At 35.7% G+C, this 144,179-nt stretch overlaps 7 protein-coding genes, 1 long non-coding RNA gene, 1 other non-coding gene and 1 pseudogene across 11 annotated transcripts; 5 read left to right on the forward strand and 5 right to left on the reverse strand.

Annotated features, from left to right (window-relative positions):
- Positions 1–361: 361 nt before the first annotated feature.
- Positions 362–469, reverse strand: LOC148550024 (small nucleolar RNA R71). The gene has a single exon (XR_015898188.1). It is a non-coding gene; the product is annotated as a small nucleolar RNA R71 (small nucleolar RNA).
- An 8,096-nt stretch (positions 470–8,565) lies between these two features.
- LOC148550025 (uncharacterized) lies at positions 8,566–9,207 on the reverse strand. The gene has a single exon (XM_088495907.1). The coding sequence runs from the start codon at positions 9,205–9,207 to the stop codon at positions 8,566–8,568; it is 642 nt and encodes a 213-aa protein (XP_088352033.1).
- Positions 9,208–17,236: 8,029 nt separating this feature from the next.
- LOC148550026 (uncharacterized) lies at positions 17,237–17,896 on the forward strand (annotated as a pseudogene).
- A 4,281-nt stretch (positions 17,897–22,177) lies between these two features.
- LOC107611724 (amino acid permease 3-like) lies at positions 22,178–27,633 on the reverse strand. The gene is made up of 6 exons (XM_088496878.1): positions 27,519–27,633; positions 27,038–27,268; positions 26,382–26,475; positions 25,417–25,631; positions 23,392–23,525; positions 22,178–22,813 (listed from the first exon to the last, which is right to left on the reverse strand). Exons 1-6 carry the CDS (start codon positions 27,631–27,633, stop codon positions 22,178–22,180), a joined length of 1,425 nt encoding a protein of 474 aa, XP_088353004.1.
- A 4,996-nt stretch (positions 27,634–32,629) lies between these two features.
- LOC110265390 (uncharacterized) lies at positions 32,630–34,060 on the forward strand. The gene is made up of 3 exons (XM_088495908.1): positions 32,630–33,396; positions 33,481–33,538; positions 33,620–34,060. The coding sequence occupies exons 1-3, from the start codon at positions 32,630–32,632 to the stop codon at positions 34,058–34,060; spliced, it is 1,266 nt and encodes a 421-aa protein (XP_088352034.1).
- A 3,012-nt stretch (positions 34,061–37,072) lies between these two features.
- Positions 37,073–38,587, forward strand: LOC107614068 (uncharacterized). The gene is made up of 3 exons (XR_001614259.3): positions 37,073–37,270; positions 37,598–37,756; positions 38,224–38,587. It is a non-coding gene; the product is annotated as an uncharacterized LOC107614068 (long non-coding RNA).
- Positions 38,588–39,310: 723 nt separating this feature from the next.
- LOC107614067 (4-hydroxy-tetrahydrodipicolinate synthase, chloroplastic-like) lies at positions 39,311–44,833 on the reverse strand. Its single transcript, XM_016316293.3, has 3 exons — positions 44,724–44,833; positions 40,735–40,815; positions 39,311–40,460 (listed from the first exon to the last, which is right to left on the reverse strand). Exons 1-3 carry the CDS (start codon positions 44,822–44,824, stop codon positions 39,533–39,535), a joined length of 1,110 nt encoding a protein of 369 aa, XP_016171779.1. The 5' UTR covers positions 44,825–44,833; the 3' UTR covers positions 39,311–39,532.
- A 976-nt stretch (positions 44,834–45,809) lies between these two features.
- On the forward strand, positions 45,810–50,665 carry LOC107611727 (amino acid permease 5-like). 2 transcript variants are annotated; one of them, XM_088497096.1, is made up of 7 exons: positions 45,810–45,859; positions 45,944–46,008; positions 46,261–46,491; positions 47,091–47,184; positions 47,910–48,124; positions 49,301–49,434; positions 50,030–50,665. In XM_088497096.1, exons 1-7 carry the CDS (start codon positions 45,810–45,812, stop codon positions 50,663–50,665), a joined length of 1,425 nt encoding a protein of 474 aa, XP_088353222.1. The 2 variants fall into 2 exon arrangements, with proteins under 2 accessions (XP_088353222.1, XP_088353221.1); XM_088497095.1 differs by having other exon boundaries at positions 45,810–46,008.
- A 3,827-nt stretch (positions 50,666–54,492) lies between these two features.
- Positions 54,493–61,640, forward strand: LOC148550027 (uncharacterized). 2 transcript variants are annotated; one of them, XM_088497343.1, is made up of 2 exons: positions 54,493–55,600; positions 61,251–61,640. In XM_088497343.1, the coding sequence occupies exons 1-2, from the start codon at positions 54,493–54,495 to the stop codon at positions 61,274–61,276; spliced, it is 1,134 nt and encodes a 377-aa protein (XP_088353469.1). In that variant the 3' UTR covers positions 61,277–61,640. The 2 variants fall into 2 exon arrangements, 1 of the variants encoding a protein (XP_088353469.1); XR_015896750.1 differs by lacking the exon at positions 54,493–55,600 and adding an exon at positions 59,649–59,781.
- A 40,574-nt stretch (positions 61,641–102,214) lies between these two features.
- Positions 102,215–102,983, reverse strand: LOC148550028 (uncharacterized). Its single transcript, XM_088495909.1, has 3 exons — positions 102,937–102,983; positions 102,635–102,857; positions 102,215–102,547 (listed from the first exon to the last, which is right to left on the reverse strand). The coding sequence occupies exons 1-3, from the start codon at positions 102,981–102,983 to the stop codon at positions 102,215–102,217; spliced, it is 603 nt and encodes a 200-aa protein (XP_088352035.1).
- Positions 102,984–144,179: the final 41,196 nt, after the last annotated feature.

Here is a 144,179-nt window from a genome sequence, read left to right on the forward strand (position 1 = left end):
GCTTGGTGACTTTACTGCACCTAATTCCAATTTACATGGAAGAAGCATCTCCATCCCTACCATTGGAGCAAACAATTTTGAGCTGAAACCTCAGCTAGTTTCTCTGATGCAACAAAACTGCAAGTTTCATGGACTTCCATCTGAAGATCCTTTTCAGTTCTTAACTGAATTCTTGCAGATATGTGATACTGTAAAGACTAATGGAGTAGATCCTGAAGTCTATAGGCTCATGCTTTTCCCTTTTGCTGTAAGAGACAGAGCTAGAATATGGTTGGACTCTCAACCAAAAGATAGCCTGAACTCATGGGATAAGCTGGTCACGGCTTTCTTAGCCAAGTTCTTTCCTCCTCAAAAGCTTAGTAAGCTTAGAGTGGACGTTCAAACCTTCAGACAAAAAGAAGGTGAATCCCTCTATGAAGCTTGGGAGAGATACAAGCAACTGACCAAAAAGTGTCCTACTGACATGCTTTCAGAATGGACCATCCTGGATATCTTCTATAATGGTCTGTCTGAATTAGCTAAAATGTCATTGGATACTTCTGCAGGTGGATCCATACACCTAAAGAAAACGCCTGCAGAAGCTCAGGAACTCATTGACATGGTTGCTAACAACCAGTTCATGTACACTTCTGAGAGGAATCCTGTTAATAATGGGACGCCTCAGAAGAAGGGAGTTCTTGAAATTGATACTCTGAATGCCATATTGGCTCAGAACAAAATATTGACTCATTAAGTCAATATGATTTTTCAGAGTCTGAATGGAATGCAAGCTGCATCCAACAGTACTCAAGAGGCGCCTTCTGAAGAAGAAGCCTATGATCTTGAGAACCCTGCAATAGCAGAGGTAAATTATTTAGGTGAACCCTATGGAAACACCTATAACTCATCATGGAGAAATCATCCAAATTTCTCATGGAAGGATCAACAAAAGCCTCAACAAGGCTTTAATAATGGTGGAAGAAATAGGTTTAACAATAATAAACCTTTTCCATCATCTGCTCAGCAACAGACAGAGAACACTGAACAAACTACCTCTAATTTAGCAAATTTAGTCTCTGATCTATCTAAGGCCACTCTGAATTTCATGAATGAAACAAGGTCCTCCATTAGAAATTTGGAGGCACAAGTGGGCCAGCTGAGTAAGAAGATCACTGAAATCCCTCCTAGTACTCTCCCAAGCAATACAGAAGAGAATCCAAAGAGAGAGTGCAAGGCCATTGATATGACCATCATGGCCGAATCCAAAGAGGAAGGGAAGGACGTGAATCCCAAGGAGGAAGACCTCCTGGGACGTCCTGTGATCAATAAGGAGTTTCCCTCTGAGGAACCAAAGGACTCTGAGGCTCATCTAGAGACCATAGAGATTCCATTGAACCTCCTTACACCCTTCATGAGCTCTGATGAGTATTCTTCTTCTGAAGAGAATGAGGATGTCACTGAAGAGCAAGTTGCCAAGTTCCTTGGTGCAATCATGAAGCTGAATGCTAACTTATTTGGTAAAAAGACTTGGGAAGATGAACCTCCCTTGCTCATCAATGAACTGAGTGATCTGGATCAACTGACATTGCCTCAGAAGAAAAAGGATCCTGGAAAGTTCTTAATACCCTGTACCATAGGCACCATAACCTTTGAGAAGGCTCTATGTGACCTTGGGTCAGGAATAAACCTCATGCCACTCTCTGTAATGGAGAAGCTGGGAATCTTTGAGGTACAAGCTGCTAGAATCTCATTAGAGATGGCAGACAATTCAAGAAAAGAGGCTTATGGACAAGTAGAGCACATGTTAGTAAAGGTTGAAGGCTTGTACATCCCTGCTGATTTCATAATCCTAGATACTGGGAAGGATGAAGATGAATCCATCATCCTTGGAAGACCCTTCCTAGCCACAGCAAGAGCTGTGATTGATGTGGACAGAGGAGAATTGATCCTTCAACTAAATGAGGACAACCTTGTGTTTAAAACTCAAGGATCTCTCTCTGCAACCATGGAGAGGAAGCATAAAAAGCTTCTCTCACTACAAAGTCAACCAGAGCCCCCACAGTCAAACTCTAAGTTTGGTGTTTGGAAGTCTCAACAAAGATCTGAACATCTGTGAGGCTCCATGAGAGCCCACTGTCAAGCTATTGACATTAAAAAAGTGCTTGTTGGGAGGCAACCCAATTTTTATTTATCTAATCTTATTTTTATTGTTTTTCATATTTTATTAGGTTCATGATCATGTGGAGTCACAAAATAAATAGAAAACATAAAAACAGAATCAAAAACAGCAGAAGAAAAATTACACCCTGGAGGAAGACCTTACTGGCGTTTAAACGCCAGTAAGAAGCATCTGGCTGGCGTTCAACGCCAAAACAGAGCATGGTTCTGGTGCTGAACGCCCAAAATGGGCAGCATCTGGGCGTTTGAACGCCAGAATTGCACCCTGGAGAAGAGCTAGCGCTGAACGCCCAGAACAAGCATGGTTCTGGCGTTCAACGCCAGAAATGGGCAACAAATAGGCGTTCAACGCCCAGAACAAGCACCAATCTGGCGCTGAATGCCCAGAGTTGTGTGCAAGGGCATTTTGCATGCCTAATTTGGTGCAAGATTGTAAATCCTTGAACACCTCAGGATCTGTGGACCCCACAGGATCCCCACCTACTTCCACTCACTCTCTTCTCTTTTCTCAATCATCCTCTCTTCCCAATAAACACTCTTCCCCAAAATCCTTCACCTATCACCTCAATCCCTCTTCCCTATTACCCCTTCACCACTCACATCCATCCACTCTTCCCCATAAACCTACCTCATAAACTCCACCTACCTTCAAAATTCAAAATCAATTTCCCACCCAACCCCACCCTAAATGGCTGAACCTAACACCCTCTCCCCCCACTATATAAACCCCTCCATTCTTCTTCAAATTCACACAACACACCCCTCTATACCCCTCTTGGCCGAATACAACCCCTTCTCCCTCTCTTCCATTTCTTCTTCTTCTTCATCTATTCTTTCTTTTCTTGCTCGAGGGCGAGCAATATTCTAAGTTTGGTGTGGTAAAAGCATAAGCTTTTTGTTTTTCCATTACCATTGATGGCACCTAAGACCGGAGAATCCTCTAGAAAAGGGAAAGGGAAGATAAAAGCTTCCACCTCCGAGTCATGGAAGATGGAAAGATTCATCTCTAAAGCCCATCAAGACCACTTCTATGATGTTGTCGCCAAGAAGAAGGTGATCCCCGAGGTCCCTTTCAAACTCAAGAGAAATGAGTATCCGGAGATCCGACATGAAATCCAAAGAAGAGGTTGGGAAGTTCTAACAAACCCCATCCAACAAGTCGGCATCCTAATGGTTCAAGAGTTCTATGCCAATGCATGGATCACTAAGAACCATGATCAAAGTAAGAACCCGAATCCAAAGAATTACATTACAATGGTTCAGGGGAAATACTTAGATTTTAGTCCGGAGAATGTGAGGTTAGCGTTTAACTTGGCTATGATGCAAGGAGATGAACGCCCTACACTAGAAGGGTCAACTTTAATCAAAGGTTGGACCAAGTCCTTATGGACATATGTGTGGAAGGAGCTCAATGGAAGATTGACTCCAAAGGCAAGCCGGTTCAATTAAGAAGACTAGACCTCAAGCCTGTAGCTAGAGGATGGTTGGAATTCATCCAATGCTCCATCATCCCCACTAGCAACCGATCTGAAGTTACTGTGGATCAGGCCATCATGATCCATAGCATCATGATTGGAGAAGAAGTAGAAGTTCATGAAGTCATCTCCCTTGAACTTTACAAAATAGCCGAAAAGCCCTCTCCTTGGGCAAGGCTAGCTTTTCCTCATCTTATTTGCCATCTATGTTACTCAGCTGGAGCTTTCATAGAAGGAGACATTTCCATTGAGGAAGAGAAGCCCATCACCAAAAGAAGGATGGAGCAAACAAGAGAGCCCACTCATGAAGCCCAAGGGACGCATGAGGAAGCTCACCATCAAGAGATCCCTGAGATACCTCAAGGGATGCACTTTCCTCCACAGAATTTTTGGGAGCAAATCAACACCTCCCTAGGAGAATTAAGTTCCAATATGGGACAACTAAGGGTGGAACATCAAGAGCACTCCATCATCCTTCATGAAATTAGAGAAGATCAAAAAGCAATGAGGGAGGAGCAACAAAGACAAGGAAGAGACATAGAAGAGCTTAAGGACATCATTGGTTCCTCAAGAAGGAAACGCCACCATCACTAAGGTGGACTCATTCCTTGTTCTTACTTTCTCTGTTTTTCGTTTTCTTATTGTTAAGTGCTTATCTATGTTTGTGTCTTCATTACATAATCATTAGTATTTAGTAACTATGTCTTAAAAGTTATGAATGTCCTATGAATCCATCACCTCTCTTAAATGAAAAATATTTTAATTCAAAAGAACAAGAAGTACATGAGTTTCAAATTTATCCTTGAACTTAGTTTAATTATATTGATGTGGTGACAATACTTTTTGTTTTCTAAATGAATGCTTGAACAGTGCATATGTCTTTTGAAGTTGTTGTTTAAGAATGTTAAATATGTTGGCTCTTGAAAGAATGATGACAAGGAGACATGTTATTTGATAATCTGAAAAATCATAAAAAAATGATTCTTGAAGCAAGAAAAAGCAGCAAAGAACAAAGCTTGCAGAAAAAAATAGCAAAAAAAAAAATAGAAAGAAAAAGAAAAAGCAAGCAGAAAAAGCCAAAGCTCTTAAAACCAAAAGGCAAGAGCAAAAAGCCAATAACCCTTAAAACCAAAAGGCAAGGGTAATAAAAAGGATCCCAAGGCTTTGAGCATCAGTGGATAGGAGGGCCTAAAGGAATAAAATCCTGGCCTAAGCGGCTAAACCAAGCTGTCCCTAACCATGTGCTTATGGCGTGAAGGTGTCAAGTGAAAACTTGAGACTGAGCGGTTAAAGTCAAGGTCCAAAGCAAAAAAAGAGTGTGCTTAAGAACCCTGGACACCTCTAATTGGGGACTTTAGCAAAGCTGAGTCACAATCTGAAAAGGTTCACCCGATTATGTGTCTGTGGCATTTATGTATCCGGTGGTAATACTGGAAAACAAAGTGCTTAGGACCACGGCCAAGACTCATAAAGAAGCTGTGTTCAAGAATCATCATACTGAACTAGGAGAATCAATAACACTATCTGAACTCTGAGTTCCTATAGAAGCCAATCATTCTAAACCTCAACGGATAAAGTGAGATGCCAAAACTATTCAAGAGGCAAAAAGCTACAAGTCCCGCTCATCTGATTGGAGCTATGTTTTATTGATAGTTTAGAATTTATAGTATATTCTCTTCTTTTTATCCTATTTGATTTTCAGTTGCTTGGGGACAAGCAACAATTTAAGTTTGGTGTTGTGATGAGCGGATAATTTATACGCTTTTTGGCATTATTTTTAGTATATTTTTAGTAGAATCTAGTTACTTTTAGGGATGTTTTCATTAGTTTTTATGTTAAATTCACATTTCTGGACTTTACTATGAGTTTGTGTGTTTTTCTATGATTTCAGGTATTTTCTGGCTGAAATTGAGGGACTTGAGCAGAAATCAGATTCAGAGGTTGAAGAAGGACTGCTGATGCTGTTGGATTCTGACCTCCTTGCACTCAAAGTAGATTTTCTGGAGCTACAGAACACAAAATGGTGCGCTTCCAATTGCGTTGGAAAGTAGACATCCAGGGCTTTCCAGAAATATATAATAGTCCATACTTTGGCCAAGTTTAGATGACGTAAAAGGGCGTTGAACGCCAGTTCTACGCTGCAGTCTGGAGTTAAACGCCAGAAACACGTCACAAGCCAGAGTTGAACGCCAGAAATACGTTACAAACTGGCGTTCAACTCCAAGAAGGACCTTTGCACGTGGAAAGATAAAGCTCAGCCCAAGCACACACCAAGTGGGCCCCGGAAGTGGATTTATGCATCAATTACTTATTTCTGTAAAGCCTAGTAACTAGTCTAGTATAAATAGGACCTTTTACTATTGTATTAGACATCTCGTGACGTTTAGTTCTTAGATCATGGGGGCTGGCCATTCGGCCATGCCTGGACCTTCTTCACTTATGTATTTTCAACGGTAGAGTTTCTACACTCCATAGATTAAGGTGTGGAGCTCTGCTGTTCCTCAAAGATTAATGCAAAGTACTACTATTTTTCTATTCAATTCAACTTATTCCGCTTCTAAGATATTCATTCGCACTTCAACTTGAATGTGATGAACGTGACAATCATCATCATTCCCCCACGAACGCGTGCCTGACAACCACTTCCGTTCCACCTTAGAATGGATGAGTATCTCTTAGATCTCTTAATCAGAATCTTCGTGGTATAAGCTAGATTGATGGCAGCATTCATGAGAGTCCGGAAAGTCTAAACCTTGTCTGTGGTATTCCGAGTAGGACTCAAGGATTGAATGACTGTGACGAGCTTCAAACTCGCGAGTGCTGGGCGTAGTGACAGACGCAAAAGGATAGTAAATCCTATTCCAGTATGATCGAGAACCTCCAGATGATTAGCCATGCAGTGACAGCGCATCGGACCATTTTCACAGAGAGGATGGGATGCAGCCATTGACAACGGTGATGCCTCCAGACAATTAGCCATGCAGTGACAGCGCATCGGACCATTTTCCAGAGAGGATGAAAAGTAGCCAATGACAACGGTGAAGCCTTACATAAAGCCAGCCATGGAAAGAAGTAGGACTGATTGGATGAAGACAGCAGGAAAGCAGAGGTTCAGAGGAACGAATGCATCTCTATACGCTTATCTAAAATTCTCACCAATGAATTACATAGGTATCTCTATCTTTACTTTTTATTTATTTATTAATTAATATTCGAAAACTCCATATCCATCTAATATCTGCCTGACTGAGATTTACAAGATGACCATAGCTTGCTTCATACCAACAATCTCCGTGGGATCGACCCTTACTCACGTAAGGTTTATTACTTGGACGACCCAGTGCACTTGCTGGTTCGAAGTTGTGACAAACTATGAATTGAGATCAAAGCACCAAGTTTTTGGAGCCATTACCAAGGATTATTCGAGCCTGGAGATCAAAATTCCGTGCACCAAGAATGTGAAGGTGGAACATAGGAGGGGGGTTGAGGTCGTGTGGTCGCCCCTTCTTATGAGTGGGATCTCTTCTCACGAGTAGAACCTCTTGAGGTTTGCCATGTTCCATGTTCTCGGTACCTCGTTCCCATCCAGCTTTTCTAGCTTGTAGCCCCCTTTGCCAAGGACTTCTTTTACTCTGTAAGGTCCTTCCCAGTTTGCGGCTAGCTTGCCCTCTCCTGGTGTTGGCGGTCCTATGTCGTTACGTCGTAAGACCAGGTCACCTTCTCCCAAACTCCTTTTAATACCTTGCCATTGTATCTGAGGGCTACTCTCTGCTTTATTGCTGCTTCCGCTAGGTGTGCCATTTGCCTCGTCTCATCAGCTAGGTCTTTTTCGATTGCGTCGCTTCCCCTTCCGAGGAGTAGCCTCGGGCTTGGTTCCCCGACTTTAACTGGGATGACTCCGTCGACCCCGTATGTGAGTCAGAAGGGGGTTTCGCCGGTGGATGATTGGGGGGTGGTCCTGTATAACCACAGGACTGAGGCTAGTTCGTCTGCCTATGAGCCTTTCTTCCCTTCGAGTCGCTTTTTTAGCTCCTTTAGGATGACTTTGTTGGCTGCTTCAACCTAGCCGTTGGTTTGGGGGTGTTCGACTGAGGAGAACTTCTGTTTGATCCTTAGTCCCTCTAGGAACCCTTTGAACTTTTTATCGGTGAATTGTGTCCCGTTGTTCGATATTACGGCTTCCGGGATTCCGAACCTTGTGATCACCTGCTTCCATATGAACTTTTGGCAATTTATTGCGGATATGCTGGCCAGTGGTTCTGCTTCTACCCACTTGGTGTAATAATCTATGGCTACTATCAAGTACTTCACTTGCCCAGGTCCTGGTGGGAATGGCCCCAAGAGGTTGACCCCCATTGGGCGAAAGGTCGGGGAGCCATCATTAGACTGAGCTCCTTGGGAGGTGCTTTGTGGAAGTTGGCGTTCTCTTGGCACTTTTTACATTTTCTCACAAACTCCTGGGCGTCTGACATCATTGTGGGCCAGTAGTATCCTGCTCGGATGATCTTTCTTGCTAGAGATCTTCTCCCGATGTGGTGACCCCAACATCCTTCGTGTACCTCCCTTAGGACGTAGTTCGTCTGGTCGGGACGCAGGCACTTAAGTAGGGGCTGGTAGAGCCCTCGCTTGTATAGCTGCCCTTGTATGATTGTGTATTTAGGAGCTTCCCTTTTAATAGATTCCGCTTCCTTTTCATCGGGGGGTGTTTCTGCATGCTCCAGATATCGGGAGATGGGATCTATCCATGAGGGCGGGTTTGGTGCTTGAGCTATGCACATGACGATTGCAGGTTTCGTTGCTAGTCCTTGGATCAAGGATCTGTTCCCCGTGCCAGGTTTAGTGCTTGCGAGCTTGGAGAGAAGGTCGGCTCGGGCATTCCTTTCTCTGAGAATGTGCTGGATTGTGACTTCTTCTAAGCTTTTGCATAGCTCTCTTACTTTTCCAAGTATTTTTGTAGCAGTGCGTCCTTAGCTTGGTAGCTGCCATTTACTTGGGAGGTGACGATTTGGGAGTCGCTGCTAACTTCTACCCTTGATGCTCCGACTTCTTTGGCCAGCATTTGTCCCCCTATCAAAGCTTCATACTCGGCCTGGTTGTTTGAGACTGGAAATTCGAACTTGATAGATTGTTCGAAGGCTACTCCTGTCGAGTTCTCGAGGATAATTCCGGCCCCTCCGAACATTTGGTTGGATGCTTCGTCAACGTGGAGCCTCCACCGTGTGATCGGTATGTCGGGAGCTTCTCCTGTGACCTCAACGAGGAAGTCTGCCATTGCTTGGGCTTTGATTGCTTGCCTTGGTTCGTATTGTAAATCATATTGGGATAGCTCCACCGCCCATGCCATCATTCTTCCCGCCAGGTCAGGTTTTTGGAGGACTTGTCGGATGGCTTGGTCGGTTCTCAAGATGATTGTGTGCCCTTGGAAGTATTGTTTTAGCCTTCTTGATGAAACTAGTAGGGTGTAGGCTAGCTTTTCCAGCTTGGTGTACCTTGTCTCTGCCCCTTGAAGTACTTTGCTGATGAAGTATATTGGGCGCTGGGTCTTGTCCTCCTTCCTGACTAGGACTGCCGCCATTGCTTGTATGGTCACGGCCAAGTACAAGTATAGGGGCTCGCCCTCTCTAGGCTTGCTGAGTACAAGTGGTTCCGAGAGTATCCTCTTAAAATGGTTGAATGCCTCTTTGCACTCCTGGGTCCATTCAAAGGTGATTCATTTCTTCATTAAGTTGAAGAATGGGATGACCCTTTCAGCTGAGGCTCCGAGGAACTGAGATAGGGCTGTGAGCTTCCCGGTGAGCCGTTGTACATCTTTGATGCACCCAGGGCTTGTCATTTTGAGAACGGCTTCGCATTTGTCTGGGTTGGCTTCTACCCCTATCTAAGTTATCATGAACCCTAGGAACTTTCCTGCTTCCATGGCGAATGCGCATTTGAGTGGGTTGAGTCGCATTTTGAATTTCCTTAATGCCCCCAAAGACGGCCTGGAGGTCATTTATCAAATTGCTCGACTCTGCTATTTTTACCAGGATATCGTCTACATATACCTCTACGGTTTTGCCGATAAGGTTGTGGAAGACTCTGCTCATCAGCCTTTGGTAGGTGGCCCCTGCGTTCTTCAGTCCGAAGGGCATTACCTTGTAGCAATAGGTGCCTCCTGGTGTTATGAAGGCTGTCTTGTCTTCGTCAGGTCGGTGCATCGGGATTTGATTGTATCCGGAATAGGCATCCATGAAACTGAGGAAATGATATCCCGTTGTCGAGTCCACTAGGGTGTCAATGTTGGGGAGGGGAAAAGAGTCTTTTGGACATGCTTTGTTCAGGTCGGAGTAATCTACGCACATCCTCCATTTTTCGCTGGCTTTCTTGACTAGGACAACATTGGATAGCCATGTTGAGTACTCGAGTTCCTTGATGAACCCTGCTTCTAGTAGTCCTGCTATCTGCTTAGCGACCTCCTCGGCTTTTTCTTATGACATCTTTCTTCACCGCTGGGCTACTGGTTTGGCTTTGGGCTTTATGGCTAGCCGGTGAGACATGACCTCGGGATCTAACCCTGGCATGTCTGATGGGATCCACGCGAAGAGGTCGCTGTTTGCCTTCACGACTTCTATGAGGGGGCCCTTGAGTTCATGGGGTAGGTTTCTATTAATGAAGGTAAATTGTTCTACCGACTTCCCTATCTGGAACTTTTCCATGTCCCCTTCTGGTTCAGGTCTTAGTTTGTCCTCCATCCTGACGTCCAGATCTGCTAGGAACATGCCAGCTGCCTTTTTAGACTCTTTCCTTAAGGAGAGACTGGCGCTGTCGCAGGCAACTGCCGTTTCTAGGTCTCCCCTTATGGAACCAACCGTTCCCTTGTCCGTTATGAACTTCATTGTTAGGAACTTGGTGCATATTACAGCTGAGAATTCATTGATAGTTTTCCTCTCTAGGATGATGTTATAGGCAGTGGAGTCTCTAAGGACTAAGAAATCTGCCATAACTGATTTCCTGGCGTCGCCAGTTCCCAGGCTGATTAGGAGAGAGATCGTTCTGTCGGGTTTGATGTAGTTATCACCAAGTCCCATGACTCCGTGTTGGTGATTTTTGAGGTCGGATTCCTTGAGTCCCATGGCGTCGAACATGTTTCTAAATAGGATATTCGAGTCGGCACCCGTGTCGATGAGGATGCGCCTAACTAGTCCTGTCCCGACCATCGCTGTGACTACCATGGGAGGTCTTTGAACCATCTGTCCTCCGGGCCAAATGATATCGTGGGGAGCCTTTTACTGGTGGTGGGGCTGTCCATCGAGATGGAGAGCACCCGGGTGTCCTTTCTTGTTGCCGACTTAGATTTGGGGGGACTATCTCGTCTGACTACAATGTTAACCACAAAAGTTGGGGGGTTACTGGCATCTCTTGGGGGTTCTTGTCTTGGATTGACAGTTCGGTTTCGATCTTCCTCGGAGCGCTCTTTTTCTCGCCTCCACGGCTCCCTGATGAGTCGGGAGAATTCGCTCAGTTTCCCCTCTCTGATGGCCTGTTCCAGGGCATCTTTGAGATCAAAGCAGTCTTGTGTTTTGTGACCGAATTCCTTGTGGTAATCGCAGTAAAGGCTTTTGTTGCTTCCCGTTCTCTCCTTCAGGGGCCTAGGTTTGGATAGGATTCCTTTGTCTGCAATTTGCTGATAGACTTCCACTATGGGTGCCGTAAGTGGCGTGTAGTTCGTGAACCTCCCTACCCGTGGTTTCTTGGGCAATTTGTTTAGGGTGCCGTCTCTAGGAGCTTCTTTGTACCTTTCGGCCTGATGTGCCTGCTGGGCTGGTGGGTTGGGGGGCTGCCGTTTATTGGCTGCCACAACCTGGCTAACCTCTTCGTCATTAATGTACTCTTTGGCTATGCTTTGGATTTCCTGCATGGTCCATACAGGCTTGGTTGTTAGGTGTTTCCTAAAGTCTTCATTCAGCAGGCCGTTTGTTAGGCATAGGCTGGCGACTAAGTCCGTGAGGCCGTCGATTTCTAGACATTCGTCGTTAAATCTATCCAGGAACTTCCTGGTCGGCTCCCCGGGTTTTTTGGGTAACTCCTAACAAGTTGATTGGGTGCTCGGGTTATCGGTAGGTGGTGAGTAGGAGAGAGAGGAAGGTCCCGAGCGGGCTTGGAGCGAGGGGGAGCGTGTGCTGGCAACGTCGGAGGGCGGACGGAGCGGGGGGCGGCCACTTGCAAGGACACTCCAACGATCAAGTCAGAGTCCGTACTAGTGGTGGCAGAATTAGGTAAGGATGTGACATACCTTGGGGGGAGAGCTATCCTCTCCCTTTATATATGAAAAAGTCTAGGAGGCCAGCAACTTTGTTAAATTCTGGCCAGCATGTAACCAGCAAAGAAAAGTGAGCCATTGGATGAAATCTCACACCAATCTCACACCATTAAAACCATCATTGATGGCTATTTGATGGCTAGAAACCACAAAAGTTGTTGGCCCCCTAGCATTCCTCTTTATATATTGTGCTGGGTGGGCCTGGTTGAGGGCCTAGCCCATTGGTTGGGGGACAGAGCTGTCACCTTCTACGTGAGCGGGTCGTCTGTACTTGGGGTCGGTACGCCGGGTACTGACCCTGGGGGCTGCGACCCGAATGGTGGCATACCTGGGGAGGTAAGTTGGTCGGACACCGGGTCGGGTGCATGAGACTGACACGTGGAGGTCCTTTGGAGGTTTTGGGTCTGGGTGGGGTAGTGCCCCGACCCGACGTCTTCTTGGGCTGGACTGCCAGTCCGTAACAAATACTGTAGCAATTTATGTAAATTTTAACTCTAGTTTCATCTTCAATAAACCATATCTTGAATTTCACAAGGCAAGGGAGTGTAGCAATGCAAAAGGCTTATACCTTGAAAGAGTTTTTTATTCTTCAATTTACAAGTTTAGACATTTCGAGTATAAGGGAAAAAAAACTGTTAGATCTAATTTAAAAAGGATTAGAGAAATTAAATTAAAAGTCTACTCCTGCAATTTTTCTATGAAACTGTGATTGACAATCCATCAATACTTAGCATGAATAATGCCTTGTTAAGAAAGAAAACATAGGCAGGTTAAGAAAGAAAATTAAAGGCAAAGGCGTCACTACAAGAAAAATATTGAGTACCATTAGATTTATTGTTAGAAAAATAAAAGAATCCAATAGTAACTAAATTATCGTCAGAAAAAAATGGACGGTATAAACCTCGCCAGTTAGATAAGACATTCCAGCGGCATAACCTCTACAAGTTTCTACTTCTTGCAGATGCTGAGAGAAAGTATGCCAAACATGACCTCTGCAAGTACTTGCAGACACAGATTCTTTAGCTGAAGTATGTGCCCCTTTCTCCTGAAGCCATTCCATACACAATCATTCACACATAAAGCCTACGGCTTAACATTTTCACATCAGCACCCCTCTCGTGACCTTTTATTCATTTCATAATCACATGTGCCGTGTTCTTTTTCCTCTTTCCTTCTTTCTCTTAACAAACCAAACTCAAATCATAACTTGAAACGAAATCTATTGTCAAAAAAACTGAATGTAAAACTTTATACTTTCCTAATAAATCAAGCTGAAAACAAGACTTTCTGTAATAAATTGAAATCAAATAATTTTTAGTAATTAAAATGTTTTCTTTGAAACTAAACCACTTTCTATTTTAATAAAATTCAGACCTTTCAAATCTTGTATTATTGAGTCAAACCAATCATTATTAATAAATCAAGTCAATAATTTCTCAAAATAAGCTTATAAATCGGATTTTTAAATTGAAATTACTTTTCGTGTATTTTTACAAAAAATTGGACAGCATCTACCCTTAAAATTGGATTTCACCACCCATGCGGGTTCCCTCAGATTCATAACATCCGAAACCAAACTCAAGTCCAACTCCATTCAACAATTATCAATACGACAATTTCTTCAATAATTAACTCATCATATTTCAATTTAACAACACTAATTTAATCACCTTTCACAGCCACAACTCAACCAATTCATCACAATCACACAAAATCAGGATTTCAACAACTCCATCAAAATCAAAAAACCAATATCAATCATAGCCTTAAACCAAAATTAATCCTATCAATTAATCACTTATAACAACAAAACCAATCATATTCTCAGCCATGACCAAACTCAATAAACTAATTATATCACCAAAACTTGATCTCAATACCAAACAAACCACAATTTTACAACCTCAAACCAAGCTTATTCCTATCAATTAGTCACCTAAAATATTTTTAAATTATTTGCAATTACTCATTAAACTTTATTGGCATTCATAGATTAAAACAATTGATTTTAAAATAAATTCCCTACCTTGATTAACCGAACTCGGGAATCAAACACGACAAATCCACTTATTCTGAGTTCACAGCAACAGTAGCCTCAACTCCCTCCGGGCAGCAACAACAGCGACAACCGTGCCCATTCCAATTACCTTTGTAGCGGTGCATCAATGGTTCCGGATACAGACGGCAGTACTAAATAGAAACATATATTATTGTATTCGGAACAAAAATATAGTAGAGAAATAAAATCGGGAAGCAGAGCACGAGTTAGAGTGTTACAGTTTCAAGAATGGAATTGGGAACGCAGGAGAAGGTGCTGTCGGGTAATATTAGTGGCGCTTCTCTTCAAGCTCTATGGTGATTGAACTGTGATGGCGAGCTCGACAACGACCAAGCGCGACAGAGCTGGCAGCGTCCTCTTCATTTGCGACGGCGACAGACTCTTGTAGCAGCAGCGACAGGATATGGATGAACGACGGCAACGCGGGCTTGGCTCTATGGATGGGATGGCGAGGACGACGCATGCAGAGGTAGCCCACGAGGATGACGACAACGGTGACCCCATGGAACGGGGCAACGGCGCAGTGGCGTTGCGGCAGCGACAACAGGGCACGGCTCCTCCCTCTCTTTTCTTCTTCCTCCATTCGCAGCTCTTTCTTCACTCTCTTTCCCCATTTCTGTTTCCTTCTTTCCTGCCTGCGACGGTGATGGCGACGGGCCCTGGCAGCAGCGGCGGTGGATTAGCGGCGACGAAGGCAAGGCACAAGGGCGACACGGTGCGGTGGAGACGCGACGGCGGGCTGAACGCGGCTGGGTGTGGCGCAACTAGTAGCGCGTCTTCTTCCTCTTCTTCTCGCAGATCTCTTTCTCTACTCTCTGTGTGATTGTTACATTTAGGAAAGGAAAGGGGATAAGGGGTTAGGGTTAGTGAATTGGAAAAAATAGAGTTTCTGAATTAATTTGGGGATTTTTGAATTCAGGTTAGAAATTAAAGATTTTATAAAAAGATAATGATAGATATGAATAAATATTTTGATAAAATTGAAGGATAGAATAATTTTAAAATTAAATATATTTTATTAAAAAAAGGACAATTTATAGAAATAAAATTATTGAAAAAAATTTTACATAAATATGACATTGGCAATTTCTAGACACAAATGCAACAAACGCAACTGTATATAATCCGCTACACCCTGTAGCGGAACTCAATTGCACGTAATCCGCTACAGGGTATCGCGGATTACGTTGAGGGCTGCATTACTCATAAACCGCTATACCCTGTAGCGGTTTATGACCAAAAGACGTTTGTGCATAATTCGCTACACTCTGTAGCGGATTATGAGTATAGTGGTGATTATATATACAGCGTGAGGCTGTAGTGGAAATCATTTGAAGGATTTTGGAAAGAAAGTTAGAGAGAGAAAGTAGAGATAAGGGAGAGAAAATTCAAATTCTTGAGTTGTTTGGAAGAATGGAGGATGAATGGCAGTTGTACCGACTCGACAGCGTTGCTCACGTAGCCGGAACCATCGATGAAGAGGTAAGCGTCTCTATTTTCCTTCAATATTTTAATAAATGTATATTTTATTCAATATTAAGGAAGTAATTCATTAATTATTTAGATAGAGACTTGGTTTAGCTTTTGGTTTGAAAATGAGAATTTGAAATTTAAACTTTAACATTTAACATTTAATAGTCAAGGTAGAGAGGTAAATTAGTAATTTTAAAACCCAAGTAGCTTAAGAATAGAAACATAAGCTATAGGTTGGTGATGTCATTGTTAGAAATTACGCCAGTGTTCTTTATTTTGAAAATGCAGTCAACTCGATGTGTGTATAGCGTCCGTAGGCAAAAGAATATGCTGTTACATGATAGGATCATACCTTACTTGGAGAGGGCTGGGTTGTACCACCTGGCTAGGCTGGACACGCATTGGTTCTGGTTGGATGAGCCTCTGGTAAGCGCATTTATCGAGAGGTGGCGGCTTGAGACCCACACTTTTCATATGCCATTCGGAGAGTGTACTATCACGCTCCAGGATGTGGCATACCAGCTCGGGCTGCCCGTGGATGGCCAGGCTGTTTCCGGGTGCATGACAGACTTCCACCTGCACATCAAGGGGGCCAGACTGGCATAGGAGTGGTTCAAGGACTTATTTGGTGAGCTTCCGCCACCAAATAAGAGAAAGTTATACACAGTCCAGTTCACATGGTTTCATGAGCAGTTCAGTGTGTTACCAGCGGATGCTTTGAAGGAGACCGTGCGCATATATGCACGTGCGAATATTATGATGCTTCTGTCGACACAGCTGTTCATAGACAAGAGTGCTAATCGAGTCCACCTTCGCTGGTTGCCTTTTGTGGTGAGACTTGACGACATGGGCAGCTATAGCTGGGGCACCGCTGCATTGGCGTGGCTGTACCGATGCATGTGCAGGGTGGCGAACAGAAACGTCACCAACTTGGCTGGACCCCTACAGTTGCTACAGTCATGGATCTTTTGGCGGTTCCCCATGCTGAGGCCGCAGGTTTTGATGCTTTCTCTTTTTCACTGGCATCCAGGTATAATTTAATTCACTTATTCTTTCAAGTTCATTACGTTCTATATATGAAATTACATACTTACGTGCTATTTCTGCAACTCAGATGAGCCACATATTTCCCCACTTCTGATGGGAAGGAACAGCGGATTATTCAGTATCGTCTGGCATTGGATTGACTGACTCATCGAGATGTAAGTATTTTGTTTTTGTTCGTCATTATTTTAATTGTTTTTCCACACTTATATGTATACATTGGTACAATGCTGATTTGCCTCCTATCTATCAGATTGTGTGGGAGCCTTATGGTTCTCTGGACGTACTGGCAGTCATCCATCCGGCGATACTGACTGAGGAGCACAGCCAGTTATGGCGGGTCATCACTAGCCTGATATACTTTGCAGTGATTGAGTGGCATCAGGTAGACAGGGTCTTCCCACAGCTAGGGGGCGTACAGCATCTGCCTGAGCCAGCGCTCAACATAGAGTATCTTCATAGTAAGGACGGCAGGGGTGGAGATAGATGGTTTCCCACTTACTATAGGACATGGCATCAGCATTAGGACGAGCGAGTTCGCTCTGTGTTGAGTATTCAGAGAGTTTCTGATCCTGGTCCATCGCTGAGTACCTGGACTAGTGGCACCGTGTTGCACATAGAATTCTGTCACTAGGGATTGCTTTCGCCAACCCCAGGCCGACCTAGGTTCCAGATGATGCTATACTCAGAGGGTCGTCGTAGGCGACGACTAGAGTTCCAGCATCTGATATGCCGAATAACAGACGCGTAGAGCGGAGACGATGCATCGGTACACGTGCCACTGATCGCGAGTGGCACTGGCTCGACGACATGATGCAGGAGGAGCAGGTTGGTGGTGATGACGGAGGCCAGGCAGATCATCGTCTTCGTCGATCTACTGCTAGACGACGGGCTGCTCGTGGTGGACGAGCACCTCCCGTCCACCATGATGACGAGGCTGGATCGTCCTGTCGGCACCTACAGACACTCATGTTGGTGGCACTACGGAGGCTAGTATGGGTGGTAAACCTTTTACTCACGTATCTAGCTCTCAGGTACTACATGAGTGTAGCACACAGCTGTTAGCCAATCTTGCTACCACTTCTTTTACCATGGATTTGGACGATCAGTTGGCTGGACCCTAGTTCTATGCGAATTTTGCTGAGATCATACGGGGTGACGACGTTCATCAGTACCAGAGCCCGATTCCAGGCGGCCCTTCCGACCCTCCGGAGTATAGGCCATAGCCAGCGGATGTGCCGTCCCAGGTTCCTGAGACCCAGCTCCTGGTCGACCTGAATGAGCCAGCAGGCAGCCCGTACGACACTTGGTTCGGCATGGGGGGACGCCACCATCTGCATTTGGAGTTGGGCCACAGGAGGCTCCACTGGGAGATCGGCGAGCGGCTAAGGTTAGGCGTTCGACTCGATGTGGCACAGGCTCACACCTACTTGGTCCATTCGGAGGCGACCATGATGTTGATGGTGACCAGTAGTAGCGCCGATTGTCTTATTTCCGACCATTATCCTTGTATGAATTATGACTTATTTATTTTCTATTAGGGTTAACGACTTGTGACAGTTATATCTGTATGAGTTATGTAGTTAACTTATTATGTGTTATTCTTAATGCTTGGTGGCTATTATTTTTGTACGACTTATTGCAAATTAAACGACGATTACATTTTGTATCAATTCGTGCATTTTGCATCATGGGTTGTTACTATTAACATATAATCACCACTATACTCATAATCCGCTACAGGGTGTAGCGGATTATGCACAAACGCCTTTTGGTCATAAACCGCTACATGGTGTAGCAGTTTATGAGTAATGCAGCCTTCAACATAATCCGCAATACCTTATAGCGGATTACGTGCAATTGAGTTCCGCTACAGGGTGTAGCGGATTATATACAGTTGCTTTTGTTGCATTTGCGTCTGGAAATTGCCAATGTTATATTTGCGTAAAGTTTTTCTTCAATCATTTTATTTCTGTAAATTGTCCAAAAAAATATTTAAGAACACTATTTATCAACATATTACTAAGTTCAATTAATTTTTTTTAGTTTAAATTATAAAATAAACATATTAATTATAATTTTATAAAATATAGTTTAAATTTAATATAATTATTCAAATTAAATGATATAGGTTTTCATCATTCTTCTATCACCGAAATTTTAATTTCAATTTATAAAATAACTAATTGTAATAAAATTACACAAGAATATTAATTAGCTTAAACTCAATATTTATAAATCAATTTAATCATTCTTAACATATTATTTTCTTAAAATAAGGAACTCAAATTAAATTATAAATTATTCGTAATAAAAATAACTTAGATTAAATTATACAATTCCTTCTTATTTTTCAATTACTGAAATTATGTGAAACATTCAATTATAATAAAAATTATAATAAATTCTAATTAATTTACATTTCAATTATCATGAAATTCTATTTAATTATCATCAGTAAAAATATTTTTTTTAAAAAAAATAAAATTCTCAATAATTATAATAAATTATAAATAACTCATCATTTAATTTTTTGAAAACTTGGGTTGTTACACGTTACGTCATTAAATACACGTACAAAAACACTTTACACTGACAATGTATCAAAATTAAATTTTAAATAAATTATGACATATTTTTAATTATGGATTATAGTTTATATTTTTTCTCAAAATTATATATATAAAAAGATGACTATAAAATTTTATATAAAAATATTAATATATAGGTATATATGTTGTTCTTTTCTATCCTAAATAAATTAAGACTTATCACATTGTAATTCATCGTCATTTATTCAACATATAATAAAATGAACAAAGATATTATAATTTTAATATGACAAAAATAAAAAATGATACACTCCCGTATATTTAACAATTATGAACGTTATCATTATGTATATGCATAAAATTATATGTTATTAATTATTGATAAATTAAAAATATAAAATACATAATATGTAGATTAATTTAAATAATTATAATAAAATATATTTTTCACGAGCTAATAATTTAACTTTATCCATGTTTGAATTCAACTTATTTAATATTTGAGTTCAAATTTAACTTCAAGTTTAATCTGGTCCATGAGATGGCTTTATTTGCTTCTAATCCGAATAACAATTAACATGTTGAATTGTAGCATTGATGTATAATGATTAGCATTTCAATTATAAGTTAGGATTAATGGATTATGTTCTTGTCAATTTATTGAGTTTCAATGTCATTTCATAAATTGAATTATGTGTTCTTTTATTTTAATTTTATTACTTGAAAAATTAGAAAATAAAAAAAAATCACTTTTTGTATGCATAATAATAATAATAATAATAATAATAATAATAATAATAATAATAATAATAATAATAATAATATATTATTATTATTATTATTATTATTATTATTATTATTATTATTATTATTATTATTATTATTATTATTATAATAATAGAATAAAATAGAAAAAATAAAACAAAATAATATTTTAAGTAGGCCGTTTTAGTAATGGCTCATCCTTAAACGCTCCTTGTTAAGTATGGAGTGTTGCACACCTTGTGAATTCGTTAAATCTGAACTCTTTATTTATTATATTTTATTTGAATGGTCTGAATTTAAAAAGGTAACCTGTTAATCAGGTTAATTATTTTTTTACAAATTTTATATTTTTGTTGTAAATCTAAAATATTAGACTGAAATTCAAAATAAAAAATACTATATAAATATTAAAAACAACATGTCTGTACACAAAAAAAATTATTGGACTTTAGAATTAAAATAAATAATACATAAAAAATAAGTTAAAAATTCATGTACTAAATCTAGAAAAAAAGATATATTAAAATCTTAAAAAAATAATATTAAATATATATTATGTATATAATATTAAAATTTAAATAAATTTTATTTTGTGTAAAATAAAATTATAATATTAAATATAAACACAATAATAAAAAAATTTGTGTTATATATATATTATGTATATAATATTAAAATTTAAATAAATTTTATTTTATGTGAATAAAATTATAATATTAAATATAAATACAATGATACAAAATTTTATGTTATATATATATAATTTTATTTTGTGAGAAATAAAATTAAAACATTAAATATGAATAAAATGATAAAAGATTTTGTATTATACTAATTTAATTAAAAAAATATATATACAACGTAAAATGCAAACAAACATATAACAATTTTATTTTGTGCGAAACAAAAATTCATATAATTTTTTATTAACAATTTTTTTATTGAAATATGTCATTTTACTATATTTATAATATATTATTTGGGATAATTATATTATTTTAGTTAATATATATTATTTAAAAAATATTTAAAATTTAATATTTTGTATTAAGAATATTATTAAAAATATATTATTAGTTTTTCTTAAAATAATACTTTCTTTTCTTTGGTTCAAATATTATGACAATAAAATTTTTTTACGTAACTGCGTCTACTCAATAAATATTATATTTATTTATTTTTATATTGTATGTAAAATAATTTAAAAAAATTAATATAAAAAAGAAGTATTCTTTTTTTTTTTTACCAACTCTTAGGTGAATATAGAGACTATGTCATTTGAACTATAATTTGTTGGCAAAAAAAGAAATACTCTTAATTATATATTAAATAGAATAATTATTTATTAGGCTCATTTTTATACAAATAAAAATTTTTCTTAGTTTTATATCTGTAATATTTTATACCAATTAACTTTAAAATTTAATTATTTTTTGAATAAATTAATAAAAAATAATACCAATAATTGTTTAAATATAATTGTATTTTAATTTTTTATTCTATTACGTACACGTTGAGTATAATTTGAAATAAAAGATAATGGACTTGTTGTAACTGTCATGTATTTTATGCTTTGACTGCTTCGTCATCTCATGGCGCCTTCATAGAGACCGGGTTCTTCTACAGAATCAGTTTTACGTTTGGAGTTAGCCAACCAGCAGCGACGATAGACAGCCTCTTCCTTTTCTATGGCAGCAATTTTTCGGGCTTGAAGGTCCATTTATGGTAGAGGTGGAATAGGGTGGGTTCAAGAGCGTCAAAACCTGTGGCTAGACAGAACAATAGTGGAAGCACCTGCTAGCAAACAAAACAGTGAAAATGCTTGAAGACATCACATTAACAATAACAGAATAATGAAAGAATTCGATCAAATCTGAGTACTTTTCTGGTGTAAAGATAGTCCTTTGTTAAACGAGCGAATTAGTTTTTTTTGTTAGTGCCGGTTTGTTTGTTCAGCGCATGACAAAAAAAAAATAATAACAATAATAAATAAAGTTAATTTACCTTATCACTTTTGATAGTAGGTTAACTTTTAAAAATAATTTGTCTGGAGTGCACTAGCTTACATGTTTAAAAATAATTTTGATTATTACTATTTAAATATTATTAATTTGTCAAACTATGTCAATATTAATTTTTTTATAATAGACCTTATTATTTAGTATCTTATAAAAGAAAAAAATTATTAAACTAAAGTAAATAAATAAATAATCAAAACAAAATAAGAATGAGAAGTGATCAAGAAAATGATTAATATTTTAATAGAATTACAGTCCAGTAATAATAAAAATTAGTTAATAAAAAATACAACTAGAAAGTAATTAATATAGAATGTTGGATGAAGAGATTTGATCTACAAGCTAGCACTGAATGGTTTATATGTCTTAAGGTCAAGTAAGACACCAACTATAGACCCAACAAGTGCAGCAAATGTTACCAGGAGACAGAATATACTCAAACTTTGCAAAAGAATCCAACTCCCACTCCATTTTGGAATCTTTTTCTGTTTGATATACATTTCCACTGGAAAATAAACTGATAAGGGCCAAAACCCTAATGCCCCAATCACTCCTAATATGTCATTAAAGAACGGAATTAACATAGCTATAAGAGTGCTTACCACAACATACAATGATCTCCAAATTATTCTAAATATGTTTAGGTTGTATGAGGGTAAAAATGGGATTTGAACTTTGTGTTCTTTTCCAATTATTTCCCATTTTTTAGTTGTCCGTTCTTCAACAAATGCAAAGAGGGGTTGGGAATAAACTTGGTATGCTCCCACCAGTTGAATGATTAGTGCTAAATTTGCAATATCAACAAGCCAAAATGGTTTATCAAATGCTGTGAGTAAGTTTCCTGGTGTTGAATTTCCAAATGCACCATAACCTATGCACCCACAAAGGACATAGAATGTTGTGGTCGTTGCAATACTTAAATTTGTGGCCCTCTTCATTGTTCTTACTTCCAATGGAGATTTTATGGTATCCTGTTTAGTCAGTCATTAATTTACATGTGAGAAAAAAAAATTATTATTTTTTAAAATTAAATCTTTTAACCAAGTTAGTATATTGAATAACAATAATATTAGATGTATAAAAAAATTAGTTATTTGTATAAAATATATATTAAAATATAAAATATACTTTAAAGATAAGTTAAACAATACATATTTTCAATACATGTATTTATATAAAAAAAGATTAAATTTATCCAAAATAAAAAAATGATAAAATAATAAAATAAGACTCACATATAATGAGAGTTATAAATTAAATAGTAATTAACTCTTTACTTTATTATTTTAATATTTTATTAATCTCTTTATTTTAAATGATCTAAATTCTACACCAAAACTAATTTTTTGTGTACATAGCATTTTTTGTATAACTAATATATTTAGAATACAGTTGTGTTTAAATACATACATTTATTTGGTTGATTACTATATTGGTTCCTTATATTTTTTTTTTTGTTTTTGTGTTTAAATACATTTTTTTCCCAATGTATTAATGGAGCGGCATTTATTTTAAAACTAATGATTAGGAAATAGAAAAAAGGGTATACCTGAATTTCAATGAGAATATCAGAAAAGGAATATGCAAAGGCTATGTTGCCAAGAGCTTGAAATATTGCCCACACTTTTTTGGCGTGTGTTTCTGCTTCAGCTCCTGCTATGGTACCCTTGAAAGCACGGTTTTCTGTTTTAAGATCCAAACAAACAAAATATTAGGCAACAAAATTATCAAATGTTTTCAAATCATAAATTACTTTTTATCTTCTATTATTATCATAACTAGTGATGCGTTCAAAAATTTTATACGAAAAGAAGGCAAATTAAATACAAAATAAATTAAAATATAACATAATAAAAAATTAATAAAATATAATTTATAGTATATAGATCAAAATTAATAATTATATTGTATAAAAATTAACATTTAACTACATACTTTAGAATTTTAGTAATTTTAAATTTGTTCTGTGATATTTCATATAACTAAAATTATCAATTTATCATCTAAAATAAAATTTGAAGCATTCTCTTTTTTAACATATATAATTATATAATTTGCTAAAAATTCGTCTTTCATCTTATTTCAAAGTGTGGTTTTAATAATTCTTATTGTTAAAAAACTCTATTCAATTGTTATGGTTGTCATAGAAAAAATCAAAAAAAAAATTTATTGTTGTTTTTCTACGTTAATCCAAACCTATTTTTTTCCAATAATTTTTTAATTATTTATATATTTATATGCTTTTATTTTTTTAATCTTATTTGTTAACTACTACTAATATATTATAATACACATTATTATTTATATATATTAAGTTATTAATATATAAATATTTTTTAGTGTCTACTATACTAAAATATATTTAATCTATAACATACATATATAGATAGAGCTATGATAAATGTAAAACTCACCCACTGAAGAACTAATGTGAGCTCGGGACCTCGGGACCATTTTTATGGAGCTCGATCCCAAGGAAAGAGTGATCTCATACCTCTTCCTATCGGTCTCAATCCTAAGACTGATTTCCGTAACTAAATAGAGGTTGCTAGGTCCTTCGCGAAACCGAGTTAGCATCTTTCTGCCCTAAAAAAAGCAGCTTCATCCTTTTCTCTACCCACTACAGGTGGCGCGAAGGAACACCGAGCCACCAGGTTTGAGAATAAGGTGGGATCCCGTCTTCGACTCTATCCAGTCGACTTTTTTCAAAAACCCGGAAACGAAACTAAGTTCGTGTAAGCGAGCTACAAGTCCCACGACACAGAAGTGGGATTCTCATCTCGCTTCGGAGTAAGAATCTTTTCTCTGGGTTATGGCCTGTCAGGCTCCAACTGGATTAATCTTTTGATTCGATGTAGCACAGGATGGAGTGGGAAATTCAGTATATATATATATATATATATATATATATATATATATATATATATATATAGAGTATAATAATAATAAACTAATAGTACTAATTTTTTTAAATAAATTTAGAGGGATTATAGCCACCTTAACAACACCTTGATTTTTGAGATTGCATTTGTGCTTTATTTTTAGTCCCAAATTTTTTAAAGTACTAATTTTAGTCTTTATGATCAATTTTATATTATTTTATTAATGTATAGCAAAAAATAACATGTAAATATATCACTCAACATGTAAATAAAACAAGGAAAAGTATAGGTAGACAATAAAAATATTAAACAATGTGAACAATAGATATATCGGATGTTCATTTTACTAGGTGTATGAATTATTATTTTAATATTAAGATTTAGGTGAGTAATTTGGAGGTATAGTATATTTTTATTTGATTGGTAGTTGTTCATATTATTCAAGAAAGTCATTATTTACCTAGCACTTCCCATAAAACAATAATAGTTAACTAGTCACATACTAAAACCATTTATAGAATATTACAAAAATAAAAATAAAATTGATAATTTTTTAAATTTTAGTGACTAGAATATAAAATACCACCAAATTAAACCTTTATTCATTAATGCATATAATGATTTTGTGTTCAACAATAGAGAGTGTTAGTTGTATTAAGCAAATTCAAATAGAGAAAGAAGTTAAATATAACCTGAAACTTGAGCAATTCCAAGAGCCAGACCAATTAAGGAATAAGTGAAGGACATAATTGACGAAAGTATTGAAAGCCATCTCATTTTGTGAAAATTAGGAATTTGAGAAAATCCAAGTTGGATTACCCCAAACCATATTATATAACGATTGCCAAAAACATGGCATGTTTTTTTTGCATGTGAGGAATGTATGCAATTTGTCTTTGTGATTGCCCTGCCAATCAAAGCCAATAAATTGTAATCAATTTCAACTATAACCGTCTTTTTTATAACTTCTGAATAGTTATGTTAAGATTCAAGTAATTTTAATAAAAGACAATACATGAATTTTCTTTTAACTAGATTATATTTATTTATTTTACTAATATTATCTAAGAGTTTAATTTACTATTAGTATAAATGAGAATACTGGATTAGATATGTATCATTATTTACTAACAACAAATATAAATTAGGCTAAAAAAATATAGGTAAAATATCTTTTAATTAGCTAATTTTAAATAATTGCAATTAATAATCATTAATTTTGTATTTTTTTAAAAATAAAATTTAAATAATTACTAATTAATGATAATTAATTAGTATGGAGTGCAATTTAAAAATTCTTATTGACTTGTTGTGGCTAAAAATTAGCAGAGATTTATCTAAAATCTAGTGAAATATGACTAATTGATTTGAGCTTAGCAAATTAATCTACTATGAGAAATTAGTTTTTTTTTTTACGAAAAAAATAAAGCTCAACCTTCCAATTTTTATCCATAAAATTTAAAATCCATTAGAAGAAAAAGTGCCAAATTACTTCAACTTATGGCTCATCGTTTTAAATCATTAAAATGGACTTTTTTTTTTTAATAATTATCATTCAAAGTATATTAGTATATATATACATACAAATTGACCAAATGAAATTAATTTCAAAGTTTTAAAGATTTCAAAAATAAACGTAAGGGTTAACTGAACTCACATCATACTGATGGCGGCCGCAATTGTATATCCTATTGAAGTTCCATAAAGATTTGCATACTGTATTATTCCACAAAAAATGGAATTTTTTCCTCCTGTAGAATAATTATGACATATCTAATATTATTTATGGGAATATTTAATTTTCAATGTATTATATTTGCTATCATAAATTAGTTTCCTATTTTTCAAAACACTTTATAATGAAATATATATGATCACTAAATCATAATACTTTATCCGTAGTTAATATTATTCTATTTTTTAAATACAACTACAACAACAAAATATCACTATGCTTTTTAATCATTAAATAAATTATCTAGTCACAGCAAAATTCATACTAATATCATCAAATTTAGAACATCCTTATATTTCTTTGTAATTGTGTCAAGATAGACATTGTTTCAATCAATGTACAATCAAAATAAACACCTTAAATTACACTTATACAATTAAATCTATCATAAGAAAATACCAAATTAAATATACATTTTCATGTTGCATGTGTCATTTTTAATATTACGTGAATATGTGATTGCAATTAACAAAAAACACATAAGTTCATCTATATCTCCTCAAAATGCATCCTCAGATTGAAAAAGATCTGCTTGTAAATATAAAATCCATGTATAATTTAATTTTGTTTGTACTTACCTAGAATGTTTTCAACCGCTTCCATGTACGTGTAGTTCCTTTTGCCAGTGATGGGGTCCCCAGCACGATAACTATTGGCAAGAAAATGTGAAGTGTACAAGGTGACGAGACCGAAGATCATAACAACAAGGCCACCACTCCAACCTAGTTGTGCTATGGACCATGCTAAGGATAAAGTTCCAGATCCAATTACTGCTGTTATTATATATGAGCTTGTCATCCATATGGTTCCTGCACCAAATATAATATAGATCAAATATCATAAAAAATTATATCCATTTGAATAATTAATATGTAAGTTAATAACATTATTTACAGCTTTTTAAAATAAAACACCATTGAAATTAAACCTCTTCGTATATAATCAATAACAGCTTCGATTATTCTTCTATGATTTTCTTATTAAAAAAAAAAAAGAAAAGGAAGAGATGATAATAACAACATACATGGATTGGTTTAATTTGATTTGTATTATTATTACCTGTTCGTTTTGGGCGGCCGTCGTCATCATAAAGTGAGCCATCTTGATGGTGGCTAACGGTGATTGTTGTGGCGGCGGAAGAGATTTCAGTAATCATGTCTTGTGTGTTATGCATGTTGGAGACTTTAAATATAACTATTCTACCTTAGAACTAATAATTAATAAGTGTAAAAGGGAATTAAATAGGAAAGAGATACAGTGCAGGGTTTGGTGGTAATCAAGGGTTTGTGTGTTATACGTTATCTTTTTCCGTGTCGATTGTCTCCGCACTACAGAAGTATTTTCCAAATTTGATTCGCTCAAACTTGCCGAAAATTCTAGCTATGGCGCTTGTAATGTTGCGGTCATAAAGGGGAGTGAGAATTTTGTGGGATGGGTTGTTTCTCGCGAGGAAGATTCGGAATGCACAATATCATGCAGTTATGATGATTGATGAGTTTAACAGGAAAAAATCAAATGCATATAGAGGAGGCCTTATTGGACTGGGTTGGGGGAGAAGACGCTGGAAGGGCTTTGACGCCAGGAGGTAGGGACGCGACCCACGGCAAACAAATTACAGCTGATGAAGGAGTTGGGGACGATGCGCACTGGTGATGCTATATCATCCAAAAACACTTTTGTAGAATTAAATAAAACGTGTGTGGAAAAAAAATGGCAATTTAGTTATGGGAGGGAAAAAGTTATTGGGGGAAGAAGCTGAATGTGGATAGATATTTCGAAGGAAAAGTAGTTAGAGAAACGCAGGTAATTCTTAGCTGAATCTATCTATCTTAGCTTTAGCTTCTTGGGCATAGAGTGAATTTCTTTTAAAATAGTCTTTGTTAGATAAGGAAAATTAGGGTAAAATTTAAAATTCTACTTTATCTTTATCTTTATCTTTATATTTATAATAATATGAGAGCTCATATGCTGACTTAGAGAGTTTATTTGTTTAGGTATTGTCATTAGAAATTTTTATATTTATAAATTATAAATTATTATTTGCTTAGGTTGTTATGTTCAAATTTTAAATTATTCGTTTAAATTGTTATACTTAGGTTGTTATTTTTTAAATTTTAAATTATTTTATTTAAGTTGTTATTTTAATTTAAATCTCAGGTTATTGTACTTAGGTTGTTATTTTTTAAATTTTAAATTGATTTACTTAGGTTATTATTTTTTAATTTTAACACTATTTTTAAAAAATGTGTTGATTCTTTTAGCACTATTTTTTAAATTTTTGTAAATTTTTTTCAAAAAATTGCAGCTACATACGTAAATTACGTTAATTTAGAATTTTAAAAATTGTTAATATATTTATTTACTTTATCTGTAAATTTAATTTAAATTTAAATTAAAGCCAATCAAATTTAAAAAATTTTAGCTATGAGACAACTATAAAAGTATAAATTATGAGATATGTATAATACCACAATTTAAAGTATATCAAACTCTTTCTTTACATACATCCAACATCTAAAATTTCTCTAGTGGCTGGTATTCACAAAATCGCAGAAATCAATCCTACAATCAACAATTTCTGTGCACGTATAAGAGTGATACGGTTATGGACACTACCAAGTTACGAAAATTCTTCGTTACCATACTCAATTGAGATGGTTTGACTCGATGAAGACGTGAATTTTCTATTAATATTTTCTTATTTTATTTTAAATTTGTTTGTTTATCCACATCTAATTGTTCTTTGATTTTTGTTTATCAATTCTAGGGAGAAAAAATACACATCTCGGTTAAGAGGGTTCTTGTGTCTCGATTCGTAAATTTGCTCAGGGAAAGAATATCTTACCAAATAAGTAGTCAAGTATCCCACGATATGGATTTAATTTTGTGAGTTTTGACACTCTCAATACTCTTAGGTACGATTACACCTATTTAGTTGGTAAGTTTATTATTTTAAAAAAAGTATAATTTATTTATAAATTTATTTATTTTATTGACAACAATTTTTTTTATTTTAAATCATTTCAGATGTTGGATATCTTGCTGAAATTGAGAGTGAGAGAACTCTTGAAAAAGATGACAAATCTACTAAATACTCTATTATTAAATTAAAGATTAATGATGGGTAATCATATATTTATTTTTATAAATCTATAAATTTTGATATTTTTATTTTTTAAATTGTTACTTTAACTTATTTTGTTATGAATATTTTTATTAATATTATTAATAGGTAACAAACCTTTTTATTCAAAGGCAACATTTTTTTATTAATAATATTTAAATTTTTTGAAAAATCAATTCGGATTGATTTTGAAAAAAAGTATTTAATTTTTTTTTTAAAAAATTTTTAATAGAAAGCATTCTTTCTGTAGTTAATTTTTTATGAGTTTAAAATAATTAATTAATTAATTAATTATTAATTTTTTTAAATTGTGTTTGACGTTTTAATTTTATTATTAATTTTTAAATTTTAAAATATAAAAAATATATATAATTTGATATTATTTTATTGGTAGCTACTTTTTTAAATATAATTATTTTTTATTTATTTTGCTTATTTTTCTCTTTTTTGGTCATTAGTAGCATCTAATTTATAAATCATAATTAATAACTAATTATAATTTTAGGATGTTGACTATACCGATAGTTTGCTTCCAACTTCAAAGACATCTTCAATCATTGAAGGGGAAAAAGTAGAAGGTGTTAAGGTATTTGTTCAAAAAATGAATTTTTTGTTTATTTGTTTTCTCAAAATTATATCTTATTTTATTCAAAAAATATTATTGAGATAAAATCAAAGGTGAGAAGGAAGTCTTTAATTTAATGTAGTATTTTGTACAGAATTTGTTGGTTGAATTCTCCAATAAAGTTGCGGACAATGATGAGTCCAAAGTGTTGGAAAATGCTATTACACTAACTAAGCGACTATCCTCGGAGTCGGAAGATTTGAAGGTGCAAGGAGATACCTCAACTTGCAAGAAGATCAAGATTGAGAATGAAACTTGAGAATTTGGATGTACATATTTTGGAATCCCTTTTAGAGTCTATCTAATAGAATAATGCCAAGCATATGTTTGTTTTGGTGAAAACATTGTCTTTTCTTGAGTTGTTATTTTTCTTTTGGTTCTTTTCGATTTTTATGTTTGAAATTTAGAATTTTTTTAAATATAAATTGAAATTATTTGGTTATTACTTGTGATTCTATTTTTAATTTAATTCACACCATTGATATTTTATTAATTTCTAATTTAATATTTAATATCATAACGTTATAAATTTCTCATATGAATTATTGTTAATACAATTAAGTTAGTTATTAATTTTTAGTGTGTACTTATTTTTAAAAAAATCTAATTATAATTTTCAATTAAAGTATTATGTTTACAATTTTAAATTTAAATTCAAATATACTTTTTTTTTTTTACTTTTAAGTAAGCAATTGAGTTTGAGAATATTTTTTAAAATTTTATATAATTTATAAGCTACTATGCTAATTACAGAAGATTATATTAAAGTAAACAGAATTACCAGTCTTATTAAAATGTGAGGTTATTTATATTATTTAAAAAAAAATTTTAATTTGACATTCTTCTATACTTAATTATGTTTCTAATGTTGTTTCAACAAAATTGAATTAATTTAAGAAATTTTATTTAAAAATTTAAAATTTGTACTAGCTAATTAGGAAACTTTATTTAAAAATTTGAAATTTGAAATTCTAATACTAATTCTTAATTAAGTGACTTCTTAATGGTTTCAATTTTAAAATTTAATTTTTTTACTTGCCACATTTATAAATATTCTCTTTACTCAATTTACATTGTTATCTTTTAGACTGTTTCTGCACAATAGAAATACTTTTATTTTTTCTCTCTTTTTAAATATTTTTTCTAAATTTACGTAATTTATAAGGTTATTAATTTTTATATTGTATTTACTTTTATTTATTTTTATCAACAAATAATAGGATTGATACTATTTATGACGAAACTAATAAAAATTATTTTTAAATTAACAAATTCCTATATTCCTAATGAACAACGAACATTTAATCAAAAGATTTTATTTAAAAATTTAAAATTTGCATTAGCTTATTTTAAAAAAAATGTAAATCCAATGGAGAGGATGCTCAGGTTATTGATGAGATCAAACAAATTTATGATTGCAGATATTTGTCTGCATGTGAGGCTGTATGGAGAACTTTAGCTTATGATATTCATCAGAGGTGGCCTTCAGTGATGAGATTAACCTTTTATTTGCATGGAGAGCAAAATATCATCTTTAAAAACGATGACGATCTTGAAAAAATTGTGGAAGAAGAAGAAGAAAAATGTACGATGTTCTTAATATGGATGGAGGCCAATAAAAAATTTGAATCAGGTCAAATTTTGACATATGCTGAGTTTTCAAATCAATTTGTTTATGATAGAAAAGTAAGGGAATGGCATCTACGCAAAAGAGAGTATTCTATCGGGAAGTTAAACTATGTTCCACCGAGTGCAGGTGATATTTATTATATGAGAATTTTGTTAGCTGTTCAGAGAGGTTGCATAACATATGAGTCTATTAGGACAGTTAATGGAATTACATATTCTAGCTTCCAAGATACTTGCTATTCCATGGGACTACTGTGCGATGATAGGGAATTAATTACAGCTATTAATGAGGTAGCTGAACTTGCGTCTGGTCATCAATTGAGAAAATTATTTGCGATACTACTGATATCTAATAGTATTAGCAACTCAGAGTGTGTTTGAAATGCAACTTGGACATTATTAGCTGATGGAATACTATATGAGAGGAGAAAAATTTTAAAAAACTAAGATATTTTACTATGTCTTTTTTATATCAAAATTGTATTCTCTTATTATTTTTATTTTTATTAATAATATTAATAGTTTTATTTTGAAATTACTTATTAAATATTTTATAAAAATCACCATGTATTTTTGTTAGGACTAAACATGACTGATGATGAATTGAAAAACCTCTTTCTTATTGAGATTGAGAAGATACTCAATAGCAATACGAAATCTTTAAGAGACTATCAATCAGTGCCATATCCTGAGATGTCTGATGTTTGCCTTTTTTAGAATAAGCTAATAGAGGAGGAGTTAGCATATGACACAAAAGAGTTGACTCATACAAACTTATATACAGAACAAAAGATGACTCATGAGCAAAGATTAGTATTCGATGAGATACTCAATGCTGTTATTACAGACTCTGGTAGTTTTTACTTCGTTTATGGGGATGGTGGGTGTGGTAAGACATTTATTTGGAATGGACTTTCTTCTGCTATTCGGTCTATAGGAAAGATTGTTTTAAATGTCGCATCCAGTGGAATTGCGTCTTTACTCCTACCTAGTGGCAGAATGACTCATTTTAGATTTTCAATACCCATTACAATTACTGATGAATCTACTTGCAACATCAAGTATGGCAGTTTGAAGGCTGAGTTGCTCATCCAAAGTAGCTTAATAATTTGGGATGAAACTCCAATACTCAATAAAATGTGCTTTGAAGCACTTGATCGGACGCTCAGGGATCTTATGTCAGTTACCAATCAACATAAGACACATCAACCATTTGGTAGTAAGGTTGTTGCTCTAGGAGGTAATTTCAAACAGATATTTCTGGTGGTTCCGAAAGGGAGTAGACACGATATATTGACAACAACTGTTAACTCATCTCATTTGTGGTCGTTTTGTAAGGTTCTGAAACTGCATACGAACATGAGGCTTCTAATATCTTCTTCAGATCAAGATGAAGGTGAAATGAAGAGACTTGCTAATTGGATACTTGATATTGAAAATGGAAATATTGGTTCTGTTGTTGGTGATGAATCAGAAATTGAAATTTCAGATAATCTATTGATTACAACTACTGATGACCCTCTCTCTCCAAATTTGTTGCAAAACATGTCAGATTACAGGTATTTTCATAGTAGGGTAATTCTTGCACCCACGCTTGAGAGTGTTGACAAGGTAAATAATTTTGTCTTGACAATCTTTTTAAGGATGGAAAATGAGTATTTGAGTTCTGAAACAACATGCCAAGCTGATGAGAACGAACATGTACAATAAGAGTAGTTCACACTAGAGTTCCTAAATGATATCAAATGTTCGGGGCTATCCAATCATAAGTTGATTTTGAAGCTAGGAATCGCTGTAATGCTATTGCGAAACATAGACCAGACTTCAGGTTTATGTAACGGGACAAGATTAATAGTTAACGAACTTGGCAGTAACGTAATTGGAGCGACGGTAGTGACCGGTAGAAATATTAGAGATAAAGTGTACATTCCAAGAATGAACTTGATCCCTTCAGATTCAGGGTTGTCATTTAAGTTCCAACAGAGACAATTTCCATTAACAGTATGCTTTGTAATGACCATTAACAAGAGTCATCAGGATCAATCATTATCACATGTAGGACTTTACTTGCCAAAATCAGTGTTCACCTATGGACAACTTTATCTTGCTTTGTCAAGAGTTAAGGGTCGCAGTGGCCTCAGGGATTTATTTCTAGACGAAGACGGCAATCCAAAGTCATCAACAACAAATGTCGTGTTCAAAGAAGTTTTTAATAATATTTAGGTAAGAATAATATTATTTTCATTTTAATAGCATGTTATGATTTACACTTTTGTATAAATATTTACTGTAGATATAACTAATTTATCTATAACTCTGTTTTCAGATTTGAGATGAAATGTGTAACAAGGAGCACAACATCATATGCCAATTGCTTTTCTAATAAAGTTAGTAAGATACTAGGTTATCGATAAATTTTTATTAGCCTTTTTGTATAAATTTTAGCGTAAAATTGACATGTTATTATTACAGTTATATATGTTCTTATTTTTTTCATGTTTCCCTCCTTATGGTTCAAGAATATTATAGACTTCAAATTCTTCTATTTACTTTTTACTTTGAATAGAGATAAAACAACATATTCAGTACGTTTATTATATAATGACGATAATCGTGTTATACTAAACTAAAAAAATTTACGATTATAAAATATTATTTTTAATTTAACATATCAAATTTAAATATAAGCACATGCACTGCGCGGGTTTAACACTAATTTATTGTCAATTCTAATGTATCTTGTATCAGTTATTCTTTTAATCCATTGATTTACAGATTAAACAATTAAATAGAATATTTTATAACTAAATATTATATTGAGAGTAGATCTTAATAAGTTGATTAAAAATTAAAATTATGCAGATATCTTAAATAGAGTTTGATTATATGTTTGTACTAAACAAATTTTGTTAAAATACCATCTTAATTGAGTGCATATTATTTTTAACCTTGCATTATATGCATGTATGTTTATGTGTTTTGATAAATGACAATATGTGATTTTAGTTAGTGAGATAATTAGCGTTTTGAAAAGTAATAAATTTAATATTTTACTCGACTTTAATTTAATTTGTTGATTAATTATATGGTAAATGAAAATATCATTGCATGAGATATGTTATATGATATAACATCAAATTTGATGAATGATTAAAAAAATTTGACAAAAATTTAACGTAAAAAGTTTTATCGTCTTACAATAGATAAAAATAGATTTTTACAAGAGAATTCTTATATCAAACTCAAACACAAGCTCGTTAAGAAATCAATGATGCATCCAATGAGAATCATACGATAAGGAGAAGTCCAACGAGCAAGATTTAATTGTAGGATTTTAGTTTTTACTTGTCAAGAATAAATTAAGTTCATTTTTTAAATTAAAATCACGTTTTAATCAAAGTAAAATTATTTTTAACCAATGATTTCGAAATAAAACTCATGATTGAGGAATAGAGTATATGTCGGTGTTATGATAATTTTAATATGTTTATAATAGATTATGAGAAATACGATCTAATCTAATCATGCACAAGACGCCATAATTTAAAATTTAAATTTGCTGAAATTTAAGCCTAGAAGATATCCTTAGCGTTGAGAATTGATCCTATATGTTCTTGTGGATACAAGACCCTACCAAGAGCGTATGTTCTTGAATCATTTGATCTATCTACTTACTCTTAATGTTCATGGGTGCATGGAGACTATAAATCTTAGCCCTTTGTTTCAGTACACAACTTTTGTTTATGGTGATCAAATTTTATAAGTTTTTAAAGTAATTTTCATAAACATTTGAGAGATAATAACTTAAGATTATTCATAATACTTTATTTATAAGCGTATACTTTTTTTGAGATAACTCATTATTTCTAAAGTTCACTATTATATATTGTAAAAGAAGAGTTTTATAACTCTCCTTATTATCATTATAATATATACAATTTTTTGGACATTATACATTAAGGCCTGATTTGATAAAATTTTTGGAAAAAAGTTTGTGTTTTTTAAAAGTACAAGCACTTCGTTTTGTGTTTGGTAAATTAAGGGTTTGTTTGGGTGAATTTTTAAAAAAAAATTTTTTTTTGAGTTATCTTTTTTTAAAAGATTTTATAGAAAAGTAAAAATAATTTTATATTTAAATATCTTATACAAAAAAATCTTTTTATCAATCAATTATATTTAGATAAAATAAGATAAAAATATTTTTTTATTCATTTATTATGTGCCAATTCAATCTGAAAAATCCTTAAAAGAATTATAAAAAAGAAAGAAAAAAAGAAAAACCCTAAGAGGGATCTATAGATCTAAATGCGAAGCAAAATCTCTTCCAGGCTGGGATCATAAGATGAAATGATATAGATATCAATTTAAGTGAAGTGATGACTTATGATGTTTATAACTTTTTTTTATATGATATATATTTTATTGATTTAATAACCATTAAATTACCATTAGATTATATCGAAATTAAATATCATCAATAAGTATATAATTGATGAAGAACTCTTTGTTTGGATATAAAATAAGTATAAAAAATTAAATTTTAATTAATTAATATTAAAATTTATTGTTGACTAATGAATTGCTGTATATATAAGATAAAATTCGAATATCCAATACTTGTTTAAGTAAACTAGTGAGTTATTCACTATACCAGCCCAAGTTTTTTTTTTTTTTTATCAAAGATAAGAGACTCGAACCCGCAACCTCTTAATTGAGTATGGGGAGACTATGCCATTTGAGTTATTACTCATTGGCTATACCAGCCCAAGTTGGTTGAAAGGTAAAAGATAATTTGCATATATGCAAGCATAAGTTGCAATTATTTTTTGGATTTTCCACCATAACCTCCAACCTAATATGTTGAGAACTAATTAACTGTACATTTAAATTTTATTTAAAAGTTTGTTGCTACCGAATAGGTTGTTGTATCCACAACAAGAAGAGTTACATTTTTTTTTGTCAAGGTACATTTCACATGGTTTTAAAAACTGGACCAATCAGTCGGTTCAATTAGAAACCGACGATATAAGCAGTCCGATCCTTCACTTCACCCATAACCGTCCGAAGAAAAACTGTTAAAAAACTGTCAAATCGGTTGAGAACCGACCGGTTAGATCGGACCGATAACCATCCAGTTCGGAACAAACGACGCTGTTTTTTATTTTGAAAAAAAATAAAATAAAATAAAAGAAACAGATCCACTCCATTCGTGATCAACACCGCCCCACCCCCCCCCCTCTTCCCCCAATCGTTCATTCATTTCATTTGTCACTGGAGAACTCTGAACCAAAGGAACCCTAGCCCTCCATCAGTCCATCGTCGCCGCCGTCCCCAGCTCCTCAGCACCGCCGCTTCTTCCTCTTTCCCGTGTCCGGAACCCAGTAAATCGGCAGGTCCTCTTCATCTTCGCTGGCTTCTCGGCACGGAACCCAGGTTAGTGGCTTCTCGTCTTCGGTCTTGTTCTTCAATTTTTGTTCTATTTTTCTTCAATTCTTCTTCGGTCTTGGTTTGAAGTTTGGTTCTGAAGTTTGGTTCTTCAATTCTTCTTCTTCGGTCTTCAGTCGTGGTTTGAACTTTGAAGTTTGGTACTGTCTTGTATTTGCTGGTTGCTCTGTTACTCACTCTGTCTTGGTAGTGTCTTGTATTTGTATGTATGGTTCTGACTTCTGATTGTTCTGTTACTCACTTACTCTGTTAAATACTTAAATCATGTATACTAAAATAAACTTACTCTGTTATATGATCATTTGTATCAACCAGAAATGTTTGTTTTACGGTTTTAAATGGCAAAGTGATGCGAAAAGTGGGTGTGGATGTTGTGGGGTTGGGAGCCCTAAAGTTCACTGGATTCCTTAGAGAACAAAGCAACAGAATAACATGAGTTTTGGATCAATGTACACTGTTCGAATGCTGAAACAGGTACTAAACTACTAAAACCATTCCTTTTTGTTTTTGCTTGAATTTTAGAAGAAAGAGCAATGTAATGTATTCCTATTTAAGATTCCATAAGACCAAGGTTAAATTAACAATTCAGGTGGAGTTGAGTTTTGTTTATGAGTAATTAAATGCACGAAACAGGATTAGGATTGCTAATTTCTTTTGTGACTTTCATTGTTTTTTTTTTCCCTTGTTTTGCTGCTGTTGTTGTTATGCTGCTATTTTGTAATGGTTGTTGCTGAATGCTAAAAATAGAAATCAAATCAAATGCTGGTTGTTGCTGAATGAGTAGGGTAGCTACCTGCCAATGCCATATATAAATAAACTGATGAATGATGATGATGGTAGTGGAAGGAGAGTCAAAGTGTATAGGTAGTTGGTGATATGTTATGCTTTCTTATTCAATGACTATTTGTTATGTTGATACCTCAACTTGGAAACAACACCAGATCCGTTTATGGCTTGCTCAGCAAGAAGAATCTGTTGCTAAGAGAGCTCTCTTACAACAGATGAACGCAACGCTGCCTAAGATTAAACCGAAAAGGTCATCTTGCAAGGTTCAGGTTCATGTTCAGTTAGCATAATACCACAGAATGATCAACATTTTCTAATTGAACTAGCTTAACATTCTTTTGAAATTGATAATCCTTTGTCTCCTGACATTTCTAAATTAGTATCTGAGGTGTTAAGTGATCCTGTTAACCCTCAAAGTCAAAATTTAATATTTAGATTTTTTTTTACTATTTAACTTGAGTTTGTATTTTGATAATATCATATGAATTTGGTTGATGATTTTTTGTTTAGTGTTTTAAATTTGGAAAATATTTTAGGATGTTTATTTATAATTTATTTATTATTTTATTCTAAAACGGTTTTTCGGTTGAATTATCGGTTGGATCAGTAAACCAGTGAACCAGTGACTAAAGCGGTTTGATGATCAATCCGGTTTTCAGAACCTTGCATTTCATCATACATTTTTTTTGTACAAACACTTCTTCGTGGGTCCACGCTCAATTAGTAATTTAAAAAGTACCAATTTACAACCAACTGTTTTTTATTCACTTGGCAATTTTGCATTCGGAGCTCAAAACGAGGACAACACCCCTCGTCTACTACCACAAAAGAACAATATGGGACAATTCGTTTATACATACAGGAGATTGTAATATTATAACTTTTCTAATAAAATAAAAAATAAATAGATAGTACTTAGCGTTAGTTTCTTCAAGTACTAATTAATAAAAGGTTTTTATTTTTATTTTTATTTATTTTAATTTAATATATTTTATTTATATGTCGATTCTGTGTATGTCACTTGTTAAAACTGGAAAGCATGATCCCTCTCTCTCTGAATTCTAGCATTGAGAATCATCCCTCAGTGTTGGCCCAAGATTCACTCTGTTAATCTGTTTCTGCTATTCATTTCAATGCTTCATTACTTTGATGGCCCAACTACTCCTATCTTTGTTTGATGCTCTGAATATGCAATTATGTCATTTTGGTTTTGTCTGCTATAAGTGTTTGGCAATATATGAATCATGACCCCCCAAAAAAAAGGAAATCAAGGTCCATTTTATCATGTAAGTAGCATGAACCAGTTAACACTTAACAGCAACAAATAGCTACTGAAAGAAACACCAACTTGTATTATTATTGGTTTATTTTAACTGACTCTATTGTACATTAATTGGTTTAAAACTTTGGCATAATCTGGAAAAGGATACAAAACTCAACTAAGAGCAACTGAAACAGAATAAACTAATATCGACCAACTAAGATAAAATCATCATCATCAAGAACCTGAACATCTTTGTCTCCAACAAAATGCTCTCGGCCTATTTGCTTCACCAAGTTCACAAACTCAATCCTTTTCTCCGCAGGGAGAGGCACGTACGGCAGCCTGAAAACCGGTCTGACAACCCCGAGTTGGGCAAGAGCTGTGTTCAAACCGATCGGGTTTGGCTCCTGGAAAAGCCAGTCCATCAGAGGAAGGAGCTTTGAATTCAATGTTGGATTCTTCCCTGCAAACATGATGTCTCGCATCAAACCAGGAACAAGGTTGCTGGTGACAGATATCACTCCGGTGGCACCATAGCCCCATCTAGCATCATGGCATCCATCGTCGTTGCCACTCCACACAACAATCCCATCAGCCGTGTACTGTTTGATCCGATCGTTTCCAACACACTCCTTGACACCGGCCAAGCTAGCACTTTGAGCCAAGGTTTGAATCACATGAGGAGGAATATCTTGACCAGTCCTCGAAGGAACATTATATATGATCGTAGGGCCCATGGAAATCACGCTTTCGAAGTGAGAAATCATACCGTCCAAGGAGGTTTTGCCGTAGTAAGGGTTTATATGAAGGGCAGCATGCATTCCAACTGCAAAACCCTGCTCACTGGTATGGATTGCTTCCCTCGTGGAGTTACTTCCGGTGTTACCAACAACCTTGATTTTACTGCCAAAACAATTGACCGTGTGCCCGATAAGCATGAGGTGTTCATCCCAGCTCATTAGTTGGCCTTCACCAGTTGTGCCACCAACAATAATACCTTCTACACCGTTTTCAATTTGCTTGTTCACCAAATCATCATAGGCTTCTAGATCAAATCGGCCATCAGGTAGGTACGGAGTTTTGAGCGCAGTTATCAATCTCAGACACTTTATGTCCTCGGTTGATGTCCTGTACATACAGTACATGTAAAATACTTATTGTGAAGATCAGACACAGAATATTGTTTAAAGATACTTATGTTAGTTAGATTAAAAATATCAAGTCCAGCAGCCTTTTAAAATTCTACCGAGGCAAGATTCCAAATCAAACCATTTCTGCAAATTGTACACATAATACATAAATAAAATAACCTGCAAATGAAAACCCAATGTTAAGTATAGAATTTAACAAGAGAATGATTCTATTTGGAACAGCACATTGACAATTCATTAGTCAAACACACCTATTTTTCACCTCAAAGCTGCGCATTGAGAGATGCAAATTGGGTATGATAGCTGCCTGTGGAGGCTTCCAGTTTGAGCTCCTGGTTCATACAAATAAACATTAAAATTTAAAATAATCAATGAATCGACATTTAGATCAATGACATTATGGCAAGAAAACTTGGTATCTGTCTCATTGCAATTGGCACCAACCACCAGTCTAATAATTCTAAAATGGAAAACATACATACAGGGGTGCTGACCAAGGTTCACAAAATCCTTAGTTCTATTTGACTTTAGCCCTTTTAAAACTCTATCTACACACCCCATTTTTTTGCTGGTTGCCAATCACCTTTTGCAAATAAATAATTGTATAAAGGACACTGACAGAACAATATTACAAACAAGAAACAAAGACATCATTTTACATAAACATGCCTTCATCTTAACAACAAATTAAGGAGTTTCACCTAGGAAAACAGAGGTAGCTGGATGAATGCACATGATTCACCAAATAAATAATTTTTACTTGTCTTATAGCAAGTAAAAGACATTCTTGATCATAAAACAAAGGCAAAAAGACTCGAAACATAAGATAATCATAAATCTTCTAAATTCATTTAGCTCCATACACTCATTTGGCTACAATGTTAGGATTGGCTTTGGCTAAATGCTGAAAAGAAACAAGTATCCAAAAACAAAATATGGTGTTTCTAAAAGTGAATGAGTTGAAGGAGATAAAATAATCAATACACAAATTCACCAAGGAGTTCGTTTGATTTGAAAAACGAAAAATGTATGACTTACACCTACAGTCCTCTAGATACATTAAATAAATATAAATACAACCTCAGCAACCGAAATCATATTATTTACTTATTTAGCAAACCCCATTTTTAAAGTAAGTCACAAACAGATGCAGAAAATTTTAGAAATGGGACAAAAATATTTATATTAAAAGAAATATTATTGAGCATTATTAATTATACTAAAAATATAATGTAGGTATAAAAATTAAAAAGCGTTAATGAACATTTTCATTCTTAAAATACTATTCATTATATATAATTTATAAAAAAATTATTTTTAAAACTTGAACTTAAAACATCTTAATTAAATTATAGGTGCATGCTATGCTATGGTGCCTATATATATATATATATATATATATATAATTTACTAAAAGGAGATAAAAGTTAATATTTAATTTAAAAAATATAAAAATAAATAATTTTTAAATATTTAAAACTTACTATAAAAGGCAAATTCAACGATTTCGGCACCAAATTTATAGGCACCAAAGAATTTGCGTAAATTATAAATAACTTATCATCCTAACTAATTTTACTTTTATTTACTTTTGTGCACATTTAATAATAAAAAGAGTAAATTAATTAGCACGTCAGCGCTTATTGATACACTAGTATTTATAATTTGAAACTAAAATTATATATAAATACCAAAAAAAAACTAAACTTATATATAAAAAGTATGTTTATATAAAATAATAGAAACTTAATTTATAATTATTTTTTACTTTCTTTTTAATAATATTTTTAGGGATGAAACTTGCAATAATTTTTTTTATACTTTAATAATATATTTTTAGGTAATATTTTTTAAAAAATATTGTTTAATAATAAATAAATACTGTTTTAATTTTAATAATATTTTTTTAAAATATCGTAATAATCACTACTAGAATGGTCTTATTTAAAATGTGAATATATGTTATATTAAATAGTTTAATTAAATATATTAAATTATTTTTTTAAATAATTATTTTTATAAAAATACAATTTTATCAAATGTCACGTAGTTAAATTTTTTTGAATATTTTCAAATAAATCAATACACATTCAAAATACATAATAAATAAAATTGAAATTTAAAATTTAAATTTTAAAATTTTTATTTCAGTTTTAACATTTTTAATTACTAAAAAATTATAATTTAAATACACATTTAAAAATCAAATTAAATAAAATTTTAATTTTAATTTTAATTTTAAAATAATAAAGGCTTTAAAATAAAAAAATAGTAATGCTCAAATAAATAATAAAAATTTTAACTAATACTATGATAAAATATGTTAGATATATTTTTATTGAACAAGATCTAAAAAATTTAACTTAATTATTCATTTTAATAATTTAAAAAACGTTAATATTCAAATAAGTAATGAAAAATCTAATTAATAATAAAAATAAGAAATATTAGATACGTTTTTATCGAATAAGGATATAAAAAAATTAATTTTATTTTTAATGTTTAAATTTAAATTTTAAATTTATAATTTTGGATGTGTTTAAAAAATATTGTGTATATAACTTAATAATTTTAGATGTGTTATAATTGAAAAAAAAACGTACAATTTTTATGAACATACATTTTAAAAATTTTAAAAATATTAATATTCAAATAAATAATAAAACAATTCAACTAATAATAAAAAATAAAAATATTAGATGCATTTTTATCGAATAAGATATAAAAAAATAATTTTATTTTTAATGTTTACATTTAAAGTTTAGATTTATAATTTTGGATGTGTTTCTAAAATATTTTATATATAACTTAATAATTTTAGATGTATTATAATTGAAAAAAAAAAAATTTATAAACATATATTTTAATAATTTTAAAAATGTTAATGTTCAAATATATAAGTAATGAAAAAATTTAATTAATAATAAAAAAAATAAAAAATATTAAATACGTTTTATCGAATTTGAAGTGTGTGAGAAAATATTATTAAGTATATTACTCTATATATAATATCTCTAACTTATATATTATTTTTCTTCAGTCCCGTACAACATTAGAAGCCTCATATATTAATTCTGAAATTATTTGGACTACCATCCAAAAACATTTTTGAAGTGATAAAATATCATATCATAAAAGTATTTATCTAAAAAATTTTAAAGACACTGAACACGGAAAAAGATAATGCATAACACACGGCCACCACCATCAAGATGACTCAAAACTCTTCCGCCGCCGCATGATCATTCCTAATCGTAACTGCATGCATTCTACTACTCATTATAATTTTTAAATATTAATTATTATTTATTGACTTAAAAAATTTATTTGTTAAAATATTTATGACATAAAATACTTTTAATCCAAAATAATTATTATAAATAAGATTATTTAAGAGATAAAATTAAAAAGTATTATATAATTTTAAAATAAAAAATATTAATTATTAATAAATAGATACTATTTTTTTATTTCAACTAATTTTTAAAGACAAAAAAATATTGATAATTTTACTTATATTTAAAAAACTGAGTTTTAGTTTGATAATTAACTAATTAATTAATTTTAAAAATTATATTAACATTATTCATTAATTTTTTATTAAATTAATTTATTTACTTATTTCTTATTTTTATATTAAATCAAATTTAAAAAAATAAATATTGTTATATATTAAATTTAATAAAAAATTATTTTTAACATAAATCTCAAAATAAAATTTTATAAATTTTTGTAGGAGCAAAAAATATAATTATATAAAATTATAATTATTTTTTTAAAATTTAGTAGGGGTAAATACCTCCCTTCTCATGTATCTGAGTCCGTCTCTAGTTACAAATTAAGTAGCAATGCAAATATACACCTAATAGAGCAAAACAAAACCCAAATCAAAACAAGGAAATACTCAATATATAAGATAATCCATCAACCATGACAAACCCCACTATAGTAACAGTATCTATTAATCAATCGACATGAGCATTAAGTAAAAGACAGATACTCAAATTGCTCCAATGTGAGATATTTAAATTGATCTTTTTTCCCTATCAACTTAGTCCCTTACGTCATACATATAAAACCGCCAATTAACTAAAGAAGTAAAGATCAAGTCAACATTGAAATGAGAACTAGAATAAGCAAACACATGTATGAGTGACAAACACAAGATAAAAAAAAACGATATTTTTATAAAAGAAATGACATATTAAGCAAATAAAAAATCGATACTTTTTATTATAACCTCTTGTTACTGGCGTTGGTGGCATTGTTGGAGCGAAAAACAGCAAAACCAGAAGCAGTGAAGCACGCACTGCTACTATAGCTCTTCAGCATCGCCGCCATCACTATTCAACGAAAAGAGTGACGAATATTACTACCGGTCAATGAAAAAATCCGATAATGAGAATGAAATCCGACTCGAAATAGATAAAGAGAGAAAGAGGGATAGGGAGGATTGAGTTTTTTAGATGATAATAATGGTAGTAATTGGGGTCATAAAAGTGGTGGTGATAGTGAAAGCGGAGGAGTGGTTACGAGAAGAGGAGAGAGGCGGTGGGTGACAGAGGTACTGCGTCAGATTCCGGCAGAGAAGGGAAAGTGAAGAGGAGAGAGGTAGGGTTTTACAAGTTAAGGTACTCTCTGTGCAGACATTCCCTTAAACATAGTATTTATGATGAATTTTACTATGATTATGTTACAGTAGTTTGTAAATATATATATTTTTTCTATTGAAAGTTAAGGATAAGACTTGTAATTTCTAAGTAAATATAAAAAGACTATGAATATTGTTAAAAGTAAAGTTATATTTTTTTATATTTTTCAGTTGAATTGCATGCTTGTATATACAGTAGTTCAGAAGTTGTGATAATTAGCATATAAAGAGAGTGAGTTGCAGTTCTGCTTCTTGTTCTTTGATTTGTTACCGTTCTTTTCGCGGGCATTTTATTTGTGTGATGAGTTGATAGGTGACCTGCATTTTAATTAGCAAATAAAGAGAGTGAGTGGAAGTTCTGCTTCTTGTTCTTCAATTTATTACCGCTCTTTTCGCGGGCATTTTCTTTGAGTTGATAGGTGACGTGCAAATGGTTCCAAATGGTAAACTGTGTCCGAGATTCTGCAGAAATCAAGAACATGCAGAAACATCGAATAAATTGGGGTCTAACCACCAACCTTATATATAGTTGTTCAGCCCCCTGTGCAACATTGGAAGCCCCATAACTATTGTTCCCCTTGATTACCACCAAACCCTGCACTGTATCTTTCCTATTTAATTCTCTTTTACACTTATTAGTTGTAAAGTGGAATAGTCATATTCGAAGTCTCCAAGATGCATAACACACAAGACATAATTGAAGAAATCTCTTCAGCCGCAACTACACAAGACAGGATTGAAGAAATTGAAGAAATCTCTTCAGCCGCCACAACACAAGACAGGATTGAAGAAATTGAAGAAATTGAAATCTCTTCAGTTAGCCACCATGAAGATGCCTCCCTATATGACGACGATGGCCGGCAAAAACGAACAGGTAATAATAATACTAATTAAATTAAACTAATGCATGCATGTTATTGTTACAATCTCTTCCTTTTCTTCTTTCTCTTTTATAAGAAAATCATAAAAAAAAATAATTGAAGCTATCATTGATTATATACGAAGAGATTTAATTTCAATGGCGTTTTATTATAAGAAGCTTTAAATAACGTTCTTAACTTGCATATTAATTATTTAGATGGATATAATTTTTTATGATATTTGATATATATTATATTTGGTGCAGGAACCATGTGGACAACAAGTTCATATATAATAACAGCAGTAATTGGATCAGGAACTTTGTCCTTAGCATGGTCCATAGCACAGTTAGGTTGGAGTGGCGGCCTTATTGTCATGATCTTCGGTCTCCTCACGTTATATACTTCACATTTTCTTGCCAATTGTTATCGTGCTGGGGACCCTATTACTGGCAAGAGGAACTACACATACATGGAAGCTGTTGAAAACATTTTAGGTAAGTACAAACAAAATTAAGTTATACATGAATTTTACATTTACAAGCAGATCTTTTTCAATCTGATGATGCATTTTGAAGAGATATAGATGATCTTATGTGTTTCTTGTTCTTTTTGTTAATTGCAAATACATATTTACGTAATATTAAAAATGACACATGCAACTTGAAAATGTATATTTAATTTGGTATTTTTTTATAATAGATTTAATTGTATAGGTGTAATTTAAGGTGTTTATTTTGGTTGTACATTAATTAAAACAATGTCTATCTCAAGGACAATTTCAAAGAAATAACACTATTCTAAATTTGATGATATTAGTGTGAATCTTGCTGTGACTAGATAGTTTATTTAATGATTAATAAATATAGGATGTTTTGTTGTTGTTGTAGTTGTATTTATAAAACAGAGTAATATTACTTACTGATAAAGTACTATGATTTAGTGGTCATATATATTTCATTATAAAGTTTTTTGAAAAATAGGAAACTATAAAGTGTTTTGGAAAATAGAAAACTAAGTTATGATAACAAGTATAATCCATTGAAAATTAAATATTCTCATAAATAATATTGGATATGCCATTATTATTTTACAGGAGGAAAAAATTCCATTTTTTGTGGGATAATACAATATGCAAATCTTTATGGAACTTCAATAGGATATACAATTGCGGCTGCCATGAGTATGATGTGAGTTCAATTAATCCTTACGTTTATCTTTGAAATCTTTAAAATTTTGAAATTAATTTCATTTGGTTAATTTGTATGTATATATATAATAATATACTTTGAGTGATAATTATATAAAGAAGTCCATTCTAATGATTTAAAGCAATGAGCGGTAAGTTGAAATAATTTGCCATTTTTTTTAATGGATTTCAAATTTTTATGGATAAAAATTGGAAGGTTGAGCTTTATTTTTTACTATAAAAAAAGAAACTAATTTCTCATAATAGACTAACTTGCTAAGCTCAAGTCAACTAATCATATTTTACTAAATTTTAGATAATTAACTTAACAATTTCTATAACCTTTAGCCAACAACAAGCCAATAAGAGTTTTTAAATTGTACTCCATAATAATTAATTATTATTAATTAATAATTATTAATTACAGTTGTTTAAAATTGACTAATTAAAAATTATTTATCTATATTTTTCTTTAACTTAATTTATATTTGTTATTAGTAAATAATATGATATATATCTAATCTAGTATTCTCATTTATACTAATAGTATATAAAAATTAAACTCTTGAATAATACCAGTAAAATAAATAAATATAATCTAGTTAAAAGAAAATTCATGTATTATCTTGTTATTAAAATTACTTAAATCTTACCATAATTATTCTGAAGTTATAAAAAGACAATTATGTTTAAAATTGATTACAATTTATTGACTTTGGTTGGCAGGGCAATTAAAAAGACGAACTGTATATATTTCTCTCACGGAACAAAAACATGTCATGTCTCTGGTAACCATTATATAATTTGGTTTGGGACAATCCAACTTGGATTTTCTCAGATTTCTAATATCCATAAGATGAAATGGTTATCAAATCTTTCTACGATCATGTCCTTCACATATTCATTAATTGCTCTAGCTCTTGGAATTGCTCAAATTTCAGGTTATGTTTAACTTATTTTTTTACTTTAATTTGCTTGATATAACTAACACTCTCTATTGTTAAACACAAATCATTATATGCATTAATGAGTAAAGGTTTAATTTGGTGGTATTTTATATTCTAGTCACTAAAATTTCAAAAATTATCAATTTAGTTTTTGTCTTTGTAATATTCTAAAAATTATTTTAGTATCTGACTAGTTAATTATTATTGTTTTATTAACATGTTGCATGATATATTTACATGTCATTTTGTGCGATACATTAATAAAATAATATGAAATTGATCATAAAGACTAAAATTAGTACTTTAAAAATTTTAGGACTAAAAATAAAGCATAAGTGCAATCTCAAAAATAAAATTAAACCTCTACATGATCAGCCGCGAATTTAAGGGGTTTAAGGTGGCTATAGTCCTCCAAAATTTATTTGAAAAAATTAGTACTATTAGTTTATTATTATTATATAATTAATATATATATTATGGATTAATATATTTTAGTATAGTAGATACTAAAAAAAAATTATATGTTAGTAACTTAATATGTAGTATAATAATGTGTATTATAATAAATTAATAGCAACTAAAAAATAGGGTTAAAAAAATAAAAGTGTATAAACATATAAATAATTGAAAAGTTATTGAAAAAAAATAGGTTTGAATTAATGTAGAAAAATAACAACTATAAAATAAATTTTGTTTTGATTTTTTCAATGACCACAGTAACAATTGAATAGACTTTTTTAACAATAAAAATTATTAAAACCAAATTTTGAAATAAGATGAAAGATGAATTTTTAGCAGATTATATAATTATATATGTTGAAAAAGAAAATGTTTCAAATTTTATTTTAGATGATAAATTGATAATTTTAGTTATATGAAATATGGCAGAACAAATTTAAAAATACCAAAATCTTAAAGCATGTAGTTGAATAATGTTGATTTCTATATAATATAATTATTAATTTTGACTTATATACTATAAATTATATTTTATTGATTTTTTTGTTATGTTATATTTTAATTTATTTTGTATTTAATTTGACTCATCTCTTATAAAATTTTTGGATTTATCACTGATTATGATAATAATAGAAGATAAAAAATAATTTATGATCTGAAAACATTTGATAATTGTTGCCTAATATTTTGTTTGTTTGGATCTTAAAACAGAAAACCGTGCTTTCAAGGGTACCATAGCAGGAGCTGAAGCAGAAACACACGCCAAAAAAGTGTGGGCAATATTTCAAGCTCTTGGCAACATAGCCTTTGCATATTCCTTTTCTGATATTCTCATTGAAATTCAGGTATACCCTTTTTTCTATTTCCTAATCATTAGTTTTAAAATAAATGCCGCTCCATTAATACATTGGGAAAAAAATGTATTTAAACACAAAAACAAAAAAAAATATAAGGAACCAATATAGTAATCAACCAAATAAATGTATGTATTTAAACACAACTGTATTCTAAATATATTACTATATTAGTTATGCAAAAAAAAAAAAAAATACTATGTACACAAAATTAGTTTTGGCGTAAAATTTAGATCATCTAAAATAAAGAGATTGGTAAAATAATAAAGGAAAGAGTTAATTACTATTTAATTTATAACTCTCATTATATGTGAGTCTTATTTTATTATTTTATTATTTTTTCACTTTGGATAAGTTTGATCCGTTTCTGTATATATAGATGTATTATTTAACTTATTTTTAAAATATATTTTGTATTTCAATATATATTTTATATGAATAACTAGTTTTTTTTACATTTAATATGGTTGTTATTCAATATACTAACTTGTCAAAAAATTTAATTTTAAAAAATAATAGAAAAGATTTCCTGTTTTTTTTCTCACATGTAAATTAATTAGTATATAATAATAAACTGATTAAACAGGATACTATAAAATCTCCTCTGGAGGTAACAACAATGAAGAGGGCTACGAATTTGAGCATCACAACCTCCACAATATTCTATGTCGTCTGTGGGTGCATAGGTTATGGTGCATTTGGAAACTCAGCACCAGGAAACTTACTCACGGCCTTTCACAAACCAGTTTGGCTTGTTGACCTTGCCAATTTAACATTAGTTATTCAACTTGTGGGGGCATATCAAATTTATTCCCAACCCCTCTTTGCATTTGTTGAAGAACGGATAACTAAAAAATGGGAAATAATTGGAAAAGAATATAAAGTTCAAATCTCATTTTTACCCTCATACAATCTGAACATATTTAGAATAGTTTGGAGATCACTGTATGTTGTGGTAAGCACGCTTATAGCTATGCTTATTCCGTTCTTCAATGACATGTTAGGAGTTATTGGGGCATTAGGATTTTGGCCCTTATCAATTTATTTTCCAGTAGAAATGTATATCAAACAGAAAAGGATTCCAAAATGGAGTAGAAGTTGGATTCTTTTACAGAGTTTGAGTATATTCTGTCTACTGATAACACTTGCTGCACTTGTTGGGTCCATAGTTGGTGTCTTATTTGACATTAAGACATATAAACCATTCAGTGCAAGCTTGTAGTCCGAGTCTCTTCGTGTAACATTTTATGTTAATTACTTATTGAAATATTAATTATTTTTTTATTCTTATTTTGTTTTGATTATTTATTTATTTATTTTGGTTTAGCCATTTCCTTTTTTATAAGATATTGAATAATAAGGTTTATTATAAAAAAATTAATATTAAGTTATTAACATAGTTTGACAAATTAATAATATTTAAATAGTAATAATCAAAATTATTTTTAAACACGTAATTATTAAAACGGACCTACTTAAGATGTTATTTTGTCTTATCTTTTTTTTGTTCCATCCTTATTGTAATTATTATTATTATTATTATTATTATTATTATTATTATTTCTAAGTTATGCATACAAAAAGTGGATTTTTTTTTTCATTTTCTAATTATTCAAGTAATAAAATTAAAGTAAAAGAATACACATAATTCAATTTATGAAATAAGGGTATACTACAATTTAAAGCACGTGGCAAACGAAACTCAATAAATTGACAAGAACATAATCCTAACTTATAATTGAAATGCTAATCATTATGCATCAATGCTACAATTCAACATACATGTTAATTGTTATTAGGATTAAAAGCGAATAAAATCATCTCATGGACCAGATTAAACTTGAAGTTAAATTTGAACTCAAATATTAAATAAGTTGAATTCAAACATGAATAAATTAAAATTATTAGCTCGTGAAATATATATTTTATTATAATTATTTAAATTAATCTACATATTATGTATTTTACATTTTTAATTTATCAATAATTAATAACATATAATTTTATGCATATACATAATGATAACATTCATACTTGTTAAATATACGGGAGTGTATTATTTTTTATTTTTGTTGTAAACCCCGGTTAAATTAGTAGATAATTAGTTAATAAATTATTTTTTTAATAAGGAGGATTAGAAATGCGAATATTATATCAAAATAGGGTAGAGCTCATCGAAACGAGAATTTTGACACTAATTTCGAAGAAATCGGTCCAAGATTGGACCAAATAAGCTGAACCGGTTGAACCGGACCCAAACCGGGCCGTCGGTCCAACCGGACCAACACTTTAAATGAGCCGAAAGCCCTTTCTTCCTCATTTTCACGTATGAACAACGTGAAAGCTCCGGGGAGAATGAAAGCTCCCGAAACCTTACGGTAATCTTCCGATCCCCGTAACTTCTCCGTCCGAGCTCCGATTGCTGCACCGTTTGCGGCCACGCGTTCACCGCGTCGAGCTCTACATTTCTATCGGAACAATTTCATAGGTAACTTGTTTAATCACTCTCAGCTTCATCTTCCCCCAATTTTCGAATTTTAAGTGGGAATATTGAATTTCTTTGATTTCTGATGTTTTAGGATCCAATTAGCTTGAGAGAAACGTTCACTCTTGCTTATGTGAAGCTTGGGTAAGGTGAGGATACGATAATTCTATTTTAATTTCATTAAATTTGAGCTTTGAGTATTAAATTGGGTATATATGTATTATGAATGTGTATTAGGTTGAAAATAAATAATTGGAGCTTGAAATTGTGAATACTGGAACTTGGAGGAAGCGGATTAGTTGAGTTTTGAGGGGCTGTTTTGGTTTTGAATAAATAGCTTTGGTCGTTACGTGAAAATCGGCTAAGGTATGGTTTAGGTTTCTTACATTTAATATATAATGTTCTGTGAAAACTTAGGCTAGATGACCATAGGATAAGTTGGAATGCAGGTGTATGTTTAATGTTTAGTAATTTGTCGATGAATATATTTGGTTGAAGTTTATTGGATAATTAGTTATTAATTTTGGATGGTGAATGTTGTTATGTTAATTTGGAGAGAATCATGGTTGAATGTTATTGTTGATGAATATTGTTGGTTCGGTGCTTGTTGATTAACTAATGATTCGATGAATTATTGATTTGAGGTATTTTGTGTTAAAAGCCTAGGATTTGTGAACTATGACTCTTAGTTGAATTTTGGTTGTTGGATTTGAATATTGTATGAGTTTAATTGTTGATTTGAGGTAGATTTATTGTGGTGGTTGTTATGATGATGAGAAAGGGTATGTTGAATTGAAAAGAATACAGGTTTGGACCCAAACAGGGTGGCAAAGTCCGAGTTTTAGAGGAGATGCTGCCGAAATTTTATAAAAATTAGAGATTTTGTTTATATGATTATTTAAAAAGATTTAGATTTAAAGGTTATATGGTTTGATTTTGAGTTATTAAGAAAATGAGCATGTTTTAAGTTTAGTTCATTTGGAAAAGAATGAATTATGTTTTGAATTGGAACTATTGATGGACGGAATGAGAGGTGTGATAATGAAGGATAATGATTGAATATGATTGACATATAATGATGAATGAGATGTGATTGAGAATGATGTGGATGTTGATGAATTTTAATTGAATTATTTATATGGCTTATGAATTTGAATAATCTGAGATACGAGATTCCCTGGATTAAGTGCCGTGGCTTGCCACCACGTGTACCAGGTTGAAAACTCGATACTCTGTTGACCCTACGACGTGTGACCGGGCTCTATATAAATTCCCGGGAATGTTACCCCCATTGAGCAATATTGATTATTTGAGAAAAATCTATGCATAGACTCTTGGGGATGCACGTCGGGGGACAGTCTAAGGACAATTCAGACTTGTCGGGTTGGCTGGATAACCGACAGATGAGCCTCATCAGCCATAGGACAGGCATGCATCATATGCATATTACTTGAATTACTTGCTTGTGCTCTAATTGGGTGTGCCTATCTGTATTTGCCATGCTAAATGTGTATTTGTTACCTACAGTAGTTGTAACTTTCTTGTGTTTGCCTTTATCTGTTTATTTGTCTGTGAAAATGCATGATGGAATTGGAGGTATGGAGGAATGGCAGTATGGGACTTAGATTTAAGGTTAAGTTAAGTTAGGATTAAATATTTCTAGGAAACCACCTTTTATGGCTTCTGTTTAATACTTTAAGCTCTACAATCTGAGTGTCGGCGTTCTAGGATTGCCTCTGGCATTCCCAGGACCTTATATATTATGTGTGTGGCACCTTTACCATACTGAGAACCTCCGGTTCTCATTCCATACTATGTTGTTATTTTTCAGATGCAGGTCGAGAGGCATCTCGTTAGGCGTCTGGACTCTTGAAGCGGAGTGGTTACTGGGATATTTTGTTATGCTATGATGTATATATATGTACTTAGTTTTCTCTCCGCATGACTTATTCTTTTTGATCCTCTTAGAGGTTTATGGAGAGGCAGGATTGTGTATATGTACTTTTGGGTTTTGGATATGTATGTATATATATGTGTAAATATTCTCCAGCCAGTCTTGACTTCGCAGGCTGAGTTAGGAGCTTGATATTTTGTATCTTTGGCACTCTATTCCCACTTCTGTTAGCTTATGTTTGATAGTTATGGTTTTCTTAGCACGTAAGTTAACTCGTTCCTTGAGCGTTGCGCCTTTATTGTGCGATTTTTATTTCCCACTTTTCTTCAAGGCTCCTAGCATATTATAACTCTTCTGCTATTATATGTACTTATTTTATTTTAGAGGTCGTAATACCACATCACCTCTGTTTTACGACTTAAGCGTAAAGCTTTGTGTGGTAGGGTGTTACATTAATGGTATCAGAGCAGTTCGTTCCTATAGAGCCTGAAAGACGGACTAATTGTGCTTCTGTGCATTCTCTGTATATGTGTTTATGTGCTATTAGGATATCTGATTGATATATATGGCATAAACGTTTGTGAGCATGCATTTGGAACTTAAAGCATTAGACCTGCGATATTGAGACTGATCAACTTAATATCACTTGTTTGGTGTGTATAGGGACCAGATGTCGACTCGCGGACGCGGTCGCGGGCGAGGTAGAGGTAGGACAGGCACCGTTACTCCTGTACCCACAGGGACTGATCCAGTAGACTTTATGGCTGCCTTGGGAAATATGGCTGCAGCTATGCAGGCAACAGCTGAAGCACTGGGTAATCATGGGAACAATAATGATGGAGACGGTCCTATGACACTTGCTACATTTCTGAAAGTTCGCCCTCCGACTTTTAGGGGAACCTCAAATCCCACTGATGCAGATAATTGGATTCAGGCTATGGAAAGGGCATTACAGGCACAACAGGTTCCTGAAGAGCAATGGGTTGAATTTGGAACTTATCAGTTGCAAGGTGAAGCTCAGTATTGGTGGCAGGGAACACGACGTATCCTGCAGCCTGATGGTGCTGCGATTCCTTGGGAGGTTTTTCGGACAGAGTTCTATAAGAAATATTTTCCTAATTCATCCAGAAATGCCAAGGAACTTGAATTAATGCAGTTAAAGCAGGGACAGATGACTATTGCTGAGTATACTAGCAAATTTGAGGAGTTATGTCGCTTTTCTCGTATCTGTCAAGGTGCGCCTGAAGATTTTGCTGAATGGAAGTGTATTAAATATGAGGTAGGTCTTCGGAGCGATATTCTGAGCTTCGTTGCCCCAATGGAGATCAGGGTATTTTCTGAATTGGTGAATAAGAGTAGGGTGGCTGAGGATTGTGTGAGGAAGGCGGCAGCAGAGAAAGGGAGTTTGAGGATGCCTTTTCAGAGGCCTTCAGGGAGGAACTTTGCTCCGAGAGGTAGGAATTTCAAACGTGGAGGTTTTGTTTCGCAGCAGACTCAGGGTCAAGGTAATTACAGAAGGCCGAATACCAATGCTAGTCAAGGAAAAAGGTTTGGGAAGCAGCCACAGCAAGATCTGAATTGTCAGAAGTGCGGAAAGTATCATCCTGGAGTTCCGTGCAGACTAGGACTTGGAGTGTGCTATTCCTGTGGACATCCCGGGCATATAGCCAGTAATTGCCCTGAGAAGAAGAAGTATGAGACTGGTAGAGTGCAGCAGCCGGGGAGAGTATACACCACTTCTACCATTGGTGCTGAGGGATCTGAGACACTGATTAGAGGTAATTGTGAAATGGCTGGTAAAATCTTAAATGCTTTATTTGATTCAGGAGCAAGTCATTCATTTATTGCATTTGAAAAGGCCCATGAATTAGGATTGAGAATGGTGGTTCTAGGTTATGATTTGAAAGTATATAATGCTACTCATGAAGCTATGGTGACTAGGATAGAATGTCCACAAGTTCCTTTTTGAGTGCAATAGCGTGAATTTGTGCATGATTTGATTTGTTTGCCTATGACTGGTCTTGATCTCATTTTGGGATTGGATTGGTTATCCAAGAATCATGTTTTACTTGATTGTTCTGAAAAGTCAGTACAGTTTATGCCGGAAGGGTCAGAAGCACCGGTTGTGGTGAATAGTTACTATTTGAATTCTATGATAGTAAACTGTTCTGGAACCGAATGTCAGGGTACTATGTTATTAACTGCGGGAGTATCAGGTGATGATCAGAGTTTAGAGCAGATTCCCGTTGTATGTGAATTTCCAGATGTGTTTCCGGATGATATTAATGAATTTCCACCTAACCGGGAAGTGGAATTCGCAATTGAGTTGGTGCCTGGAGCCGGTCCGATTTCAATTACTCCTTATAGGATGTCGCCTTTAGAAATGGCTGAACTGAAAGCTCAGCTGGAAGATCTGTTGGGTAAGCATTTTATCCGACCAAGTGTTTCTCCGTGGGGAGCGCCAGTGTTACTGGTAAAGAAGAAGGATGGGAGTATGCGGCTGTGTGTCGATTATCGGCAATTGAATAAGATCACTGTGAAGAATAAATATCCGTTGCCTAGAATCGATGATCTAATGGATCAGTTACAGGGTGCCGGTGTATTTTCTAAGATTGATTTGCGATCCGGATATCATCAGATAAGGGTTAGAGACGAGGATATTCCGAAAACTGCTTTCAGAACCTGTTATGGTCATTATGAGTATACAGTGATGTCTTTCGGGTTAACTAATGCCCCGGCAGTATTTATGGATTATATGAACAGGATTTTTCGACCGTATCTGGACAAGTTTGTTATTGTCTTCATTGATGACATTCTTGTTTATTCTAAGACTGAAGAGGAACATGCTGATCATTTGCGAACTGTGCTGCAAATTCTGAGAGACAGGAAGTTATATGCTAAGCTATCTAAATGTGAGTTCTGGAAGAGTGAAGTGAAGTTTCTTGGCCACGTGGTGAGTAAGCAGGGGATAGCTATGGATCCTGCTAAGGTGGAAGCAGTGATGAATTGGGAGCGACCAACTTCAGTGACAGAAATCAGGAGTTTCCTAGGTTTGGCGGGGTATTATCGCAGATTCATTAAGGGATTTTCACAGCTCGCCTTACCTTTAACTAAGTTGACTAGGAAGGATACACCTTTTATCTGGACTCCAGAATGTGAAGAGAGTTTCCAGGCATTGAAGCATAGGTTGACTACTGCACCTGTATTGGTATTACCTGAACCAAGTGAATCGTTTGAAGTGTATTGTAATGCATCTCTGAAAGGGTTGGGGTGTGTTTTGATGCAGCACCAGAATGTTGTAGCATACGCCTCACGGCAGTTAAGGCCGCATGAGATGAACTACCCGACACATGATTTAGAACTTGCTGCTGTTGTGTTTGCTTTAAAGATTTGGAGGCACTACCTCTATGGCGTTAAGTTTCATGTTTTCTCATACCATAAGAGTTTGAAGTATCTTTTTGAGCAGAAAGAGTTGAATATGCGTCAGAGGAGGTGGATGGAGCTTCTGAAAGATTATGATTTTGAATTGAATTATCATCCAGGAAAAGCGAACGTTGTGGCGGACGCTTTGAGTCGGAAGTCTTTATATGCAGCTTGGATGATGCTACGGGAGGAAGAGTTACTGAAGGCATTTCAAGGTTTGAATTTGGGAGTTAGAGAAGAATCTGGAATTTTGTGTTTGAGTCAGTTACAGATTTCAAGTGATTTTAAATCAGAACTTCTGAAGGCTCATCAAGATAGTGAAGCGTTACGTTAGGTATTACCAGCAGTTGAACAGGGAAAACAGTGGAGAGTGTCAGAAGGTCAGGATGGTTTATGGAGGTTCAAGAACCGGATTATTGTGCCTGATGTTGGAGACCTGCGACAAAGTATCTTGAAGGAAGCTCATAAGAGTGGATTCTCAATTCATCCAGGGAGTACTAAAATGTATCAGGATTTGAAAGCGATGTTCTGGTGGCCAGGTATGAAGAATGATGTGGCATTGCATGTATCTAAATGTTTAACGTGTCAGAAGGTTAAGATTGAGCATCAGAGACCATCAGGGACCCTTCAGCCTTTAGAGATTCCACAATGGAAATGGGAGAGTATCGCAATGGATTTTGTGATAGGGTTGCCTAGAACCCGATCAGGTTATGACGCTATTTGGGTGGTTGTAGATCGATTGACGAAATCAGCTCACTTTCTTCCTATCCGAATAAGTTGCACAATGGAGGAATTGGCTCGAATGTATATCAAAGAGATTGTCAGGTTACATGGTGTGCCCTCTACTATTATATCTGATAGAGATCCCCGTTTTACATCAAGGTTCTGGGGAGCTTTTCAGCGTGCATTTGGGACTCAGTTAAGCTTGAGTACTGCGTATCACCCTCAGACAGATGGTCAGTCAGAAAGAACTATTCAGACCTTGGAGGATATGCTAAGGGCTTGTGTTTTGGACCAGCCGGTAAGCTGGGACCGGTATATGCCATTAGTAGAGTTTGCTTATAATAATAGCTATCATGCGAGCATCGAAATGGCTCCATATGAGGCTCTATATGGCAGGAAATGTCAGTCTCCGTTGTGTTGGTATGAAACTGGAGAAAAGAGTTTATTAGGGCCTGAGATGATAGCTGAAACGACTGAGCAGATAAAGAAGATTCGTAATCGAATGCTTATAGCCCAGAGCCGCCAGAAAAGTTATGCTGATCAGAGGCGAAAGCCTTTGGAATTTGAGGAAGGAGAACATGTTTTTCTGAAAGTAACACCAACCACTGGAGTGGGAAGAGCTATTAAGACCAAGAAACTGAATCCCCGTTATATTGGACCGTTTGAGATTCTGAAAAGAATTGGACCAGTGGCTTATAGAATTGCCTTACCGCCATACCTTTCGAATTTGCACGATGTATTTCATGTATCACAGCTTCGGAAGTATACTCCTGATGCAAGTCATGTTCTAGAACCAGAACCAATCCAAGTGAGAGAAGATCAAACACTCCCAGTAATTCCGGTGAGGATTGATGACACCAGTGTTAAACGATTACGAGGAAGGGAAGTATCATTGGTAAAAGTAGCTTGGAGACAAGCAGGTATCGAGGAACATACCTGGGAACTCGAATCAGATATGCGAAAGGACTATCCACATCTCTTTTCAGGTAACTATATTTGAATTTTGAGGGCAAAATTCTTTATTAGGTGGGTAGGATGTAAACCCCGGTTAAATTAGTAGATAATTAGTTAATAAATTATTTTTTAATAAGGAGGATTAGAAATGCGAATATTATATCAAAATAGGGTAGAGCTCATCGAAACGAGAATTTTGACACTAATTTCGAAGAAATCGGTCCAAGATTGGACCAAATAAGCTGAACCGGTTGAACCGGACCCAAACCGGGCCGTCGGTCCAACCGGACCAACACTTTAAATGAGCCGAAAGCCCTTTCTTCCTCATTTTCACGTATGAACAACGTGAAAGCTCCGGGGAGAATGAAAGCTCCCGAAACCTTACGGTAATCTTCCGATCCCCGTAACTTCTCCGTCCGAGCTCCGATTGCTGCACCGTTTGCGGCCACGCGTTCACCGCGTCGAGCTCTACATTTCTATCGGAACAATTTCATAGGTAACTTGTTTAATCACTCTCAGCTTCATCTTCCCCCAATTTTCGAATTTTAAGTGGGAATATTGAATTTCTTTGATTTCTGATGTTTTAGGATCCAATTAGCTTGAGAGAAACGTTCACTCTTGCTTATGTGAAGCTTGGGTAAGGTGAGGATACGATAATTCTATTTTAATTTCATTAAATTTGAGCTTTGAGTATTAAATTGGGTATATATGTATTATGAATGTGTATTAGGTTGAAAATAAATAATTGGAGCTTGAAATTGTGAATACTGGAACTTGGAGGAAGCGGATTAGTTGAGTTTTGAGGGGCTGTTTTGGTTTTGAATAAATAGCTTTGGTCGTTACGTGAAAATCGGCTAAGGTATGGTTTAGGTTTCTTACATTTAATATATAATGTTCTGTGAAAACTTAGGCTAGATGACCATAGGATAAGTTGGAATGCAGGTGTATGTTTAATGTTTAGTAATTTGTCGATGAATATATTTGGTTGAAGTTTATTGGATAATTAGTTATTAATTTTGGATGGTGAATGTTGTTATGTTAATTTGGAGAGAATCATGGTTGAATGTTATTGTTGATGAATATTGTTGGTTCGGTGCTTGTTGATTAACTAATGATTCGATGAATTATTGATTTGAGGTATTTTGTGTTAAAAGCCTAGGATTTGTGAACTATGACTCTTAGTTGAATTTTGGTTGTTGGATTTGAATATTGTATGAGTTTAATTGTTGATTTGAGGTAGATTTATTGTGGTGGTTGTTATGATGATGAGAAAGGGTATGTTGAATTGAAAAGAATACAGGTTTGGACCCAAACAGGGTGGCAAAGTCCGAGTTTTAGAGGAGATGCTGCCGAAATTTTATAAAAATTAGAGATTTTGTTTATATGATTATTTAAAAAGATTTAGATTTAAAGGTTATATGGTTTGATTTTGAGTTATTAAGAAAATGAGCATGTTTTAAGTTTAGTTCATTTGGAAAAGAATGAATTATGTTTTGAATTGGAACTATTGATGGACGGAATGAGAGGTGTGATAATGAAGGATAATGATTGAATATGATTGACATATAATGATGAATGAGATGTGATTGAGAATGATGTGGATGTTGATGAATTTTAATTGAATTATTTATATGGCTTATGAATTTGAATAATCTGAGATACGAGATTCCCTGGATTAAGTGCCGTGGCTTGCCACCACGTGTACCAGGTTGAAAACTTGATACTCTGTTGACCCTACGACGTAAGTGTGACCGGGCACTATATAAATTCCCGGGAATGTTACCCCCATTGAGCAATATTGATTATTTGAGAAAAATCTATGCATAGACTCTTGGGGATGCACGTCGGGGGACAGTCTAAGGACAATTCAGACTTGTCGGGTTGGCTGGATAACCGACAGATGAGCCTCATCAGCCATAGGACAGGCATGCATCATATGCATATTACTTGAATTACTTGCTTGTGCTCTAATTGGGTGTGCCTATCTGTATTTGCCATGCTAAATGTGTATTTGTTACCTGCAGTAGTTGTAACTTTCTTGTGTTTGCCTTTATCTGTTTATTTGTCTGTGAAAATGCATGATGGAATTGGAGGTATGGAGGAATGGCAGTATGGGACTTAGATTTAAGGTTAAGTTAAGTTAGGATTAAATATTTCTAGGAAACCACCTTTTATGGCTTCTGTTTAATACTTTAAGCTCTACAATCTGAGTGTCGGCGTTCTAGGATTGCCTCTGGCATTCCCAGGACCTTATATATTATGTGTGTGGCACCTTTACCATACTGAGAACCTCCGGTTCTCATTCCATACTATGTTGTTATTTTTCAGATGCAGGTCGAGAGGCATCTCGTTAGGCGTCTGGACTCTTGAAGCGGAGTGGTTACTGGGATATTTTGTTATGCTATGATGTATATATATGTACTTAGTTTTCTCTCCGCATGACTTATTCTTTTTGATCCTCTTAGAGGTTTATGGAGAGGCAGGATTGTGTATATGTACTTTTGGGTTTTGGATATGTATGTATATATATGTGTAAATATTCTCCGGCCAGTCTTGACTTCGCAGGCTGAGTTAGGAGCTTGATATTTTGTATCTTTGGCACTCTATTCCCACTTCTGTTAGCTTATGTTTGATAGTTATGGTTTTCTTAGCACGTAAGTTAACTCGTTCCTTGAGCGTTGCGCCTTTATTGTGCGATTTTTATTTCCCCCTTTTCTTCAAGGCTCCTAGCATATTATAACTCTTCTGCTATTATATGTACTTATTTTATTTTAGAGGTCGTAATACCACATCACCTCTATTTTACGACTTAAGCGTAAAGCTTTGTGTGGTAGGGTGTTACATTTGTCATATTAAAATTATAATATCTTTGTTCATTTTATTATATGTTGAATAAATCAGGATGAACTACAATGTGATAAGTCTTAATTTATTTAGGATAGAAAAGAACAACATATATACCTATATATTAATATTTTTATATAAAATTCTATAGTCATCTTTTTATATATATAATTTTGAGAAAAAACATAAACTATAATCCATAGTTAAATATATGTCATAATTTATTTAGAATTTAATTTCGATGCACTGTCAATGTAAAGTAGTTTTATACATGCATTTAATTACGTAACGATAGAAATAACTACATTTTATATTGACAGTGTGAATGATCATCCAAAAAAACGAATACAATTACACTGTATAAAACGGTTTATACTATTAGTGCATCAAAATTAATTAAACTCAATTTATTTATATAAAATTATATACTATATCATGTTATTTGAATTAAATCAGACATATATTTTATGTTAAAATATTTATTATTATTTGGTATCTAATAATGTACCACAAGTTTTAATATAAACTAATTCAATTATATTATGTATATATTAAAATAGTCATTTGAAATAATTATCAATATAAAATATATATTAAAATATAAAATTATTAAAAATAAGTTAAATTATATATATATATATATATATATATTAATTTATACATAAATATATTATGATAACTGATTTTGAACATTTTTAAAACTACTCAACATGTGACTGAACTTGAAGGCTCTATCTGCTTATTGCTGCTGGAGTTAAGAATTTAGCTACGATTCCTTCCATTTTAAGCATTTTTTTTCTTTTTTTTTTTTATATATTTAAAATTTTGAAAACTGATTTTTTCTTTCCTTAAGGTGCTTGTTTCTTTTAGTTTCCCTAAATTAGAAAAAAGAAACAAAAAGGAAAAATTTGAAAGACGCGTGTTCTTTATTTGTTAACGCACTTCAGTTTCAATTTAACACGTTTGTAGATTTGTTTAATAAGAAAATATAAGGGAAAAAAAAGATAAAATGAGAAGAATTCTGCTGGAGAATTAAGAGGATATAGTCAACAACAAGCTAATAAATATATTTAAACTACATTCTATATTAATTAATTGTCATTAATTATTAATTATATAAATTATATTTTTAAAAAATATAAAATTAATGATTATTAATTACCTCTTTTTATTTTAATTTATTTTTTATTATTTATTATATAAATCCTAATTTCTCTTAAAAAAAACGTCGGAACTAAAAAAACACCAAAATATAAGATAAAAAATTATCTCAAATTCTAAGAAAAATATACAAAACATAGGAAAAAGAATCATCTACATCCTAAGAAAAAAACATACAAAACATAAAAAAAAGAATCATCCGAAATTTAGAAAAAAGAAACATAAAAAACTAGTTAAAAAAATCATTCAAAACCAAATAGGAGAGGAGAAGAAGAAGAGCCTTATGATGAATGGCGATGACATCTTAGACGGTGTTGCGTGTACGGTGGAGACTCGTGGTGGCATGTTGCAAAGAGGAAGCCACGGAGGCTGGACATGGCGAGTGGAGGAGTTGCCATGGATCGGAGTAGTTGATCGCGCGTCGTGAATGAAGGACCGGCGGTGGCTACGGCACAACAGGTCGGTGGGCAACGACGTTGACGAAAAAAGAACGGTGACGGAACATGTGGAAGAGGTCGCGCAGCGCGTGAAAGAGGCGACGGTGGTCGGTGGGCGGCGGCGTCGAAAATACGTGGAGACGGCGGGTTTGAGGAGGGAGAGATTTGACCATAGTTGTCAGAACCGAACCGGTGATCGAACCGGTCAGGTCATTGGGTCACTGGGTCATTGGTTCAACCGGTGGGTCACTGGTTGAACCGATTGACCCGGTCCTATATAAATAAAAAATAAAATATAGTAAAAAATTTAAAATTAAAATTTAAAATACATATTTTCACTAACATTTTAAAAATATCTAGCTATTCTAAAACAATATGAAACAGGAACAATAAGTATTTTGTTAATTTTACTCTATCATAAATATTTTTATTTTTTATATTAAAATAACGATTATTTTTGAATTTTAATAATTTATTAATTATTTTATATCTATTATACTATTATATACTACAAATATTTATTGAAAAATAATATTAATAGATATTATATAATTATAAAAAAAATAAATGAGTTTATAATTATTGTTAAATAAAAATATAATTAATTTAAGAATGAATGAGTTTATAACTAAAATTAAAATAAATTAAATAGAAGTAAATTATTTGCTGAAAGATATATATATATATATATTAATTTGCATATATATTGATAACAAGCTCAACAGTCTGGTGGTTGTGAGTATCATGTTTTTTCTGGATGAGGGGGGTTCGAACCCTAGCTTCAAGATTTAAAATCTTGAAACTCAAGCGGTTCGGTCGAACCGGTCTTACCGAGTTTGACCGATTTTGACCGGTTCACTCCGGATTTGACCGGTTCGCATCGGTTCATTGCCTCATCCGGTCAGATCATCGGACCGGACCAATTTAGAATCTGGTTCACTGGTTTTCCGGTCGAACCAGCTGGTCCGGTCCGGTTTTGCTAACAGTGGATTTGACTGTTTCCAAATAAATAAAAAGAAATTAGTTTTTTACGGATTGTTTTTATTGTGTATTATAAATGTGATTAGAATAAATGAAGAAAGAATTTTTTTGAATTTTGAATTTTGATTTTTAAATTTTTATTTATTTATAAAGTTTAAATTATAATAGAGTTGGCTTATGTTGACTTGTAGAAGAGTTATACTTTTCTAAATGGAAATGGAAAATAGTAAATGTGATTATAATAGAGTTGGCTTATATATATATATATATATATATATTGTTAGTCAATTAGTTATAACTCAAATGGCATAATTTTTTTCATATTCATCTAAAAAGTCGTGGATTCGAGTCTCCCTATCTTTGGTATATATATATATATATATAGTGTTAAATTTGTGCGATGCACGGGCTTACATTTTAATTTAACATAGTAAATCGAAAATAATATTTTATAATTATAAATTTCTCAAATTTAATATAACATTATTATCGTCATATAATATAAACATACTGAATATGTTATTTTATCTTTATTCAAAGTAAAATACAAATAGAACAGTTTGAAGTCTATAATATTCTTGAATTATAAGAAAAGAGACTTGAAAAAATTAAGAACATAAATAATTATAATAATAGCATGTCAATTTTACACTAAATTTTATATCATAAAGCTAATGAAAATTTATCGATAACCTAGTATTTTACTAACCTCGTTAGAAAAGCAATTAGCATATGATATTGTGCTGCGTGTTACACATTTTATTTCAAGTCTGAAAGTATATAGTTGATAAATTAGTTATATCTATGACAAATATTTGTATAAAAGTTTAAATCATAACATGTTACTAAGATGAAAATACTTTTTTTTCTTACCTAAATATTATTAAAAACTTTTTTTTCAATGTTTTTCTCCTTATAAGCCAATAATGTCCAAGTTGCATTCCAAATACGATTTGATTTGCTAACACTATTAAATATCAATAACGTATATCACATAGTTTTGTCAATTGATGACCAAACCTCATTAATAGCTGCAATGAATTTTCTATCGCTACACGGTAATCCCATTAACCGTCCTAATAGACTTATATGTTTTGCAATCTTTTTGAACAATTAACAAAATTCTCATATAGTAGATATCACCTGTACCTAGTGGAGCATAGTTTAACCTCCCAATAGAATACTCTGTCTTGTGTGAATGTCATTTCCTTTCTTCTCTATCATAAACAAATTAATTTGAAAACTCATCATACATTAAAATTTGATCTGCTTCAACTTTTTTATTGGCCTCCATCCATACGAAGAACATCGTATCTTTCCCTTTTCTCTTAATCCGTAATTTTCTCAAGATTATCATCGCCTTCAAAGATGATATTTTACTTTTTAGACAAATAACAGATTAATCTCATCATTGAAAGCCATCTTTAAAGTTGCTTTCGTTAAATTTCAAATAAATAACAATCTAAATAGAAAATACTAAAACACATAAATTCGAATTTTTAAAATAAAATCTTAAAATCAATGTAAATAAAAATAAATTTACATTGAAATCAATATTAAAATTCTTAGATTTTATTTTACTCATCTAATATGTGTAAGTGTTTATATTAAAAAAACTAATTGCAACTTAAAAAATAACAAAAAAAAAATGATACCAAACTATATATATATATATATATATATATATATATATATATATATATATATATATATATAAAATTTAAAAATTAACAAATTCATAAAATTTTAAACACAATTTATAAATTATTTTTTGTTAAATAAATAGTTACAATTTAAAAATTAACAATTAATTAATTAATTATTTTAATTTTATAAAGATCAAACTATGTAAAGTAAGTTTTTTTTAAAGTATGCTTTTTTATATTTTTAAATTAACATATCAATAATAACATTTTAAATAAAAAAGAAAAATATTTATTCATCAAAAACAAATTTTTTTAACTAATTAAAATCCTTTAAGCACTAAAAAAGTTTAATATTATAAAATATTTATAACAAAATAAAGTTAAAATAAAAATTTAAATATAAAATACTGAAATAAATAAATTCGAATATATAGAATAAAATCTTCAAACAAATCCAAATAAATAAACTTACATTGAAGTTAATATTAAAATCGTTCTATTCATATATTATGTATAAGTGTTTATATTTAAAAAAATAATAATTGATTATTCATAGTTAACTTTCAATTCAACAACATTATTCGTGGTAAATTTGCCATCCTTTTTAAAATTGCTCTCACTCTCAATTCCAACAAAATATCCAACAACATTTAAAATAGATTAAAATAAAAAATATTTGTTGTCAATAAGTTTATTAAAAAAAATACCGCCAAAATTATCAATAAATTAAATAAATTTATTATTGAATATTTTTTTAAACAACAAACTTTTCAACTAAATAGGTGTAATAGAATCTAAGAGTATTGAGAATGTCAAAACTCACAAAACTAAATCCATATTGTGGGATACTTGACAATTTTAGAAGTCTCCGCATATTAGTACATTTATAAGTTTTAAATAAATTTTAAAAAATTCTAGTGAATAACTTATGTAACACCCTAACTTTTAGCACGTCATGATCGTACCAAAAGTTAGGAGTTACTAACCTATTTTTCTTATTTACTATTTATCTGTTTAATATTGAGCCTTTACGTCGATATCGCGTTTCCGTTTTTAAGAAAATTTCAGAAAAATAGATTTTAGTAATTAAAATCGCATAACAAAAGGTCTTCGAATAACAATAATCACATAATTATTAATAATAATAGATGCCATACAATTAAATTCAATGTAAAACTTAATACAATACCTATCACTCTGGATAAAATAAAAACCCTAAAGCAACAAGGGCGAGGGAACTCTATAAAAACAACAGGAATCACAAATAAATCTACTAATCGTCTGCAGCTTCTTACTGAATCTCCGAACCTGAGTCTCTGAAAGGGTGGAAGATTTGGGGTGAGAACAAACCACACGTTCTCAGTAGGGAATAGGAATGCCGTAAAAGTAACGAAATAAAGTGCAAATAGTTAACTTTACTTAATAAAACTTTATTTTTATCGAACCCTTTGAAAATACTCTTGTTCTACTTTAGCTAACAAATTACCTCTTTTTAAAATCTCTAAACTCAAATCAAATTTTAAATATAAAACTAGTCATACTAACCATCTCTCAGCCACATAATCATATTTCAACCACAACATCTCACCTCAATACATCCGTGAACTAACAGCACAAGTAAGGGATTCAAACCAACATATAAACAAGTCAAACAGCACAATCACAGAGAAGTAATACAAGGAAACACAACCAAATACAAATGTGCAAACAACATGATGCATGTCTATTCCTAATGCAGGCCATGAGCTCATGTGTCGGTTGCCTACCCGCTCCTGACATTACCCGGGCACACGTTTCAGATATGGCTTTCCAGATGCATACAGTGTGCTTATAAGTCGTACGGCTAGGCCGCATACAGTGTGACTTTAAGTCGTACGGCTAGACCGCATACAGTGTGACTTTCCAAATCAATAAGCGTACATCTGGAAAACAGTTTTCAGTGTGTGGGCGTCCCCACTATACATTTGGCACTAAGGCCCAAACAATATCACATCTGCTCTCCTATGGCGGACAGTCTCTTAAAGTTTTTCTTTATCTTCGCTCTCTACTCTCCTGTGGCAGAGGTCCTTCTAATTAATATATTCCTTTAAATCCTTGTTCTCTGCTCTCCTGTGGCAGAGACTCATTTTCTTAAAAAAACAAGCCCAAAACAATACTTTAAACAAAATCTCTCCTTACAAAATTGAATTTAAAACATTATGTTTTTCTTAATAAATCGAGTTTTTAAAAAAAAGTAGAGTACACCTTTTCTCAACTAAATAAATCTTAAATAATTTAATTTTTCAAAACCAAATCTTTTAAAATAACTTTTCAAATAAAATCTCAGAATTTATAAAATTTCGAAAGCATTTCCTCTAAAATTCGGACAAAATCACTCTTACGGGTTCCCTATTCCTCAACAATTCACCAGCCTTTTTCTCAACAATTCTCAAATCAGCAAAATTCTTAATAATAAAAAAAACAGTCACAAATAAACCATCATCACAATAAATTCAGACCGAACACGAGCCTAAATCAATTCAACGCTCAACACAATATCATCCAATCAAATTAACATATCCAATAACTAATAATTTCTCAAACAAGCTTGCAACAATATCCACCATCCTTAAGTAAATCTCAATTCCACAACAATCACATTTTCACAACCTCAATCCAAGCTTAATTCCACCAATCAATCTCTCATAACAACCAAACCAGTCACATTCACAGCAATAACCCATACTCAATAACATTACTATTATATATATATATATTTGCAATTATCTAATTAACTTTGTAGACATTCTAAATTAAAAACGTTTAACTTTAAAAATAAATTCCCTACCTTCATACGAAATCAAAATCAACGAAAACTTTGGAGAAATTTTCTGACTAAACTACTGAAGAGGAAAGCGTCAGAAATCATCTGTGCCTCCTAGAACTCCAGTTGGCCGAACTCAAAGGGAAGAGGAGCTACGTTATCGTCAACTTCTACCGGACAAAAATAATGCCAACTTATAAAGGAGAAGAACACAAACACTTTTACCGAATTAGATTTTTAATTGGAGTTATGAATTACAAGAAATCGAAATCAGAAATTCAAGCAAGTTCACGGTTTCTCCCTTCTCTCTCTCGGTTCTTTCTTTCTTCCTTTTAAGCTCAGTTGGTGATGAATTAAGGGAAAAGGAAGATAACTACGGGTTGGTAATATTAATAGAAGATTTGTGGTTATTATGAGTTCATTAGGTGTCATTAATATGATATATATCTACACCCATACATGCCACGTTTTCAATTCCTTTTCCTTTGGTTATATATATATACACACATGCATAGTAAGCATAGTAAGCCGCATTCTATTTCTTTCTTCATTCTCTCAATGGCTTTGGCCATTCTTTTCTTTTTTTTTTTAAACTTTAATAATAATAATAATAATAATAATAATAATAATAATAATAATAATAATAATAAAATATTTGTCTAATTAAAATATTTTTTATAAATAATTTAAATGTAATAAAATAAATAATAATTAAATTAAACATCAGTAATCATAAAATTTTATTTAATTATTTTTAATCATAAAATTACATCTCAATATAATATATTAGCTCATAAATAGCTAATTATTTCATTTTTAAAAATTCGAGGTCTTACAACTTAAATAAATAATAATTTATAATTTTTAAAACTTTCTAGTGAGAACATCTAAGCAAATAATTAGTTCAATAATATTAAAAACTAAATACCGAACAACATAAGAAAGTGTATTAAAAATTTAAAAAGTAATAACTTAAGCAAATAATAAGTTATAATTTATAAATAAAATTTAAAAATTTTTAGTGACGACACCTAAACAAATAATTAATTTAATAATATTAAAAACTAAATACCCAACAACCTAATAAAGCGTATTTAAAAATTCAAAAGGTAACAACCTAAACAAATAATAAGTTGTAATTTATAAATAAAATTTTAAAAATTTTTAGTGATGATACTTAAACAAATAAATTCCTAAACTCAATGTATGAGCGCCACGTCAAAATAAGAGCTTCCTATTTGTAGTACTATAAAAATAAAGATAAATAAAAATAATAAGAGAATACAATCTTGATATTAAAAAAAAAAATAGTAAAATACCTTAGTTTTTCAATGCTATTCTCCTCACATATAGTATCCCATCGGCTAATAATGTCCAAATTGTATTTCAAAATTTAAGTAAATTTTTTCAAAAATTATTATTAAGCAAATAATAATAATACAAAATTATTATTCTTATACGAAAATTAATTGAATAATTATTAACTATTATCGTTATTACATGAAAACTAATCCGCACTTTGGTTATAAATTACAATAATTATGTGAACTTATTAGCTTAGCAATAAATTTGAATTAAAATAAATTTAGATTAATTTTTTTCAAAAATTTTAATTTATGAGCAAATAACTTAAAATTAGAATGTAACAACTTAAGCAAATAATAATAATTTATGATTTAAAAGAGTAATCCGTAAATAATTTAAAATTTAAAAAATAACAACCTAAACAAATAACTTAAAATTTAAAATAACCACCTAAGAAAAACAACTTAAAATTTAAAAATAACAATCTAAGCAAAAAACTTAAATTTAAAAAGTAACAACCTAAGCAAATAACTTCAAATTTAAAAAGAAACAACTTTTTATCAAATAACAATTTATAATTTATAATATAATTCTAAAAATTTCTTGTGACGACACCTAAGCAAATAAATTTCTAAACTCAACGTATGAGCGCCACATCAGCATAAGAGCTCACCATTTGTATTACTATTAGTGTTAATATTTTATAATATTTTATAATTATAAATTTTTCGAGTTTAGTATAATATAAAACCCGTAAAATTAGTAAATAATTAGTCAATAAATTAATTATTATATTAAAAAATTAGAAAATAAAATTTTATAGTTTAATGAAGTAAAAATACTTAAAATAAAAATTTTAACACTAATTTTAAAGAATTTGACCCAAAATTGAGCCAAACGGACCGAATCAGACAAACTGGGCCCAAGGCCCAATCCTATTTCATTCTTACTTAAAGGGCAACAACTCTTCTTCCTTTCCCTTAATATGTTTCAGCTGGAAACTTGAGAAAGGGGAAGAACACCATTAGCAAACCTTTGTTCCATTTTCAATTCACCATAACTTTCAATCTGGAGCACCGATGCCTACACCGTTTACAGCCACGCGACCAGCACAACGAGCTCTACAAAGTCCGGTCTTTGATTAAGTATGAAATCCACTTTTCAATTTCAGTTCTCTTCTCTCTAAATTTCGAAATTCAACGTGTAATTATGTTAAATTTTGCGTAATTTCGGTGTTTAGGTTCGAGTTAGCTTGCGGGTATTGTCGGTGTAAACCCCGTTAAATTAGTAAATAATTTGTCAATAAATTAATTTTTAATAAAAAAATTTAGAAATGTGAATATTATATTAAATTAGGATAGAGCTCATCAAAATGAAAATTTTGACACTAATTTCAAAGAAATCGGCCCAAGATTGGACCGAACGGGCTGAACCAGTTGAACTGGACCCAAACCGAGCCCGTGGGCCCAACTGGCCCAACCTTTAAATGAGCCAAAGCTCATTTTTCCCCCAAAATGTAACAGGAGCAGCGTCGAACAGCAAGGGGAAGGAGAAGGGTACGAAACCCTTGCTCAAATTTCTAAACACCGTAACTTTCCAATCCGAGCTCCGATTGCCGCACCGTTTGGGGCCACGTAATCACCGCGTCGAGCTCTACGTTTCTACTTGAACAATTTTATAGGTAACTGGTGCACGAAATTGTGATCTCCAGGCTCAAACAATCCCTGGTAATGGCTCCAAAAACTTGGTGTTCTGATCTCAGACGATTCTTGGCGCCAAACAGGAACTCGAACAAACAAATCCCCGGCAACGTAAACAATAACTTGGTGCACGTTATTAATTTTAATTCATAATTTGTCACAACTTCGATACAACTAACCAGCAAGTGCACTGGGTCGTCCAAGTAATAAACCTTACGTGAGTAAGGGTCGATCCCACGGAGATTGTTGGTATGAAGCAAGCTATGGTCATCTTGTAGATCTCAGTCAGGCGGATATAAAATAGTTATGGAGTTTTCGAAAATAAATAATAAAATAAAAGTAAGGATAGAAATACTTATGTAAATCATTGGTGAGAATTTCAGATAAGCGTATAGAGATGCATTCGTTCCTCTGAACTTCTGCTTTCCTGCTGTCTTCATCCAATCAGTCTTACTCCTTTCCATGGATAGCTTTATGCAAGGACATCACCGGTGTCAATGGCTACTTTTAATCCTCTCTGGAAAATAGTCCAAATGCTCTGTCACAGCACGGCTAATCGTCTGGAGGCATCACCCTTGTCGATGGCTGCGTCCTCTTCCTCTCTGTGAAAATGGTCCGATGCGCTGTCACTGCATGGCTAATCATCTGGAGGTTCCCGATCATGCCGGAATAGGATTTACTATCCTTTTGCGTCTGTCACTACGCCCAACACTCGCAAGTTTGAAGTTCGTCACAGTCATTCAATCATTGAATCCTACTCGGAATACCATAGACAAGGTTTAGACTTTCCGGATTCTCTTGAATGCCGCCATCATTCTAGCTTACACCACGAAGATTCTGGTTAAGAGATCTAAGAGACACTCATTCAATCGAAGGTAGAACGGAAGTGGTTGTCAGGCACGTGTTCATGGGGAATGATGATGCTTGTCACGTTCATCACATTCAGGTTGAAGTGCGAATGAATATCTTAGAAGCGGAAGAAGATGAATTGAATAGAAAAACAGTAGTACTTTGCATTAATCTTTGAGGAACAGCAGAGCTCCACACCTTAATCTATGGAGTGTAGAAACTCTACCGTTGAAAATACATAAGTGAAAGGTCCAGGCATGGCCGAGATGGTCAGCCCCCAAAACGTGATCTAGGATAGCATAAAAATGATCAAAGATGATGTCTAATACAATAGTAAAAGGTCCTATTTATACTAGACTAGTCACTAGGGTTTACATAAGTAAGTAATTGATGCATAAATCCACTTCTGGGGCCCACTTGGTGTGTGCTTGGGCTGAGCTTTAACTTTCCACGTGAAGAGGCCATTTGTGGAGTTGAACGCCAGGTTTTGATCCATTTCTGGCGTTCAACTCTGGTTCTTGATCCATTTATGGCGCTGAACTCCAGAATTGGGCAGAGAGCTGGCGTTGAACGCCAGTTTACGTCATCTATCCTCGAGCAAAGTATAGACTATTATATATTGATGGAAAGCCCTGGATGTCTACTTTCCAACGCAATTAGAAGCGCATCATTTTGAGTTCTGTAGCTCCAGAAAATCTACTTTGAGTGCAGGGAGGTCAGAATCCAACAACATCAGTAGTCCTTCTTCAACCTCTGAATCTGATTTCTGCTCAAGTCCCTCAATTTCAGCCAGAAAATACCTGAAATCACAGAAAAACACACAAACTCATAGTAAAGTCGAGAAATGTGAATTTAACATAAAAACTAATGAAAACATCCCTAGAAGTAACTATATCCTACTAAAAATATACTAAAAACAATGCCAAAAAGCGTATAAATTATCCGCTCATCAGTAACTTACTTTATTGCTCTCAGACTCCTCTTCCCGCAATTTTCAAAAATCATATAGAGGTGTTGAATTTCTTTACTTTTTGATGTTTTAGAATCCAATTAGCTTGAGAAAAACGTTTACTCTTGCTTATACGAAGCTTGGGTAAGGTAAGGATACTATAATTCTATATTAATTTTCTGAATTTGTGCTTTAGGTATAAAATTGGGTATATATGTGTTATGAATGTGTATTAGGTTGTGAATAAATAATTGGAGCTTGAAATTGTGGATATTGGAACTTGGAGGAAGCTGTTTTATTAAACTGTTGGGAGGCTGTGTTTATTTTGGTGAGTTGCCTTGGACAATACGTGGAAACCGGCCAAGGTATGGTTTAGGTTTCTTGCATTTAATATATAATGTTCTGTGAAAACTTAGGTTAGTTGACCATAGGATAGGTTGGAATGTATGTGTAAATATATTTATTGTTTAGTATCTTGTTAATAAATATGTGTGGTTTGGTGCTTGTTGATTGGTTGGTGATTTGGAGAATGGTTGATTTGGGGTACGTTTATTGTGGTAATTATTGTGATGATGAAGAAGGGCTATTGAGTTATAAGCCTAGAATTTTGTAAACTATGGTTTTAGTTGATGGATTTGAGTAGTGTATGTATATTATGGTTGATTTGAGGTATGTTTATTGTGGTAGTTGTTAAGATTATGAGAAAGGGCATATAGTGTTGATAATCGTAGATTTTGTAATGAAAGGAATGAGATTTTGAATGAAAATGAGGTTTGGGAAGTTTTGTGAAATTTTGGTTTTGGCCAAACTTCGGCGAGCTATAATTTGGCCTCCGGACCCTCAAATTGTTCCCAAATTATTTTAAATGAAATTGGGTTCGTAAAGTTTATGCCATTCGAAAAACGGATGAAAAAGAGATTTAAAATGATTAAGTTATGTACGTCAGAAGTTTTGGTTGAAATTATCTAATTTTGCAGCTTTCTGCCTAATCAGGTTTTTTTTGGAAAAACGTACGTCCATGCGTACGCGTGGCATGGAATTTTTGTCTGTGCGTACGTGAGTAGCCCTATGCGTACGCGTAATGGGCAAGCATGCATGTCCACGCGTACGCATGGCCCACGTGTACACGTGACATGATGTATTCACCTACGCGTATGCATGACAAGGGGATGCGCGCGCAAACTGCCTTTTTACACTTCCACGCGTACGCGTGGCCTCTATTTCAGCAAACATGGTTTTTTGAGTTTTAAGCCCTATTTCAAACTTCTAAACCTCCATTTTCATTCCTTTAGTCATAAATAATAGTATTAAACCTGATAATCAGATGAAGTTAGGAAATGGGGATAACTTGGAGGTGAAGTAAAACTGAAAAAAGTGATGAATTGAATATGAAATGTTATGAATGATTATGTATAATACTTGGCTTGATTATGATCTGAGATACGAGATTCCCTGGGTAAAGTACCGTGGCTTGCAACCACGTGTACCAGGTCGAAAACTCGATACTCTGTTGACCCTACGACGTAAGGGTGATCGGGCACTTATAAATTCCCGGAAATGTTACCCCCATTGAGCAATATTGATTATTTGAGAAAAAGTTATGCATAGACTCTTGGGGATGCAAGTCGAGGGACAGTCCAAAGGTTTAGCAAATCGGACTTGTCGGGTTGGCTTGATAGGACAGGCATGCATCATGTGCATATTACTTGAATTACTTATTTTTGCATTAACTGGGTGTGCCTAAGTGTATTTGCTATGTTAAATGTATATTTGCTACCTGTAGTGCTTGTAACCTTCTTGTGTTTGCCTTTATCTGCTTATTTGTGTGTGATGTGTTGACGGAGATGGAGGTATGGAGGAAAGGCGGTAAGACTAGATTCAAGATTAAGTTAAGTTAGGCTTAGATACTCTTAGTAAACCACCTTTTACAGCTTCTATTTAATACTTTAAGCTTTATAATCTGAGTGTCTGCGTTCTAGGATTGCCTTTGGCATTCCCAAGACCTTATATCTTATATGTGTGACACCTTTACCATGCTGAGAACCTCTGGTTCTCACCCCATACTATGTTGTTGTTTTTCAGATGCAGGTTGATAAACCACTATTTTATGATTTATCTTGTGCTCAATTGAGTGATTTTTATCAACTCTTTACCCACTTATTCATACTATTCGCATGTTTTACATTTTCCTTCCTGATTTTGTGCTATGATTGAAAACATGCTTCTTTGATCTTATATTTGCTTATTATTAATCCTCTCTTATTACCATCAGATGCCTTGATATGTGTGTTGAGTGTTTTCAGAGATTATAGGGCAGGAATGGCTCTGAGGATGGAAAGGAAGCATGCAAAAGAGGAAGGAATACAAGAAGTTGGAGAAACCGCTAAGCTGTCTAGCCCGACCTCTTCGCACTCAAATGGCTATAACTTTAGCTACAGAAGTCCAAACGACGCGGTTCTAGTTGCGTTGGAAAGCTAACGTCCGGGGCTTTGACTTGATATATAATTTGCTATAGCTGCCCTGACGCAAGGCAACACGAACGCGTGGATCAAGTGGACGTGTGACCTGGTAGGAAAGCAATCCGCGCGGCTGCGTGGACGACGCCTCCACTTCACTTGCCCACGACCTGAACGTAACAGAAACCGCAGAGGGCAATTTCTGGGCTGTTTTTGACCCAGTTTTCGGCCCGAAAAAGACAGATTAGAGGCTATATAGTGGGGGAATGCATCCATTCAAAAGGAGCTCGCAATTTAGTTACTTTCCATGATTTAGATTTAGTTTTGAGAGAGATTCTCTCCTCTCTCTCTCTTAGGATTTAAGACTTCTCTTAGTTTTAAGAGTGACTCTCGATCCCAGGTTTAATGTTCCTTTGTTTTAAGCTTCCCTTTTATTTTTACTCATTCCAATACTCAGTGGCGGAACCAGAAACTTCATAAGAGGGGGGCCAATTAAATATAAAATATAACAAAAAATTAATAAAATATGATTTGTAGCATATATATTAAAAAAGTAATTATATTATATAAAAGTCAATGTTCGACTACATACTTTAAGATTTTGATATTTTTTAATCTTGCTCAACAAGTTGTGCCACAGGTTGTTCAATAATATTTTGAACATTACTCAAAGAATCTGAAGCTGAATTTTGTTCATCATATATTCTCTCTTTTCTCTTGAAAAATGAGTGAATTATTTTCATCTTTGACATTTTTAACTTAACTTGAACTATCTAACAAAAAAAAAACAAAAATAATTGCATATATATTATTTTCTTTAAAAAAAATATTAAATCTATTGAGTAATAACAAATAATTTTAGAAACACAAATATATAATAATAAAAAATAAAGTTATTGATTTACCTGATTATTTTTTTGTTCCAAGTCTCACCCAAAAATAATTCTATTAAGTTTTGCCCTCACTTCAATCTTTGAACACTGTCCATTATAAAAAAAATAAATTAATTATTTTAAATAAATAATATAAATAATACTTGACATTGTTATTAACTTAAAAAAATTGAAATATACCTCTTTGAATCTTTGTTGTGCATTCAATGATTAATATTTTGCTGTTCACTTCTCTTCAATGGTTTTTCTTCATATGTCTTGTTTTGGTATGGAAAGAAAATTAGAATGAGAAGAGTAGAAGACCAAAAGTTTGGAAACCACTAAAAGAGAGAGAAAAGTGACGCTGATGCCTCTGATGGTTTGAAACAAATATTTGAAAAATGTACTAGTGTTACTTTAATTAATAGTATGGGCTTGAGCTAGTATAATAGAACCATTTTTATTAATTATTAGAATGGGCTATTTGTTAACAAGAGCAACAATAATTCAAATATCTAATACATAGTGCAGTTTTTAATTATTTTAATTTATAAAATTTTGTAACTTATATATTTTTTAATATTATATAAAAAAATAAATTTAATATTATTAATTATTATTATTTACTATTTTTTTTTAAATTTTGGGGGGGGGGGGGGACCATGGCCACCTTAGGCCCCCGTAGATCCGCCACTGCCAATACTTTAGTTGATTATTTACTTTTGCTATTTTATTTATGAATTCTTCTATGCTACAGATTATTATTTGAATTAATGTTATTTGAGGTATTTCAGTTATTTATTGCTCTCTTTAATTTATGTTACTGTTGCTTCCCATCTAAGGGCATTTTTATTCCAGCAAATTTATTTTTCCCCTTTTGGTCTTGGTTAAGAAATCAGTAACTCAGGAGTTATCTTAGCTCAACATAATTGATAACTGTTATCTTTGCTAATTGAACTGAACTTCAATAATCCCAACCTTTTCTTAGGAAATAACTAGGATTCGAAGGTCAAACTAATTAGTCCCTTGACTTTTCTTTGCTTTAGTAAAGGTTAACTAAGTGGAATTAAGATTCAACTTTCATAATTATTGATAAGGATAACCAAGTCTGGACTTCCAATTTCTCTTACCTTGCCAAAAGTTGCTTTACATTTATTTATTTATTTTAATTGCCATTTAATTTATTTGTCATATTTATTCCTCATGCTTGAAACCCCGGTTTACAACTTTTATAGCCAATAATAAGAACATACTTCTCTGCAGTTCCTTGAGAAGACGACCCGAGGTTTGAATACTCGGTTATCAATTTTTAAGGGGTTTGTTACTTGTGACAACCAAAACGTTTGCACGAAGGGATTTCTGTTGGTTTAGAATCTATATCTACAACGCGACTATTTTTATAAAATTCTTTACTAGCAAAAATCCTAACATCAAAATGGCGCCGTTGCCGGGGAACTACTAACGTGTGCCTTATTATTGGTTATTGTAAATATTTTTCCTTTTACCTGTTTATTTATTTATATTTTTCCTTTTTAATTTTATTTGCTACCATGAACTCTCACCCCTCTCGCTTTGAGTTTGGTTCTAACTTTGTTGAAGGAAATAGAAGTTACAGTAGGAATATGCATCAAGGTCAGACCAATCAAGGATGGATGGAGCCAAGAGGATCCAATCAACCCTTTAGGCAATAACACCCTCCGAGATATCATGGACAACGACCATTCTACAATGCATACCCAGCTGATAGATATGGTGGACAACCTTGTAACTACCAACAAGCCCCACCCCGTGCCTATAGACCATCCTCTCAACATAACCTCGAACCACCACACTCACAAGCTTCTCTTCACCATTCGCCACCATATGATCCTCACTTACCCCGATTCCAATCCAATCACTCCCAATCACCACCACTTCCCCACGTATCATGTCCAAATCTATCACCCCGAGAATCGGAGGTTCGCCTCAAGGAAACAGTAAATAAACTTCAAACAACCATTCGACAACTGGAGCAAGTAGTAATTCAATTAGCTTCTAGATGCTCGAACATAAAAGGACCAACCACAGCTCCATGTGGACAATCTAATGAAGAGCGTAGCATGAAGGAGATACTAGAAACTCCAGTGGACAAGACAGAGCATGAATTCGTACTAGAACAAGTAGAAGAAGCTGTCATTGTACAAGAAGAAGAGTTGGTTGAAGATCTAGGAGATGCTGAACCTCCATGGGAATCCAGAGCTGAGGAGAACTCCGTCGAGGACGTTACAGTTGAAGCTAAGGAGAATAGCGTACAATCCCCAAGGCAAGTCATTTATGAAGAACTAGACGGAATAACCCAGGACATAAACTCCTTTGATGATGATAGTCAAAAGTCTAGCTCTCTTAGTAATGAACTTGCATCCGCAAGTGAATTCTCTGAGATCGAAGAATCTTCCCCAAGTGAATACGAAGACGATGCGGAGGTAGATCTCTCTCAACCTCCAATCTATGACTCAAGTGATGAGGAAGACATAGAGGACTTTGATCAGGACACAGATACATTTGAAGATCCTTGCAAGGAAGTGAAGGAATTCACAGAAGAGCACAAGGGAGTAGAACTTACAGAACCACCGGAAACACCTATCCCAAAGCCATTACCACCCAATACAAGCTTCAAGTGGGTACAATCCTTAACCTTTAACTTTACTTTTTCAGTTGAATATGATTTGCTTGAAACAGATGGCCAGCTTAGAGCTCTCTGCGGCTTTAAGAGTAAGAGGGAAATGACTCGTACTCAGAGTTGGTGCACAAGGTTCAATAAGGTTCCACGCTTCGACTCGAAGTGCACGGATTGGTCTCATGTTCAATCGAATGGATCATGGAGAATATTTGGTCACCATGGTGAGAATTTACTTTTTAAACCGCCCGGATGGAGACATGTAGATCAAGACGGAGGCGGATTTAAAAGCAAGGCTTGAGATCATGGATTCCATTCTGACATTCGTCACCCCGGGAGCCTGAGAATCTGTTTAAAGCTGCTCAGAAGCTTTACATGACTAGTTTGGGACCCCGGAGGCTATTGGCATTCCAAGCATTGGTGGAGATTTTCGGATGAATTTAAACATAAGCCGCCATAACAGGAAGCTCCTCCAATGTCCAACTTAAGGACTTTAACTAAAAGTGCTAGGTGGGAGACAACCCACCATGGTATGATCATTCCTGTTTCCATTCTATTTTGTTTTGTTTATTTTATTTCATTGAACCTGGAATCATGCATAACATTCATATTAGCATTGCATTCTGCATACTGCATTCTTATAAAAAAAAGGAAAACACGCACGCAACGCGGCAGCATCGCTGACGCGTCTGCGTCACCAGTGCGTTATGAAGAAAAGAAAGTTGAACAGAGAGTCACGCGAAAGCGTGGCTGGAGGCATGCCTTCGGCACAAATCATCCCACGCGACCGCGTCGCTGACGCATTCGCGTCGCTGACGCGTCCGCGTCATGTGGCAAAATGGCCTCCCACGCGTCTGCGTCACCCACGCGACCGCGTGGCCCTGTAATTCGACGTAAAAATGGTGAATGGCCGAAAGTTGTGCTGGAATTGGGCTGGACTCGTGCTGGGAGCCCAAGCCCTACCACGCAAACGCATGCCCCACGCGGCCGCGTCGTCTTTCAAAAACGGCCATCCAGGCGATCGCGTCACCCACGCGATCGCGTCACCAAGATTTTTGGCAAAATGCAATTCAAACAGAGAGTTGTGCGAATGCGAGGCTGCACTCGCGCCACTAGCACAAATCAAGTGACGCGATCGCGTGACCCACGCGTCCGCGTCACCTGACCTTATCGCGCACCATGCGACCGCGTCACTCACGCGTCCGCGTCGCCTGCGCCGCACAACTTAGCTAGATCTGCACCAATTAACTTATCTTTTCTTTTCTAATCCTAATTTCTTCTTTCTCTCTCCTTTCTCACTTTCTTTTTCTTCTTCTCATCCTTTTTCACTTTCATTTTATTTTATTTTATTTATTTGCATATCTCATTCATTGCATCTTAATTTTGTGCATATTTTTGTTTTCTTTTCTAAATTCATTATTTTTCCTTTGGTGTTAAAATGTTCTTATTTAACTGTTGCATCTTCTCTTGAATTATTTTGGGTGCTTAGTGACTTGTTTTATTCTGGTTAGGTAATATTATTTAAATCAATGCCTATCTTTTATACATGTATTAATTTTGCATTGACATGAATTTACATTACCTCTCCTTACCCACACTCTCCCTAATTGTTGCAAAATTTTACACCACTAGTATGCCATGTGCTTCTATTGTTTCCTCACTTGCATGTTGTAGCTACCATGTATTTGAGACCTTTATTGTTTGGCATTAACACCCATATTTTATTTATGTTCTTATCTTTATCTTTGGGTTACTGTTCTTCTTTTTCTCTTCTTTCAGGATGGCCACCGAAGACGGAAAAGGGAGGAACCTCTAAAAGGGGAGACAAACAAGTCCATCTGCACAATCCTTGAAGAAAAGTATCAGTTGAAACCACCCGTCCACCTGCACATCTCAGCAAGCACCGAGGACGGTGCATTCTTTAAGTGTGGGGAGGTCGATACCGATCTCCAGGGGTTAGTTATTTCCTATTTCAACACCAATGTTTTATTTTATTTGTTAGTTCATTGTTGCATTTGCATATTTGTTTGATTTTATGCATTTAGTTACTACTTGGTTAAAATAATAAATTTCTTTTAAGACCCTATTTTTGAAAAATTTCACTAATTTAAATTAAAAAATTAAAAATTTTCTATGTGTTAAATTTGTTTGAAGTTGTATTTGGAACATGGTTTTTGAGTCAAAGAACACACAACCTGTGAGATTTTTAGCTTATTTACATGGTTACATTACTTAACCATAAAATTTTTATTCTTGTGTGTTTTCCTCTCTATGATTGCAATCTTTACTTTGTTTCAGTCTATATGTCCAATGTTTAATATATTTATATGCTTGCAAGTGATTGAGGCCATTGTTTGATTCTAGCTCACTTATCCCAAATTGGCCTACCTTTTACATCACCCTTGTTAACCCCCTTGAGCCTTTAAATCCCCTCTTATTTTATAACCACGTTACTAGCCTTAAGCGGAAAAACAAAATAAAGAAATCCCAAGTTGAATCCTTGGTTAGCTTAAGATAGAAATTGTGCATCAATTAAGTGTGGGGAAACTGTGGGAACATGGGTTAATAAGGGAATGTATCATGTTTCTAATTTATTTGAATAGTGGGAATTTGGGAACCTACTCATGAAAAACCAAAATAGAAAAATAATGGAAAACCCATGTGCATTGATAAGTTATGTTCGCTTTTATGATTCAAAAAAAATAATAATAATAAAAAAATTTTATTTATGAATAAGGGGTCAAAATTACCCCAATAATAAGTTTAGTAGAGAAATCAATGCACATGGAAGTAAAATCAAAATAAAATTGGTACATGAGTATGTGATAAAAAGTGGAAAAATTATGGGAGGCTAAGTATAATTTTAAAATTTTTATAGAGTATGTATATGTTAGGTGAGATCTTAGACTACTCAAGGATTCACTTCACTAGCTCACTTAGCTTTATATATACCCTTACCTTCACCTTAGTCCCATTACAACCTTGGAAAAGACCTCATGATGTTTGTATTGGTACATTAAACATTGTTGATTGGTTAGGTAAAGAACAAAGTTTAGAAAGTATGAATAGGGAAGAGTAGAGTGATTGACCCTAGACACTTGAGAGATTAGAGTGATATACACTACCAGTGAGGGTTCAATGCTTGATTCTATGTTCCTTGCTTTCATTAGCTATCTTCTTACAAGTTTACTTGTCTTTTATTGTATAATTTGAATTAGTGAAATCTGATTTATATTTTGTCTTGGAGAATTTATTTACTTTTAACCAAGTAGGTAGAAACATTTTGCATTTAGTTGCATTCATAGGTTGCATCTCATACATTCTATCATTCCTCTTCATCTCTTTATAGTTTTTCTTGAGCTTAGCATGAGGACATGCTATTGTTTAAGTGTGGGGAGGTTGATAAACCACTATTTTATGATTTATCTTGTGCTCAATTGAGTGATTTTTATCAACTCTTTACCCACTTATTCATACTATTCGCATGTTTTACATTTTCCTTTCTAATTTTGTGCTATGATTGAAAACATGCTTCTTTGATCTTTTATTTGCTTATTATTAATCCTCTCTTATTACCATCAGATGCCTTGATATGTGTGTTGAGTGTTTTCAGAGATTATAGGGCAGGAATGGCTCTGAGGATGGAAAGGAAGCATGCAAAAGAGGAAGGAATACAAGATGTTGGAGAAACTGCTAAGGTGTCCACCCCGACCTCTTCGCACTCAAACGGCTATAACTTTAGCTACAGAGGTCCAAACGACGCGGTTCTAGTTGCGTTGGAAAGCTAACGTCTGGGGCTTCGATTTGATATATAATCTGCCTTAGCTGCCTCGACGCCAGGCGACGCGAACACGTGACCTGGCAGGAAAGCAATCCGAGTGGCTGCGTGGACGACGCCTCCGCGTCACTTGCCCGCGACCTGAACGTAACAGAAATCGCAGGGGGCGATTTCTGGGCTGTTTTTGACCCAATTTTCGGTCCGGAAAAGATAGATTAGAGGCTATAAAGTGGGGGAATGCATCCATTCAAAAGGAGCTCGCAATTTAGTTACTTTCCATGATTTAGATTTAGTTTTGAGAGAGGTTCTCTCCTCTCTCTCTCTTAGGATTTAGGACTTCTCTTAGTTTTAAGAGTGACTCTCGATCCCAGGTTTAATGTTCCTTTGTTTTAAGCTTCCCTTTTATTTTTACTCATTCCAATACTTTAGTTGATTATTTACTTTTGCTATTTAATTTATGAATTCTTCTATGCTACAGATTATTATTTGAATTAATGTTATTTGAGGTATTTCAGTTATTTATTGCTCTCTTTAATTTATGTTAATGTTGCTTCCCATCTAAGGGCATTTTTATTCCAGCAAATTTATTTTTCCCCTTTTGGTCTTGGTTAAGAAATCAGTAACTCAGGAGTTATCTTAGCTCAACATAATTGATAACTGTTATCTTTGTTAATTGAACTGAACTTCAATAATCCCAACCTTTTCTTAGGAAATAACTAGGATTCGAAGGTCAAACTAATTAGTCCCTTGACTTTCCTTTGCTTTAGTAAAGGTTAACTAAGTGGAATTAAGATTCAACTTTCATAATTATTGATAAGGATAACCAAGTCTGGACTTCCAATTTCTCTTACTTTGCCAAAAGTTGCTTTACATTTATTTATTTATTTTTAATTGCCATTTAATTTATTTGTCATATTTATTCCTCATCCTTGAAACCCCGGTTTACAAATAGCCAATAATAAGAACATACTTCCCTGCAGTTCCTTGAGAAGACGACCCGAGGTTTGAATACTCGGTTATCAATTTTTAAGGGGTTTGTTACTTGTGACAACCAAAACGTTTGCACGAAGGGATTTCTGTTGGTTTAGAATCTATATCTACAACGCGACTATTTTTATAAAATTCTTTACTAGCAAAAATCCTAACATCAAAATGGCGCCGTTGCCGGGGAACTGCTAACGTGTGCCTTATTATTGGTTATTGTAAATATTTTTCCTTTTACCTGTTTATTTATTTCTATTTTTCCTTTTTAATTTTATTTGCTACCATGAACTCTCACCCCTCTCGCTTTGAGTTTGGTTCTAACTTTGTTGAAGGAAATAGAAGTTACAGTAGGAATATGCATCAAGGTCAGACCAATCAAGGATGGATGGAGCCAAGAGGATCCAATCAACCCTTTAGGCAACAACACCCTCCGAGATATCATGGACAACGACCATTCTACAATGCATACCCAGCAGATAGATATGGTGGACAACCTTGTAACTACCAACAAGCCCCACCCCGTGCCTATAGACAATCCTCTCAACATAACCTCGAACCACCACACTCACAAGCTTCTCTTCACCATTCGCCACCATATGATCTTCACTTACCCCGATTCCAATCCAATCACTCCCAATCACCACCACTTTCCCACGTATCATGTCCAAATCTATCACCCCGAGAATCGGAGGTTCGCCTCAAGGAAACAGTAAATAAACTTCAAACAACCATTCGACAACTGGAGCAAGCAGTAATTCAATTAGCTTCTAGATGCTCGAACATAGAAGGACCAACCACAGCTCCATGTGGACAATATAATGAAGAGCGTAGCATGAAGGAGATACTAGAAACTCCAGTGGACAAGACAGAGCATGAATTCGTACTAGAACAAGTAGAAGAAGCTGTCATTGTACAAGAAGAAGAGTTGGTTGAAGATCTAGGAGATGCTGAACCTCCATGGGAATCTAGAGCTGAGGAGAACTCTGTCGAGGACGTTACAGTTGAAGCTAAGGAGAATAGTGTACAATCCCTAAGGCAAGTCGTTTATGAAGAACTAGACGGAATAACCCAGGACACAAACTCCCTTGATGATGATAGTCAAAAGTCTAGCTCTCTTAGTAATGAACTTGCATCTGCAAGTGAATTCTCTGAGATCGAAGAATCTTCCCCAAGTGAATACGAAGACGATGCGGAGGTAGATTTCTCTCAACCTCCAATCTATGACTCAAGTGATGAGGAAGACATAGAGGACTTTGATCAGGACACAGATACATTTGAAGAACCTTGCAAGGAAGTGAAGAAATTCACAGAAGAGTACAAGAGAGTAGAACTTACAGAACCACCGGAAACACCTATCCCAAAGCCATTACCACCCAATACAAGCTTCAAGTGGGTACAATCCTTAACCTTTAACTTTACTTTTTCACCTGAATATGGTTTGCTTGAAACAGATGGCCAGCTTAGAGCTCTCTGCGGCTTTAAGAGTAAGAGGGAAATGACTCGTACTCAGAGTTGGTGCACAAGGTTCAATAAGGTTCCACGCTTTGACTCGAAGTGCACGGATTGGTCTCATGTTCAATCGAATGGATCATGGAGAACATTTGGTCACCATGGTGAGAATTTACTTTTTAAACTGCCCGGATGGAGACATGTAGATCAAGACGGAGGCGGATTTAAAAGCAAGGCTTGGGATCATGGATTCCATTCTGACATTCGTCACCCCGGGAGCCTGAGAATCTGTTTAAAGCTGCTCAGAAGCTTTACATGCCTAGTTTGGGACCCCGGAGGCTATTGGCATTCCAAGCATTGGTGGAGATTTTCGGATGAATTTAAACATAAGCCGCCATAACAGGAAGCTCCTCCAATGTCCAACTTAAGGACTTTAACTAAAAGTGCTAGGTGGGAGACAACCCACCATGGTATGATCATTCCTGTTTCCATTTTATTTTATTTTGTTTATTTTATTTTATTTTATTTCATTGAACCTGGAATCATGCATAACATTCATATTAGCATTGCATTCTGCATACTGCATTCTTATAAAAAAAAGGAAAACACGCATGCGACGCGACAGCATCGCTGACGCGTCCGCGTCACCAGTGCGTTATGAAGAAAAGAAAGTTGAACAGAGAGTCACGCGAAAGTGTGGCTGGAGGCGTGCCTTCGGCACAAATCATGCCACGCGACCGCGTCACTGACGCGTCCGCGTCATGTGGGAAAATGGCCTCTCACGCGTCCGCGTCACCCACGCGACCGCGTGGCCCTGTAATTCAACGTAAAAATGGTGAATGGCCGAAAGTTGTGCTGGAATTGGGCTGGACTCGTGCTGGGAGCCCAAGCCCTACCACACAAACGCGTGCCCCACGCGGCCGCGTCGTCTTTTAAAAATGGCCATCCACGCGATCGCGTCACCCACGCGATCGCGTCACCAAGATTTTTGGCAAAATGCAATTCAAACAGAGAGTTGTGCGAATGCGAGGCTGCTCTCGCGCCACTAGCACAAATCAAGTGACGCGATCGCGTGACCCACGCGTCCGCGTCACCTGACCTTATCGCGCACCATGCGACCGCGTCACTCACGCATCCGCGTCGCCTGCGCCGCACAACTTAGCTAGATCTGCACTAATTAACTTATCTTTTCTTTTCTAATCCTAATTTCTTCTTTCTCTCTCCTTTCTCACTTTCTTTTTCTTCTTCTCATCCTTTTTCACTTTCATTTTATTTTATTTTATTTATTTGCATATCTCATTCATTGCATCTTAATTTTGTGCATATTTTTGTTTTCTTTTCTAAATTCATTATTTTTCCTTTGGTGTTAAAATTTTCTTATTTAACTGTTGCATCTTCTCTTGAATTATTTTGGGTGCTTAGTGACTTGTTTTATTCTGGTTAGGTAATATTATTTAAATCAATGCCTATCTTTTATACCTGTATTAATTTTGCATTGACATGAATTTACATTACCTCTCCTTACCCACACTCTCCCTAATTGTTGCAAAATTTTACACCACTAGTATGCCATGTGCTTCTATTGTTTCCTCACTTGCATGTTGTAGCTACCATGTATTTGAGACCTTTATTGTTTGGCATTAACACCCATATTTTATTTATGTTCTTATCTTTATCTTTGGGTTACTGTTCTTCTTTTTCTCTTCTTTCAGGTTGGCCACCGAAGACGAAAAAGGGAGGAACTTCTAAAAGGGGAGACAAACAAGTCCATCTGCACAATCCTTGAAGAAAAGCATCAGTTGAAATCACCCGTCCACCTGCACATCTCAGCAAGCACCGAGGACGGTGCATTCTTTAAGTGTGGGGAGGTCGATACCGATCTCCAGGGGTTAGTTATTTCCTATTTCAACACCAATGTTTTATTTTATTTGTTAGTTCATTGTTGCATTTGCATATTTGTTTGATTTTATGCATTTAGTTACTACTTGGTTAAAATAATAAATTTCTTTTAAGACCCTATTTTTGAAAAATTTCACTAATTTAAATTAAAAAATTAAAAATTTTCTATGTGTTAAATTTGTTTGAAGTTGTATTTGGAACATAGTTTTTGAGCCAAAGAACACACAACCTATGAGATTTTTAGCTTATTTACATGGTTACATTACTTAACCATAAAATTTTTATTCTTGTGTGTTTTCCTCTCTATGATTGCAATCTTTACTTTGTTTCAGTCTATATGTCCAATGTTTAATATATTTATATGCTTGCAAGTGATTGAGGCCATTGTTTGATTCTAGCTCACTTATCCCAAATTGGCCTACCTTTTACATCACCTTTGTTAACCCCCTTGAACCTTTAAATCCCCTCTTGTTTTATAACCACGTTACTAGCCTTAAGCGGAAAAACAAAATAAAGAAATCCCAAGTTGAATCCTTGGTTAGCTTAAGATAGAAATTGTGCATCAATTAAGTGTGGGAAAACTGTGGGAACATGGGTTAATAAGGGAATGTATCATGTTTCTAATTTATTTGAATAGTGGGAATTTGGGAACCTACTCATGAAAAACCAAAATAGAAAAATAATAGAAAACCCATGTGCATTGATAAGTTATGTTTGCTTTTATGATTCAAAAAAAAAATAATAATAAAAAAAATTTTATTTATGAATAAGGGGACAAAATTACCCCAATAATAAGTTTAGTAGAGAAATCAATGCACATGGAAGTAAAATAAAAATAAAATTGGTACATGAGTATGTGATAAAAAAGTGGGAAAATTATGGGAGGCTAAGTATAATTTTAAAATTTTTATAGAGTATGTATATGTTAGGTGAGATCTTAGACTACTCAAGGATTCACTTCACTAGCTCACTTAGCCATATATATATCCTTACCTTCACCTTAGCCCCATTACAACCTTGGAAAAGACCTCATGATGTTTGCATTGGTACATTAAACATTGTTGATTGGTTAGGTAAAGAACAAAGTTTAGAAAGCATGAATAGGGAAGAGTAGAGTGATTGACCCTAGACACTTGAGAGATTAGAGTGATATACACTACCAGTGAGGGTTCAATGCTTGATTCTATGTTCCCTGCTTTCATTAGCTATCTTCTTACAAGTTTACTTGTCTTTTATTGTATAATTTGAATTAGTGAAATCTGATTTATATTTTGTCTTGGAGAATTTATTTACTTTTAACCAAGTAGGTAGAAATATTTTGCATTTAGTTGCATTTATAGGTTGCATCTCATACATTCTATTATTCCTCTTCATCTCTTTATAGTTTTTCTTGAGCTTAGCATGAGGACATGCTATTGTTTAAGTGTGGGGAGGTTGATAAACCACTATTTTATGATTTATCTTGTGCTCAATTGAGTGATTTTTATCAACTCTTTACCCACTTATTCATACTATTCGCATGTTTTACATTTTCCTTCCTGATTTTGTGCTATGATTGAAAACATGCTTCTTTGATCTTATATTTGCTTATTATTAATCCTCTCTTATTACCATCAGATGCCTTGATATGTGTGTTGAGTGTTTTCAGAGATTATAGGGCAGGAATGGCTCTGAGGATGGAAAGGAAGCATGCAAAAGAGGAAGGAATACAAGAAGTTGGAGAAACCGCTAAGCTGTCCAGCCCGACCTCTTCGCACTCAAACGGCTATAACTTTAGCTACAGAGGTCCAAACGATGCGGTTCTAGTTGCGTTGGAAAGCTAACGTCTGGGGCTTCGATTTGATATATAATTTGTCTTATTTGTCTCAACGCCAGGCGACGCGAACGCGTGACCTGTCAGGAAAGCAATCCGAGCGGCCGTGTGGACGACGCCTCCGCGTCACTTGCCCGCGACCTGAACGTAACAAAAATCGCAGGGGGCAATTTTTGGGCTGTTTTTGACCCAATTTTTGACCCGGAAAAGACAGATTAGAGGCTATAAAGTTGGGGAATGCATCCATTCAAAAGGAGCTCGCAATTTAATTAGTTTCCATGATTTAGATTTAGTTTTGAGAGATGTTCTCTCCTCTCTCTCTCTTAGGATTTAGGACTTCTCTTATTTTTAAGAGTGACTCTCGAACCCAGGTTTAATGTTCCTTTGTTTTAAGCTTCCCTTTTATTTTTACTCATTCCAATACTTTAGTTGATTATTTACTTTTGCTATTTAATTTATGAATTCTTCTATGCTACAGATTATTATTTGAATTAATGTTATTTGAGGTATTTTAGTTATTTATTGCTTTCTTTAATTTGTGTTACTGTTGCTTCCCATATAAGGGCATTTTTATTCCAGCAAATTTATTTTTCCCCTTTTGGTCTTGGTTAAGAAATCAGTAACTCAGGAGTTATCTTAGCTCAACATAATTGATAACTGTTATCTTTGCTAATTGAACTGAACTTCAATAATCCCAACCTTTTCTTAGGAAATAACTAGGATTCGAAGGTCAAACTAATTAGTCCCTTGACTTTCCTTTGCTTTAGTAAAGGTTAACTAAGTGGAATTAAGATTCATCTTTCATTATTATTGATAAGGATAACCAAGTCTGGACTTCTAATTTCTCTTACCTTGCCAAAAGTTACTTTACATTTATTTATTTATTTTTAATTGCCATTTAATTTATTTGTCATATTTATTCCTCATCCTTGAAACCCCGGTTTACAACTTTTATAGCCAATAATAAGAACATACTTCCCTGCAGTTCCTTGAGAAGACGACCCGAGGTTTGAATACTCGGTTATCAATCTTTAAGGGGTTTGTTACTTGTGACAACCAAAACATTTGCACGAAGGGATTTCTGTTGGTTTAGAATCTATATCTACAACGCGACTATTTTTATAAAATTCTTTACTAGCAAAAATCCTAACGTCACAGGTCGAGAGGCACCTCGTTAGGCGTCTGGACTTCTAAAGTGAAGTGGTTATCGGGTTACTTTTTGATTGTATAGCCATATATATATATATATATATATATATATATATATATATATATACTTAGTTTTTTCTCTGCATGACCTGTTCCTCTTGACCCTCTTAGAGGCTTATGGAGAGGCATGATTTTGTTTATATATATATATATATATATAGTTTTCTCTCTGCATGACTTGTTCCTCTTGACCCTCCTAGAGGCTTATGGAGAGGCAGGATTTTGTTTATGTAAATTTGGGTTTTGGATATGTATATATATGTGTAAATATTCTCCGGCCAGCCTTGACTTCGCGGGCTGAGTTAGGAGCTTGTTATTTTGAATCTTTGACCCTCTATTCCTACTTTTGTTATCCTATGCTTGATAGCTATAGTTTTTCTTAGTACGCAAGTTAATTCATTTTTTTAGCGCTGCGCTTTTATTCCGCAAATTTTTATTTTATCTATTCTTCAAGGCTCCTAGTTTATTATATTCTTTCTGATATTATATGTACACATTTTATGTTAGAGGTCGTAATACCACACCACCTCTGTTTTACGGCTTAAGCATAAAGCTTAGTGTGTTAGGGTGTTACATTATGGTATCAGAGCAGTTCGTTCCTATAGAGGCTAAAAGATGGACTGACTATGCTTCTGTGCATTCTCTGTATATGTGTCTATGTGCTATTAGGATATCTGATTGATATATATGGCATAAACGTTTGTGAACATGCATTTGGAACTTAAATCATTAGACCTGTGATATTGAGACTGATCAACTTAATATTACTTGTTTGGTGTGTATAGGGACCAGATGTCGACTCGCAGACGCAGTTGCGCACGGGGTAGAGGTAGGATAGGCACTGTTACCCTTGACCTGGCAGGGAATGAACCAATAGACTTTATGGCTGCCCTGGGGAATATGGCTGCAGCTATGTAGGCAATAGCCGAGGTACTGAAGTAATCAAATAAACCAGGGTAATCACGGGAACAATAATGACGAAGAAGGCCCTATGACACTTGCTACATTTCTAAAAGTTCATCCTCCGACCTTCAGGGGAACCTCAAATCCCACTGATGCAGACAATTGGATTTAGGCTATGGAACAGAAACTGCAAGCTCAACAGGTTTAGTATTGGGACTTATCAGCTACAAGGCGAGTCTCAGTATTGGTGGCAGGGAGTACGATGTATCCTGCAGCCAGATGGCGCTGTGATTCCTTGGGAGGTCTTCCGAACAGAGTTCTATAAGAAATACTTTCATAATTCAGTCAGAAACGCCAAGGAACTTGAATTGATGCAATTAAAGCAAGGCCAAATGACTATTACTGAGTATCCCAGCAAGTTTGAGGAGTTATGTCACTTTTCTCGTATCTGTCAAGGTGCGCCTGAAGATTTTGTTAAGTGGAAATGTATTAAGTATGAGGGAGGTCTTCGGAGGGATATTCTGAGCTTCGTTGGCCCAATGGAGATCAGAGTGTTTTTTGAATTGGTAAATAAGAGTAGGATGGCTGAGGAATGTGTGAGGAAGGCGGCAGCAGAGAAAGGAAGTTTGAGGATGCCTTTTCAAAGGACTTTAGGGAGGAACTTTCCTCCGAAAGGTAGGAATTTCAATCGTGGTGGCTTTGTTCCGTAGTAGAATCAAGGCTAGGGTAATTACAGAAGGCCAAATACTAATGTTAATCAAGGAAGAAGGTTTAGAAAGCAGCCACAACAGGATTTGAATTGTCAAAGGTGTGGGAAGTATCATCCTGGAGTTTCGTGCAGATCAGGACTTGCGGTATGCTATTTTTATGGACAGCCCGGGCACTTGGCCAGTAATTATTCAAAGAAGAAGAAGTATGAGACTAGTAGGGCACAACAGCCAGGGAGAGTGTACACCACTTCTGCAGCAGGTGCTGAGGGATCCAAGACACTGATTAGAGGTAATTGTGAAATGGTTGGTAAAATCTTAAATGCTTTATTTGATTCAGGAGTAACACATTCATTTATTGGATTTGAAAAGGATAATGAATTAGGATTGAGAATGGTGGTTTTAGGTTATGATTTGAAAGTGCATAATGCTACTCATGAAGCTATGGTGACTAGGTTAGGATGTCCACAAATTCCATTCCGAGTACATCAACGTGAATTTGTGCATGATTTGATTTGTTTGCTGATGACTGGTCTTGATCTTATCTTGGGATTCAATTGGTTATCTAAGAATCATGTTTTGCTTGATTGTTCTGAGAAGTCAGTACATTTTTTGCCAGAAGGGTCAGAAGTGCCAGTTGTGGTGAATAGTTACTATTTGAACTCTATGATAGTAAATTATTCTGGAACTGAGTGTCAGGGTATTATGTTGTTAATTGCGGGAGTATTAGCTGATGATCAGAGTTTAGAACAGATTCCGGTTGTATGTGAATTTTCAGAAGTGTTTCCGGATGATATTAATGAATTTCCACCTAACCGGGAGGTTGAATTTGCAATTGAGTTAGTACGTGGAGCCGGTCCGATTTCAATTACTCCTTACAGAATGTAACCTCTAGAAATGGTTGAACTGAAGGCTCTGCTGGAAAATCTATTGGGTAAGCACTTTATTTGACCAAGTATTTCTCCGTGGGGAGCACTAGTGTTACTGGTAAAGAAAAAAGACGGAAGTATGCGTTTGTGTGTCGATTATCGGCAATTGAATAAGGTTAATGTGAAGAATAAATATCCATTACCTAGAATCAATGACCTAATGGATCAGTTACAGGGTGCCAGTGTGTTTTCTAAGATTGATTTGCAATCCGGGTATCATCAGATAAGGGTTAGAGGTGAAGATATTCCGAAAAATGCTTTTAGAACACGTTATAGTCATTATGAGTATACGGAGATGTCTTTTGGATTAAGCAATGCTCTGACAGTATTCATAGATTATATGAATAGGATTTTCCCGCCGTACTTGGACAAGTTTGTTATTGTCTTTATTGATGATATTCTTGTTTACTCTAAGACTGAAGAAGAGTATGCTGATCACTTGCGAACTGTACTGGAAATTTTGAAAGACAGAAGGTTATATGCTAAGTTATCTAAATGTGAGTTCTGGAAGAGTGAGGTGAAGTTTCTCGGCCACGTAGTGAGCAAGCAAGGAATAGCTGTGGATCCTGCTAAGGTAGAAGTAGTGATGAATTGGGAGCGACCAACTTCAGTGACAGAGATCAGAAGTTTCCTAGGTTTGGTGGGGTATTATCAGAGATTCATTTAAGGGATTTTCACAGCTTGCCTTACCTTTAACTAAGTTGACTAGGAAGGATATGCCTTTTGTCTGGACTTCGGAGTGCGAGGAGAGTTTTCAAGCATTGAAGCAAAGGTTGACTACTGTACCCGTGTTGGTATTGCCTGAGCCAAATGAACTGTTTGAAGTATAATGTGATGTATCATTAAAGGGTTTGGGGTGTGTTCTGATGCAGCACCAAAATGTTGTAGCATACGTCTCATGACAATTAAGGCCGCATGAGATGAACTATCCGACTCATGACTTAGAACTTGCTACTGTTGTGTTTGCTCTGAAAATCTGGAGGCACTATCTCGATGGCGTTAAGTTTCACATTTTCTCAGACCATAAGAGTTTAAAATATCTCTTTGAGCAGAAAGAGTTGAATATGCGTCAGAGGAGGTGGATGGAGCTTTTGAAAGACTATGATTTTGAATTGAATTACCATCCTAGAAAAGCGAACGTTGTGGTGGGCACCTTGAGTCGGAAGTCTTTATATCCAAGATAGCATATTGGTGGGGGCCAATGAAGCTCAATGGTGAAATTGCCACCCACTCAATGTGTTCTTGGAACGGAATCACTTCCTCACCAACTTCCTCTTCCCTATCACTCAAATCATAACAAGGAGGTTGTGAGAAGTCTACCTCCATGTCTCTCTCAAGCTCAATGGGAAGAGGCTCATTAGGATCATTAAGGGGATTGATCAAGGAGGACAAAAAATCATCAATGATGGAATCCTCATCTTGATCAATCTCCCTCAATTCTCCCCTTCTCTCCTCCGGTTTAAATACTTCACTTTCTTCCTCTTGTTGCACTTTGAGTTCTAACCCTTCTTCTTTCCCTTGTGGCTCCATACTCTCTTCTTCACTACATTCTTTAGTTGATCTTTCACATTCTTCAAGAGAAGTGTCTTGATCGGATGAGTGTAGGAGGATCAAGCGGGTCACCACTTCGCCTATGGTAGCCATGAAGTGCCCTTGTGTCCTCCGAAATCCTTCTTGCTCTTGGAGAAAGACTTGAAGGTCTTGATGATCTTGGGTCAAGGGTGGGAAAGCTTCACATTGGGGTGAAAATTGAGGTTCATAATTTGGGAGAAAGGTTGTGTATATGGGAAGTGACTCATGTTGGCAAGTGTTTATGGGTGGTATGTAAGAAGGTGGATGTTGGTATTGGTGTGGTATTTGAAAATGTGGTGATTGAGGGTTGTGTTGGGGGCATGGGTCATAGGTATATGGTGGTGGAGGTGTATAATCAAGATGAAATCCACCATATCCTTGGTTTGGGTATGTGCATTGGGAAGGGTATGGTTCATTGTAGTATAGAAAAGGTTGCTCCTTCCAAAATATATGCTCCAATCCAATGATGTAATACAAAATTGAAGTTATCAAACCCTACAAAATGATCACAACCAAACTCCAAACCAAGAGGGTGATAACTCATAGAGGAAATAGAAAACAAAAGTTAAAGACATCAATAAACAAATGAAATAAAATCCTAATTACCAACAAAAGCAAACAAACAACAAAAAACTATCTATTCACACTATGGACATATTTATAACAACCAAAACTATAGCACTCATGACGCTAGTTCCCCGGCAACGGTGCCAAAATTTGACAATGACCAAAAGCATAGGTTTGGATTTTCGCACTAAAAATAGGATTGACATTGCAAGTATAGTCCAAACCCAACAATTGATCATCAATCAAATTCGATTCAAGATAATGTCACTATTCAAACTAAATTAACCGAGAGTATTTAGACTCCCGGGTCGTTCTCCCTAGGAACTAGTGACAACAAGTGCATACAATTTTAGTTGTGAAAAGCAAGGGATTTTCAATGATTGAAATAAACAATTAAAGAAATAAAAGAACAATCCAAAATTGCAATTAATAAAGTAATAAAAGAACAAAAGAACTATCTATATAATATGGACAAGTAAGACTTAAAATTGATGAAAAAGTGGTTCAAAACATAAATGAAACCTTGACTTGGGATGAGTAATGGAATCCCTTCCTTGCCCTAACCACAACTATGATAATTATTATGGATTAATCTCACTAAGTCAACCCTTAACATCGAAGGATAGGTCAAGTGAGCATAATTGTCATTAATCCACAAATCCTAGCTAACTTACCAAATTAATTGGTAAAAAGCTAGCGTTAGTGGAAACAATAACAACTAACAACCCAAGAATTGTCACTAAATGTTGGACATTATGGCTCTAGTAATCCATAAACTCATTTTCCCCAAGCCAAGGGGTGATAATTTACCATATAACTAAGATTGACATTTCATCAAACACCTAGTATGCATAAACATAAAACATGGCAAAATTGGGAAAATAATAAAAGCTATGAACCATAAATGATCAAAATCAATAAAGGCAACTCAAACAAACATATAAAAGCCATCAAACTTCAAATTCAACAACTAAGAATCCAAAATTGCAAAACTATGTTTATATTGACAAAGGAAATTAAAGTGTAAGAAAATGCAGAACAAGTAGTGTAATAAAAGGAAAATTAAAGAAATACTTATAATGAAATTGTTAGGATCTAAAATTAAAACTTGAACTATAAAATTCTAAAAATCCTAATTAAACCCTAATGAAAATGGAGAGAAAACCTAAGCTAACCTACCCTAAAACTACTCCTAAAAATGTGTTATATGAAATGTGGTATTGTATGTTGTGTTGCTAGCCTTCTTATAAGCTCCAAGCCTTCAGAATGGGCCCAAGATACCCCCAAAACGTGATTCCACGTGACTTTTTAATGGAGGCACGTGCTGGTACCTGTGCGTACGCACACATGCTGATTTCCTTATTGTGCGTACGCACGTAAGGTTGTGCGCACGCACGCATGGCTGTGTGCTTCTCCTTTGTTTTCTTCATATTTTCTCTCAATTGCATGCTCCTCTTCCATTCCCACCAAGCCATTCCTACCTTATACATCTGAAATCACTCACAAATAACATCAAGGTATCGAATGGAAGGTAAATGGAATAAAATTAATCTAAATAAGCACAAAAGAGCATGTTTTCACAATTATGCACAATTTAGGAGGGAAACTCAAAAGTATGCTATTTAGGTGAATAAATGTGGGTTTATGTGATGAAATCCATCCAATTACAACAAAAATATATCGTCAAATATGGACTCATCAATTCCCTCTCGACCTGTATTGGAAAAACACAAATATCTGTATGGAATGAGAACCGGGGGTTCTTAGCATGGTAAAGGTGCCACGTACATAAGATATAAGGACCTGGTAATGCCAGAGGCGATCATAGAACACCGACACTCAGATTATAAAACTTAAAGCACTAAAACAGAAACCATGAATCAGGGTAGTTTTCTAAGGATTTCTAAACTTAATCAATTCCTTAAATCTAACTAAAACTTAACTAGAATCCTAAATGTCTCTGCCTTTCCTTTGTTCCTCTATCTCTGGTGAAATTACAAAGACAAAAAAGTAGACAATGGCAAACACAAGTAGAATACAAGTAATGCAGATAACAAATACAACAAATAGCATATTATAATCACTTAGGCAATCCCAATTAATACACAAACAAGCAATTCAAACAATATGCATATGATGCATGCCTGCCATATGGTTGATGAGTCTCATCTGTCGGTTATCAAGCCAAACCCAACAAGTTTGGCTGCTAAATGGTGCAGAATTTATAACCCACAAACTAACTGGCAAGTGCACTGGGTCGTACCAAGTAGTACCTCAAGTGACTGAGGATCGATCCCACTAGGATTGATGGAATAAGCAACAATTATTGAGTGATTTACTTAGTTAGACAAGCAGAAAAGAGTGTTTAGGTCTCAATTGCATCAAACAGTAAATTCAGAAAATCAGAAAGCAAGCAGTAAATGGGTTGTGAAATATATGAGTAAAACAGTTAAGGTTTCAGAGATATTTATTTTTCGGATAAACTTTTCTTACCAACTATTTTAGTCATGCAATATTCAATTCATGGCAAACTATATGTGACTAAACCCTAATTCCTTAGACCTTTTTAGTCTCCTTTAACCTTCATCAACTGCCAATTCCTTGGTCACTTAATTCCAATTAGAGGGTTAAGTTCAAAACTAGTTTATGTGCCATAGAAACCCTAATTATCCAAATATAAGAGGATTAAATGTCATGTATCCTGTTAAGTCCAGATAATTAGTGATTTAGGAGAATTTATTTTCAAGCTGTTGTTCAGGTAAATTGCTTTTCCAAGGTTTACAAGAACTTAATTAGAATAAGGATCATACTTCCGTTCCACCTAGATTCATAAGATGAAGAACGAAAACAATTCTTGAAATTGAAATCAATACATGAATTAAAATAGAAAACTAATAGTATTAATCCATAGGATAAACAGAGCTCCTAACCTTAACAGTGGAGGTTTAGTTGCTCATGGTTCAGAGAGAAAATAAGGATTCTGAAAAACTGTAAATTGCGGAATGAGATAAGAGAGAAGAGAACCCGAAGGGCTAAATCTTTTTCCTTTTATATTTAATCCTAATTAATGTAAAATATATTTTCTAAAACTAAATAATATCGTTTCCTATTTGTAATTAAAATAAAAGTTAAATCAAAATTAATAAAAGATTGCGTGCTGGCTTCTTGGAGAATTGGGGACCACCTCAAATTGTTGAACCTGGTGCCTAACTTCAAGAATTTGAAGTTAGGCGTGGCCTAGGCAGCTCGCAAATGGAGCACATTGTGATCCTGGCGCCTAACTTGGAAAATTCCAAGTTAGGCGCCATCTTGGCCGTACAGAATGCAGAGAAAGGGTATACTATTATATATCGTTGGAAAGCTCTAAAAGTTAACTTTCCAATGCCTTTAGAACCGTGTCAATTGGATTTCTATAACTCAGGTTATTTCTGTTAGAGTGCAAGGAGTCCGGGTTGACAGCACCATTCGCTTTCTTCCTTTTTTGCTACACAACTTGTCAAATCCATCTGAATGCTACCTGAAATAAATAGAATTACACACAACTCAAAGTAGCATTCATAGTGGCTAAAAAGTATTTAAATTTTGATTAAAGTTAACAATTCAATTGCAAATTCACTAGGAAAAGATAGGATAGATGCTCACGCATTACTAAACCCTGGAATGTCCCCCGACGCGCATCCCCAAGAGTCTATGCATACCTTTTTCTCACACACACACACACACACACACACACACACACACACACACACACACACACACACACACACACATATATATATATATATGCTCAATGGGGGTTAACCTTCTTGGGAATTTATAAGTGCCTGATCACCTCTTAAGTCGTAGAGTCAACAGAGTATCGAGTCTCAACCTGGAAAACGTGGTCGCAAGCCACGGTACTTTACTCAGGGAAACTCGTATCTCAGATAATCATTTCACATTCATTCATAAACATTTCATAATCATTCATTATGGCCATATCATCCCTTATACATCATATAATTGCACTTTTATACATAACTCATCATAACCCGGAGCAAGTGGGGGTAAAACCACAATCCTTGCGTCTACCCGGGGAGCCTCTATACTAACCAACCTAGAGCAAGCGGGGGTGAAACCACAACTCTTGGGTCTACCCAGGAGGTACGTTCTCATATGCCCAGGAGAAACAAAGAAGGGGATACTAACCTCCCACCATCTCGTTGGGGGCAATTTTACAATACCAGGAGGAACAAGGAAGGGGATCTTTACCTTCCACCATCTTCTAGGGTCACACTTTCGAGAAAGAGTACTCAGATGTAACATTTATTCCTTTCTTTAGCTAGTTTTATATTTCAAGTAGTATATATATATATATATATATATATACACACATATACATATACATAGGCACCCTACCTCCTCATACCTAAATCATCACTTCTCAAACTTTGTTCATCTCCAAGTTACCACCTATTTCAAGCTCCATCTCACTACTAGGCATACTACTAAGATCTAGGGTTAAAATAATGAAAATAGAGATTTAGAGGTTGAAATTTGAGCTTTGAAACACCAAAATCCATTTTTGCTAAAACAGGGGTCACGCGTACTCGTTGGCGTGCAGTTTGGCTCATTTCGTGTACGCATAGACTTGTTAACGTACGCATGTATGCTGGACAGAAACGATCCTTCACGAATGAAGGGTATGCGTATGCATACATTGTGTTCTGATCAGAAAAATGGCTAAGTCTGAAAGTTTGCAGAATTTTAGTTTTGAACCCCAAACTTTCGACGCGCATAACTTTTTCGTTTTAAATCATTTTTCATCTGTTCTTCAAACGGCATAAACTTCATGAACCCAAATTTTATATAAAACAAGTTAGAAACAATTCGGGAGTCCGAAAGCCAAGTTATGGCTTGCCGAAGTTTGGCCAGAAATCTATTTTATACAAAAACCTCAAACCTCAATTCTCATTACCGCATGACATCCATCACATATTACCATATACAACCATTCGTCAATTTTAAACAACCATATGCATAAATTTCCCAATAATGCTAACAAAATCACCTATATACCACCATCTATTCCTATTTACTCATATCACCATCATCAACTCATCACCTAACAACATAGCATCATCATAAACAATAACCATGCAGCAAATACTCAATTCATATCACAATCATCATCAAGGCGCTATGCATTAAACATACTCATACGTTCCAACCTATCCTATGATCATCTAACCTAAGTTTTCACAAGACATTACATATTAAATACCAAAAACCTAAACCATACCTTGGCTGATTTTCTCATATAACCCAAGAGCACCACCAAAATGTCCAAAATTCAGCCCCAAGAATCCAAGGTAATGACACCTAAAGCTCCATCAAGTCTCCAATTTACATATATACACACCTAATACACATTTCGACATATGTATACCCAAAATTTAATACCCAAAACACAAAATCAATGAGTTAACTAGAGTTTTAGGATTTTCACCTTTTTAAAGTACACATGAAGTAAGATTAAGTGTTTTCTCCAAGCTAATTTGAATATAAACGCCGAAATTAAACAATGTTTAACATCTTGGCTCTTGAATTTTGAAACTGGAAATGAGAAAATTAAGGAAGAAAACATGACTTTCTTACCTTACAATGTTCTGGGCTTTGTAGAGCTCGACGACGCGAATGCGTGGCTGCAAACGGTGTGGCGATCGGAACTCGGAGTGAAAAGTTATGTGGGTTTGATTGTGTGAGTGAAGGTTTGGGTGTGGAGGGTGTTCTTCCCCCATGGTTGTGATTCCAATGTGTTTGCATGCAAAATTGGGGAAGAGGTGTGCTGAGCCCATTAAGTGGAAGGGGTTGGTTGGGCCCACGGGCCCAGTTCGGCCCATTTGGTCCAATCTTGGGCTACATTCTTTGAAATTAGTGTCAAAATTTTTATTTTATTTTGTTCTATCTTATTAAACTATAAAACTCACATTTCTAATTTATTTTAATAAAAATTAATTTATTGACTAATTATTCGTAAATTTTACGGAGTTTATATTGTGCAAGCAATAAATGCATATCCTATGACTTTTGGCCTAATTAAATCATTTTTTTCATTACCGATGTGATGCTTGAATAGACGAAAGAGTGTTGATTTAGCATTTTGAGATCTTTTTATTCTTGGGATTATGTAATAATTTAGATTGTCACAATAATATTAGATAGAACTAGTAACTTGGAAATGTAATGTGGAGTGACAGAAAGGGATAATTTAAGCACTCAGAGTGAAAATTGATTTTATAAAAAAGGATTGGATAGGAAATGAGAAAACACATGAATTACAATTTTTAGGAAAAATAATATGTTGGTATCAACAAATATCAACTGTATGATTACTATTGATATATTAAAAACCCTAAACTGCGATACACAAAATGCCTTTTCAAACGAAAATTATGTCAAGTGAAAAAAATAGCAAACATCGCATGCATGACTTACTTAGTATTCAGACGAATAAAAACAACAAATATTCCATGCATGACCTTGGTCAACTTTTCAAATTCTCCCAGTGGTCAAACTTTGTGGGGATTTATTATTACACAATAAATTTGAATAGCCACTTTAGAATAAAACTTGTCTGATAATATATAAAAGTTCAAAATACATATACTAGAAGTCACCAAAAAAAAATAAAAGAATACATATATTAGAAAAATACGAGTTATCTTGCTTGATGGAAAGGAAATCTGAACCAAATCTTAGAAGTGGTTGACAAACAGTATCAACTCATAGTCGGTGCAGCAATGTATACATGGAACGTGACTAGAACCTCCATCACCGTCGTCTATGTGCCACCCTCTTCCATGGCAGTGACAGTTGTAAATAACCCCATGTTGCCATGGCTTGGGCATGTATTCGAAACACAAAATTGATTATCTCCATTTAGTATAGGCACACTACGTTGAGTTGGCCATGAACGTTTGATAACCTCTCGGAACCCCACTTTGCATATTGTTAGTGCACCGGACGCCTCAAGTGCATGAAATGTTTTGATTCCCTTGTTCTTTGCCTCGTCGTCATCGTTACGAAGCATCAGCATCATTGACAGTACGTACTGGGCGAACACATGGCCGTGGGCTGTGGCAGAATGCAACATTTCCATCCCCACATCATGATGCTGTCGAATGAAGAGCTCTCACACACTGGCCTGAAATAGAATGTCTGGGTGTCCTTTATGCATGCATCGCTCTAAGAAGTTTATTGCCTTCCGGTCCTGATGATCCCAGCTCCACCGAATTTGCCGTGTATATGGAATCGAGGCGCATTGGTACACAATATCCTCCTCCCCTGCATTGCGCGTAGCGGTACACGACATCTTGAAACTGCACAAGTCCTGGATGGAGTTTGTTGCGGCTTTCGCGACAATTAGCATCCAAACATCATCGAGAACATAGATGGTGTCTGTCGGACGCTTTGTTATCACTTTCCTGATGATAAATGCTTGGAAGGAGAAATGAAAGGGGAAATTCGTATAACAAGGTGAATACACAAGGGACCAATTAGTACCGCCAAGGGTTGTTGTTTACGGTATCTTTATAGGCACTCGGCGCCATATCGGAAGGTGTCACATCGGTTGTGTACTGTTATGTCCTCACTCTCCCTCGTATGCGGCTTCTTTAGCAAGCATGTCTCTTTCTATTCTCTGTTTTTTTAGTGCGAAAATTCTTCTTAATAATTTAATATTATGTATATATATGTAAAAATAAATAATTTAAAAGGTGATGTCTACTTACCAAAAAAGGTTATAAATCAAGATTTAATTTAAAAATATAAAAATAAAGAATTTTAAAAAAATCAAAATTTACTACCAAAAGTAAGTTAGACAAAATTTAGGCACCAATTCACAAACACCATAGACTTGGCCATATATGTATACAGTAACCCGTACGACTGAAATGTGAAAAGTTGTATGTTTTTACCTTAACAGTTAAAGAAAAATGTCTAGTGAGTCAATTATATCATAAGCCAATTCAATCCAATTATTTGTATTTTTAGTTTCGAAATTAAAAAACTTATGCGAAAATGGTACCTAGTTATTGGATGAAACACAGGCACGTTACTTTTTCAAGATGTTTAGATATTAACTTAAGTTTTGACAATATTGGTAGTAAATAGGCTCAATTTTATCGAAATGGAACCTATACGTGTGCTTTTTTTGGATATGGAAGTATGGGGGACTAGACGTATATGTGGAACAGCTTTTTGTCAGTGTCACAGAGAAGAACTCGGACCGTGCGTTTTCTTTGTTTATAAATTTTGCCTATCAAATCGCACGGTCCGATTTGTATGCTAATGAGAAATAAAATTTGGGGTGCTATAAATCGGACCCTCCGTGTTACCTTAACGTGGTTTTTTAATATGCAATGTAGTACAAGTCGCATGGTCCGAGTTCCATGCTTTGATTTTGAAAAGAACTCGGATCCTCCGTTTTGAGTACAGATAGAAATTGTTTTGGTGAACTGAGAGCTGAAATCACATGGTGAATGAAATCGGACTGTCCGTGTGGGTGGTGTCAACTCGCAGGATCCGAGTTGTTCCCTCCTAACACCACAAACATGTTAAGCACACCCCTTCCCCATAATGGAGTCCAGCACGTACTCTAGCACCATATGTAAATTAAAAAGCGTAGTAAATACACTTGAACCTCGTACGTACAAAATAACATAATTTTTACGTTAACTTCAGTGAAAGTTTTTCTATTTTTTTTTATTTTGAATTTGCAATTTAGGCTTTTTTGTCCGTATTTTTCATTATGACGGATACCTGAATGGTTAGAGAACACTGGATACGTGAACGGATCGATGACGTGGCCAATTGGTAGCTGTTCATAGTGGTACGATATTTGCTGATTTTCTAAGTGGATCCTGAGATATATTTTGATGCAACGTAATTTCGGTTGATGGCTCACTGTACCAGGGAAGATGAGCGTCACATCCCTCATGCTGATTGCTGGGATACAACTGTACAAGCCAGCAATAATGGCACGATGTGGGGAACAAGCTTCGCTTAAATTTGTATTGTTTATTGATTGATTTATTTATTTATTCATAGCCTGCACATCACAGAAATAGATCCTTTTAATTTTTTTTTAACAATTAAGGGAATAAAGTGTGATCTCTTACCATTAATTTTATAAGTATGACCAATAAAAAACATGTGAAAAAGAACAATAAAAGGTTAAAATTCACATTTTACTCCCTCAATTTTTTTAACAATTTAGAGGATCAATTCCTACACACCATAGACGTCAAATCCTCCCCCTCCCTGCACGATTTTCAAAACTCCACAGTCACCTGAATGAACTATATATATTAGCCACGTCTCCCCATTATTATAATTAAATATAATTCATGTCATTCCATAAAAAAGAATGACATAAAAAACGATGAAAACATAAAAAAATAAATATTTTCATTATTACATGAATATTATTATTATGACCTAAATATTATTATTACAGTACTTCTTATAAAAGATTACTATAAATTTATTATTATGACCCTTATTACTATTTTGATTATTATTTTCATCATGTCATTTCTATATATATTTTCTTCAAGTTATATTTGAAAATAAATAAATAATTCTCTTTGTAAGTAAGAAAAAAATATATAGACCATTAATTAAAAAAAAATTGAATGACATATAATTTTAAAAACAAAATTATTTTTACTCTTCACTTTTTACTTGTAAGATCCGGTTAATTAACCCATAAATGAGAATTTATTCTAGAAAGCCAAAAATGTGATTTTTATGGCTTAATATGATAGAGGAGATTGAGACGAGAATTTCGGTACCAATTTTATAGAAATCGGACCAAGATTGGACCGAACGGGCTAAACCGAGCCAACCAGACCCAAAGTGGGCCCTTGGCCCAACATAACTAAATCCTAAAACACTCATTTCAGCACTCTCTCTCCTCACAACACTCTCAAACACGCTGAAATGGAGTAAGAGAGGGGAAGAACACTCTCTCAAACTTCTATCTCTCATTTGATCATCAAACCACCATAACTTTTGATCTAGAGCTCCGATTGCCGCACCATTTGGGGCCACGCGTTCACCGCGGAGAGCTCTACAAAACCCATACAATCAATCTTGAGTTAAGCCACGTTTTTCTCTTCGAATTTCCAGCTTTGATTTTGAGTTTCATGAGCAAAAATATTGAGATTTTGGGTTCTTTGATGTTATAGGGCCCAACTCTCTTGAAGGAGAAGGTTAATCTTGTCTCCTTGGACCTTGGGTGTGGTAAGATTCTCAAACCTAGTATAGTTTGTTGTTCTATAATGTTTGGGTATTGAGATGTTGCGTATGGGTATGATGATTGTGGCTTAGGTTGTGTATATGTGAATATTGGAGCTTGATTGGTGATTTTGGAAAGCTTGGAAGAGGATTTTGTGTGATAAATCTATTCTTGGAGGTGTTGATACCTTGAGAGCTTGTGGACAAGTGGTTTGAAAGTGCTCCGGTTGAGCTTGGGAAATCGGCTAAGGTATGGTCTTGGTTTCCCGTATCTAATATGTAATGTGGTAGGAAATACTTAGGCTAGAGGCCCTAAGATAGGCATTGAATTGTTGATGTTGTTGAATGGTTGAGATATATAATGTGATCATATATGTGATTATGAATATTGATGCATTGATTGTGTGATATATAAGAAATGCATGTTGTGATATATGCTTGATGGATGATTGAGGTTGAATTGATGGGTGGTACCATGTTGATGGTGAGTATGATGTTGATTATGTATAATGATGGTTGATTTGAAATGGTATTATTGGAAATTGGGATGAGGAAGGATGTATGACATGATATTATGTTTGTCCTTTAGCCATTTGATTGAGAGGTGTTAAAATGGTTAGATGGTGACTTTGGGAATTTTGGTAAAGTGTCAATGTGTGAGTTGAGGATGGCTTGATGTTGATTTTGGTACATTTTAATTGATTTCAAAAAGGTTTGAAATTGGCATGTTTTGGTTGATTTTGAAAAGAGTTGAAAATGGTTTGTTTTGAAAATGGCACCTTGTGGTTTTGTATGAAAACATGATTTTTGGGCATATTTTGATGAGACATAAATTGGACCACGGATCCCCGTTTTGTACCAAACTTGTTTAGAAATGAAATTGGATCCGGGATGTCCATGTCGTTGAAAGAACGGGCGGAAAACGATTTAAAATGAGAAAGTTATGTCCGTCGGAAGATTGGGGGTTGAATCTGTGAATTCTGCAGCTTTTAACTTAGAAAATTTTTAGCAGAATGACCCCCCGCGCGTGGGCTCACTTGGCGCCTACGCGCAGTTCTTCGAGAAAGCACCATCCACGCGTGCGCGTAGTGTGCGCGAGCGCGTCGATGCGCTGCACCAAATGCCCAGCCATTTTCCAGAGAGTTGTGCCAAAGTTGTGCCAGTTTTGTGCCTGGGGCGTAAGAGCACCCACGCGTACGCGTGGCTGACGCTTACGCATCGTTTGGCTATTTTTCAACCCGCGCGTCCGCGTGTATGACGCTTGCGCGTTGATTAGTTTTGTGGCCATCTACGCGTGCGCGTGGAGTGCGCGTACGCGTGGCCCTGTTTTCATCCCAAAGTTGATTTTTGAGTTTTAAAAGCCAAATTTCATACTTCTAAGCCTCTGATCTCACCACTTATGTCTTAAATCATTATGATACGCCTAGCAATGAGACAAGGAGCTAGTGAACGTGGTAACTTGCTAGTGAAGCAAGGGAAAAATGAATGATCAATGAGGATCAAAGATGATTATGTGAGATGCGGAGGATGGCAGTGGAAGTGCTTGTTATGCCTTGGGCCGAAGGGCCGTAATTATTAATGAATTGGCTGGTTATGGATTTAACCATGAGCCTGATGGCTATATTATTGCCGTGTTACGGTGGAGCCATGATTATGGCTAAGTGTAAATGCATATATGCTGTTGAATAAATTGTGAATGTTGCACTTCCACTATTGGAGATGAGAGTTTCCCTGGGAGAAAGCAGTGGCTAACCACCACGTACTCCAGGTCGAGACTCGAAGCTCTTTTGACCCTATGTCGTAAGTATGGCCGGGCACTGTGAAAGGCCCGGATGAGCTCGCCCCCGTAAATATTCACCAGTGAGGGTGATGGATATGGATCATGATTATGATCAAGTTTATAATGAGTATAACTCGAGTTGGGGATGCGCAACAGAGGGACAGTCCAATGGTTAGCTACCAGGGCTTGTCGGGTTGGCTCTATAACCGACAGATGATATCATCAGCCACTAGGGACAGGAATTCATCATATGCATACTATATGAATTGTTTGAGATTGCCTATTTGACTGCATATTACTTGCTATTTGTCTAAATGCCTTATCTGTTCCTATTTGTAAATCTCTTGTCTGATATAACTGTGTTTGCTATATTATACTCCTGCTGGTGGTTGGGAGGTTTGAAGGAATTGGAAAGGGAAGTATTAGTTAGACTGAAGGATCTTTAGGCAGTTGCCACTTATGGTTTAACTTGTTTATAAGCTTTGATATTATCTGGAGGAAGTTCTAGGATTGCCTTCGGCTTTTCTCTATTATTATGTATTATATATGTGGAAGCTGTTACCATGCTGAGGACCTCTGGTTCTCACCCATGTGGAATTTGTGGTTTTTCAGATGCAGGATGCGAGGCTTCTCGTTGAGGCATGCTGGAGACTTCCGGATTAGCGAAGATCCTTTGTTCTCGGGACTCTGTTTTGGTTTATATGTTTTGCTTAGATACTTTTATCTCCATTACATAATACAAACTGTGATGACTCCATCTAGAGGGGATTTTGGAGAATAGGTTTCTGTATTTGTGTCCCTTTGGGTTTCCTTTGGGGTTTCCTTATTTTATTATATGTATATATTGTTATGCTTGGACCGGTTATCTTTGCAACCGGATTTTGAGTCTTGATATTCCTGTTTTTGGCACTCCTTTGTATATATATAATCTCACGTTAGCTTATCTCTGTTCGTTACGTTATTGATCGGAGTGTTGCGCTTTCGAGTTACGGTTTTTGTTTACCCCTTTTTCTACAAAGGCTCCTAGTTATAATCAATCATTCATACTACTATATGTACTAAATTTTTGTTTTAGAGGTCGTAATACCTTGCCATCTCTGAATTATGACTTAAGCATAAGACTCTGTATGGTAGGGTGTTACATTATGGTATCAGAGCAGTTCGTTCCTGTAGAGCCTGAGGGACGGACTGACTATGCTTCTGTGCATTCTCTGTATGTGTGTTATGTGCTATTAGTATATCTGCTTGATATAATTGGCATAAACGTTCATGAGCATGCATTTGGGACTTTGAAGCACTAAACTTCCGATATTGAGACTGATCAACTTAATATCGATTGTTTGGTGTGTATAGGAACCAGATGGCGCCTCGTGGACGCGGTAGAGGTCGTGGGAGAGGTCATACGAATGCTCGTGCACCGGAGACTAACCCTAATGACCTGGTGAACTTTATGACTGCGTTGGAGAACATGGCTGCTGCTATGCAAGCCACTGCTGAGGCTCTTGGTCAACAGATGAACAACCATGGTAATGACGGAGGTGGAGTTCAGGGTCCGATGACACTGGCAAACTTTTTGAAGGTTAATCCACCGAAGTTCAAGGGAACTACTAGCCCGACTGAAGCCGATACATGGTTTCAGGCCATGGAACGAGCACTACAAGCGCAGGTGGTACCTGAAGGGAAGCGTGTGGATTTCGCTACCTATTTACTCACTGGTGAAGCGTCGCATTGGTGGCAGGGTATCTGACGCCTCCTGCAGTAGGGTGATGATTATATCACCTGGGATGTCTTCCAATAGGAGTTCTATAAGAAGTACTTTCCGACTTCTGCTAGGACGGCCAAGGAGCTTAAATTGTTGCAGCTGAAGCAGGGTACTATGTCCGTATCTGAGTATACTGACAAGTTTGAGGAGCTGTTCAGATTCTCTCGTATGTGTCAAGGGACTCCAAGGGAATATGAGGAATGGAAATGCGTTAAGTATGAAGGAGGACTCCGGAGTGATATTTTCAGCTCAGTGGGACCAATGGAGATTAGGACTTTTTCCGAGTTGGTAAACAAGTGTAGGGTTGCTGAAGAGTGTGTGAAGAGGGCAGCCGCTGAGAAAGGAAGTCACAAAGGATCATTTCCACAGAATCGAGGGAAGAGCTTTGCACCTAGAGGTCCGCCTTTCAAGAGGGGAGGTTCCTTTAGGAGGCCCAACAACAACTACTCCCAAGGGAGAAGGTTTGGGAAGCAGCCTCAGAATAATCAAGCTTGTTCTAGGTGTGGGAGTCACCATCCGGGAGTACCATGCAAGGCCGGATGGGGTTTGTGCTACAATTGTGAAAAGGCGGGACATAGAGCCGCAAGTTGTCCGGAGCAGCAGAAGCAAGGTGCTGGGAAAGCACAACAGACTGGTCGGGTGTTCACCACCTCAGCTAAGGGTGCAGAGGGATCCGAGACACTCATTCGAGGTAACTGTGAAATGGCTGGTCAAACTTTAAATGCTTTATTTGATTCGGGAGCATCACATTCATTCATTGCATTTGAGAAAGCCCATGAGTTAGGATTAAAGATCATAACCTTAGGTTATGACCTAAAAGTATATAATGCTACCCATGAAGCCATGGTAACTAGGCTAGGATGCCTGAAAGTTTCGTTTAGGTTCAAGCAGCGTGATTTTGTCCATAATTTAATCTGCTTACCGATGATCGGTCTTGATCTTATCTTGGGGTTGGACTGGTTATCTGAGAACCATGTCCTACTTGATTGTTCTACAAAGTCGGTGTACTTTATGCCAGAAGATACAGAAGGGCCGGTTGTGGTGAATAATTATTACTTGAATTCGATGATGGTGAACTGTTCCGGAATCGAATGTCAGGGTATTCTATTGTTAACCGCGGGTGTTTCAGGTGATGATCAAAGGTTGGATCAGATTCCGGTAGTGTGTGAGTTTCCGGAAGTGTTTCTCGATGATATTAAGGAATTTCCACCTACCCGAGAGGTCAAGTTTGCTATTGAATTGGTACCTGGGGCAGGACCAATCTCAAGTGCTCCTTATAGAATGTCGTCGTTAGAGATGGCCGAGCTAAAGTCTCAGTTAGAGGAATTGTTGGGTAAGAGCTTTATCCGACCAAGTGTTTCCCCGTGGGGTGCTCCAGTGTTACTGGTAAAGAAGAAAGATGGAAGTATGCGGCTCTGTGTGGATTACAGGCAGCTGAACAAGGTCACCATAAAGAATAAGTACCCATTGCCAAGGATTGATGATCTCATGGATCAGTTACAAGGAGTTGGGGTTTTCTCCAAAATCGATTTGCGATTCGGTTATCACCAGATAAGGGTGAGGGGTGAGGATATACCTAATATTGCTTTCAGGACTCGTTATGGTCATTACGAGTACACTGTAATTTCTTTTGGGTTGACGAACGCTCCTGCAGTGTTTATGGATTACATGAATAGAGTGTTCCATCCGTTTCTGGATAAATTTGTTGTTGTCTTCATTGACGACATATTGATTTACTCTAAGACTGAAGAAGAGCATACGGAACACTTGAGGACCGTGTTGCAGATTTTAAAGGAGAAGAAACTCTATGCGAAACTGTCTAAGTGTGAGTTTTGGAAGAGTGAGGTGAAGTTTTTGGGTCACGTGGTGAGTAAGAAGGGAATAGCCGTAGATCCAACTAAGGTGGAAGCTGTGATGGATTGGAGGCAACCAACCACAGTAACTGAGATAAGGAGTTTTCTGGGTTTAGCTGGCTATTACCGAAGGTTCATCAAAGGCTTTTCGCAAGTAGCCTTGCCATTGACAAAGTTAACCCGCAAAGACACTTCGTTTGTTTGGACTCCTGAGTGCGAGGAGAGCTTTCAGACGTTGAAGAAAAAGTTGACCACTGCACCTGTGTTAGTGTTACCTGAGCCGAACGAGCCTTTTGAGGTGTACTATGATGCCTCACTAAAAGGTCTAGGGTGCGTGCTGATGCAGCATCATAATGTGGTGGCGTATGCCTCACGACAGTTGAGACCTCACGAAGTTAGCTACCCTACGCACGATTTGGAACTCGCCGCGGTTGTGTTTGCCTTGAAGGTGTGGAGGCATTATCTCTATGGGGTTAAGTTCCAAGTCTTCTCCGATCACAAGAGCTTGAAATATCTCTTTGATCAGAAAGAACTTAATATGAGGCAGAGAAGGTGGATGAAATTATTGAAGGACTACGACTTTGAGTTGAATTACCATCCGGGAAAGGCGAATGTAGTGGCGGATGCGTTAAGTCGGAAGTTGTTATATGCGTCTTGGATGATCCTTCAAGAAGAGAAGTTGCTCAAGGGATTCGAAAGTCTAAAAATTGGTGCTCGAGAAGTATTTGGAACTCTGTGCTTGAGCCAATTAGAAATCTCAAGTGACTTTAAGTCCGAACTCCTAAAGGCTCATGAAAATGATGAAGCGTTATGGAAGGTGTTACCGGCTATCGAGCATGGAAAACAGTGGAGAGTGTCAGAAGAAAAAGATGGATTATGGAGATTCAAGGGTAGGATCATTGTGCCGGATGTTGGCATTTTGAGGCAAGATATCTTAAAGAAGGCACACAAAAGCGGATTCTCCATTCACCCGGGAAGTACTAAGATGTACCATGATTTAAAGGCGATGTTTTGGTGGCCGGGTATGAAGAATGATGTGGCGGAATATGTTTCAAAGTGCTTAACTTGTCAAAAGGTAAAAATCGAACATCAAAGACCTTCCGGGATGTTGCAACCTTTAGAGGTTCTGCAATGGAAGTGGGAAAGTATTGCAATGGACTTTGTGTCGGGATTGCCAAGGACTAGGACTGGTTTTGATGCTATCTGGGTGATCGTGGACCGACTGACCAAGTCAGCTCACTTTTTACCCATTCGGATGACTTACACCCTTGAGGAGCTAGCACGGTTATACATAAAGGAGATTGTGAGACTTCATGGTGTACCTGCTACTATAATTTCTGATAGAGATCCTCGTTTCACTTCGAGGTTCTGGGGTGCATTTCAGAAAGCTTTTGGAACCCGATTAAGTTTGAGTACAACTTACCATCCTCAAACAGATGGTCAATCCGAGAGGACGATCCAAACCCTAGAGGATATGTTGAGAGCTTGTGTTTTGGACCAACCGGCGAGTTGGGATCGGTATATGCCGTTAGTGGAGTTTGCACACAATAATAGTTACCATGCAAGCATCAAAATGGCTCCGTATGAGGCATTGTATGGGAGAAAATGTCAATCTCCGCTATGTTAGTATGAAGCTGGAGAGAAAGGCTTGTTGGGGCCGGAGATGATAGCTGAGACCACTGAACAAGTCAAGAAAATCCGAGATAGGATGCTTACGGCGCAGAGTCGCCAGAAGAATTATGCCGATCAGAGGCGGAAGCCATTGGAATTTGAGGAAGGAGATCATGTTTTCCTGAAGGTTACTCTAACCACAGGAGTAGGTAGGGCGATTAAAGCGAAGAAGTTGAATCCTCGATACATCGGTCCATTTCAGATCCTGGAGAGGATTGGAACGGTGGTGTATCGGATGGCCCTACCACCTCATCTTTTGAACCTGCACGATGTGTTTCACGTGTCACAGCTTCGGAAGTACACTCCTGATGCTAGCCATGTGATAGAACCTGAATCGGTTCAGTTAAGAGAAGATTTGACGCTTCCAGTGGCTCCAGTTAGAATTGATGATACTAGTATCAAACGGTTGCGTGGAAAAGAGGATTCATTAGTCAAAGTGGCTTGGAGTTGAGGCGGTGTTGAGGAACACACTTGGGAACTTGAGTCGGAGATGTGAACGGATTATCCGCACTTATTCTCAGGTAATTGAATTTGAATTTTGTGGGCAAAATTCCCAATTAGGTGGGTAGAATGTAAGATCCGGTTAATTAACGGCTAATTAACCCATAAATGAGAATTTATTCTAGAAAGCCAAAAATGTGATTTTTATGGCTTAATATGATAGAGGAGATTGAGACGAGAATTTCGGTACCAATTTTATAGAAATCGGACCAAGATTGGACCGAACGGGCCAAACCGAGCCAACCAGACCCAAAGTGGGCCCTTGGCCCAACATAACTAAACCCTAAAACACTCATTTCAGCACTCTCTCTCCTCACAACACTCTCAAACACGCTGAAATGGAGTAAGGGAGGGGAAGAACACTCTCTCAAACTTCTATCTCTCATTTGATCTTCAAACCACCATAACTTTTGATCTAGAGCTCCGATTGCCGCACCGTTTGCAGCCACGCGTTCACCGCAGAGAGATCTACAAAACCCATACAATCAATCTTGAGGTAAGCCACGTTTTGCTCTTCGAATTTCCAGCTTTGATTTCGAGTTTCATGAGCAAAAATATTGAGATTTTGGGTTCTTTGATGTTATAGGGCCCAACTCTCTTGAAGGAGAAGGTTAATCTTGTCTCCTTGGACCTTGGGTGTGGTAAGATTCTCAACCCTAGTATAGTTTGTTGTTCTATGATGTTTGGGTATTGAGATGTTGCGTATGGGTATGATGATTGTGGCTTAGGTTGTGTATATATGAATATTGGAGCTTGATTGGTGATTTTGGAAAGCTTGGAAGAGGGTTTTGTGTGATAAATCTGTTCTTGGAGGTGTTGATACCTTGAGAGCTTGTGGACAAGTGGTTTGGAAGTGTTCCGGTTGAGCTTGGGAAATCGGCTAAGGTATGGTCTCGGTTTCCCGTATCTAATATGTAATGTGGTAGGAAATACTTAGGCTAGAGGCCCTAAGATAGGCATTGAATTGTTGATGTTATTGAATAGTTGAGATATATGATGTGATCATATATGTGATTATGAATATTGATGCCTTGATTGTGTGATATATAAGAAATGCATGTTGTGATATATGCTTGATGGATGATTGAGGTTGAATTGATGGGTGGTACCACGTTGATGGTGAGTATGATGTTGATTATGTATAATGATGGTTGATTTGAAATGGTATTATTGGAAATAGGGATGAGGAAGGATGTATGACATGATATTATGTTTGTCCTTTAGCCATTTGATTGAGAGGTGTTAAAATGGTTAGATGGTGACTTTGGGAATTTTGGTAAAGTGTCAATGTGTGAGTTAAAGATGGCTTGATGTTGATTTTGGTACATTTTAATTGATTTCAAAAGGGTTAAAATTGGCATGTTTTGGTTGATTTTGAAAAGAGTTGAAAATGGTTTGTTTTGAAAATGGCACCTTGTGGTTTTGTATGAAAACATGATTTTTGGGCATATTTTGATGAGACATAACTTGGACCACGGATCCCCGTTTTGTACCAAACTTGTTTAGAAATGAAATTGGATCCGGGATGTCCATGCCGTTGAAAGAACGGGTGAAAAACAATTTAAAATGAGAAAGTTATGTCCGTCGGAAGATTGGGGGTTGAATCTGTGAATTCTGCAGCTTAGAAAATTTTTAGCAGAATGACCCCCCGCGCGTGGGTGCACTTGGCGCGTACGCGCCGTTCTTCGAGAAAGCACCATCCACGCGTGCGTGTGGTGTGCGCGAGCACATCGATGCGCTGCACCAAATGCCCAGCCATTTTCCAGAGAGTTGTGCCAGTTTTGTGCCTGGGGCGTAAGAGCACCCACGCGTACGCGTGGCTGACGCTTACGCGTCGTTTGGCTATTTTTCAACCCGCGCGTCCGCGTGTATGACGCTTGCGTGTTGATGAGTTTTGTGGCCATCCACGCGTGCGCGTGGAGTGCGCGTACGCGTGGCCCTGTTTTCATTCCAAAGTTGATTTTTGAGTTTTAAAAGCCAAATTTCATACTTCTAAGCCTCTGATCTCACCACTTATGTCTTAAATTATTATGATACACCTAGCAATGAGACAAGGAGCTAGTGAACATGGTAACTTGCGAGTGAAGCAAGGGAAAAATGAATGATCAATGAGGATCAAAGATGATTATGTGAGATGCGGAGGATGGCGGTGGAAGTGCTTGTTATGCCATGGGCCGAAGGGCCGTAATTGTTAATGAATTGGCTGGTTATGGATTTAACCATGAGCCTGATGACTAGATTATTGCCGTGTTACGGCGGAGCCATGATTATGGCTAAGTGCAAATGCATATATGCTGTTGAATGAATTGTGAATGTTGCACTTCCACTATTGGAGATGAGAGTTTCCCTGGGAGAAAGCAGTGGCTAGCCACCACGTGCTCCAAGTCGAGACTCGAAGCTCTTTTGACCCTATGTCGTAAGTGTGGCCGGGCACTGTGAAAGGCCCGGATGAGCTCGCCCCCGTAAATATTCACCAGTGAGGGTGATGGATATGGATCATGATTATGATCAAGTTTATGATGAATATAACTCGAGTTGGGGATGCGCGACAGAGGGCAGTCCAATGGTTAGCTACCAGGGCTTGTCGGGTTGGCTCTATAACCGACAGATGATATCATCAGCTACTAGGGACAGGCATTCATCATATGCATACTATATGAATTGTTTGAGATTGCCTATTTGACTGCATATTACTTGCTATTTGTCTAAATGCCTTATCTGTTCCTATTTGTAAATCTCTTGTCTGATATAACTGTGTTTGCTATATTATACTCCTGCTGGTGGTTGGGAGGTTTGAAGGAATTGGAAAGGGAAGTATTAGTTAGACTGAAGGATCTTTAGGCAGTTGCCACTTATGGTTTAGCTTGTTTATAAGCTTTGATATTATCTGGAGGAAGTTCTAGGATTGCCTTCGGCTTTCCTCTATTATTATGTATTATATATGTGGAAGCTGTTACCATGCTGAGGACCTCTGGTTCTCACCCATGCGGAATTTGTGGTTTTTCAGATGCAAGACGCGAGGCTTCTCGTTGAGGCATGCTGGAGACTTCCGGATTAGCGAAGATCCTTTGTTCTCGGGACTCTGTTTTAGTTTATATGTTTTGCTTAGATACTTTTATCTCCATTACATAATACAAACTGTGATGACTCATTCTAGAGGGGATTTTGGAGAATAGGTTTCTGTATTTGTGTCCCTTTGGGTTTCCTTTGGGGTTTCCTTATTTTTTTATATGTATATATTATTATGCTCGGACCGATTATCTTCGCAATCGGATTTTGAGTCTTGATATTCCTGTTTTTGGCACTCCTTTGTATATATATAATCTCGCGTTAGCTTATCTCTGTTCGTTACGTTATCAATCGGAGTGTTGCGCTTTCAAGTTACGGTTTTTGTTTACCCCTTTTTCTACAAAGGCTCATAGTTATAATCAATCATTCATACTACTATATGTACTAAATTTTTCTTTTAGAGGTCGTAATACCTTGCCATCTCTGAATTATGACTTAAGCATAAGACTCTGTGTGGTAGGGTGTTACATTACTTATTTAATTATTATAGCACAAATAAATATAGCAAAAAAATATTTATTGGAGTTATACTAAAAAAAATATAGTATATACCCTAAACTCTAAACCTTAAACCATAAGTCCTAGACCCTAAATCCTATACCATCAAACCTTTAATTTAGTATAAACTCGAAATCCTTAGCCCTAAACCCTGAATCCTATACCCTAAATCCTAAGCCTTAAACCCTGAATCCTAAACCTGAAACCATTAATCCTAAATCATAAACCGTAATCCCTAGACCTTAAACCCTAAACCGTTAAACCATATACCCCCAAACCTTTAATTTAGTATACACTTTGTATCCTAAATCTTAAATCCTAAACTATAAACCATAATCTCTAGACCCTAAATCTTCAACCCCTAAACCCTAAACTCTTAAACCATATACCAACAAACCTTTAATCTTGTATACACCTTGTATCTAAACCCTAAATCCTAAACCCTAAACCCCAAAAATCGAAAACTCTAAATCTTAAATCTTAAACCCTAAACCCTAATCCTTAAACCCTAAACCACTAACCAAATCATAGTAATTATAAACACTAAGCCCTAACCACCAATACACCTTGTATTTTTTTGCCATATTGAGTGTAAAAAGTTTTAAAATGAATTGAAGTTTTTTTGTTGCAAATTAAAGGTATGCACAATTAAAGAGCAAATTATATCTTTTATTCTGATTTGTGAAGTTTAACTTTTCTTTTAATTTTAAAACACAACATCGATCCCACGATGTGAACTTATTCAAATTTGACCATCCCATTCTGGATTTTTTATTTTAATGTTGTATCAAAATTTATAATTAATTATTAATTATATACTAAATACAACATGATTTTATTTCATTGCATATTTTTTAGGTATGTCCCCGTACGTTCTGAAAGACCATTGGCTACCTCCTCAAATGTATGGATCGATGATGCATCAAAGCAGCTGCCATTTGTTCTTGGCTTTACTCGTTTCGTGGTTCAAACTCATCTCCATTGTTCTCATTTGTGTTTTTGGGAAAACTGTTACTGAACCTGAAGCATGTAATAATTGCAAGTTTGTCTGTATGTTTCATATCATATATAAAACAATGCCATATATTGCTGGATCAAGTCCGTTTGTATATTTCATATCAGTTGGTGGCATCATTAGCTTAGATGGGAGATCAGGTCTTTTCGGATAATATATTGCTGGAGATTTTCACCAGGAGAAACCCGAAGACGGCAGCGAGATGCAGAGTGGTAAGCACGACTTCTCATGTCCGGCTGTCTTCCGAATATTAACTAAGGACAACACGTTTGCAAACATCAAAATACATCCCATGGTTTTACTCCAAATTGGTGACTAGGAGATGTGATTTTCAAGTAGATCTTTCTGTCTTCTAGACTGTCTCACTGGAGGAAGAGTAGCCATGCCAATGCTAGTTCAACTGGGTCCTAAACGGATGATGGAGTGTTATTGGATCTGATTACGGTATGATCCGTATCCGGTATAGTCAGTAGGGTTTTAATTTAGGTCTCATGGTCTGGAACTCACTCTTATAAGTCACCCAGCATTTGCAAGATCCGATTGACACCCTATACGTACAAGCCGTTATTGGATACGCATTTGGATACCAGAAGGAAACTGACAACTACTACGTTATCGACATCTCAAAGAAGCACATCAGAGACAACTTTTTGCACTGTAATGCCCTTAACTCCGCACACGGAGGATGGAAGCATGGGTACATAAATGATGTACAACTGAACGATCTCGGAATGGGCTTATTGTTCCATCTTGGTATGGCTTTGTGGATCAATTGGGGTGGTCGTAATGTAGTAGTTGTAACACATGTAGTCATTTTTGATACAGACATTTTTTGTCTGGACAAAATTAAGATAGACCGTAGGTCAATTCAACATGTGTAAGTGATAGGGATGCACGATGGAAGTCCATATCTGATTGGGTATGAACAAACCCGGTCGGAATGATGACCATATGGTGAAAGATTGACCTATATTCGATGTGTGTTGACCCATTTATCAAGTTAGGAGATGTTGGATGGTTTGGTGTTCCATAGAATCACATTATCAAGGGTGTATGATCACACTGCGCGAAAATAAGAAGAGGCGCGTAAGACGTTCTAACGGTGTTTTAGTGATGGAGATATTGTTGGAGCATATTCATTTAGAAAGTCGACAAAGAGTCACTGTCTTAAAAGGTGAGTGGCCGAGTCACATGGCAATCAGCAAGCTTTAATTATAGGGGAGGGTTCGCTACTTCCCTGATGGAGCCGCCGCTTGTGTGCGTTGATATCATATGCGGCGGCTAGACTGTGATGCCGCAGACTCCTCGTCGGTACTTGATAAAATATTATTTTATGATTTATATTGTGTTTAATTGAGTGATTTTATCAAGTCTTTATCTATTTATTCATATGATTAGCATGATATTACAATTCCTTCCCAAAATTGTTCCATGGTTAAAAACTTGCTTCTTAGAGATCTTTTAATTATGTATTTTGATTCTCCTTTATACCATTCGATGTCGTGATCCGTGTGTTAAGTGTTTCAGGTTTCATAGGGCAAGAATGGCTTAGAGAATAGAGAGGAAGCTTGCAAAAATGGAAGGAACACAAGAAACCAAGGAGATGACCAGCAAGCACTGACGCGATCGCATGGCTCACGCGAGCGCACGAAATGAAGAAATCGCAGCGACGCGAACGCGTTCCTGACGAAAACGCGTGGAGTGGAATCTGCATGAATGACGCGAACGCGTGGACGATGCGAACGCGTGACAAGAAAAAACACTGAGCGACGCGAACGCGTGGACGACGTGTACGCGTGACCTGTGCGATCTGCAAAAATAACAGAATACGCTGGGGGCGATTTCGGGCCGCGTTTTGACCCAATTTTTGGCCCAGAAACACAGACTAAAGCTAGGGAACATGCAGAGACTCAAGAGGCATACACACACATTCAAATAGATTGATATTATGATTACTTTTAGTTTTAGATCTGAATCTAGTTAGTTTTACATTGATAGTTTATGCTTTTGCTTTGGATTTTGGATGCTGAAGAGTCATTACCTCCGTGAAGACATCACTTTAGTTTGTTTCCCTATTTCTTTACTCTTATTAGTTGCTTATTGACCCTATTCAATTAAGTATGTTGCATTTTGAATTTATTAATATATAGAGTTACTTTTATTTTTAATTAATTTTAATTCTCTATTTTATTTCATTTAAATATGTCTTCTTATATTTATATGAGTATTAATTCTATGTCAATGGAGTAGAATTTCTACTTGACATGGGGGTTGATTAAGAGGAGATACTTGAGTTGGAATGCTCAAGTGCTTAGTTAAATTGGACGTTGTTGGCTAATTCTGTACCTACTAACGCTAGACCTTCCCAAGGGAGAGGACTAGGATTTGCGGGTAAGAGTTAGCTCAATCACTTGACTTTCCTTTATTTAGTAAGGGTTAACTAAGTGAAAACAACCACCTCTTTACAGTACACTTGAGAAGACCCCAACAAGGATAGAACTTCCAATTAATCATTCCCCAGTCAAGGCTTTTTATTTAAAATATCAATAATTATTCTTAGTTTATTTTTATTACTTTAATTTACAATTAATTTTACTCATGATCAAAACTCAACTTTTCTGAAAAATTTCTGATTAATAAATTAGCACGCTTTCCCACAACTCGTTGGGAGACGACCTGGGACTCATACTCCCAGTATTTTTAATTCTAAAATTTGTGATAACCCTTTTTAAATTGGTGAGGCAGACTTTAGCTGGTTAAGGGCTATACTTGCAACGCATTTCTCTTATTAAGACTCTCTTAATTGGTCTAACTTCTGCCACGCACCAGTACTTTGTTGCCAAGAGTACGCCGTATGTACCCCATACTAATGGAGTAAATGTCATTATTATTTGCATTCTGCGTATCCTATATTTTATACTTTTCACAAGAACTTGACATATGTTGTGTTTTAACTAGTATTAGTCATACCATGCACGGGACACAGCTACTCACATCCCATAAAAAACGAATATGACAGTCTCATTATACTTCAATGGTTAACTCAGCATGCTGCCACAAATAATAAAATGGTATGTCCGATTCAAAACATGGTATATAACACTCACACAAAGAACTCCCCGCTACACTGAAATTCTGAAACACTAATTTTGAACACCTCGAAGTTAAATTACTACAGCAGATCGATACGAAAAAAAAGTATAACTAATTACATGTAGTCAAAAAAATGAACACCACGATCACTGCTATTCCACGTCTCCTCGTTCTCGTGACACTCACAAGCATGTTTTCTTCTATGACCAAATTTGCTGCAACGACGGAGTTGATATCTGATGTCAAGTCATGCACACGCTGTTGCAAATGATGCACTTCGTCTAAAAGTTCCTGGCTTCTATTCTTCACCGCAATGTTCTCGCTTCTTATGCCCTTGTTGGTTTCCAGTAGCTTGCAAATAACAACGGAATAGCGTAAGAGGGGGCTCTAGATCGTACCAATGAAAAAACAAGCATATCTTGTTGTTCCGTACCCAGCACATCCGTAAAACCTTCTACTTGGATAGTCACATTTTCACACAGTTTTGATAGGCGACCTTACGCTACAGTGCTAGCAAGGCCTTGGCGCCTCGATGGAGGAGGAACTCATGAAAGATCCCTACATTGTGTGTTCAGTGTTCATGGTGAGAGTAAAAGGTAGTTGAAATAGGGTCACACCATGGATGTTCATATTCACGTGTCTACCAACGACAACATATTTTTCCAGCTCAATGGTTTTCTTTTAGACTGACACGGGTAGCACTAGCCGCGTTCAGAAGGGATTTAACATGAGTGACGATTTAAACCTTATATTTGGATTATAGAGCTAATAAAACAATAATAAAATAACTTCCTGTTTTGCTGTGTCCAGAACCAGAGTATTTTCGTGTAATGTCCTCAGTCTACACAACTAGCAACCGCAGTCTACGTAAGGGCCATTGCATGACATCCCTATCCATGCAACGAGAGATACAAAATAAAGTTGATAAGGGACCGATCCGCAAAGGGAATCATAATATAAACATGTCATTAGCTTAAATGCCAATGTTAGGCTAGCTTTTACAAAAGGGTGAAGATAGGACGGCACCTAAGGTTGCAAAATGATGCAATTTCCTTGACCCATGTCCTGTATCTTACGTCGACGGACAACACGCAATCCAGATATCACTGAGAAACTCCAAAAACTATTCGCATTTCTAATTTTTTGACCGGGAAATAACGAGACAACACAACCGTCTTGATACTACACTAACTCACCGAAACACAATCAAGTACATAACCAACGCGCACTGACCCATTAAATGGCAATGATCCATACTGCCACCAATGCCTTAACCTACACGCGCAACGACGTTGCAACAATGGCCGAGCCTGGTACGCTCGTTGCATCCAACTATAGGAGCAACATGATAGCTCAGGTACAGTTTTGGTGCATTGGCATGGTTTCCATATTTTTTTATGCTTGTGCTACTGGGGACACTCAGATAGTTGTTCACCACAAGGTATTAACGCAAACTTAATACCAGGAGAACCAAACACCACTAGACCCAAACGCCAACACTTCAAACAATAGTTGATGGATTTAATGCGCGAAGTACTTGAGAACACAAATGTTAGTGAGACTCATAAGCAAATAATTTGTCAACTCGTAAGCATTTATATGTTTATATACATAGACATTGGGTATACCAGTTGCCATCAATACATCTCCATACTCGTAGACAAATGAACCAGTTGCATGACTATTTATATAGTTATTCATATATGAAATTTAATACCGTAAAAGTATTACCAATACACATTAATTGTTTCAGTAAATCGAAACATCTGACACATCGTATCCGATTTTTTCATGGAAGAGCACGCAATGGTAAATGGCAAAGGTATAAGTGAAAATCGTCACATTGTAAAAGTTGGTCAGAGATCTCAGTGAGTCTATCGCCTAGGTGCATAATAGACTTGCACAGTGGGAACGCTCGCAGAACGTCAATACCACGGCTGATCAAAACCGGATAGAGAAACAAAGAATGCCAGTAGCTGACAAAGAATGCGTGTACAACCAATTGACACACACCTCCAATTTCAACGGAGATAGAGGATGCTTCCTAGAACAATGAGGAAGAGACTACACGCTTTGTCGTTGAAGAACTGCGCCGAAGACGTCAATAATCTTGTTTGCTTTCTTGAAATTTTCGATTTCTTTCTTGTTTATCTTTTTCCTTTGATTTTTGAAATTTTATTACCTTCTTTTTACTTAATTTCAAGTTTTAAGTTTGGTGTCTTTTAGTATTTCTTTTTTTTCTTTCTTGATTTTCAAAATTATTCTTGTTTGTTTTCCTTAAATTTCAATTATTATCTTATTTATCTTTCCTTTATTTCAAAATTTTTAGTTTTAGTTATCTTATCTTTATCTAATTTTAAATTTTAAAGTTTGGTGTTCTCTTTTTCTTTCTTTTTGAATTTCAATTTTTTTTTTAAAAATCCCTTTCTTTTGAATTTTTGAAAATTAATACTTGCACCTTTATCTTATCTTGATTTAATTTCAAATTTTAAGTTTGATGTCTTGTTATTGATGCTTGATGAGCGGATAATTTATACGCTTTTTGGCATTATTTTTAGTATGTTTTTAGTAGGATCTAGTTACTTTTAGGGATGTTTTCATATGTTTTTATGTTAAATTCACATTTCTAGACTTTACTATGAGTTTTTGTATTTTTCTATGATTTCAGGTGAATTTTGCCTGAAATTGAGGGACCTGAGCAAAACTCTGAAGAAAGGCTGACAAAAGGACTGCTGATGCTGATGGATTCTGACCTCCCTGCACTCAAAATGGATTTTCTGGAGCTACAGAACTCCAAATGGCGCGCTTCCAACAGCGTTGGAAAGTAGACATCCAGGGCTTTCCAGAAATATATAATAGTCCATACTTTGTTCGAGAATTGACGATGCAAACTGGCGCTCAACGCCACTTATACGCTGCAGTCTGGAGTTAAACGCCAGAAAAACGTCACGAACCAGAGTTGAACGCCAGAAAAGGGTTACAACCTGGCGTTCAACTCCAGAAATGGCCTCTGCACGTGGATAGCTAAAGCTCAGCCCAAACACACACCAAAGTGGGCCCCGAAAGTGGATTTCTACACTTAGACTTACTCCTGTAAACCCTAGTAACTAGTTTAGTATAAATAGAACTTTTTACTATTGTATTAGTGAGCTTTTGATCATTTTGATCCTGTGATCACGTTTTGGGGGCTGGCCTCACGGCCATGCCTGAATCTTTCACTTATGTATTTTTTAACGGTAGAGTTTCTACATTCCATAGATTAAGGTGTGGAGCTCTACTGTACCTCGAGTATTAATGCAATTACTATTTTCTTCTATTCAATTCAACTTGTTCTTATTCTAAGATATTCATTCGCACCCAAGAACATGATGAATGTGATGATTATGTGACGCTCATCATCATTCTCACCTATGAACGCGTGCCTGACAACCACTTCCGTTCTACATGCAAACAAGCTTGAATGTTTATCTCTTGGATTCCTTAATCAGAATCTTCGTGGTATAAGCTAGAATTGATGGCGGCATTCATGAGAATCCAGAAAGTCTAAACCTTATCTGTGGTATTCTGAGTAGGATTCAATGATCGAATGACTGTGACGAGCTTCAAACTTGCGAGTGCTGGGCGTTAGTGACAGATGCAAAAGGACGAAGAATCCTATTCCAGTATGATCGAGAACCGACAGATGATTAGCCGTGCTGTGACAGAGCATGTGTGCATATTTTTCACTGAGAGGATGGGAAGTAGCCATTGACGACGGTGACACCCTACATACAGCTTGCCATGGAAGGGAGTAAGAAGGATTGGATGGAAGCAATAGGAAAGCAGACGTCCTAGAGTCATACAGTATCTCCATACGCTTATCTGAAATTCCTACCAATGAATTTACATAAGCATTTCTATCCTTTATTATTTAATTAAGTATTTATCTTTTAATTATCTAATCCAATCACATTTGACCCTATGAATCCGCCTGACTGAGATTTACAAGATGGCCATAGCTTGCTTCATACCAACAATCTCCGTGGGATCGACCCTTACTCACGTAAGGTTTATTACTTGGACGACCCAGTGCACTTGCTGGTTAGTTACATGGAGTTGTGACATATTATGAATTGAAATTAGCGCACCAAGTTTTGGAGCCATTACCAGAGATCACAATTCTGCGTACCAAATTTTTGGCGCCGTTGCTGGGGATTGTTCGAGTTTGAACAATTGACGGTTCATCTTGTTGCTCAGATTAGGTAACTTTATTTTGTTTTATTTCTTATTTTCAAAAAAAAAATTTAAAAATACAAAAAAAATTTTCTTTTTCGTTTTTCCAAAAATAATTTTCGAAAAAAATTACATAAAAATTTACAAATTCATAAAATCAAAAATATTTTTGTGTTTCTTGTTTGAGTCTAGTGTCAATTTTTAAGTTTGGTGTCTTGCATGTGTCTCAAGAATTTTCGAAAATTCATATGTTCTTCATGATCTTCAAGTTGTTCTTGGCCAGTCTTCTTGTTTGATCTTTATATTTTCTTGTTGTTTGTCTTTTGTTGTTTTTCATATACATTTTTGCATTCATATCATCTAAGCATTGCAAATTTCTAAGTTTGGTGTCTTGCATGTTTTCTTTGCATTAAAAATTTTCAAAAATAAAGTCTTGATGTTCATCTTGATCTTCAAAGTGTTCTTAGTGTTCATCTTGACATTCATAGTGTTCTTGCATGCATCATTGGTTTTGATCCAAAATTTTCATGTTTTGGGTCATAATCATGTTTTTCTCTTTCATCATTAAAAATTCAAAAATAAAAATAAAAAATTATCTTTCCCTTTTTCACTCAAAAATTTCGAAAATTTGGATTGACCTTTTTCAAAAAAATTTTTAAAATTAGTTGTTTCTTATGAGTTAAATCAAATTTTCAATTTGAAAATCTTGTCTTTTTCAAAATCTTTTTCAAAAATCATATCTTTTTCACTTTTCTTATTTATTTTCGAAAATTTTTAAAATATTTTTCAAAAATCTTTTTCTTATCTTTATCTCATAATTTTCGAAAATATCATCATCAATTAATGTTTTGATTCAAAAATTTCAAGTTTGTTACTTGCTTGTTAAGAAAGATTCAAACTTTAAGTTCTAGAATCATATCTTGTAATTTCTTGTGAATCAAGTCATTAATTGTGATTTTAAAAATCAAATCTTTTTCAAAACTAATTTTAATCATATCTTTTAAAAAATATCTCTTTCAAAATTTTATCTTTTTCAAAATTTGACTTTTAAAATATCTTTTCTAACTTCCTATCTTCTTATCTTTTCAAACTTAATTTTCAAAATCTTTTTCAATCAACTAACTAACTTTTTGTTTGTTTCTTATCTTTTTCAAAACTACCTAACTAATCCTCTCTCTCTTATTTTCGAAAATACCTCCCTCTTTTTCAAAAATTCTTTTTAATTTATTAATTATTCAATTTTTAATTTTAATTTTATTTCATTCCTAATTTTCGAAAAATTACTAACTCTTTTTCAAAATTTATTTTCGAAATTCTCCCTCTCTCATCTTATTCTATTTATTTATTCATCTACTAACATCTCTCCCTCACTCACCAAAAATCCGAACCCCCTCTCTCTCTCTGAGTTCAGATTTTCTCTTCTTCTTTTCTTCTACTCACACTGGGAACCTCTATACTGTGGTAAAAAGGATCCCTATTATTATTATTTTTCTGTTCCCTCCTTTTTCATATGAGCAGGAGCAAGGAGAAGAACATTCTTGTTGAAGCAGATCCAGAACCTGAAAGGACTCTGAAGAAGAAACTAAGAGAAGCTAAAATACAATAATCCAGAGACAACCTTTTAGAAATTCTCGAACAAGAAGAGGAGATGGCAGCCGAAAATAATAATAATGCAAGGAGAATGCTTGGTGACTTTACTGCACCAAATTCCAATTTACATGGAAGAAGCATCTCCATCCCTACCATTGGAGCAAACAATTTTGAGCTGAAACCTCAGCTAGTTTCTCTAATGCAACAAAACTGCAAGTTTCATGGACTTCCATCCGAAGATCTTTTTCAGTTCTTAACTGAATTCTTGCAGATATGTGATACTGTAAAGACTAATGGAGTAGATCCTGAAGTCTACAGGCTCATGCTTTTCCCTTTTGCTGTAAGAGACAGAGCTAGAATATGGTTGGACTCTCAACCAAAAGATAGCCTGAACTCATGGGATAAGCTGGTCTCGGCTTTCTTAGCCAAGTTCTTTCCTCCCCAAAAGCTTAGTAAGCTTAGAGTGGACGTTCAAACCTTCAGACAAAAAGAAGGTGAATCCCTCTATGAAGCTTGGGAGAGATATAAGCAACTGACCAAAAAGTGTCCTACTGACATGCTTTCAGAATGGACCATCCTGGATATATTCTATGATGGTATATCTGAATTAGCTAAGATGTCATTGGATACTTCTGCAGGTGGATCCATTCACCTAAAGAAAACGCCTACAGAAGCCCAAGAACTTATTGACATGGTTGCTAACAACCAATTTATGTACACCTCTGAGAGGAATCCTGTAAGCAATGGGACGCCTCAAAAGAAGAGAGTTCTTGAAATTGATGCTCTGAATGCCATATTGGCTCAGAACAAAATATTGACTCAACAGGTCAATATGATTTCTCAGAGTCTGAATGGAATGCAAGCTGCATCCAACATTACTCAAGAGGCGCCTTCTGAAGAAGAGGCCTATAATCCTGAGAACCCTGCAATAGCAGAGGTAAATTATTTAGGTGAACCTTATGGAAACACCTATAACTCATCATGGAGAAATCATCCAAATTTCTCATGGAAGGATCAACAAAAGCCTCAACAAGGCTTTAATAATGGTGGAAGAAACAGGTTTAACAATAGTAAACCTTTTCCATCATCCACTCAGCAACAGACAGAGCATTCTGAACAAAATACCTCTAATTTAGCAAACTTAGTCTCTGATCTGTCTAAGGCCACTTTAAGTTTCATGAATGAAACAAGGTCCTCCATTAGAAATTTAGAGGCACAAGTGGGCCAGCTGAGTAAGTAGATCACTGAAATCCCTCCCAGTACTCTCCCAAGTAATACAGAAGAAAATCCAAAGAGAGAGTGCAAGGCCATTGATATGACCATCATGGCCGAACCTAGAAGGGAAGGAGAGGACGTGAATCCCAAGGAGGAAGACCTCCTAGGACGTCCAGTGATCAATAAGGAGTTTCCCTTTGAGAAACCAAAGGAATCTGAGGCTCATCTAGAGACCATAGAGATTCCATTGAACCTCCTTATACCCTTCATGAGCTCTGATGAGTATTCCTCCTCTGAAGAGAATGAGGATGTCACTGAAGAGCAAGTTGCCAAGTTTCTTGGTGCAATCATGAAGCTGAATGCCAACTTATTTGGTAAAAAGACTTGGGAAGATGAACCTCCCCTTTTCACCAATGAACTAAATGCATTGGATCTACTGAGATTGCCTCAGAAGAAAGAGGATCCTGGAAAGTTCCTAATACCTTGTACCATAGGCACCATGACCTTTGAGAAGGCTCTATGTGACCTTGGGTCAGGGATAAACCTCATGCCACTCTCTGTAATGGAGAAGCTGGGAATCTTTGAGGTACAAGCTGCTAGAATCTCACTAGAGATGACATACAATTCAAGAAAAGAGGCTTATGGACAAGTAGAGGACATGTTAGTAAAGGTTGAAGGCCTTTACATCCCTGCTGATTTCATAATCTTAGATACTTGAAAGGAAGAGGATGAATCCATCATCCTAGGAAGACCATTCTTAGCCACAGCAAGAGCTGTGATTGATGTGGACAGAGGAGAATTGATCCTTCACATTAATGAGGACAACCTTGTGTTTACAACTCAAGGATCTCTCTCTGCACCCATGGAGAGGAAGCATAAAAAGCTTCTCTCAAAGCAGAGTCAACTAAAGCCACCACAGTCAAACTCTAAGCTTGGTGTTGGGAGGCCACAACTAAACTCTAAGTTTGGTGTCAAACCCCCATATCCAAACTCTAAGTTTGGTGTCGGGAGGTCTCAACAAAGCTCTGCAAATCTGTGAGGCTCCATGAGAGCCCACTGTCAAGCTATTGACGTTAAAGAAGCGCTTGTTGGGAGGCAACCCAATGTTTATTTATCTAATTTTTATTGTTCTTTTATGTTTTATTAGGTTCATGATCATGTGGAGTCACGAAAAAAATAGAAAAATTAAAAACATAATCAAAAACAGTAGAAAAAAATCACACCCTGGAGGAAGACCTTACTGGCATTTAAACGCCAGTAAGAAGCATCTGGTGGGCGTTCAACGCCAGAACAGAGCATGGTTCTGGCGCTGAACGCCAGAAATGGGCAGCATCTGGGCGTTTGAATGCCAGAAATGCACCCTGGAGAAGAGCTGGCGTTGAACGCCCAGAACAAGCATGGTTCTGGCGTTCAACGCCAGAAATGGGCAACAAATGGGCGTTCAACGCCCATAATAAGCACCAATCTGGCGCTGAACACCTAGAGTTGTGTGCAAGGGCATTTTGCATGCCTACTTTGGTGCAAGGTTGTAAATCCTTGAACACCTCAGGATCTGTGGACCCCACAGGATCACCTCAGGATCTATGGACCCCACAGGATTCCCGCCTACCTCCACTCACTTCTTCTCACCCCTTCTTCACACAATCCCATAAACACTCTTCCCCAAAACCCTTCACCAATCACCTCAATCTCTCTTCCCCATCACCTCTTCACCACTCACATCCATCTTCACTTCCCCATAAACCCCACCCACCTTCAAAATTCAAAATCAATTTTCCACCCAACCCACCCTAAATGGCCGAACCTAACCCCCCTCTCTTCCCTATATAAACCCTTCCCTTCTACTTCATTTTCACACAACAAAACCCTCTCTCCTTTACCTTGGCCGAATACACCACTCCCACTCTCTTCCGTATTTTCTTCTTCTTCTTCTTCTTCTATTCTTTCTTTTCTTGCTCAAGGACGAGCAATTTTCTAAGTTTGGTGTGGTAAAAAGCATAGCTTTTTATTTTTTCCATTACCATTGATGGCACCTAAGACCGGAGAAAGCTCTAGAAAAGGGAAAGGGAAGACAAAAGCTTCCACCTCCGAGTCACGGGAGATGGAAAGGTTCATCTCCAAAGCCCATCAAGACCACTTCTATGATGTCGTGGCCAATAAGAAGGTGATCCCCGAGGTCCCTTTCAAACTCAAGAAGAATGAGTATCCGGAGATCCGACATGAGATTCAAAGAAGAGGTTGGGAAGTTCTAACCAACCCCATTCAACAAGTCGGCATCCTTATGGTTCAAGAGTTCTATGCCAATACATGGATCACTAGAAACCATGATCAAAGTAAGAACCCGAACCCAAAGAATTACACTACAATGGTTCGGGGGAAATACTTAGATTTTAGTCCGGAAAATGTAAGATTGGCGTTTAACTTGCCCATGATGCAAGGAGATGAACGCCCTTACAGAAGAAGGGTCAACTTCAATCAAAGGTTGGAACAAGTTCTTAGGGACATATGTGTGGAAGGAGCTCAATAGAAGATTGACTCAAAAGGCAAGCCGGTTCAACTAAGAAGATTGGACCTCAAGCCCATGGCTAGAGGATGGTTGGAGTTCATCCAACGCTCCATCATCCCAACTAGCAACCGGTCTGAAGTTACTGTAGACCGGGCCATCATGATTCATGGCATCATGATTGGAGAGGAAGTAGAAGTACATGAAGTCATCTCCGTTGAATTCTACAAAATAGCCAATAAGTCCTCTCCCATGGCAAGGTGGTGCACGAAATTGTGATCTCCAGGCTCGAACAAATCCTGGTGATGGCTCCAAAGCTTGGTGCTCTGATCTTAATTCATAATTGTCACAACTTCGATACAACTAACCAGCAAGTGCACTGGGTCGTCCAAGTAATACCTTACGTGAGTAAGGGTCGAATCCCACGGAGATTGTTGGTATGAAGCAAGCTATGGTCACCTTGTAAATCTCAGTCAGGCAGATATAAAGTGATAATGGTGTTTTCGAATATTATATAATAAAATAGGGATAGAGATACTTATGTAAATCATTGGTAGGAATTTCAGATAAGCGAATGGAGATGCTTTTCGTTCCTCTGAACCTCTGCTTTCCTGCTATCTTCATCCAATCAGTCTCATTCCTTTCCATGGCTGGCTTTATGTGATACATCACCACTGTCAATGGCTACTTTCGGTCATCTCACGGGAAAATGATCCAATGCCCTGTCACGGCACGGCTAATCGTCTGGAGGCATCACCCTTGCCAATGGCTTCATCTTATCCTCTCAGTGAATAATATGCTCACGCACCCTGTCACGGCACGGCTATTCATCTGTCGGTTCTCGATCATGCTGGAATAGGATTTACTATCCTTTTGCGTCTGTCACTAACGCCCTGCAATCGCGAGTTCGGAGCTCGTCACAGTCATTCAATCATTGAATCCTACTCGGAATACCACAGACAAGGTTTAGACTTTCCGGATTCTCTTGAATGCCGCCATCTGTCTAGCTTACACCACGAAGATTCCGATTAGGGGATCTGAGAGATATTCATTCTAGCTTATTTCATGTAGAACAGAAGTGTTTGTCAGGCACGCGTTCATAAGGGAGAAGGATGATGAGCGTCACACATAATCATCACCTTCATCACGTTCTTGGGTGCGAATGGATATCTTAGAAGCGAAATAAGAAGAATTGAATAGAAAACAGTAGTACTTTGCATTCATCTTTGAGGAACAGCAGAGCTCCACACCTTAATATATGGAGTGTAGAAACTCTACCGTTGAAAATACATAAGTGGAAGGTCCAGGCATGGCCGAGATGGCCAGCCCCCTAAACGAGATCACAGGATCAAAATACAATCCAGGATGCCTAATACAATAGTAAGTGGTCCTATTTATAATAAACTAGCTACTAGGGTTTACATGAGTAAGTATTTGATGTATAAATCCACTTCCGGGGCCCACTTGGTGTGTGTTTGGGCTGAGCTTAAGTGTTGCACGTGCAGAGGCCATTTGTGGAGTTGAACGCCAGTTTTTGTGCCAGTTTGGGCGTTCAACTCTGGTTTTGGATCCTTTTCTGGCGCTGGACGCCAGATTTGGGTAGAAAGCTGGCATTGAACGCCAGTTTACGTCGTCAATTCTTGGCCAAAGTATGGACTATTATATATTGCTGGAAAGCCCTGGATGTCTACTTTCCAACTCAATTGGAAGTGCGCCATTTCGAGTTCTGTAGCTCCAGAAAATCTACTTTGAGTGCAGGGAGGTCAGAATCTAACAGCATCAGCAGTCCTTTTTCAACCTCTGAATCTGATTTCTGCTCAAGTCTCTCAATTTCAGCCAGAAAATACCTGAAATCACAGAAAAACACACAAACTCATAGTAAAGTCCAGAAATGTGAATTTAACACAAAATCTATTAAAAACATCCCTAAAAGTAACTAGATCCTACTAAAAACATACTAAAAACAATGTCAAAAAGCGTATAAATTATCCGCTCATCACAACACCAAACTTAAATTGTTGCTTGTCCCCAAGCAACTGAAAATCAAAATAGGATAAAAAGAATAGAATATACTATAAATTCCAAACTATCAATGAAACAGAGCTTCAATCATATGAGCGGGACTTATAGCTTTTTGCCTCTTGAATAGTTTTGGCATCTCACTTTATCCATTGAGGTTCAGAATGATTGGCATCTATAGGAACTTCAGATTTCGAATAGTGTTATTGACTCTCTTAGTTCAGTATGATGATTCTTGAACACAGCTTCTTTATGAGTCTTGGCCGTGGCCCTAAGCATTTTGTTTTCCAGTATTACCACCGGATACATAAATGCCACAGACGCATAATTGGGTGAACCTTTTCAGATTGTGACTCAGCTTTGCTAAAGTCCCCAATTAGAGGTGTCCAGGGTTCTTAAGCACACTCATTTTTTGCTTTGGACCTTGACTTTAACCGCTCAGTCTCAAGTTTTCACTTGACACCTTCACGCCACAAGCACATGGTTAGGGACAGCTTGGTTTAGCCGCTTAGACCAGGATTTTATTCCTTTAGGCCCTCCTATCCACTGATGCTCAAAGCCTTGGGATCCTTTTTATTGCCCTTGCCTTTTGGTTTTAAGGGTTATTGGCTTTTTTTTTTCTTGCCTCTTGGTTTTAAGAGCTTTTGGCTTTTTCTGCTTGCTTTTCTTTCTATTATATTTTTTTTTCGCCTATTTTTTTTTCTGCAAGCTTTATTCTTTGCTGCTTTTTCTTGCTTCAAGAATCATTTTTATGATTTTTCAGATTATCAAATAACATGTCTCCTAGTCATCATTCTTTCAAGAGCCAACATATTTAACATTCTTAAACAACAACTTCAAAAGACATATGCACTGTTCAAGCATACATTCAGAAAACAAGAAGCATTGTCACCACATCAATATAATTAAACTAAGTTCAAGGATAAATTCGAAACTCATGTACTTCTTGTTCTTTTGAATTAAAACAGTTCTTATTTTAAGAGAGGTGATGGATTCATAGGACATTCATATCTTTAAGACAAAGTTACTAACTACTAATGATCATGTAATGAAGACACAAACACAGATAAGCACATAACATAGAAAACGAAAAGCAGAAGAATTAAGAACAAGGAATGAATCCACCTTAGTGATGGTGGCGTTTCAATGATGTTTTTGAGCTCTTCTATGTCTCTTCCTTGCCTTTGTTGATCCTCCTTCATTGCTTTTTAGATCTTCTCTGATTTCATGAAGGATGATGGAGTGCTCTTGATGTTCCACCCTTAGTTGCTTCCAATAATTGTGTGGAAGAAAATGAATCCCCTGAGGTATCTCAGGGATCTCTTGATTTGCAGTCAAATGTTCTACCACTGAGCTATAGACCCTTGATGGAAGCTTTTGTCTTCCCTTTCCTCTTTCTAGAGGTTTCTCTGACCTTAGGTGCCATCAATGGTTATGGAAAAAACAAAAAAGTTATGCTTTTACCACACCAAACTTAGAATGTTGCTCGCCCTCGAGCAAAAGAAGATATGGAGGAGATGGATGGGAGTGTGTATTCGGCCATATGGGTGGGACTGGGTGGGATAGAGATGTTGAATTTTTAAAGGTAGTGGGTATATGGATGTGAGTGGGAAATGGAAGACAGAAGGGATGAGTGTTTATTGGGAATAGAGGATGATTGAGAAGAGAGAAGAGAGTGAGTGAAGGTAGGTGGGGGTCCTGTGGGGTCCACAGATCTTGGGGTGTCAAGGCATTTACATCCCTGCACCAATTTAGGCATGCAAAATGCCCTTGCACACAACTCTGGGCGTTCAGCGCCAGGTTGGTGCCCATTTTGGGCGTTCAACGCCCCTTTGCTGCCATTTCTGGCGTTGAACGCCAGAACCATGCTTGTTCTGGGCGTTCAGCGCCAGGATGCTCCCATTCTGGGCGTTCAGCGCCAGAACTATGCTCTGTTCTGGCATTTGAACGCCAGACAGATGCTCCTCCAGGGTGTGATTTTTCTTCTGCTGTTTTTTGATTCCGTTTTTGATTTTTTTTTGTTTATTTTGTGACTTCACATGATCATGAACCTAAGAAAACATGAAAAACAATAAAAATAAGAATTAGATAAACATTGGGTTGCCTCCCAACAAGCGCTTCTTTAATGTCAATAGCTTGACAGTGGGCTCTCATGGAGCCTCACAGATGTGCAGAGCTTTGTTGAGACTCTCCAACACCAAACTTAGAGTTTGGATATGGGAGTTCAACACCAAACTTAGAGTTTGGTTGTGGCCTCCCAACACCAAACTTAGAGTTTGACTGTGGGGGCTCTGGTTGACTCTGCTTTGAGAGAAGCTTTTCAAGCTTCCTCTCCATGGTTGCAGAGGGAGATCCTTGAGTTTTGAATACAAGGGAGTTCTCATTCCATTGAAGGACTATTTCACCTCTGTCAACATCAATCACAGCACTTGCTGTGGCCAGGAAAGGTCTTCCTAGGATGATGGATTCATCCTCTTCCTTTCCAGTATCCAGGACTATGAAATCAGCAAGGATGTAAAGGCCCTCAACCTTTACTAATACATCTTCTACTTGTCCATAAGCCTGTTTTCTTGAGCTGTCTGCCATCTCTAGTGAGATTTTAGCAGCTTGCACCCCATAGATTCCCAGTTTCTCTATTACAGAGAGGGGAATGAGGTTTATTCCTGAACCAAGGTCACACAGAGCCTTAAAGATTATGGTGCCTATGGTACAGGGTATTATGATCTTTCCAGGATCCTGTCTCTTCTGAGGCAATGTCAGTTGATCCAGATCACTTAGTTCATTGATGAACAAGGGAGGTTCAACTTCCCAAGTATCAATGCCAAATAATTTGGCATTCAGCTTCATGATTGCACCAAGAAACTTGGCAGTTTGCTCTTCAGTAACATCCTCATTCTCTTCAGAAGAGGAATACTCATCAGAGCTCATGAAGGGTATAAAGAGGTTCAATGGAATCTCTATGGTCTCTAGATGAGCCTCAGAGTCCTTTGGTTCCTCAGAGGGAAGCTCCTTATTGGTCACTGGACGTCCCAGGAGGTCTTCCTCCTTGGGATTCATGTCCTCTCCTCTCCTCACAGGTTCGGCCATGGCACTTATGTCAATGGCCTTGCACTCTCCTTTTGGATTCTCTTCTGTATTGCTTGGGAGAGTACTAGGAGGGATTTCAGTGATCCTTTTACTCAGCTGGCCCACTTGTGCTTCCAGATTTCTAATGGAAGATCTTGTTTCATTCATGAAACTTATAGTGGCCTTAGATAGATCAGAGACTAGATTTGCTAAATTAGAAGCATTTTGTTCAGAGTTCTCTGTCTGTTGCTGAGTTGATGATGGAAAAGGCTTGCTATTGCTAAACCTGTTTCTTCCACCATTATTAAAGCCTTGTTGGGGCTTTTGATCCTTCCATGAGAAATTTGGGTGATTTCTCCATGTTGAGTTATAGGTGTTTCCATAAGGTTCACCTAAGTAATTTACCTCTACTATTGCAGGGTTCTCAGGATCATAAGCTTCTTCTTCAGGAGAAGCCTCTTGAGTACTGTTGGATGCAGCTTGCATTCCATGCAGACTCTGAGAAATCATATTGACTTGCTGAGTCAATATTTTATTCTGAGCCAATATGGCATTCAGAGTATCAACTTCAAGAACTCCCTTCTTCATAGGCGTCCCATTACTCACAGGATTCCTTTCAGAAGTGTACATGAACTGGTTATTAGCAACCATGTCAATGAGTTCTTGAGCTTCTGCAGGCGTTTTCTTTAGGTGAATGGATCCACTTGCAGAAGTGTCCAGTGACATCCTTGATAGCTCAGATAAACCATCATAGAATATATCCAGGATGGTCCATTCTAAAAGCATGTCAGAAGGATACCGTTTGATCAACTGTTTGTATCTTTCCCAAGCTTCATAGAGGGATTCACCTTCTTTCTGTCTGTAAGAAAGCTGTGACCAGCTTATCCCAAGAGTTCAGGCTGTCTTTGGGTTGAGAATCCAACCATAATCTAGCTCTGTCTCTTACAGCAAAAGGGAAAAGCATGAGCCTGTAGACTTCAGGATCTACTCCATTAGTCTTAACAGTATCACATATCTGCAAGAATTTAGTTAAGAACTGAAAAGGATCTTCAGATGGAAGTCCATGAAACTTGCAGTTCTGCTGCATCAGAGAAACTAATTGAGGTTTCAGCTCAAAGTTGTTTGCTCTAATGGCAGGAATGAAGATGCTTCTTCCATGTAAATTGGAATTAGGTGCAGTAAAGTCACCAAGCATCTTCCTTACATTATTATTATTTTCGGCTGCCATCTCCTCTGCCTGTTCGAAAATTTCTGAAAGGTTATCTCTGGATTGTTGTATTTTAGCTTCTCTTAATTTTTTTCTTCAGAGTCCTTTCAGGTTCTGGATCTGCTTTAATAAGAATGTTCTTGTCCTTGCTCCTGCTCATATGATAAAGAAGATGACACAGAAAAAATAGTAATAATAATATGGATCCTTTATACCACAGTATAGGGATCCTTGTGTTAATAGAAGAAAAGAAGAGAAGAAAATCTGAACTCAGAGAGAGAGGGGGTTCAGATTTTTGGAGAGTTGAAGGAAAGATGTTAGTATATCAATAAACAAATAGAAGAAGATGAGAGGGGGAAGTTAATTTTCGAAAACAATTTTTGAAAAAGAGTTAGTGATTTTTGAAAATAGTTTTTGAAGAAGGTTAGTATTTTTTTCGAAAATTTTTTTTAAATAAAAAATAAAAATAATTAGTTAATAAAAAAGAAATTTTTGAAAAAGAGGGAAGATATTTTCGAAAATTAGAGAGAGAGAGTTAGTTAGGTAGTTTTGAAAAAGTTAAGAAACAAACAAAAAGTTAGTTAGTTAGTTGAAACAAATTTTGAAAACCAATTTTGAAAAGATAAGAAGTTAGGAAGTTAGAAAAGATATTTTGAAAAGATATTTTTGAAAAAGATAAGATTGAAATTAGTTTTGAAAAAGATTTGATTTTTAAAATCTCAATTAATGACTTGATTCATAAGAAATCACAAGATATGATTCTAGAACTTAAAGTTTGAATCTTTCTTAACAAGCAAGTAACAAACTTCAAATTTTTGAATCAAAACATTAATTGTTATTGTTATTTTCGAAAATTTGTGATAAAAATAAGAAAAAGATTTTTGAAAAATATTTTTGGAATTTTCGAAAATAACCAAAAATTTTGAAAAAGATTTGATTTTTGAAAAAAAGATTTTGAAAAAGATAAGATTTTCAAATTGAAAATTTGATTTGACTCATGAGAAACAATTAGATTTTAAAAATTTTTGAAAAAGTCAATTCAAATTTTCAAATTTGATGAGAGAAAAAGGGAAAGATAATTTTTTTTTTATTTTTGAAATTTTTATGAAAACATGAAAATTATGCAATGCATGAAATTTTTAGATCAAAACAATGAATGCATGCAAGAATGCTATGAATGTCAAGATGAACACCAAGAACACCATGAATATCAAGATGAACATCATAGACACAATTTTGAAAAAAATTTAATGCAAAGAAAACATGCAAGACACCAAACTTAGAATTCTTTAATGCTTACGCACTAAGAATTCAAGAATGCATATGATAAACATGAAAAGACACAAAACAAAAAATCATCAAGATCAAACAAGAAGACTTACCAAGAACAACTTGAAGATCATGAAGAACACTATGAATGCATGATATTTTCGAAAAAATGCAAGATGCATATGCAAGTGACACCAAACTTATGATATGACTCAAGACTCAAACAAGAAACACAAAAATATTTTTGATTTTTATGATTTTCTAATTTTTTTTTTGGATTTTTATTTTATGTTTTTCGAAAAATAATTTTGAAAAAGAAAAGAAGGATTCCAAAATTTTTAATATGAATTCCAGGAATCTTATGCTCTAAAGCTCCAATCAAAGGGTCAGGCATGGCTTATTAGCCAGCCAAGTTTTAGTATGTAACTCAGACATGACACGCCTGACATTCCTTACATTCAACAGCCAATTGGCTAAGAAAGATAAAGAAGCTCTTTTCTTGAGTATAAGAATTGAGACATGGCTTTACAGCCAGCCAGGCTTCAACATGCTCCATGAAACACTAGAATTCATTCTTAAAAATTCTGAAAGGAAAATATATTTTTGAAAACATTTTTATTTTAAATTTTTTTTTTCGAAAACAAAGGAAGAATTTTTGAAATATTTTTGAAAATTTTTTTGAAAACAAGACAAAAAGAAAATTACCTAATCTGAGCAACAAGATGAACCGTCAGTTGTCCAAACTCAAACAATCCCCGGCAACGGCGCCAAAAACTTGGTGCACGAAATTGTGATCTCCAGGCTCGAACAAATCCTGGTAATGGCTCCAAAGCTTGGTGCTCTGATCTTAATTCATAATTGTCACAACTTCGATACAACTAACCAGCAAGTGCACTGGGTCGTCCAAGTAATACCTTACGTGAGTAAGGGTCGAATCCCACAGAGATTGTTGGTATGAAGCAAGCTATGGTCACCTTGTAAATCTCAGTCAGGCAGATATAAAGTGATAATGGTGTTTTCGAATATTATATAATAAAATAGGGATAGAGATACTTATGTAAATCATTGGTAGGAATTTCAGATAAGCGAATGGAGATGCTTTTCGTTCCTCTGAACCTCTGCTTTCCTGCTATCTTCATCCAATCAGTCTCATTCCTTTCCATGGCTGGCTTTATGTGATACATCACCACTGTCAATGGCTACTTTCGGTCATCTCACGGGAAAATGATCCAATGCCCTGTCACGGCACGGCTAATCGTCTGGAGGCATCACCCTTGCCAATGGCTTCATCTTATCCTCTCAGTGAATAATATGCTCACGCACCCTGTCACGGCACGGCTATTCATCTGTCGGTTCTCGATCATGCTGGAATAGGATTTACTATCCTTTTGCATCTGTCACTAACGCCCTGCAATCGCGAGTTCGGAGCTCGTCACAGTCATTCAATCATTGAATCCTACTCGGAATACCACAGACAAGGTTTAGACTTTCCGGATTCTCTTGAATGCCGCCATCTGTCTAGCTTACGCCACGAAGATTCCGGTTAGGAGATCTGAGAGATATTCATTCTAGCTTATTTCATGTAGAACAGAAGTGTTTGTCAGGCACGCGTTCATAAGGGAGAAGGATGATGAGCGTCACACATAATCATCACCTTCATCACGTTCTTAGGTGCGAATGGATATCTTAGAAGCGAAATAAGAAGAATTGAATAGAAAACAGTAGTACTTTGCATTGATCTTTGAGGAACAGCAGAGCTCCACACCTTAATCTATGGAGTGTAGAAACTCTACCGTTGAAAATACATAAGTGGAAGGTCCAGGCATGGCCGAGATGGCCAGCCCCCTAAACGAGATCACAGGATCAAAATACAATCCAGGATGCCTAATACAATAGTAAGAGGTCCTATTTATAATAAACTAGCTACTAGGGTTTACATGAGTAAGTATTTGATGTATAAATCCACTTTCGGGGCCCACTTGGTGTGTGTTTGGGCTGAGCTTAAGTGTTGCACGTGCAGAGGCCATTTGTGGAGTTGAACGCCAGTTTTTGTGCCAGTTTGGGCGTTCAACTCTGGTTTTGGATCCTTTTCTGGCGCTGGACGCCAGATTTGGGTAGAAAGCTGGCATTGAACGCCAGTTTACGTCATCAATTCTTGGCCAAAGTATGGACTATTATATATTGCTGGAAAGCCCTGGAAGTCTACTTTCTAACTCAATTGGAAGCGCGCCATTTCGAGTTCTGTAGCTCCAGAAAATCCACTTTGAGTGCAGGGAGGTCAGAATCCAACAGCATCAGCAGTCCTTTTTCAACCTCTGAATCTGATTTCTGCTCAAGTCTCTCAATTTCAGCCAGAAAATACCTGAAATCACAGAAAAACACACAAACTCATAGTAAAGTCCAGAAATGTGAATTTAACACAAAATCTATTAAAAACATCCCTAAAAGTAACTAGATCCTACTAAAAACATACTAAAAATAATGTCAAAAAGCGTATAAATTATCCGCTCATCACAAGGCTAGCTTTTCCTCATCTTATTTTGCCATCTATGTTACTCAGTTGGAGCTTTCATAGAAGGTGACATTCTCATTGAGGAAGAGAAGCCCATCACTAAAAGAAGGATGGAGCAAACAAGAGAGCCCACTCATGAAGCCCAAGGGATGCATGAAGAAGCTCATTATCATCAAGAAATCCCTGAAATACCTCAAGGGATGCACTTTCCTCTACAAAATTTTTGAGAGCAAATCAACACCTCCCTAGGAGAATTAAGTTCCAATATGGGACAACTAAGGGTGGAACATCAAGAGCACTCCATCATCCTTCATGAAATTAGAGAAGATCAAAAAGCAATGAGGGAGGAGCAACAAAGACAAGGAAGAGACATAGAAGAGCTCAAGGACATCATTGGTTCCTCAAGAAGGAAACGCTACCATCACTAAGGTGGACTCATTCCTTGTTCTTAATTTCTCTGTTTTTTCGTTTCTTTATGTTAAATATTTGCTTATGTTTTGTGTCTCTACTCCATGATCATTAGTATTTAGTAGCTATGTCTTAAAGCTATGAATAATTCCATGAATCATTCACCTCTCTTAAATAAAAATGTTTTAATTCAAAAGAACAAGAAGTACATGAGTTTCAAATTTATCTTTGAATTTAATTTAATTATATTGATGTGGTGGCAAATACTTTTTGTTTTCTGAATGAATGCTTGAACAGTGCATATGTCTTTTGAATTTATTGTTTATGAATGTTAAATATGTTGGCTCTTGAAGAATGATGAACAAAGAGAAATGTTATTGATAATTTGAAAAATCATGAAAATGATTCTTGAAGCAAGAAAAAGCAGCAAAGAACAGAGCTTGCAGATGATGCCAGGGCATCTTGGCCAGTTTCACTGACCTTTTCTTTACTGTTTTTAGGGTAGTTTCATGCATTTCCTTAGGAAATAAGCTAGTTTTGGGTAGATATTCACTTACACCTTGATTCAAGCATACATTGTGCATTTTACATGATTTCATGAGGATTTTGCATGAGTTTAGTGACAAATTGTATGCTGCATTACCCATGACTTGGACTAGAACCTTGATGCACTCTATTGCTTGATTTCAGGACCAAAGGAAGCAAGGAATGGGAGGTAACTTGCAAAGTTAATGAGAAAAGTGATTGCCAATAACGCTCTCGAAGCCATCATTGCCCACATTAAGAGTCACGTTAACTAAGTTAACGTGAACTCTAACGTGGAGAAAGGAAGTTGAGCCAACGTTAGTGACACTTAACATTGTCACTAACGTTGGCAAATGCTCATGAGTGGCCACGTTAGAGTCCACGTTAACTTATTTAACGTGGCCTCTAACGTTAAAAGGGGGGAGAAAAGCCAACGTTAGTGACATTCAACATTGTCACTAACGTTGGCCTAAGGAGTAACACACCACGTTAACTCCCACGTTAACTTGGTTAACGTGGGAGCTAACGTAAGAAGCAAGAGTGGTCGACAACGTTAGTGACACCCAATATTGTCACTAACATTGGAAGCAACCACACAACCCCCCAAGGAGCCACGTTAACTTCCACGTTAACTTAGTTAACGTGGAGGCTAACGTGTGAGAAAGAGGGTGATGGCCAACGTTAGTGACACTCAACACTGTCACTAACGTTGGAAGGAGCCACACAAGCCACTAAGAACCACGTTAACTCCCACGTTAACTTAGTTAACGTTGAAGCTAACGTTGATGAGTGAATGATGATCCAACGTTAGTGACATTCAACATTGTCACTAACGTTGGGGATGGCTAAGCATGGCCACGTTAGAAGCCACGTTAACCTAGTTAACGTGGACTCTAACGTGAGACATAGAGGCACCTTGGAACGTTAGTGACAATGTTGAGTGTCACTAACGTTCTCGAAGGATGGCAAGCCCACGTTAAAGAGCCACGTTAACTAAGTTAACATGGGCTCTAACGTGGGAACAAAGGGGGGCTTTTCAAAGTTATTGGGAATGTTAAGTCCCAATAACGTGTGCGAAGGACTTAGATGCAATGTTAGTGGCAACGTTTGTGCCACTAACGTTGAAGTTAACGTGGCTTTTACTTAGGAACGTTAGTGAGAAATTTGATTGTCACTAATGTTCTCGAACTCATATTTTCACTAAATGTTAACACGCCTAATGTCCTGAGCTAAAGTCTCTGCCCACTCCACACTTTCTCTCTGTAAGTAAAGCCAAGCCCAAATGAAGAAGAGAACTGCTTCAAACTCAAGATCAAAAGGCCCAAGATTTGAAGAGCCAACTAAAATCTGAGAAGAGTAGTATATATAGGAGTAGCTTTGAATTATTTAGGGGGTTCAAAAAGTTGGAAAATAGAACTACTCTCTGTATTTTACTGCATCTCTAGTTTTATTATGTATTCTCCATCTTTGTTTTTATTTTCCAGAGCTATGAACAACTAAACCCCTTTCATTGGGTTAGGGAGCTCTGTTGTAAATTGATGGATCAATACTAATTTTCTTTATTCTTCCTCTCTCTTTCTCTTGATTTTTCTTGAAAGCTTTCGATCTTCATCCAATTGGGTAGCTGTCTTGGAAAAGAAGCTATTCAAACTTGGATCTCTTCTGAACCTTGAAAGAGGAATGAAGAGATCAAGCTAGAAATGCTTTCTCATGCTGGACCAAATTGGGTTTGGATGGATATGTGACTATAATCCTCTCAATACCTGGTTTGGGAAATGCATGTGGTATAATCAGTGACCACACTTCATCTCTTCTCATGAGCAATTGACCAAGGAATTGGCTATTGATCAAGATTTGAGAGATTGAATTGCATGAAATTGTAATTCAATCAATTAAGATTGCCAAGGAGATCAATGAGTGCAGTGATTGAGGAAGAGATGAAAATGACTTTGATCCGGAGAATTGCAACATCTCCTAAGCCCAATGAACTCCCCATTTCTGATCTCACCCATTCTCTTTAATTTCTGCATTTACTTTTATGAGCAATCACCCCATTCCCATTTACAATTCTGCAATTTACTTTCAGTCATTTACTTTCAGCTCTTTAATTTTAGCATTTACTTCTTCTGCCATTTACATTCCGGCCATTTTATTTTCTGCAAATCTCAACCCAAATTCTGAATTCGCTCAACTAGAACATTCTTCTAATTAAAGTTGCTTGATCAATCAATCCCTGTGGGATTCGACCTCACTCTATTGTGAATTTTTACTTGACGACAAATTTGGTACACTTGCCGAAGGAAATTTGTTGAGAGACAGTTTCCACCCGCATCAAGTTTATGGCGCCGTTGCTGGGGATTGATTGTGCATCAACAATGATTAAATTGGAAGATCACTAGATTGAGCATTTTTATTTTGTTGTTTTCAATTTCTGTTGAGTAATTTACTTTCTGTCTTAGTTAACTTCTTCCCTTCCCCCTCTATTTCGTCGTTTTTTCTTTGTTATTTTCAATTCAGTTTGCTAACCCACTAACTGTTTGATATATTGCATCACTCACAACTAACAGTAATTCTAACAGAAATACTTGCTGTACATATTTCTCCTTGCTTGTACTTGTTGGTTGTATGACAGGGAGAAGAAGCGGGGCTTCAACTTCCTTCAATTCTGAACCTGAGAGGACCTTCCTTAGATTAAGGAGGGAGGCAAGAGAAAAGAAAGTGGTTGGTGCTGAGGAAGAG

This window comes from Arachis ipaensis, chromosome B8, assembly GCF_059453495.1.
Source record: "Arachis ipaensis isolate K30076 ecotype BB chromosome B8, ASM5945349v1, whole genome shotgun sequence".
In the NCBI taxonomy this organism is placed as follows: domain Eukaryota; kingdom Viridiplantae; phylum Streptophyta; class Magnoliopsida; order Fabales; family Fabaceae; genus Arachis; species Arachis ipaensis.

Coding starts and splice junctions, on each gene's coding strand:
- LOC148550027 (XM_088497343.1), top strand. CDS start 54,493: ATGTCGACTCGCGGACGCGGTCGCGGGCGAGGTAGAGGTAGGACAGGC. Junction 55,601..61,250: donor ATCTGAGACACTGATTAGAG/GTAATTGTGAAA, acceptor GTTATTTTTCAG/ATGCAGGTCGAGAGGCATCT.
- LOC110265390 (XM_088495908.1), top strand. CDS start 32,630: ATGACTCATGAGCAAAGATTAGTATTCGATGAGATACTCAATGCTGTT. Junction 33,397..33,480: donor CAAAACATGTCAGATTACAG/GTATTTTCATAG, acceptor AATCTTTTTAAG/GATGGAAAATGAGTATTTGA. Junction 33,539..33,619: donor AAGCTGATGAGAACGAACAT/GTACAATAAGAG, acceptor TTGATTTTGAAG/CTAGGAATCGCTGTAATGCT.
- LOC148550028 (XM_088495909.1), bottom strand. CDS start 102,983: ATGGCGCCGAGTGCCTATAAAGATACCGTAAACAACAACCCTTGGCG. Junction 102,858..102,936: donor GTAAACAACAACCCTTGGCG/GTACTAATTGGT, acceptor ATTTATCATCAG/GAAAGTGATAACAAAGCGTC. Junction 102,548..102,634: donor GGGATCATCAGGACCGGAAG/GCAATAAACTTC, acceptor TTCATTCGACAG/CATCATGATGTGGGGATGGA.
- LOC107614067 (XM_016316293.3), bottom strand. CDS start 44,824: ATGGCGGCGATGCTGAAGAGCTATAGTAGCAGTGCGTGCTTCACTGCT. Junction 40,816..44,723: donor ACCAACGCCAGTAACAAGAG/GTTATAATAAAA, acceptor TGTATGAACCAG/GAGCTCAAACTGGAAGCCTC. Junction 40,461..40,734: donor AGCTTTGAGGTGAAAAATAG/GTGTGTTTGACT, acceptor CTGTATGTACAG/GACATCAACCGAGGACATAA.
- LOC107611724 (XM_088496878.1), bottom strand. CDS start 27,633: ATGCATAACACACAAGACATGATTACTGAAATCTCTTCCGCCGCCACA. Junction 25,632..26,381: donor GCGGCCGCCATCAGTATGAT/GTGAGTTCAGTT, acceptor TTTGATTGGCAG/GGCAATCACAAAGACAAATT. Junction 23,526..25,416: donor TGGAATTGCTCAAGTTTCAG/GTTATATTTAAC, acceptor ATCTTAAAACAG/AAAACCGTGCTTTCAAGGGT.
- LOC107611727 (XM_088497095.1), top strand. CDS start 45,810: ATGCATAACACACAAGACATAATTGAAGAAATCTCTTCAGCCGCAACT. Junction 47,185..47,909: donor GCGGCTGCCATGAGTATGAT/GTGAGTTCAATT, acceptor TTTGGTTGGCAG/GGCAATTAAAAAGACGAACT. Junction 49,435..50,029: donor ATATTCTCATTGAAATTCAG/GTATACCCTTTT, acceptor CTGATTAAACAG/GATACTATAAAATCTCCTCT.
- LOC148550025 (XM_088495907.1), bottom strand. CDS start 9,207: ATGGCGGCAGTCCTAGTCAGGAAGGAGGACAAGACCCAGCGCCCAATA.